Source organism: Muntiacus reevesi, chromosome 4 (assembly GCF_963930625.1).
Source record: "Muntiacus reevesi chromosome 4, mMunRee1.1, whole genome shotgun sequence".
Classification (NCBI taxonomy): Eukaryota; Metazoa; Chordata; class Mammalia; order Artiodactyla; family Cervidae; genus Muntiacus; species Muntiacus reevesi.
The window spans coordinates 43,606,816-43,750,994 of record NC_089252.1 but is presented as its reverse complement, the minus strand read 5'-3'; the positions used below and the strand labels follow the sequence as shown (position 1 = coordinate 43,750,994).

Sequence of the window (144,179 nt, the reverse complement as noted above, 5' to 3'; positions counted from 1 at the left end):
AATTAACCAGCTGCCCATAGAAAGATTCCAGCAAATTTATTCTCCCTAAAATAGAAGTGACCCATAACAAGGCTTAATGAGATCACCCCCCAAGGAATTTCATAAGGGACCGTCCCTTCAGCCAGTGAAATGAGAGTGTCGGCTGGGTCTCAGGGTGTCTTCACAGAGGGAAGTTTGCTGTGCCGCCCCTGGAGCATGTCGGTGGTCCAGCCCCCCCCCCCCCCACAAGGCACAGGAGTGTGGAAAGCAGGGACACGTGGCCTGGGGGCTCGGTGAGAGGACACGGAAGCACAAGATCACCCTCTCCAGAGGTTTGCCAAGAGCTCACAGGAAACCTGACGCCCGCCCTGACTCAGCTCGCTGTGAGCTCCCTGTCCTGCTCACCAGCCCAAGAGCTGTCTCGAGAAGAAGATGGCTGGGAATGGACCTTTCGCCCCTCCTAAACTGCTAGAGATGGGGCAGTGTTCAGGGTGGCGTGGAGCTCCTCTGACAGAGCAGGGAAAAGAGGATGCTTGTTTTCCCTGCTATTGAAAGACGATCGCCTCTGTAACCAGGAGTGGTGCCAGCTGCAGGCGGTGTCCAGCGCAGCAGACGATGGGCACTGGGCACTCAGGGGGCGTTCTCGGCTGTCTGCATTTTTCTCTGCGTGTGCACTTTATCGGCGCCCATGGCCCCCTGCCCCATGTATGCTTACCCGTTGGAGGACCGTTCCCCCTTCTCTGCCAAAACCAAAGCACCCAGAATCTCAGAGGGTCTCCAAAAGCTGGATCCAGACAGGCTCGTAGATGTGACCTTAGTCTCCCCATTTCCCCTGTGTATGGGCGAGCAGCTGGAGCCCAGGGAGACTAAGGACTGTCTGCAGTGTGCTAGGTCTCTGTGTTGCATAACCAACAGCCACAATGCGGTGGATGCAGACAGCACACGCTTATTAGCTCAGTTTCCTTGGGTCAGGAGTCTGACCTTGACTTAGTGGGTTCTGTGCCTCAGCCATGTGATATGTTGAAATCAAGGTGTCAGCTGGGCTGCCATCTTATCAGGGTCTCGAGTGGGGAAAGATCTGTTTCCAAGCTCCCTCGGGCTACTGGCAGAATTCCTCTCCCTGCGGTAGCAGGACTGAGGTCTTTGTTTTCTTGCTGGAAGTCAGCCAAGTGTTAGTGACTAAAAGCTGCCCGCAGTTCCTCACCAAGGGCCTCTCCGTAGGGCCTCTCACAGCACTGAAATTTCTTCAAAGCCAACACGTGAGAGAGCCTTGGCCTCAGGGAAGAACTGCAGTCCCTCTTTTGAAGCTTTTACCTGATTAAGCCAGGCCCACTTATATTCATTTCCTCTTTGATTAAATAAAAATCAGTCGATTTGGGATCTTAATTACATCCTCAAAATCTCTTCACCTTTGCCATATTCTGTTTGATGCAAGACACGTGTCCTGCCCACGCTCAAAGGGCAATGATTGCCCCAACCCAGGGATCGAGCCCAGGTCTCCTGCATTGCAGGCAGATTCTTTCCCAACTGAGCCACAAAGAAGCAGGGATAAATGCAGGAAACATGAAGCTTAGGGTCACCACATCACCACATGTCCCACAGCTAGATAAAAGCAGAGTTAAGATATAGAACCTAGGTTTCATATAGAAACAGGTTTCAGGGGTCAGTTATGTTTCAGAATTCAGACTGTTCTAGAAAGACAGACAGTTACACCATAGACTCACAACATCCTTGGTGCAGTCTGGGATGGCACTCTATAATCACTGTAGATTTCTTCAGTGAAATATATGATTACTCATACCTAGTGGTACATGTAGACCAAAATTAGCTGCATGGTGGTTCAGGTGAGGTTTTGCTGCCAAATAAGCTTAGGTCAAATTAGGTTTTGCCAAATGAATTATGAAGGACTTTTGGGTTTTTAAAGCTTTGGGACTTTGGAAATTCCAGTAAAGGATTGTGGTCATCTAATAACTAATACCCATTGAGTTCTTGCTCACAACAGATTTGGGCTAAGTCTTGTGCGTTCTCAGAATCCTGTGAAGGGAGATATTTTCAAGATGTCCATCATTTTCCTCTCCTTGCCTTCTTCTCATTCAAGTGAGCTCTGCATTCACTGACTTGGGGGTGGGAATGTTACCAAACTGATTAACTGGATCTACTCTGGAGTTCTAGCCCAAGCTGAGACCCCTTATCTCATCCAGGCAGGTTCTTTTTCAATTGATTTTGTGCAGCCAATAAAAAAAATGAAGACTGGAATAGCACAAGCTTTATTCAGTGGCCAATGAATGGAGAGGCAGGAACCTGGTTCACAAATCAACCTCCCAGCATGGTTAGGGCCGAGACACCAAATATACAGTATAGGAGGATAGAGTAAAAGGGAGGGATTTGGAAAGAGTTGGAGGAATGTTCATGAGTTAGCTGAGCTTTTCTACTTGTTGTCAAGGCAACTGTCAACTGTCATCACACCTGTGGGTGTATTATTTAGATTCTTTTATTTTTTTCAATATTTATTTATTTGGTTGCTCTGGGACTTAATTGCAGCACGCAGGATCTTCAGTTGCAGCATGTGGGATCTAGTTCCCTGATCAGGGATAGAACCTGAACCCCCTGCATAGGGAGCACAGAGTCTTGGCCACTGGACCACCAGGGAAGTCCTTGAGATTCAGATTCTAATGCATTAGAAAGAGCGTATACCGAGGCTCAAGATCCACTGGAAGTCAATTCTTCCATCATCTTGGGCCTGGTTGGTTCTAAATTGTTTTTTCTCGTTGCAGCTTCTTCCTGAGACTGAGATAAGAGCAATCGGTTTTTATCTGAGGGAGGGGCAGGGTGTGACTCTGGGGCAGCAGCCTTGGTAGCAGGAGGGGCTGGATGGGGTAGGAGCCTGGGAGTTTCTCCAGCTTCTGTGTCACCAAAGCTGTCCCAGCCCCAAATGGGGAGGGGATGTGGGGCTTTGATAAAACACTTGGACACGAGAAACCCAAAATAAGGCAAATCAAAACACTGGAAATAGATGCTGCACCTGAGGCTAGGGAGAGGACAGATTTGGAGCTCCTGGAATCACAGCTCTGCTGGCAGGACCCCAAGGGCGAGGGCCCAGGCTTCGTCTAGAGAAGCTGGGGCCCAGGGTGGCCTCCGCTTCTGGAGCGGACGGCCGGCTCCTGACAGGACACTGTCTGGCTCCGGCTGTCCTTCCTGCTCTCTCATAACGGGTGCAAATGAGACCTTGCTTTGTAGCCAGAATGCTTTCCTCCTGCCAGATACTGCCCCCGCTGCTGAATAGACAGTGCTCACTCGCTGCTTTTTCAGGGAGCACTTGAAAGGCGGGAGGGGTGGGGGGTGCTCCAGACCCCTCCCTCCAGGGAAACCGCTAACTCTGTGGTTCACTCCCTCACAAGTGTTTGATTTAGGTGATCCTCTGATCTACTTCCTTACAACCTAGGTCAGGTTTCATTACATCATCCTCCCCTCAAGGCGCCAGAGCCTCGTGGCAGATTGGTGCAGTCCGAAGGCCTGAAGTGGGACAGTGCTCCGCTGTGTCCCGTGGGAGTGAGTCCCACCATGTGATTTTTGCCTCTGGCCCCAGAACTCCAGGGATAGCCTTTCAAGGAAAGGGTTTGTTCTTCTTCTTCTCCTTTGAAAGTATTTTTAAAATATGACTGCCCCCTGGTGGTTAAAATTATATATGTAAATACCAGTATGTAAATATGGGCTCAATAAAGGACAGAAAAGGTCTGGACCTAACAGAAGCCAAAAATATTAAGAAGAGGTGGCAAGAATACACAGAAGAACTGTACAAAAAAGATCTTCACGACCCAGATAATCACGATGGGTTGATCACTCACCTAGAGCCCGACATCCTGGAATGTGAAGTCAAGTGGGCCTTAGGAAGCATTACTACGAACAAAGCTGGTGGAGGTGATGGAATTCCAGTTGAGCTATTTCAAATCCTGAAAGATGATGCTGTGAAAGTGCTGCATTCAATATGCCAGCAAATTTGGAAAACTCAGCAGTGGCCACAGGACTGGAAAAGGTCAGTTTTCACTCCAATCCCTAAGAAAGGCAATGCCAAAGAACGCTCAAACTACCGCACAATTGCCCTCATCTCACATGCTAGCAAAGTAATGCTCAAAATTCTCCAAGCCAGGCTTCAACAATATGTGAACCGTGAACTTTCAGATGTTCTAACTGGTTTTAGAAAAGGCAGAGGAACCAGAGCTCAAATTGCCAACATCCGCTGGATCATCGAAAAAGCAAGAGAGTTCCAGAAAAACATCTATTTCTGCTTTATTGACTATGCCAAAGCCTTTGACTGTGTGGATCACAATAAACTGTGGAAAATTCTGAGAGAGGGGAATACCAGACTACCTGACCTGCCTCTTGAGAAATCTGTATGCAGGTCAGGAAACAACAGTTAGTACTGGACATGGACCAACAGACTGGTTCCAAATAGGAAAAGGAGTACGTCAAGGCTGTATGTTGTCACCCTGCTTATTTAACATATGGAGAGTACATCATGAGAAACGCTGGGCTAGATGAAGCACAAGCTGGAATCAAGATTGTCGGGATAAATATCAATAACCTCAAATGTGCAGATGACACCACCCTTATGACAAAAAGTGAAGAAGAGCTAAGGAGCCTCTTGATGAAATTGAAAGAGGAGAGTGAAAAAGTTGGCTTAAAGCTCAACATTCAGAAAACTAAGATCATGGCATCAGGTCCCATAACTTCATGGCAAACAGATGGGGAAACAGTGGAAACAGTGACTGACTTTATTTTTGGGGGCTCCAAAATCACTGCAGATGGTGACTGCAGCCATGAAATTAAAAGACACTAACTCCTTGGAAGGAAAGTTATGACCAACCTAGACAGCATGTTAAAAAGCAGAGACATCACTTTGCCAACAAAGGTCCGTCTAGTCAAGGCTATGGTTTTTCCAGTGGTCATGTATGGATGTGAGAGTTGGACTGTAAAGAAAGCTGAGTGCCATAGAATTGATGCTTTTGAACTGTAGTGTCGGAGAAGACTCTTAAGAGTCCCTTGGACTGCGAGGGGATCCAACCAGTCCATCCTGAAGGTGATAAGTCCTGAATGTGCATTGTAAGGACTGATGTTGAAGCTGAAACTCCAATACTTTGGCCGCCTGATGCAAAGAGCTAACTCATTTGAAAAGATCCCGATGCTGAGAAAGATAGAAGGCAGGAGGAGAAGGGGACGACAGAGGATGAGATGGTTGGATGGCATCACCGACTCAATAGACGTGAGTTTGAGCAAGCTCTGGGCGTTGGTGATGGACAAGGAATCCTGGCATGCTGCAGTCCATGGGGTCTTAAAGAGTTGGATGTGATTCAGTGACTGAACTGAACGGAACCAAGTTTTTATTTTTTAAAAACTCATTAATTTCTGAATAGAGGGACTTCCTTGACATGCTAGTCAGTCTGAACCTGGGCTTAAATGTGAAGGCACTTTAGAAGGATCTCCACTCAAGTCAGGAACACAGCAAAGTCGTTCCCTTTGCCAGGTTGCATTTTCCAAAGATGATCACAGTGATATCTTCCACGCTCTTCTTACAATGTAATCCTGACCCTCCAACCACTGGCTGGAGGGTGTACGTCCCTTTCTCTTGACTCTATGGGTGGACTTCTATTACAGTAATGATGGAATTGTGACTTTCAAGATTGATCATAAGAATGCAATTATATCTCTGCCTTGCTCTGTTAAAATGCTCACTCTTGAAAACCAGCTATCATATTGGAAATAAGCCCAAATCAGCCATCATGAAGAGACCACACAAAGAGATCAGGTGTTAATGTTTTAGCCTGAGGCTGACAGCTTGAGATCCTGCCCAAAGCCAGCAACAACTGAAGCATCCCTGTAGGTTTTACCCCTCGGCTCTTTAACCATCCCCAGCCTTTCAGTCTTCCCAACCTGTGGCTGCAGACAGTATGGAGCCAACGTGAGTAATGCCCACTGTGCCCCATCCCAGCTCCTCACCCAGAGAATCCACAGTTATTTCATGCCATTTGGGGTAGTTCATTATACAGTCCATGCACGTGTGCTAAGTCACTTTAGCCATGTCCAACTCTTTGTGACCCCATGGACCATAGCCCGCCAGTCTCCTGTGTCCATGGAATTCTCCCAGCAAGAGTACTGGAGTGGGTTGCCATTTCCGCCTTCAGGGAATCCTCTCGACCCAGGGATCGTGTTTCTTATGTCTTCTGCATTGGCAGGTGGGTTCTTTACCACTAGTGAGACAGTCATTGTACAGTAATAATGACTAAAAATTTTGCTGTTATTAATACCACCGTTACCACATTGGCATGATAGTACTTGCTGAGAAAAGAATGAGAAGATCCAAAGTTGATAAGGAGGAAGTTAAATGTATGTTATTTGCATATGAAATAATTACATATCTGGAAAAGTCAAGAGAATACACTGAAAAAATATTAGGACAATAAGAGAATGAGGGGTTAGTTTCAAAATCTAATTTCTTTCTCTTTTTTAAAAAAAAGATTTAAATATTTATTTATTTGGTTACACTGAATCTTGGGGCACTCGGGATCTTTGACCTTTGTTGTGAATTCAGGGTCTTTAGTTGTGGCATGTGAGCCCTTAGTTGTGGCATGTGGGATCCAGTTCCCTGACTAGGGATTGAACTCAGGCCCCCTGCATTAGGAGTGCAGAGTCTTAGTCAGTGTGCCATGAAGGAAGACCCCTAAAACCTAATTTCTTTCTATTTTTACTTGCATAAATGACTGAAGTTGTGACTCCCATTGTCAAAATTTCTGTAACATTGCCTACTCACAATTGAAATTCTAATTTAGAGACATCATAAGTGGAGAATACACACTGCTTGGCAGTTTAGCAAATAGAACAAAATACAAGACACCCAGTTTAAATTTGAATATCTGATAAACAACAAGGACAGTTCTAGCATAACAGTGCCCCATGAGTCCTGTTTGTTAGAAGGAGGTCGATAAGCTCAGTTCATGCGCAAGGTGAGAGGTATAGACAAAGAAGAGAATACCAGAAAGCAGGGGTCATTTCAGAGGCCCCTGTCATACTCTCCTTCATAAATTTTCCTGAGAAGTCTTTTTTTTTTGGCCATTTTTTCATTTATTTATTTTTGAGTTTTTTTTTAAGCTTTTTATTTTGTATTGGGATATAGCTGATTAACAATGTCGTAATAGTTTCAGGTGAATAGCTAAGGGACTCAGCCATATATATGTACATGTATCCATTCTCCCCCAAACCCCCCTCCCATCCAGGCTGCTACATAACATTGAGCAGAGTTGCCTGTGCTGTACAGTTAGTCCTTGTTGGTTATCCATTTTCAATATAGCAATGTGTACGTGATTACCCCAAACTCCCTAACTATCCCATCCCCCCTGGCAACGATAAGTTCATTTTATAAGTCTATGCCTCTCTTTCTGTTTTATAAGTAAGTTCATTTGTATTATTTCTTTTTAGATTCCACATATAAGTGATGTATTAATATATTTTTCCTTCTCTGACCATTTTATGCCAAATAGATACTGTTGCTCAGAGAGCAAACCTGGATACCTCCCTTCCAGGTTTCTTCCGTGGCAATTATTTTATTAGATGAACCAAGGGCTTAGAGGTTTTCTCACTAGGTTTTTATCTAACCAATGTTGAGGTGAATGGATGTGTTATTACTCACGTCCTATGTGAATAATAAAAGAGGAGGTGAACAATGAATTGCAGTGTTTGCACTTCATATGTTCACGGTGTTGCTGAGATCTGTAAGGTATAAATATATGTATTGACGTATGTATCATCTCACAGCCTGATATCAGGATTCCTATAAAAGGATGTGAACTGAAGTGGTAAATGTGATTGATGTGTTCAAGACAAGAAAAGACAAAATGGAGAACTTCACCAGAGAACTAAAAGTTACATGTTTTTTAAAAAGAACAAAATGGAAATTATAAATGGGAAAAATACAACTGAACTTAATAATGCATTACATGTGTCTAACAGCAGATTGAAAACAAAATCAGTAATCTGGAAGGTTGGTTAGTAAAAATATCCATACTGAAGGGGAGGAAAAAGATGTAAAAAATTGAGAGAAAAAAGAATGGTCAATAGTGTGCAAGATACATGAGATACAGTGACTTCTCAGCGAAAAGGTGCGGACAGACTCAGCAGATCCCCTATGGTCCTTGCTTCCCGAGGTTCATGTCCTCATGTTGTCCACCCTTGAGTATGGGCAGGACCTGTGGCCAATAAATAAGGCAAAGGTGACAAGATGTACATGATTACCTATGTGAGTACATTATGTTAGTTACAGTATTGCATGATTATACTCCATAAGATCACGGTGCCTGTTTTACTGGAATCTCATCACCCTTGCTGGCTTTGAGAAGTAAGTGGCCATACTGGGGAATCTCACTTGGCCAGGACTTTGGTTGGCCTCCCTGAGTAGCTAGCAAAAAACTGATGCCTATCATCCTACAACTTCAAGGAACTGAACTCGGTCAATAAACTAAATGCATAGGGAAGCAGATCCTTTTCCTAGTCAAGCCCCAAATGAGAACCCTGTCCTGACTAACATCTTAATTACAGCCTTGTCGAGGACAAAAATAAGCTGTGATGTCTAACCCACAGAAACTGTGAGATCATAAATGTGTTTTATTTTAAGATGCTAAGTTAGCTGTAATATTGCCGTATAGCAATAGAAAACTCATTTATGATGGAAGTAAGAAAATACTTTGAATCATACATTTAAAGTGTTAAAATAACTGCCAACCTATAACTATAAACCCAGTGAAAATAGTTTTTCAAATGAAGGGGAAAAAACACAAATGAAAAGATGAAGATTGATTCACTGAATATTAACACTAATTCTGTTCATCAAAAGATGCTGTTAATAGAGTAAAACAACAAGTCACAGAACAAGAGGAGATATTTGTAATAATTATAGCTGATAAAGAACTCATATCCAGAAAATATAAATAATTTACAAATCAATAAGAGAAAGGCAAACAGCCTAATAGTAAAATGGGCATGGACTTCCCTGGTGTTAAAGAAGTAAAGAATCTGCCTTGCAATACACAGGATGCAGGTTCGATCCCTAGTGGGGGAACTAAGATCCCATGAGCCTGAAGCAACTAAGCCCGCAGGGACTTGATATGGCCAAATAAATAAATGATTTAAAAAAGAAATAAAGTAAGAAAAATAGGCAAAAGATTAAACAGGCAATGCACAAAATAGAGTACGCAAAGAACCAGCAAGCATGTGAAAATGTTCTCAGGCTTATTTGTCATCAAGAAATTGCCAATTGGACTTTGCTGGTGCTCCAATGGTTAAGAATCCGCCTGCCGATGCAGGGGACATGTGTTGGATCATGTTGCGAAGCAACTAAGCCTGTGAGCTACAACCACTGAGCCCGGTGCACCCGAGAGCCTGCAAAAAGAGAAGCCACGGCAGTGAGAAGCCCAGGCACTGCAGGGAAATGTAGCTCACTCCTCAAAAATACAGAAATATTTTTTAATGTAAACTAAAACTATAAGCGGGATAATACGAACACTCACAAAATGGCTTAAATTTTTTTTTAATGATACTACCTAGGATTTATGAAGCTGTGGAGCAACTGGAACTCACACACAGCTGGTGAGAATGTAAATTAATTTGGGAAATGTTTTCACAGTATTTTCTAAATTTGAATGTATCAGCGGTTTTAATCCTAAGTATATACTTCATATACATGCAAATGTATGTACACCGAAAGACATTTATGAGAACATACATAGCAACTTTATTTGTAAGAACCTCGAACAGAAGCAAAACATCAACAGTAGAATGGATTAAAAAAACAATGACGCACTCTAAAGGAGAGGACTATTGACAGTTTGAGTGAGATAATTTTTTGTTGTGAGGATTATAGTTTTTTTCCTATTTAAAAAAATATTTTAAATTTATTTTTGGTTGTGTCAGGTCTTAATTGTGGCTTGTGGGACGTTTTGGGGCTGTGCAAGGGCTCAGTAGTTGCAATGTGTGGGCTTAGTTGCCCGGGAGCATATGGGATCTTAGTTCCCTGAATAGGGATCCAACCCATGTCCCCTGCAGTGGAACTGGGATGTCTTAATCACTGAATGGCCAGGGAAGTCCAGGATTTTAGTATATTTAACAGCACCCTGGGCCTTTGCCCACTAGATGACCATGGCATTCTCCTAGTTGTGACAACCAAGAATGTCTGCAGATATCACCAAATGCCTCCGGGAAGGATTACTCCCCCGCCCTCCCCAACTGAGACTCACTGCTCGAGAGCAATCAAAATAAGCAAATTTATGCAATACAATGACCTTGTAGACAGATGTTAAATATGTAATATGCGAAAACAGCCAAACACAATGGTCCATGCTGTATGATTTCTAAGACAGGGTGAATTTCATCTGTGTGACAGAAGTTGGGATTTTTGTTACCTTTGTGAGAGTAATGACTGGAATGGGGCACATGGAAGGGGTTCCTTGGTGACCGTCCATCTATATCCTGATCTGGGTGGTATGCAAGTGAGTGTGTTACTTTGAAAATTCATCAAGCTATAAAGCCTTGTGATTTTGCTATATCTGCTCTGCTTCCAGAAAAGTTACTTAAGAGCAATACATATTTGCAAACCTAGAGACGAAGAGAAATAATTCTAGAACATAGAGCAAATGTTAAGAAGGGTTACTTTAAAAATACAAACAGGGACTTTCCTGGCAGTCCAGTGGTTAAAACTCTGAGTTTCCACTGTAATGAGCAGGGACCATTCCCTGGTCAGAGAACTAAAAATCCTACAGCCAAAACAAATGAGAAAAAACAGAAAGGAGTCTGGTATCTTTAGTTGGAAGAGAAAGAATAATTGGGCTTTGTTAGGACAAAAATGGCTGAATTAAAAGAAAAAGAAAGGAAATCTTATTTCCAGAAAGAAGAGAATGGGAGCTAAAAGAAAACTCAGCCCAGGACTGGTAGGTAAAAGAGTTTCCTGTGTGGTAGGGATTTCTAGTTATCCACTTGTTAATTCTCATTTTCATTTTCACTCTTTCTGAACTAATAGAAACTCAAATTTATCCTGTGCAACAATGTTCCCATGAAAATATTACATTTTCCAGCTCCCTACCGCTTGCTGCTAGGGTTGTCCAAAGTGATGTAGACATGAAAGTTGGTGCTGCAGCAGCCCTCATATGACTGTGAGGTGACGTTGAAGATAGAAACCAGCACTAAAACTTCGTGAATCACAAAGAAGAAGCCAGATTCCCTGCTAACCAGCAAAGTCCCCATCTCTACCCTGAATTGCCTGCTTCTGGCATTTTACAAGAAAGAAAGGCGGGACTTCCCTGGTGGTCCAGTGGTTAAGCCTCTGTGCTCCTAATGCAGGGGACCTGGGTTCGATCCCTGGTTGGGGAGCTAGATCCCACATGCTGCAGCTAAGACCCAGCACAGTCAAATAAAAGCAAATATAAATAAAATATTTTAAAAAAAAATAAAAAAGAAAGAAAGGCAAGTCATATCTTTATGTTTTCTGTTATATGCTGCTGCTGCTGTTGCTAAGTCGCTGCAGTCGTGTCCAACTCTCTGTGACCCCGTAGACGGCAGCCCACCAGGCTCCGCCGTCCCTGGGATTCTCCAGGCAAGAACACTGGAGTGGGTTGCCATTTCCTTCTCCAATGCATGAAAATGAAAAGTGAAAGTGAAGTCGCTCAGTCATGTCCGACTCTTCGCTACCCCATGGACTGTAGCTTACCAGGCTCCTCCGTCCATGGGATTTTCCAGGCGAGAGTACTGGAGTGGGTTCTGTTATATGCAGTAAATGCAAGTGAAAAATAATACAATGACTCAGAGGGTCCTGCTGATCTATAGTCTACAGTATAAACTTGTGCTAATGGTCCTTGGCAGCATTAGAGCAGTGCTTACCTGCTTAGTCATGTCTGACTCTTTGTGACCCTCTTAACAAAGGAACAGGGGATGGGCCAGTACACAAAGCTATCAGAAGGACCTGATGTATACACACACACAGGAAAAACTGCAGGTTGCATATGTACCCCATCACACCCACTTGCATGGCAAATATTTTTCAAATATCTAGAGCTACTGTTTGATGAATAAGTTCAAACCGATATAAAAAGTCTTAGTTTCTGGATTCATATTACCTTTTGTCATTGTATATTTCTCAAGTCTATGAATTTTACAACCCTAAAGGGTAATGAAGTATCTGTTAATTTTTGATGTTTATAAAGTATTTCAAATTGAAGCCATCTAAAAGTCATAAACTATAATATATCTGTATGTTAAAATACTACCGGTTTATGAAGAATATAAAAGTATGTGTACATGTTTAAGTCTATGAAAATGATAGTAGACAGTAGTTGGTTACTCTTGGGAAGTATAATTGGGGACAGGAATATGAAAGAGCTTAGACTTTAAATTTTATATATTTTTGATTGTTGTAATTACTTGTAATAAAGAAGTATTACTTTTGTGGTTAAAAGTACTTTGGAGCTGTTTGTTATTTTCTTAAGGAAAAAGCTTTCCCGAACGTTTAAAGAACTTGGGCATCCCCAGTCTAGATTTCTAAAGTAGTTAAAAGCTAAGCAGGGAGACAGAAACATTACAGTTTAGCCAAAAGTAGGTGATATGGAGGAAAGATCTTTGGGTCAGGAAATAAGCAATCTAGGTTCCCAGCCCAACTCTGCTGGTGGCTGAGTGTGACATCTGGGCAATTACTTCATTTCTTTGGGCCTCAGTTTCCTTGTCTATAAGACTAAAATTTGGGCTGAACAGTCACTTCCAGTCTAATATACTGTGAATGTATAAACTGTCTCTCTGAGATTGAGGGGAAACTCTTATTTATCTTTGTGGTCTCACTACCTAACACACAGTATTTAATAAAACTTGTTAATAAATAAGTGAATGAGGGCTTCTCTGGTGGCTCAGTGGAAAAGAATCTGCCTGCCAATACAGGAGAAGCGGGTTCGATCCCTAGTCTGGGAAGATCCCACATGCCTCAGAGCAACTAAGCTCGTGCACCACAACTACTGAGTCTGTGCTCTACAGCCCGGGAGCTGCAGCTACTGAAGCCCACGTGCCCTAGAGCCTGTGCTCAGCAACAAGAAAAGTCACCTCAATGAGAAGTCTGTGTACCACAACAAATAGTAGCCCCCGCTCTCTGCAACTAGAGAGAAGCCTGTGCAGCAAAAAAGACTCAGCACAGCCATTAATAAAAAATAAAATAAAATAAAAATCATTAAAAAAGATAAATAAGTGAATGAAAGAATAATAGGGAAGCTAGGGCAACTGTTACATCCATTCGGTACCTGAGTTACATGATGTCTTTAAGACCACATTGCTAGGTAGTAGCTGAATTAGGTTTTATGCTCAGTGTCTGAAGATGTGATAGAAAATAGAGCAATTTTCCCTCTCAATGCAGTGGAGGCAGACGGTCAGCCCACAACCACCACTGCAGAATTGAAAAGAAACTGTAAATGTGAGGTTTGAGCACTGGAAGATAAACCTGAAAATAAAAACCCGTGCAACATGAGAGAAAACTGTGTTGATATGAAAAGCACATCCATGCATCATAGCACTAAATAAAGCTGGCAGAGCCGCCTCTTTGGGTGGTGTGTCGTCAAAACCTGGATGTCAGCAGTCCTGGCACAGGCTCAGAGCCAGGCTATGGCGAGCCAGCTGTCACGTGCTCCTGGGGTAACTCACAAGAAAAAGTTCCCCTGGCAACCAGACAGGCTCCAAGGACAACCACACACAATCCTGTCTTCTCTTAAAAGAGCTTCACACACATTTAATGAGGGACATCTTTTCATTCAAGCTGACTTTTTACCCAATATTCAGTTTCACATTTTTCCCAAGGAGCAGAAGTTGTAATAGATAATTCCATTCTGCTGGTAACTCAAGTCCCAGCCAAGGTCATGAGGTCTTAATTTAGTATAGGCAAAGGCTGATCTATGGACAGCACAGCCCCTCCATCAGGGCAGAACTTTGGGCAAAGGATAGTGATGCTGCTCATGTGCAACGGTCCCTACGTTTGTATCACCCTGACTGAACTCGCTCAGATGAATTGGAAGAGACGTGTGGGAAGTTTCATAGACCAGTAAAGGCAAGATGATCAAAATCAGGTATCAGAAACTTCTGGACCCAGGATTTCCTGGCTTCCTTTTTTTTTTTTTTTAACCACCAATCTTATCAACATTCAGAAAACAAAGATCATGGCATCCGGTCCCATCACTTCATTGCAAATAGATGGGGAAACAGTGGAAACAGTGGCTGATTTTGTTTTTCTGGGCTCCAAAATCACTGCAAATGGTGATTGCAGCCATAAAATTAAAAGACGCTTACTCTTTGGAAGGAAATTTATGACCAACCTAGACAGCATATTAAAAAGCAGAGACATTACTTTGTCAACAAAAGTCCGTCTAGTCAAGGCTATGGTTTTTCCAGTGGTCATGTATGGATGTGAGAATTGGACTGTAAAGAAAGCTGAGCGCCGAAGAAATTATGCTTTTGAACTGTGATGTTGGAGAAGACTCTTGAGAGTCCCTTGGACTGCAAGGAGATCCAACCAGTTCATCCTAAAGGAGATCAGTCCTGGGTGTTCACTGGAAGGACTGATGTTGAAGTTGAAACTCCAATACTTTGGCCACCTGATCTGAAGAGCTGACTCATTTGAAAACACCCTGATGCTGGGAAAGATTGAGGGCAGGGGGAGAAGGAGATGACAGAGGATGAGATGGTTGGATGGCATCACCAACTCGATGGACATGGGTTTGGGTGGACTCCGGGAGCTGGTGATGGACAGGGAGGCCTGGTGTGCTGCGGTTCATGGGGTCACAGGGAGTCGGACACGACTGAGCGACTGAACTGAACTGAACTGAATCTTATTGGAACACATAACCAAAGGGGATTCACTTTAGATTCTGGAAACAAGAAGATATTAATAACAATGCTATATCTCTTAAGACAGACATAACTACATACAATGTATGATCTTGGATTGGAAAAACAATTTTTATGAAGCACATAAAGACAACTGGAGAAATTAGAGTATGAACTACATGTTAGATAATAGAATCAAAGTTAAATTTCCTAAATTTGATCATTTTGCTGTGATAATCCAAGAATGTCTCTGTTCTTTGGAGATAAATGCAGAGGTATGTAGGGGTGGGGTTCTCATAGGCAGACACGTAGTCAGTATCAAAGATGAAAGAGCAGAGGGCCCCTCTCGTTGACACACACCCATACATATGGATATATTTGATATTTCCAAGAAGTATGCAGTTAGAGACCTAGAAATGGAATCAGAGCAAGAAGGTTTAATTAGGGACTGCTTTAGATGCTTGCTTGCCCACACCTCACATCGCTCTTGCACATCTACAAAGAAACAGACTGTTGGCCTGAGCCAGGCCCCTGACTCCTCCAGGACCTAGTCCATTTAGCCCTCTGGACTCGGGTTTCCTGACTTCGTAACCAACCTTTTTTGTTTTTAAACCACTAATCTTATTGGAACAAATAACCAAAGGGGATTCACTTTAGATTCTGGAAACAGAGGATATTAATAACAATGCTATATCTCTATACTTAAGAATTTAGATGAGGGACTTTCCTGGAGGTCCAGTAGTTAATCTCTCCACTTTTAATGCAGGGGATGTACGTGCAATCCCTGCTCTGGGAACTAAGATCCTATGAGCCACACAGTGCTGCCAAATTAAAAAAAATTAGATGACAAGGTCAATTTCCTAGTTTTTTTTTTTTTTTTTAAAGACCCAACTCTTGGCTTTTTGTTGTTCTTCTCTATTTTATTCATTTTCTGTTTCACTCTTTTTTGCTCATATCTTCATTATTTGTTCCTGATAGCTTTTGGAGGTTGTCTATTTTGCTGTTTTCTTATCTTTCTGGCATGGATGCTCACTTAACTATCTCCATTTGCAAATAAAAATAGTTTTACTTCTTCCTTTTTAATCTGTGTATCTTTTCTTCAATAGCTTTATTGAGATATACTTCATACAACATACAATTCACCTATTTAAAGTGTATATAATTCAGGTTTTCTATATATTCATGGACATTTGCAACAATTACTTTGAAAGGAACTCTGTACCCTTTAGCTATTACCCCCTACCCTTCATCGCTCAGCCATCAATTTGATTATCTCTATATCAGTTCAGTTCAGTTCAGTCGCTCAGTCATGTCCGACTCTTTGCGACTCCATGAACCGCAGCATGCCAGGCCTCCCTGTCCATCACCAACTGCCAGAGTCTACCCAAACCCGTGTTCATTGAGTTGGTGATGCCATCCAACCATCTCACACTCTGTTGTCCCCTTCTCCTCCTACCCTCAATCTTTCCCAGCATCAGGGTCTTTTCAAATGAGTCAGCTCTTCGCATCAGGTGGCCAAAGTATTGGAGTTTCAACTTCAACATCAGTCCTTCCAGTGAACACCCAGGACTGATCTCCTTTAGGATGAACTGGTTGGATCTCCTTGCAGTCCAAGGGACTCTCAAGAGTCTTCTACAACACCACAGTTCAAAAGCATCAATTCTTCATCATTCAGCTTTCTTTATAGTCCAACTCTCACATCCATACATGACCACTGGAAAAACCATAGCCTTGATTAGACGAACCTTTGTTGGCAAAGTAATGTCTCTGCTTTTTAATGTGCTGTCTAGATTGGTCATAACTTTCCTTCCAAGGAGTAAGTGTCTTTTAATTTTGTGGCTGCAGTCACCATCTGCAGTGATTTTGGAGCCCCCAAAAATAAAGTCAGCCACTGTTTCCACTGTTTCCCCATCTGTTTGCCATGAAGTGATGGGACCGGATGCCATGATCTTAGTTTTCTGAATGTTGAGCTTTAAGCCAACTTTTTCACTCTCCTCTTTCATTTTCATCAAAAGGCTCCTTAGCTCTTCTTCACTTTCTGTCATAAGGATGGTGTTATCTGCATATCTGAGGTTACTGATATTTCTCTCGGCAATCTTGATTCCAGCTTGTGCTTCATCTAGCCCAGCGTTTCTCATGATGTACTCTTCATATGTTAAATAAGCAGGGTGACAACATACAGCCTTGACGTACTCCTTTTCCTATTTGGAACCAGTCTGTTGGTCCATGTCCAGTTCTAACTGTTGCTTCCTGACCGGCATACAGGTTTCTTAAGAGACAGGTCAGATGGTCTGGTATTCCCATCTCTTTCAGAATTTTCTACAGTTTATTGTGATCCACACAGTCAAAGGCTTTGGCATAGTCGATAAAGCAGAAATAGATGTTTTTCTGGAACTCTCTTGCTTTTTCGATGATCGAGCGGATGTTGGCAATTTGATCTCTGGTTCCTCTGCCTTTTCTAAAACCAGCTTGAATATATCGCTATATATTTCTGGATATTTCATATGAATGTAATTCTATAATATATGATCCTTTGTGACTGTCTTCTTTCACTTACCATAAAGTGTTCTGTTTTTTTCTTTTTTTTAAATTAGTTGGAGGCTAATTACTTCACAACATTTCAGTGGGTTTTGTCATACATTGAATGAATCAGCCATGGAGTTACATGTTCTGTTTTTTAAGTATGCAGTTTTGGCTGCACTGGGTCTTGGTTACTGCATGCAGGCTTTATCTAGTTGTGGCGAGTTGGGGCTACTCTCTAGTTGCAGTGAACGGGTTTCTTACTGAAGTGGCTTCTCTTGTTGCAGAGCACAGGCTCTAGGGTGCACGATCTTCAGTAGTTGCAGTGCCTGGACTCAGTATTGGCGGCTCACTGGCTCTATCTAGAGTTCTAGTTCAGTAGTTGTGCTTAACAGGCTTAGTTGTCCCATGGAATCTGGAATTGTCCCAGATCAGGGATTGAACCCATGTCCCCTGCATTGGCAGGTGGATTCTTAACCCCTGGACCACCAGAGAAGTCAAGCATAATGGTTTCAAGATTCATCCATATTGTAGCATGTCTGGGTACTTCATTCCTTTTTATTTATGACTCAATAATACTCCATCGTATGGATGAATGTTTTGCTTGCCCATTCATCAGTTGGTAGGGATTTGGGTTGTTTTGAATAACGCAGCTGCAAACTCTCATGTATTATTTTTGTATGGCTGTTTTTTTTTAAATATAATTGCTTTACAGTTGTGTGTCAGTTTCTGCTATACAACAATGTGAATCAGCCACGTGTATCCATACATCCCCTCACTCCTGAGCTTCCTCCCAAACCCCATCCCACCCCTCTAGGTCATCATGGAGCACGAGCTGAGCTCCCTCTGCTATACGGCAGCTTCCCACGAGCTGTGTTTTACATGGGGTGGTGTATACACGTCAATGCTACTCTCGATTTGTCCTACACTCTCAGTACCCCCAACCCTGCCATGTCCGCACGTTTGTTCTCTATGTCTGCAGCTCTATTCCTGTCTTGACTTGTGTTTTCATTTCTCTTGGATATACAGCTGGGACTTAATTTGCTGCGTCATATGATAACTCAATATTCAGTCATTTGAGACCCTGCCAAACTGTTTTTCAAGATGACTGTACCATACTGCAAGCCTACCATTAGTGTATGAGGGTTCCACATCTTCACCAACACTTGTCATTATCTGTCTCTTTTATCCTTCTTAGTGGGTATGAGACGGTATCTCATTGTGGTTTTGAGTTTTATTTTCCTGATAATCAATGATGTCAAGCATCTTTTCATGTACTTATTGGGCATTCATATATATATAGACACTGGAGAAATGTCTTTTCAAATCCCTTACCTATTTTTAATTGGGTTATTTGTCTTTTATTATTGAGCTGAATTTTTATAGATTCTGGATGTAAGTCCCTTATCTGACATATGATTTGCAAATATTTCACCACATTCTGTAGATGGTCTACTCACTGTCTTCGTGGTGTCTTTCGAAACACAAAAGCTTTTCAGGAAAATGTTTCAGGAAGTCCAATTTTTTTTTTCTTTTGTTGCTTGTGCTGTTGGTTTCATATCCAAGAATCCTTTATCAAATCCAAGATAATGATTTGTCTCTAACTTTTCTTCTAAAAATTTATAGTTTTCATTCATATCAAATGTTTTGAGTTAGTTTTTATATATAATGTAAGTTAAGGGTCTGACTTTATTTTTTGCATTTAATTGTCTCAGCAACATTTGTTAAAAACTGTTCTTTCCCCATTGGATGATTTTGGCTTTTTTATTACCATAAACTGTCCATCTTTATCTCCTTTTCTAACATCTATTTTGATAATACTTTAAACTTTATTATAAGTTGTGCTTTTAAAATTTTTATTTATTTACTTATTTTTATTTTGGTTGTGCTGGGTCTTTGTTGCTGCACATTGGCTTTCTCTAGTGGTGAACAGGGAGGAGCTACTCTCTAGTTGCGGTGTGTTGTTTGTTGTTCAGTCGCTCAGTCATGTCTGATTCTTTGCAACCCCATGGACTGCAGCACGCCAGTCTTCCCTGTCCTTCACTATCTCCCAGAACTTGCTCAAACTCATGTCCATTGTGTTAGTGATGGCATCCAACCATCTCATCCTCTGTCACCCCCTTCTCCTCCTGCCCTCAATCTTTCCCAGCCTCAGGGTCTTTTCCAATGAGTTGACTCTTCACATCAGGTGGCCAAAGTATTGGAGCTTCAACTTCAGCATTAGTCCTTTTAATGAATATTCAGGGTTGATTTCCTTTAGGATTGAGTAGTGTTATCTCCCTGCAGTCCAAGAGATTCTTAAGAGTCTTCTCCAGCACCACAATTCGAAAGCACCAATTCTTCGGTGCTCAGCCTTCTTTACGGTCCAACTCTCATATCCATACATGACTACTGGAAAAACCATAGCTTTGACTATCTGAACCTATGTCAGCAAAATGAAGTCTCTGCTTTTTAATACACTGTCTAGGTGTATCATAGCTTTTCTTCCAAGGAACAAGTGTCTTAATTTCATGATTGCAGTCACCATCTGGAGTGATTTTGGAGCACAAGAAAATAAAGTCTGTCACTGTTTCCATTTTTTCCCCATCTACTTGCCATGAAGTGATGGGGGCTTCTCATTGAGGTGGCTTCTCTTGTTGTGGAGCACAGCCTGTAGGACACTTGGGCTTCAGTAGTTGCAACGTGTGGGGTCAAGAGCTCAGACTCAGTAGTTGTGGTGTATGGGCTTAGTTGCTCCACAGCATGTGGGATCTTCCCAGACCAGGGATAAAACAGGTGCCCCCTGCAAGGTGGATTCTTAACCACTAGATCACCAGGGAAGCTGTACTGTAAACTTTTAATTGCTGTTTACATGTATACATTTTCCATGATTTTACTTTTAATCTATCTGTAGCTTTATATTTAAAGTGGGTTGGGACTTCCCTGGTGGACCAGTGGCTAAGACTTCAAGTTCCCAATGCAGGAGGCCCAGGTTCAATCCCTGATCAGGGAACTAGATCCCACAGGCCACAACTAAGGGTTTCCATGTCGAAACTAGGATATGATGCAGCCATGTAAGTAAATAAATAAATATTTTAAAAAGAATAGCATTTAACTGAGTCTTGATTTTTTTTTTACTCAAGCTGAAAGTCTCTTTTTAATTGGAGTATTTATATTATTTGCTTTTAATGCCATTATTGACATGGCTGTGTATAAATCTACCATCTTGTTTTCTATTTTTCTCATCTTTTTTTTAATTTCCTGCCTTCTTTAGGGCTGAGCAATTTTTATGATTCTATGCTAACTCCACAACTGATATATTAGCTATACCTCTTTTTGTTTTATAACTATTGTTGTAGGAGTTTGCAAACTACTGCATGTGGGTCAAATCTAACTTGCCATCTGTCTTTGTACATTAAGTTTTATTGGAATACAGCCATGTCCATTTGTTTATGTATAGTCTATGGCTGCCTTCATGTTGGTATGGGTTTTGAGCTAATTCTCACCACCAAGGCAAATAACCTTCTGAAGACACTACTCAGTGTTCTATGGTGTAGAAAGTAGCTTCACTCTGGCTCACAGGAACACGAGATAATCCCAGTCTTCTGCACGTTCCAGGAATTTTTCAGTCTGCGCCTTTCCAGTGACTCTTTCACTGGCTTCAGGTGATTTCCTCCTATGTGTGCAAATCAGTTTAGACAGATTCGAAGGAATACCTCTGCAGACCTGTAGAACTCTTTTTGATATTTTCTGACACTTTCCTTTGACTTTTCTCAATTCTCATCTCTCTCTCCTCAACTAGGCAAGATCACCAGGCTGTTTGGATTCTCCTTCTCTGAGCTATGAACTTGAAAACCCTGTCCATCACCAAGCTGAGTCTATCACAAGGCTCACCTTGTTTCTCTTATGAATTAATGTGCTAGGCTTCTTTGTTACTTAATGTCTGAAGACTATAGTTTCCTATTTTCATTTATTTTTCTATTTAAAGCCATCTAGTCAGTGTGATCACTCTTCTTCAACATGGCCAAAAGCAGAAATTTATGTTTTGATATGTAGAATTTTCATCATTGCCAGTTCTAAATATTTTCTAATTTGTAATTTTTGATTCACAGTTTTAGAATGTATTTCTTAAATTCTAAACATAACATTTCTCAGTTATTTTTATCTAATTACACTGTATTGAGAGAGCATGCTATGTATTGTTTCAGTCCTTTTGTAATGGTTGAGATTTCTTTTCCTGACCAGTATTTGGATGATTTTTGTAAATGTTCTGGATGCACTTGAAAAGAGCATGTACCTGTGGCAGTCTGTAACAGGATTCTTTATATATCCATTATCGTTTGTTAATTGTGCTGTTTAAATATCTTGTATCCTTGCTGACTGTTTTTCTGCCTGTTCTATCAATTACTAAGAGAAGATGTAATCTGTCTACTGTGATTGTGAATCTACCTATCCTTACTTTTAAGACATTTTGTTCAAGTACAGCAAATAACTGGAGGTGTTTTAAAAACCTATTCTTTCAATCTTTGTCTTTTATGTAAAACAATTTTCTTACTTACATGGAATATGGTTACTATTCTATAAAATTATGTAGGTTTTAGGTTTTTGATTTTCATATTGTACATGTTTTGCTTTTTTCTTTGAACATAAATTTCAGGTGTTAAGTGTTAGTCGCTTAGTCATATCTGACTCTTTGCAACCTCTGGACCGTATCCCCCCAGGCTCCTCTGTCCATGGGATTTTCCAGGCAAGAATACCGGAGTGGGTTATCATTGCCTCCCCCAGGGGATCTTCCCGACCCAGAGGTTGAATCCATGTCTCCTGTGTCTCCTGCACTGCAAGCAGATTCTTTACCTGAGCCATTGGGGAAGCCAAAAAATAAATTTCAAAGGTTACTTTTTTTTTTTTTCAAAGGTTACTTTTATCAACTAGCTGCTACAGCCAACAACCAGCCCCAAATTTAAAATAAGCTTCAAGCAACAATCATTTATTATTTCTTATGATTCTACAGGTTGCTTCTGTGAGCTTCCGGCCTGGGACAGCATGGTTGATCTATGCAGTCTGCTAGTAAGGCTGGACAGTATAAGACCTCATTCACATATCTGGCAGTTGGCAGCCTGTTTGGTCTTGGGGTGGGAGCAGAGCTCAACTGGAATTACCTTTCTCTGCTCATCCTCCAATAGTCCAGCTTTCTTCACATGGTAGTCTCGGTAAGAGATGGCAAGCTCCAACGAATGACAAGTTTTTAGTCTTTGGTTTTGTCCTATTTGCTATTTGTCTCATTGACCAAAAGAAATCATAGGGCCAAACCAGGTACAACAGGTGAAGATACAGACTCCACCTCTTTTTTTTTTTCCCCAGACTCCACCTCTTGATGAGGGAAGTAGCAAGGTTAGCATACACAGGGGAAGAGCAAAGGAGTAGGAGGGATTCTGGTGGTTATTTCCACAGTTGACCCATCAAGTCACCTTACCAAAAGCACTGCGGTTAAGAGACAAATGATAACCTTGGAAAATATTCACAATTCAAACTGTAAAAGATTAATTTAGCTAACACACCAGAAGCACCTATAAACTGTTAAGAGAAAGATGAAACAATCATACCTAAATGGCTAAAGGATATGGACAGTCTCCAAAAAAGGAAATACAAATGTCTTTTGCATTTTGTATTATATGTAGCCATATATTTGTGGGCAAGGAGAGGGCAATTTTTAAGGTCAATTAGGTAATCTTTAAAAAACTAATTGAGTCTTGATCCCATGGTACAAAATTTTTTAAAGTACAAAAAGGTGCAAAGTGAAAAATCTCTCTTTTCTTCTTTACACTACATTTATCATGGTTTGATTTTATTTACAAGAGATAGTCCCATATAGGAAGTTTTAGTATTTCAAAAATTTCAAACATTTCAATCATTTTATTTATGGCTCCTGGATTTCAGCCGCAAGTTTCTGACTCTGATTTAAAAATCAAAACATTAAAACTCCTTTATGATTTATTTTACTATATTTTAAAAAAAATTTTTAAATCTTTGATCCCTTGAAATTATCCTGATATAAGGGGTAAAGTATAGATTTAGCACCATGTGTTGAATTATCCATCTCTCTATTACTGATTTAAAAGGTCATCTTTTTCATAAACCAAATTCCTGCATATATTAACATTTGGAATTAGGCAGGTAAGCGGATCAGAAAAAACAATAGCAAATCCCAGGAGAGGGGGGGCGTGGGAGGAACATAACTGAAGCTGCAGAATCTTTCCCTTTCACTTAGCTGACCTTCTGAGTGACTACATGATGACGGTCGTGTGTTCACCTAAGAGAGCTACTGAAGGACATCAAGCCACTAACAACATAGAAAACCAATGTTTCTTCATATGAAAACTATGCATTTGCACATAAAAATTCAATACACAACCAGACACCACTATTCCATCAATAATGACATTATTTCATCTAAGAATACAGAAATTAAGTTATAAGGAATGTCACAAGGAAAAAATTCTTTAAAGTCCTATTCAATCTACTTTGTTAAGAAAGGTGGCTCTGGTCACAGTTCCATCATGTTTACTTTCTTTGTAAGTTCAGCTTCAATAGTATCCTAAAGGAAGAAAGAAACACCATAAATATTATAACTAAAGACATAAAAAAAAAAGTGCTCTAACTTCTAATGCTATTTAAAATGAAACAAAAAGGAAAACCCTAAAGCAGAAATTTTTAAAAATATCATTATAAATGAGATTTTTCCTTGCTTTTATATCTTTCCCACTTCCCATACTTCAAGTTTTCAGACTCCTAATAAACATCTAAGGAGAGGTGAATGACATGATAGATGAATAGATTTTCCTGACCTGTACTCCTTAAGCAACGTACTTTCGCGATGTCTCTCACATCGCTCTTTTCCAGTCTCACCGCCACTGTTCTCATTACTTCTCATCTGGCCTAAACAGGCCAACTTGTTTCTGCAATTTTCTTTCTCTATCCTCCAATCCACCCTAAACACTGATTCCAGAAAAATCTTCCCAAATGACTGGCCTGATTAAAAAGCATAACCTTGATCACGTTTCTCTCTAGCTTAAAAAGCATGGCAACCCAGAGCAACTTTCAGTGGTCCCTCCAGCAGCAGTCCCCAACCTTTTTGGCACTAGGGGCCAGTGGAAGACATTTTTTCTGTGGACTGGAGGTGGGGGGATGGTTTCGGGATGATCCAAGTGCATCACATTTATTGTGTACTTTATTTTTATTTTGTGGCAATCTCAGGATGTTCTCCCTTGACTTTAGGGTTGGCGTTCAGACTCCTATGAGAATCAGATGCTGACGTGATGGGGGCAGAGCTCAGGAGGTAATCTGAGCAGCTGTAAATATACGTGAAGCTTCTCTTGCTCACTCACTTGCTTACCTCCTGCTGTGAGGCCGGGTTCCTAACAGGTCGTGGACCAGTCCTGGGGACCCCTGCCCTACAGGCTCCAAGTTCAACCTTCTTTATACTGAAGGCCCTTCACCTCCTAGACCAATTGACCTACTTCAGTCCTATCTTCCACTGCATACCCCTAAGCAGGTAGATTGCTTTACTTGCAAAAGCTTGGAAAAGCCCTCCATTTTTCAGCTCTTATGTTTTCGTTAATTCCTGACTTCCCTGGTGGCTCAGATGGTAAAGTGTCTGCCTACAATGCGGGAGACCTGGGTTTAATCCCTGGGTCGGGAAGATCTCCTGGAGAAGGAAATGGCAACCCACTCTAGTATTCTTGCCTGGAAAATTCCATGGACAGAGGAGCCTGGTAGGCTACAGTCCATGGGGTCGCAAAGAGTCGGACATGACTGAGTGACTTCACTTTCACTTTGTCTAGAATATTCTATGCCTCTCAACTCTCCTTTTCTATCCAGGAAAATCTACACAAAAATTTAAAAAACCACTATGTATTTTTTATGGGGGAAAAAAAATACATATATGCCCCCCAAAAAGTATTAAAAGATGCATGGTAATGATATACCTCAAGTTTGGAACTGTGGTTTACCTTTACCTCTGAGTAGAAAGGAAAGGACAGAGGAGGAAGGGAGTTTTAGCTTTATCAGCATTTATCTTTAAAAGTCTCAAGGAAAAAAATGGAACTACTTACTAATTCTCGCTTTGCTTCTTCAATTTTTACCTGAGCAAGAGATGGATTCTTTTAAAGAAAAATAAAATAAGGAAAGGTTATGTTGTCTCGGCTAGGAAACAAGGGGGAAAAAAAATACAACAATCCTTTTCAAAAGGCAAAAAAACTTATAGAAAGTATATCCAAAGTACATACAATACTGAAATTCAATGATGACTTTTAACACAGACCCTTATACAACCTAAAACCCCAGAATTGCATTCTACAAGAATTTGGAGCTTATCTTTTACTGAAAGAGAAAAAAGAGGAGGACCTGGGTCCTTAGACATGGACCCAGTATTTTCATGATCATTTAGTGCCCTTGGAGAAAGCTGGAGGAGATAAACCTTTTTTTTTTAATTTATAAAAAAAAATAATAATTACCGGCATTAAATCTAAATAGGACTCTAATTTTTTCTTCAAAGGTATAGTCTGTCGTTTTAGTTCTTCCAGTTTCTGAGGGTGAAAAAAAAACACACAGAATAATAAAGATATTCACAATGCAATTAAACACTGCACATTTCTGAAATAAAACATGACAAAACATTAACACTAGGATATTTTAAATAATGTAATAAATAAAGAGTTTCAAAGATAAATGGATAACAAATGGACATAATCCTTAGAAAATGTTAAAACAGCAAAGTAATACTCCCATTTATTAAGACAAATATGCTGTCTGGGAATACAAAATAATGTGATTAAGAGGCATCAGAACATCAGGAAACAAGAATCTCAAACACATACTTATGAACTGTCAATTTTAGATTCCAAAAATCAAAGTACCAAAAAATCTTAAGAATAAAACCATAAAACAAATCCCCCCATTTCTCCCTCTTCCCACGAAAATAAATAAAACTCTTATAGAACCTAAACCCCAGGAATGCATTCTATAGGAGCTGGGAGCCAGTACTTTGCTGAAAGGGAAGAAATATGAATACTTCAGTGGTTTAACACATAATAGTTCAATATATTTATACAATAGATAAATCAATAATCATTGACTCCATCAAATAAAGAAAACACCAAGCAAATGTAAACATATATATAGATAAACAAGTAATAAAGATATAAATACTGGTAAACATAAAATACAGAGGTAAAGGAAAAGAAATCAGGTCAATAGTGAATAAAGCTGTATAAAAAGACATGAAAAGCACACGGCACACTGACATTTTAAAGGAAGTTAAGTTGGGTAAAGTAAGCGAACCTCTGAAAGTGCTACCAGTGACTGATGAGACAGAGAAGCATCCATTCCTCGGGCTGAAAGCTGCTCCTACAATGAAAAAAAAGGGAGTTCAGTTTAAAAAATTATTTTGCAAGTAACCATCATGAAATATTTTCAATATATAACACAGTAAAGAGAAGCTATGAAAAAAAAAGTCATAGATGAAGAACTATACTTGCTTGTAAGCACTTTAATGTTGCATGTGAGTCATTTCAGACAGTCCGAGATGGGAGACAATATGGGTGCAGGGCTTAAAAGCCTGAGTTTTGGGACCTGCATATGAACTGGGATCTGCTGCTAGATGGCTTTGTGACCTTGAGCAAGATACTATCTTCACAGTACCCTTGTCGTGAAAGGAGAATAATAGTCCTGCCTAGTTGTGAGGATGAAAGTTGAAAAGACGTTCTGAAGAGAGCTGAATATATTGAGTCTTTCATACAAACCTCCGCAGTTCTAATTCCAGATCTGAACTCCTCCGACTTGGCTTTCAGGAAGTCCATGTTCTGAAGACGACTGTCCACTCTGGCCCTTTCTGTACACAGATGTAACTCTGCCTTCTTGAGATCCCTTGAAAAAGTAAAGTTGAGAACATTTTCTTCTCAGTGAAATTATAAAAAGCAAACTACTACTTCTTTGATTCAACTCTGGGTTAGTCAAGAGTAGATAACATACTACCACGCATTTCTTCCAGGTCATCTTTCTCTCCATGTTGCCATTTGGGATTTTTCTCAAGGAATACTGAATAATTTTAAGATTAATCTATGCCGATTATTCTTGGAGAAAGTAGATCTGCTGCTCAAAAAGTGACTTAATGGATCCTAAAGCTTATTTGACTTATGGAGGTCACAAAGGACTCTCTTCTAAATGTGACATGACAAGATGCTTTGCATATACAGGGTCAATATGTATTGGATAATTTTACACAACATCATATTACTTGTGCATATACATACTCCTTTTTCACAGCATCTAACCTCTGGGGCCACAAGGACCTAAAGAAGGGCCAGAACATCAAGAGGGATACCAGAATTTCAGTAAGAAAGGGCAACAAAATAGAACATGACTTCCCTGGTGGTTCAGACGGTAAAGCGTCTGCCTACAATGCGGGAAACCCGGTTCAATCCCTGGGTTGGGAAGATCTCCTGGAGAAGGAAATGGCAACCCACTCCAGTATTCTTGCCTAGAAAATTCCATGGACGGAAGAGCCTGGTAGGTTACAGTCCATGGGGTTGCAAAGAATCGGACACGATTGAGCGACTTCACTTCACTTAAGTTGTACCATAGTTTATGACACGGTGGCGGAAGGAGAGAGTGGGACGAATTGAGAGAACAGCGTGGAAACATACACCTCACCATTGGAAAAAAGACAGTAAGTGAGAACTGGCTGTGTGACACAGGGAGCTCAACCCCGTGTTCTGTGACGACCTAGAGGGATGGGATGAGATGGGAGATGGGACCCGGGGCTCGGGAGGGAGGGGACATGTGTACACCTGTGGCTGATTCGTGGTGATGTGTGGCAGAGGCCAACACGATATTATAGAACAACTGTCCTTCAACAATTGTATTTTGTTCTGTATTTCTCAATATTGTATAATTACAATCTTCAATAATTATTAGTTACTCAAGAACAGTTAGGAGTATTGTTCAATTGTCATCACCAATAGAATGATACTCAGATGTATTCTTTCTGTAAAACTTTATAAGTAATAAAAAAATTAAAAAAATAGTGAAAAAAGAAACTACTATACAAAAGATAAAAGTACCCAACCACTCCTAACTTCATCCAAGTCATTTTCTACTTAAAATAATGTTTTATCTTACCATTTCTTAATGTGTTGTTTTAAATTATATCTATTGTTAAAACTAAATCTTACAATGTCCTGCTATTGCCTTTATAATAAAAATTGTCACAACTTCAAACTAATTACTTACTCACGCAGACATTTTTCTAATACTAAAGTTGCAGTTAGATTTTTCTCAAGTTTTGCCAATTCAAGCTTGATTTCTTCATTTTTGGATTTGGTGTGAAAAAGATCAGAGGTCAAATCATTCACTGCAGGGATAAAACTAAAAGAAGAATTTGGTCATGTAAACGGACATTAAGGACAATTAGAATCATTACAATTATTCCTCACTTCTAAAAATGATTTTACTTCTATGTGAATTCTTCCTTAATCATGCTCTTACCTCGAAACTATTTTACACGCTGTTCTCATTGGAATACCCTTTCTCAGCTGGCAAATTTCCTTAAAAACTATATTTACTCCCATTCTGGAATTCACTAACCCTTTCTCTGTGCTTTCTACCTACAACTTGTACATTCCTATAATGTTGCAGCTGTCATACTATAACTTTACAAGTCCATCTCCTTCAATTTACCATGAGCAGACACTATCCTTGCCGGCATTCATTATTCATTTCTGCTTCCCCAGTGCCTACATAGATAGCTATACATAAATATATATATAGGGAGGGAGGGAGGGAGGGACAAGGAGAGGGGAACAGAGATATAGAGAGAGTTATACATATATTTAGTATTTGGTGTCTGCTAAATTGGCTTAATTCAAGTCAATTGACTGAATTAAGATTTCTGCTGCCATATAGCCTACATGATCTCCTAGCTAAAACTCTTCTGCTTAAATATATATATATATATATATATACACACACACACACACACATATTCCAAGCTCTTGCATTAGCAGTTAAACAGAACAGCTATACAGTTCTCTGATTATAATCTGTAATGGTAATCCCTAGCTAAGATGTATCCAACAGGGATAGTCCTAGGACTCGGAAGTCAGGTGGGGTTTGAAACCCAACTCTGTCATTTACTAGCTCAGAGAAATTATCTAACCAACCCCTCTGAGTCTCAGTTTCTTCTTAAGGTTGTTAGAAGAATAATATCTTTATAAAGGTAAAATGCCTGTCACAAGGAAACCTACTCTATCCAATAGGGTAGATTCATGTCTAAAAATCATTATGCTCAACAGTAGATGATTTAGCCTACTGCTTTTCCTACTGTTTAAGGGAATAATCAGTCCTGAATATTCATTGGAAGGACTGATGCTGAAGATGAAGCTACAACACTTTGACCACCTGATGTGAAGAACTGAATCATTGGAAAAGACCCTCAAACTGGGAAAGATTGAAGGTGGGAGGAGAAGGGGACGACAGAGGATGAGGTGGTTGGATAGCATCACCAATTCGATGGACATGAGTTTGAGCAAGCTCTGGGAGTTGGTAATGGAAAGGGAAGCCTGGAGTGCTGCAGTTCATGGAGTCGCAGAGTCAGACATGACTGAGCGACTAAACTGACTGAAGGGAATAACGTGATACCTAATCCCTTTTCAAATATACATGAGAACCAACCTTCACAAACCTGATCCTGAAAGAAGAATACATTATAAATTTAACCAAGTTTATCTGAAATAATCAAACATACTCACTAGCAATGATAAGGAGTTGACTAAATTTAGTGTTTCTGCATATATTTCCTATATAATTATAAAATTATTTCCTATAATTTCCTATATAGCATTACCCTGAGATACAAAAGCTTCTTAGGTCAACACCTGATAGCATATATGACTGCAGAAATTAAAACAATCACAAGAATTACCTAGCTAGAGAGGTATCCTTTGTTTCAAGGGTCACTGCACTGTCAACCAAAGCATTCAGATACCTGGAACCAGTGCTGGAGAGACTGGCAGGGGAAAAATTCACACTCTCCATGAGAAGGTCTTGAAGATGCTTGGCTGAAAAGAAATAAGAGTTCTATGGTGACTAAGATCTTTGTTTTATTTTCATTTTTCAACAGCTTTATTGCAATCATCCACCTAAAGCAAATATTTCAATGGCTTTTATTATGTTCAGAGTTGTGTACCCATCCTTGTAGGTGTGAAGTCCAATGAGGTTTTGATTTGCATTTCCCTGATGGCTACTGATGCTGTGCTTACTGGCAGTCCCTCATCATATATATGATTTGCAAATATTTTCTCTCATTCTGTGTGTTGTCTTCTCATTTACTTGATGATGAGAAGAAAAAAAATTTGAGATCAAAAGTTTTTAATTTTGATGATTTTCAATTTACCTACTTTTTCCTTTTGCTGCTTCTGTTTTTGGTATCATAGCTAAGAAACCATAGCCAAATCCAAAGCATGAAGATGTACATCTATGCTGTCTTCTGAGTTTTAGATTTAACTCTTACTTTTAGATTTTTCATTCATTTTGAGTTAATTCTTGTTTTTTTTTTAAACCCATATATATGTGTGTGTGTGTGTGTATTTATTCATTTATTTGGCTGTATCCGGTCTCAGTGGCAGCACTCAGGATCTTCATTGCTCCAGAGCATGTGGACTTCAATAGTTGTAGCACACAGGTTCTCTAGTTGTGGCGCTCGGGCTTAGCTGCCTGGTAGCATGTAGGATCTTAGTTCCCTGATCAGGGATTGAACCTGTGTCCCCTGCATTGCAAGGCAGATTCTTAACTACTGGACCACAGAGAAGTCCCTTGTTAATTCTTACATATATTATAAGGCAGGGTCCAACTTCATTCTTCTACATGTGGATATTCAGCCATCCCAGCCCTACTCAGCAGACACCAACTTATAGTTGTTGTTTAGTCGCTCAATCATGTCTGACTCTTTGCAACCCCATGGACTGCTGCATACCTGGCTTCCCTGTCCCAGAGCTTGCTTAAACTCATGTCCATGAACTGATAATGCCATCCAACCATCTCTGCCTCTGTCACCCCCTTCTCCTGCCCTCAATCTTTCCCAGCATCAGGGTCTTTTCCAATAAGTCAGCTCTTCACATCAGGGGACCAAAGTATTAGAATTTCAGCTTCAGCATCAGTCCTTCCAATGAATATTCAGGGTTAATTTCCTTTAGAATAGACTGGTATGATTTCTTTGCAGTCCAAGGGACTCTCAAGAGTCTCCTCCAGCACCACAGTTCGAAGCATCAATTCTTCGGCTCTCGGCTTTCCTTATGGTTCAACTCTCACATCCACACATGACTACAAGAAAAACCATAACTTTGACTATACAGACCTTTGTCAGAAAAGTGATGTCTCTGCTTTTTAATGCAGTGTCTAGGTGTGTCATAGCTTTTCTTCCAAGGAGCAAGTGTCTTTTAATTTCATGACTGCAGTCATAGTCTGCAGTGATTTTGGAGCACAAGAAAATAAGGTCTGTCACTGTTTGCACTTTCTCCCCATCTAATTGCCTTGAAGTGACGGATGCTATGCTCTTAGCTTTTTGAGTGTTGAGTTTTAAGCCAGTTTTTTCACTCTTTCACTTTCATCAAGAGGCTCTTTAGCACCTCTTCATTTTCTGCCATGAGAGGGGTGTTTTCTGCATATCTGAGGTTATTGATATTTCTCCCTGCAATCTTGACTGCACCTTGTCCTTCATCCAGCCCAGTATTTCACATGATGTACTCTGCGTACAAGTTAAATAAGCAGGGTGACAACATACAGTCTTGACGTACTCCTTTCCCAATTTTGGACCAGTCTGTTGTTCCATGTCTGGTTCATACTGTTGCTTCTTGACCTGCATACATGTTTCGAAGGAGGCAGGTAAGGTGGTCTGGTGTTCCCATCTCTTTAAGGGTTTTCCATAGTTCGTTGTGATCCACACAGTCAAAAGCTTTAGCATAATCAGTGAAGCAGAAGTAGATGTTTATTGGACACTTGAGTATGGAAAATTGTGTCAAAATTTTGTATATATTATAATGTGTTACCCTAAAAGGTTCTTTAGGACAGACATGAATAATTTTAACTTTTAAAATCCTTAGAATTTTTGTTGCATATTATTATAGACCAAAAAAAAAAAAAGCTTTTACAAAATAAAATTTTTCTGGACTCAAAGCCCCTTTCTTCATACTGTATTTTACTTTTTTTTTAAATTAATTAATTTAATTGGAGGCTAATTACTTTACAATATTGTAGTGGTTTATTGACATACACATGAATCAGCCATGGGTGTACATACTGTATTTTAATAACTACTAAAATAAGACTTTTCTGGCCCACCTGCCAATGCAGTGGACACGGATTCCATCCCTGGTCCAGGAAGATTACACATGTTGTGGGGCAACTAAGCTTCTGCATCACAACTACAGAGCCTGCACGCCCTAGAGCCCATGCTCCACAACAAGAGAAGCCGCCACAGTGAAAAGCCCGTGCACCACACCTAGAGAGTAGTCCCTGCTCACCGAGACTAGAGAACACCCACGCGCCTCAAGCAAGACCCAGGGCAGCCATAAATAAACAGATTAATTAAAAACCACAGGTAACTTATATCTTCTTGGAAGAAAAGCTATGACTAACCTAGACAGCATATTAAAAAGCAGAGACATTACTTTGCTGACAAAGGTCCATCTAGTCAAACCTATGGTTTTTCTAGTAGTCATGTATGGATGTGAGAGGTGGACTAAAACAAAAGCTGAGCGCTGAAGAATTGATGCTTTTGAACTGTGGTGTTGGAGAAGACTCTTGAGAGTCCCTTGGACTGCAAGGAGATCAAACCAGTCTATCCTAAAGGAAATCAGTCCTGAATGTTCACTGGAAGGACTGATGCTGGAGCTGAAACTCCAATACTTTGACCACCTGATACGAAGAACTGACTCATTTGAAAAGACCCTGATGCTGGGAAAGAATGAAGGCGGGAGGAGAAGGGGATGACAGAGGATGAGATGGTTGGATGGCATCACCAACTTGATAGACATGAGTTAGAGCAAGCTCTGGGAGTTGGTGATGGACAGGGAAGCCTGGTGTACTGCAGTCCATGGGGTCGCAAAGGTTGGACACAACTGAGTGACTGAACTGAACTGAACTGATCTTATATGTCAGGCTAATAAGTTTAGACTTATATTTTAGGGGTTAGTGTTTTACCATCAGAGTACCAATAAAATATACTATAATGACACTTACAATGTATTGTTATTGTTCTTTAGTCACTTAGTTGTGTCCAACTCTTTGTAATCCCATGGACTGTAGCCTGCCCGTCTCCTCTGTCTATGAGATATCCTAGGCAAGAAGACTGGAGTGGGTTGCCATTTCCTCCTCCAGGGGATCTTTCTGACCCAGGGATCTAACCTGTGTCTCCTGCATTGGCAGGCAGATTCTTTACTGCTGAGCTACCAGTCAAGCCCTGTAATATATTAGGTTGCTATAACAACACAATGTAAGACAAATCTGGGTAAAATAAAGACACAATGCTAAAAAGCTGTCTACACTAAATCAACCTTGTATACTCTACTGCTAGGGCTTTCCAGGTGGCACTAGTAATAAAGAACTCCTGCTAATGCAGGAGACATAATGAGATGTGGGTTTGATCCCTGGGTTGGGAAGATCTCCTGGAGAAGGGCACGGCAACCCCCTCCAGTATTCTTACCTGGAGAATCCCATGGACAGAGGAGCCTGGTTGGCTACAGTCCATGGGTCACAAAGAGTTGGACATGACTGCAGGGACTTAGCAGGCACGCATACTTTACTGTTTTAAAATCTGGTTACCTCTAGTTAGTATCTCATTCAAAATTCTGTAATTGATCTCACCTTCTGATTCATATTCCTTTGCTTTCTGTTTCAAGTCCTCTGTTACCAGGTAGACATCCCTGTCTCGGACCCTGTTGCGTTCTGAAAGGTGATATAAGACCTCTGTTGTCCGAGCATTCACCTCATATTGTGGAATGGGATGATCTCCAAATATTTTTTTCAGCCATGCAGCGACCTAACCATTACAAGGGACACGAATTTAATAATCCTTGTTTATTTCAATGGCATGAAGCAAATAAGACCAAGTAATGATCAATAGCAAACGAAATGCTTTCTGTGAATATTCTGGGATCCTACTTCACATCCTAATTTGTCTTTAGGGAGAGAGCTATCAGATGTCAGGAGATTAAAAAGTGAGCAGGCACAGCACAATCAACAAAATTACCAGAAAACAATCTGTTCTTCCCCAAAGCTAAGAAAGCAGTATTAGGCAAGTATTTTGCATTATATTCCTATGCCTCAATCTGCAAGTGCTAACCATTATTATGGGTGCAAAGTTTGAAAAAAGAGTTGTCTCCAACACATCACAAGTCCCTCAGAGCCCGAAAGCTCCTAGAGTTGGGATGCGAGATGCAGAAAACAGGTGTGTGTGTTAAATCGCTTCACTCCTGTCCGCCTCTGCGACCCCAAGGACTGTAGCCCTTCAGGCGCCTCTGTCCATGGGATTCTCCAGGCAAGAAAACTGGGGTGGGTTGCCATGCCCTCCTCCAGGCGATCTTCCCGGCCCAGGGATCGAAATCGTGTCTCTTACCTGCATTGGCAAGCAGGTTCTTTACCACTTGGTTAAGAGTGAGAAATCTAGTAAAAAGCAGCGGTGAACAGCGAGGCCTGGCTGGAAGCTGAGTTTGGGATCAGAAGTCCCCCTCCCGTCTCCAGGGAGAGGTTTCACACGACAGGGCTCCTCAACCCCTCTCCAAGCCTGAGTCCCAGCAGGGAAGGCCGGGAAAAGAAGGGAAACTCCCTTTTCAGCGTTGGGGTGGGGTTGGTGGGGAGAGGGGGCTGCTCACAGATGGTGAATCAAGCCGGACTAAAGATGGATCAGCAGAGGAACACAGTAAAAGTGGCTCGCCCAGGACATCCGCCGGCTGGGCGGGTGTGTCAAAGACGCGGTTTCCCGGAGGCCGCAAAGCCCAGCTCCCGCCCCATCACCTGCGCCTCTTTTTCCTCTAGAGCTTCCATCGCCGCCACTCCCGCCACTTCTCCAGCAGCTCCTCGCGGAAGAAGCGCCCCGCTTGCTTTGACGGCCCCGCCCACACACCGTTGGGCCCACCCACTTCGGGTTCCGGGATTTCTGGGAGTTGTAGTTTTTACTAGGACTCCAGGGCGCGGAGGTCTTGGACGAGGATGGTCCAAGGCTTCAGCCCTGCAAGCCCTTGTTCCCTTGAGGCTTTCTCCGCTCTCCATGGTTATCACCTCCAGGAGAAGTAAAGCCGCATGGAACCAGGCTGTGTTTTCTTTCTTTTATATTTTTATTTCTCACTTGAATCACTCATCTTAAAAAAAAAGAAAAAACAACCTGGAACTTGTTTTTTGATAGCAGATGTTTATTTCTTCCTCACTTAAAATTTTAATTTTACCTTGGCAATATGACCTGGGGCAGTCTCACCCTTTTTATCCCTTAGTTTCCACTACTAAAGAGCTAAATGTGAAAAAAAAAAAAAAAAAAAAGAGCTAAATGTGTTGGAAACTGTTTTAAAAAGATTTACAGTATACAACTCCTGCACTGTCACTGCCACTCAGCCATTCTTTCATTCATTTCTTTGCCTTTCCTAAAGTTCTCTCCTCCTTCCATCACTCTGTAGTTAACACCTTGAGAGGTTCTTTATATTTCTATGGTAATGTATAGTTTTCTGTGTTTTCCTATTTTTGTTTCATTCTCACAGGAACCCTGCAAAGTAGATGGGCACACATTATTTTACCTATTTTCACATTAAAACCACACACATGGAATATATGACTTGACCAAGATTGGGTTGTAGACCTGGACTCTGACCATGGTGTTCTGACTCCAGTTGGGTGTTTCAGGCTCCTCAGGTTATACCATGCTGCTGTGCACCACCTCCTGCAGTATACTATTACATTAGGAGAAATAGGTCATGTACTCAACTTTCTGTGGTGGTGATGTTGTTCAGTCGCTAAGTTGTGTCTGACTCTGCGACCCCATGGACTGCAGCACCCCAGGCTACCCGGTCCTTCACTCTCTCCTGGAGTTTGCTCAAACTTGTGTCCATTGAGTCAGTGATGCTATCAAACCATCTTAACCCTCTGCTGCCCCCTTCTTTTGCTTTCAATCTTTCTGTGACATGTTTCAATATCAAATTGTGGATCACTTAGCACTAAATATCTTTCTCTTAAGTAATATGCATATTTTAAATGATTAAACTTTTCAATGAAATTTTAGTAAGTAGCCTATATCATATTGTGTGGCTTTCTTATTCTTTTTTGCTTCAGTCATATATGTATCTGCTCATTTACTAAATTCCAGATAAGGGTATGGAAGTTATCTTTATGCCCTTTGTCCACTTTCGTCACTACAAATTTTACAAAATATTCTTGAACTTTATTTTTACAAACCCAAATTTTACCTATTCCTACCCCTAATTCCCAGGAGGACTGTCATATTTACTCAAGGCTTACCTTGAAAAGGAAGTAGGATATTGGATAAAGGGATGGGTGATCATATATTTGCAAACTGTTTTAGGACATGACTGTTTTTAATCCAGATATTTATATGCCCAACCCAAATTCAGATTTGGGGTATAAACCAGAATTTGGTGAATGAAGCTAAAAGATCCTTCTCAAAAGAGTTACAAGAGAAGTTAATGTAAATACTCTCCACTATCATAAAATGTCATAAAATGGCACAGTGGTAAAAAAAAAAAATCCACCTGCCAATGCAAGAGATGCAAAAGACAAGGGGTTTGATCCCTGGGTTGGGAAGATCCCTGGGTCAGGAAGATTCCCAGGTCGGGAAGAAACCCTGGAGGAGGAAATGACAACCCATTCCAGTAATTTTGCTTGGAAAAATTACACGGATGGGGTTGCAGTCCGATAGGACTGAACAAGCATCACAAAATACCTAACATTTTCCTTCCCAACCCAAATTCTGCACATTTCACAATTATCTCAGTATCTCTCTCTCTTTCTCTCTCTCTCCCTCTCTCTCTGTCACACACACACACACACACACACACACACACACACACAATCTCCTTGGGGGGAACAAAAGTCACACACACACACACACACACACACACAATTATCTCAGTATCTCTCTCTCTTTCTCTCTCTCTCCCTCTCTCTCTGTCACACACACACACACACACACACACACAATTATCTCAGTATCTCTCTCTCTTTCTCTCTCTCTCCCTCTCTCTCTGTCACACACACACACACACACACACACACACACACACACACACACACACACAATCTCCTTGGGGGGAACAAAAGTCCTGCCCTGATTTCATTGGGCTGGTATAGAAAGTTATTTTCATCATTGCCGTTCTACTTCAAATGACAAAGTAATGTCTACACTGTCATGAAAATAGCTACTTTTAAAGAAAAAATTGATCCCTAGCTCACTCTGGAGTGATTCTGGACCATTCTTCCCAGGATTAGCAACCACTCTATTCGAATTTTTGTTTGTTAAACATTTTATTTTTTTATTTTTATTTTTGTTAAACATTTTAATGTTACTTGGCAGACAAGATTCTTCCAGATCGAATCTAAAAGAACTACGATTCTTCAGTTTGAGTGCTTTTCAAACGTTCAGCTTGCCCCCAGTTTTTGACTCAGAGTCTCTGGGGGTGTGGCTAGCGATCTGCAGATTAATCCGCGTTAATTCGCACAGCAGGAAATGCTCTGCTGCCTACACTCTCAAGAGGAGTAACTATTGCACCCACATCACCAAGGTTTAATAGCTGTATCTTCGGGACCCGCCACAGTCAACCCCCCTGATGGTCAAGCTAGCCAGCTGCGCCCCAGGACTAGGTGACGGCAGCACCGTTTTTCTACCAGGATGCGGCCTGGAAACTGCTTCTCAGCCAGTGCCGCTATAACCATGTGGTCGCCCCGGGCAACCACAAGGTCGATGAGAAAGATCAAAGCAAGTATGTAACCAGTGCCTGGGTCGAAGCTGGCGAACGTCTAATCAGTCATCTGGAGGTTGAAAATCTAAAAATGATACTTAAAGGAAGAAAATAATTAACCCCTCCACCCCCGCCCTGGCAGATTCGCGTCCGGGGGTGAAAGCGAGGGGCGGTACATCCGGGTCACGTGGGCTGACTGCTTTGACCTTCCCCGCAGCTCGGCCATTTTGTCCCAGTCAGTCTCGAGGCTGCGGCTGCGGAGGGAGTACCTTAGGAGGAGCTGCAAAGATGCTGTCAGTGCGCGTCGCCGCGGCCGTGGCCCGCGCCCTCCCTCGGCGAGCGGGGCTGGTGAGCACCGGAGGCTGGCTGGAGGGAGGGTCCAGACAGCCGCGGGTGGCGATTGCACGGGCTCGGGCTCTCTTTCTGTGCGGAGGGTGAGGGGCTGTGGCGGGCGGCGCCATCTTGCCCCGCTGGCCGCTCGGCCTGGCCTGGGCTGTCGGCGGAGGGCTGTTTGCTCGCCCGGTGCGGGAGGGTGCAGGGTGCTGCAGGGCAGACAGTGACCTTCGTGCTGTCTGGAGATGGCGCCTCGGGACGATTCCAGTCTTCGTCCGAGAGGCCGGAGAGGGGCCTTGGATGAAGGTCAGGGCTGGGGCGCTAGTTTGCCGAGGCCTGCTCCGAATCGGGGAGCCCGGGCCCCACTGACTCCCCGGGACTTCCTCGCTGAAGGTCAGAGCACTGCTGTCAGCCCAGGTTGAAGCAAGGTAGAGAGCATTGCGTGAAGGTCAGCAGGCTCCGGCGTTTCACCTTCTCCAGAGGTCGGTTCAGAGAAAAGCGATAAATGAAGGTGCCTTTCTGAATGCTTCAATATGCGATCTCTTAGTGCCGAATAGTGAAACGATCGTGAAAACACCGTACAGGTGCAAATATGCTTTTCAGTGCGGGCGCCACCCTGACAGCGGATGAGCTGGCTTCCAAATTGTCTCAGACTGGCAGACTTTGGTTGGTGGTGCTTTGACTTGTTTTAAGATTTTATCCTTGAGGAATGTTAGTGATTGAAAATTAAAGTAAAATACAACATAGGTTGGGAGATTCTCGTGAAGGTCAATGCCCTTCATTACTTAAATTCCTTGAAGTTAAAGACATAACCCCTAAAAGTTATGTAAACGATTTGACATTTGTGTTTTCATCTTCAGAGTTATCTCATTTTGGAAGGCCAAATAAATACGTTGGCCATTTACTGCCCTAACACTACTGCTGATAATATCTTGGATTTCTGTTAACAAGAAAAAAAAAAGTACTCAAGGACATTCATCCTAGTCCTGTAGAAGGGAATGTCTTCAGAATATGCCTTGACCAACCACAGTTATAGAAGGAGGGTCTGGATTCCTGCAGGATTTGTTGAAGACAGTTTTTTTTTTTTTAAAAAAACAAAGTGCATATTGCTATATCTCTTAGTTTCTAACCAAACTTAACATTTAAAGGCTTTTTTAAAGATTAGAATAGAAAATCTATTGAGAATAGAATAGAAAATCTATTTGCCCCTTTTAGGAAGCAGTTTATAAAATGGAGGATTTCCACAACTCAGTTGAAATACATTTGAAATCAAAATAATATTTATCTGGTGCTTTTAAAAGGAAAGATACTTTGTTAGCAGTTGCTTTTTAAAATATGCTTTTTTTTTTTTTTTAGTGTACTTACAGTGTACCAGGAACTGTATTAATACATTTTCACGTATATGAATAAATGCTTTCTCACGTGATTAATATTTGCGTGCTGATAATCTGATCATACCAAGCCTGCATTTGTTTAAACTTGCTAGTTTTATAAAGGCTTTTTTTTAAAATCAGATTTTTAAAGAAAATTTCTTGCATTAGGTCTCCAAAAATGCTTTGGGATCATCTTTCATTGCTGCAAGGAACCTGCATGCCTCTAACTCTCGTCTTCAGAAGACCGGTAAGTCATTATTTCATGTCTGGACCACACTTACTACCTTGTTACTAAATGAAAAATCTTACATAGGTTACATACCTGCTGGGAATAGTTTTTGGATTTTTTTCCATTAGTGAATTTTTTTCTCTCAATTTTAGTTACTGTGGAATTTTAGATTCTTAACCCATAATATAGAGCGATTTAGCTCTATCTTGGTAGGTTCCCTTCTAGTGAAATGAACTACAATTATTTATTTCTCTTGATGGGAGCACAGGTTCTTTTTCTGTCATAACTAGTACTTCTTGTTCCATATCAGTATATGTCAGGTGGTAGGCTTCTTTCTGACCTGTGAACCCTTTCCTAATAGACATTGGGAAAAGACAAGTAGTTTTTACATTTATGTGTTTCAAAGACAGGAACTGGTAACCTATACCTGGTAGTCTGAATTTGCACATTTTAAATGCAATAGAGAAAAGAGGAGGTAAACTTAAGATTCTGTAGGTTGGGAAATTTCTTTTGAGATGTGCATTAGGTCTTTTGAAATACAGTTAGGTATCATCTGTATGCCAAAATGAGGAATATGGTACATGCTTCCCTTGAAAGGGAGAAGTACAAGTTTTCATCAATATTTGAAAGTGGGCATTCTAATGAAATTTTTCCTTGGCTGATATGATTAAAGTGTGAAGAAGAAATTACCCTTTTTTGTCAAAGTGAAGTTACATAAATGAACTTTCAAAATGCGAGGGATATCAGTACTTTTATTTTGTTAAACAGTTGGGGTTTTTTTTCTTTTTCTTTTTTCTTTTTTTTTTTTGGCTGAGTGACTTGTGGGATCTTACTTCCTCCAACAGGGATTGAGCCTGGGCCTTTGGCAGTGAAAGCACGGAGTCCTGGCCAGTGGACTGCCAGGGAATTCTAAGCAGTTGCTTTTTAAGATATAGTTTTTATAGAATTTAGGCAAAAATTTAAGTTTCAGATTTCTTAAGAGATTAAACCAAAGAATTAGGAGATAGAAAATACTTATTTTAGGGATATTGCTTAATTTGATTAGCTCCTTACATGGGCTTCCCTGGTGGCTCAGAGGGTAAAGCATCTGTCTGTAGTGCGGGAGACCAGGGTTCGATCCCTGGGTTGGGAAGATCCCCTGGAGAAGGAAATGGCAATCCACTCCAGTATTCTTGCCTGGAGAATCCCACGGATGGAGGAGCCTGGTAGGCTACAGTCCACAGGGTCGCAAAGAGTCGGAAACGACTGAGCGACTTCACTTCTTCTTTTACCTGGTTTATGTTTGTCTTGTGAAGTTTTCTCTCAATCACTTGGATTCATTTTCATAGTGGTAGGTATCAAGCTTTTTTTTTTCCCCCAAGCTTTTTTTTTAAAGAATATTAATTTTAGAATACAATTTAATTATGATCACAGCTATAGTTTATATGTCGTTGAGGAAATGAGTTTGGAAGAGATCTTTGGACTAGGCTGTTTATTGTAATGGAATTGTCCTCTCTTAATAGGCACTGCTGAGGTGTCCTCTATCCTTGAAGAGCGTATTCTTGGAGCTGATACCTCTGTTGACCTTGAAGAGACTGGGCGTGTTTTAAGTATTGGTGATGGTATTGCCCGGGTACATGGGCTAAGAAATGTTCAAGCAGAAGAAATGGTAGAGTTTTCTTCAGGTTTAAAGGTAAATTAATTGTAAAATGAGATTTTATACTTTTAGCATTGGTGTTTCCTTAGTTATTCATTTAGTAATTCAGAGATTGTTTTACATATTTTTTTTTTTTAAACTTTGAATCCGAATCTGCTTCAGTGATTTTGTGTTTGTCATTACTATAGATTGTGAAAAGAATAAATTTTTTTTGTTAACCAAGCTTTTACCCTCTGGACTGATTTACGTGTAAGTTGTAACCATTAGCACCGAAATACAAAATTGGGTAAATCTTCAACCAGATTGTGAAAAGTTCAAGTCTGTTTGTAGCTGTTAAAATCATTCTATACAAAAGCATTTGATTAATTAAATTCATTTTTGGTAGAAAGTTGGAAGTCACTGACTTTGTATTTCTTGTAGGAATAGACCTATTGTTGAGAGGTGAGCTAGTGGTGTAGTTATCAGAAGCACTAATTATAGAAGTGTGCTTTTTTCTATTAGATTGAGCGTAGTTGGACAGTAGGGTGAGAAATCAAAGTTGTAGGAGTTCCCTGGCAGAAGCAGAATATGATATCCAGGTGGACCAGGGGCAGTAGAATTATCCACTAATCACATAGATGGGGGAAAGATCGTCTTGGTCTTGCTGGTGTCCAGGATGGAAAAAGAGCCTGTTGGTGTGAAAGACTAATTATGGAGCCAGATGTTTTATTGGCAGCTCTCAGACCTTGGCTAAAAATTTACCCTTTCATTATCGTTGTGTGTATTTTTGAAAGGTTAGGTTGAAATAGAGGAACTCATTTTCATTTTCTTTCAGCTTTTAAGATCTAGGAGTCTAGACTGATTCTGCCTTAAATAGCTTTTGCCATGATGAAAATGTTTTATAGATATGATGGATACGGTAACTACTGAAGTATCTCTGGCTTGGGTAACAGGGCAATTAACTAATTTCAATTTTAAATAGCCATATAATATTAGTGGCTACTCTGTTGAACATTAGAGATTTAGACTAAAGATTTTGTACCTGCAATGGTATTCCATGATACTCCTCTATATTTACTCTGTAATTCTTGAGAGCTTTATTTATTGACTGGATTCAGTTCCTGGACTAGCCTTTTTGCATTGATTATGTATGAACTGCTGCTGCTGCTAAGTCGCTTCAGTCGTGTCTGACTCTGTGTGACCCCATAGACGGAAGCCCACCAGGCTCCGCAGTCCCTGGGATTCTCCAGGCAAGAACACTGGAGTGAGTTGCCATTTCCTTCTCCCATGCGTGAAAATGAAAGTGAAGTCGCTCATTCATGTCTCTTTGCAACCCGACGGACTGCAGCCTACCAGGCTCCTCTGTCCATGTGAGATTTCAGGCAAGAGTACTGGAGTGGGTTGCCATTGCCTTCTCCGATGTATGAGTTAGGGACCTAAAATCTTAACCATTTTGAAATATGAGATGACCCAGCAATATTCTGTTGTACAGATTTGTTCTTAATTAGGTAGCTTTTAATTTCACTTTTTACTCACTTGATGGATATAGGTTCTTACTAGATAATCTTTAAAAAAGATTGTTTATGAGTTCTCACAGATGGAAATCAAGGGTGTCTTCCTAGTTGACCCTGACACTACTTCATACTGGTCACCCCATTCAAAAACCGTAGTCAAAGGAAATGCAGTGGAAGAAGCTTAAGCAGTTCAATTTCTTTGCTTATTTTAGTTTTTAGAGGATGTGGTAAGGTGCATGTTTGGCTTATAATTTTAAACTCTGATTATTTGAGGGAATTTGACAAGTGTTAACTGAAGATTGGTGGAAAAATAGAAGTGAACCAGATTTGAAAAGTTGGTATTGCTCCCCCTTTCATTTTCATATGTAGTGTAGGTATGTGAGAAGAAATACCACTCAGGCTTCATGGATGTTCAATTATGTCTTTTGTATAGGGTATGTCTCTGAACTTGGAGCCTGACAATGTTGGTGTTGTCGTGTTTGGAAATGATAAACTTATTAAGGAAGGAGATATTGTGAAGAGAACTGGGGCTATTGTAGATGTTCCAGTCGGCGAGGAGCTGCTGGGTCGTGTAGTCGATGCCCTTGGTAATGCCATTGATGGAAAGGTAGGTTTAACATTTATTGAATTTGGTTGTAGCTTCAAAAGAAAGAGCCAAATTGATTGTTCTGGGGTTTCTTATTGTTTAACAGGGTCCAATTGGTTCCAAGGCCCGAAGACGAGTTGGCTTGAAAGCCCCTGGGATCATTCCTCGAATCTCTGTGCGAGAACCAATGCAAACTGGCATTAAGGCTGTGGATAGCTTGGTGCCGATTGGTCGTGGTCAGCGTGAGCTGATTATTGGTGACCGACAGACTGGGTAAAGACTTAACGGCTTGTTAAAAGTTCTAACTAAAACAGGCTCTATTGAAAGGTTACTTTTAGACTTGGAATGGTAGATATTAACAGTTCGGCGATACAGCGCGAGTACACTGTAATATGAGAGTGACTTGTGTGGAATTTAAGTTGGGGGGTGCTTTGAAGTACTTAGTAAGGTTTATGTTTGTTTTTTCTTACAGCAAAACGTCAATTGCTATTGACACAATCATTAACCAGAAACGATTCAATGATGGAACTGATGAAAAGAAGAAGCTGTACTGTATCTATGTTGCTATTGGTCAAAAGAGATCCACTGTTGCCCAGCTGGTGAAGAGACTTACAGATGCAGGTATTAAGGAACTTCAGTCTCATTGTGGTTATCTGGGATGCTGCAAATCTTAGAATAGCTTATGCTTATAATGAAGTCTGATTTTAATTACTCCCTAATGAACTTAAATTTTTACTAATACAAGTCAGTACAAAAGTAATAAGTAAAAAACAAATATATCAGTAGCATAAAGCAGCAGTAAACTTAAGGTTTTGTTAGCTTCTTTAAAGTAGAAGCTATTAGACTGGGTAATCTTAATAGTAATGACAGTAGTAAAGTGCTTAATCTAGTAACCTCCGATTTAAAATCACAGTGTTAATAAACATGTAAAACTTGATGTTTATTTTCTTCTCAGATGCCATGAAGTACACCATTGTGGTTTCAGCTACTGCTTCAGATGCCGCCCCACTTCAGTACCTGGCTCCTTACTCTGGATGTTCAATGGGGGAATATTTTAGGGATAATGGCAAACATGCTTTGATCATTTATGACGACTTATCCAAACAGGTCAAAAGAAATGTATTTTTAGATGCATTTACACGTTTGTACGTGCTAGTTGACAAATGTAGCTCCTGTCTAATAGGTGAACACTTTTCTATACTGTAGGCGGTTGCTTATCGTCAGATGTCTCTGCTGCTGCGCCGGCCCCCGGGTCGTGAGGCCTATCCCGGTGATGTGTTCTACCTCCACTCCCGACTCCTGGAGAGAGCAGCTAAAATGAACGATGCTTTTGGTGGTGGCTCCTTGACTGCTTTGCCAGTCATCGAAACACAAGCTGGTGATGTGTCTGCTTACATTCCAACAAATGTCATTTCCATCACTGATGGACAGGTATTATTTTTATGATTAAGTGAAAACTTTGGGTGATTTCAAGGCAGTAATTGAGACTGGTAGTTTTGAACTAATTTGTTCAATTCCTTTTACTTTTCATTATGGAAAACCTCAATTGTAAAAAGAGAATAATATAATGAAACCCCACATATCCCACCTGTTTATCTATTGATGGGATAGTATACTTCATTCTTGCTTTCTTTTTCTCCTCGTTTCTCTTGTGTGTGTAATCTTGGAGCAAATCCTAGAGAGATCACATCACTTTGCCAATTTAAGTTTTAATGTAAATACGGTACCTATTTTTTTTGCATCTCAAATCTCCTCATCTCAGCAATGGAATGTACAGGATGATTTTGAGTTGTGAAAGATTTGAGGAGCTCTTTAGGATAAGAAGCCATTTAGTATTCTTCAGTTTGGGGGCTTCAGTTTTTGCTATAGTGACTTAATTGTGGAAATAATTGATTTTTTTAAGCTTGCTAATATGCCTGTGTATTTTCCTTACATTGTAGATCTTCTTGGAAACAGAATTGTTCTACAAAGGTATTCGCCCTGCCATTAATGTTGGTTTGTCTGTGTCCCGTGTAGGATCTGCTGCCCAAACCAGGGCCATGAAACAGGTAATTTGTATCACTTTGTCACTAGGTTAAAAATAAAAATGTATTTGTATGGTGGTCTGTCATTGAAGTAAGTATTTTTGTATTGTGTGAGTTAGCCATTTCTATGTTTCAGGTGGCAGGTACCATGAAACTGGAGTTGGCTCAATATCGTGAGGTTGCTGCTTTTGCCCAGTTCGGTTCTGACCTTGATGCTGCCACTCAACAACTCTTGAGTCGTGGTGTGCGTTTGACTGAGCTGCTGAAGCAAGGACAGTATTGTGAGTTGTACATTTGGTCAAGTTCCTACTCTGTTAGGACCTGGGAATATCACATAGCTCCTTACAAACTGTAGTATGTGCCATTACCTTTGATTAAAGATGTTGCCTTTTGAATGTGATTGATACCGTTTTAATTAAAGTACAGTCATTGTATCAATGGAAATGCTAGGATGGGTATAATAATACCTTTCTTTTGGAAATTAAGACATAAGAGATTCCATGTCTCCCTACTATTACCTTCTTGGCTATATACATGTGGGATCTGGCAGATTTAAAAGAATGTTGAAAGTGAAGATCGCTCAGTCATATCCAACTCTTTTCGACCCCATGGACTATACAGTCCATGGAATTCGCCAGGGCACACAACACTGGAGTGGGTAACCTTTCCCTTCTCCAGGGGATCTTCCCAACCCAGGGATTTGAACCCAGGTCTCCCATATTGCAGGTGGACTCTTTACCAGCTGAGCCACAAGGGATAACTAATAGATAACTAATAAATAATTAATAAAGGGTAACTAATAAAGAATGTTAGTGTTGGGAATTCCCTAGTGGTCCAGTGGTTAGGACCTCTGTGCTCTCTCACTGCCAGGGGCCTGGGTTCTATTTCTGGTTGGGGAACTAAGATCTCGCAAGCTGTGTGGTGCAGTCAAAACAATATATTATCTTACTGTAAAATTTCAGCAAGTTAGTTATACCCAAAACAGTCCTGTTGGGTGATGTATAGTGCTCATGGAATAAGTGTGAAGATTGTACTTCAAGGCTTACCAGTAAGAGGAAAAAACTGTTTCTCCAGGGAGGTGGGAAGGAGTACTAATACGGAATTTCTGCTTGTGAAATTTGGTGATCTATGGAGACATGTTAATAATTTGTGGAAAAAATTAAGTTTCTCTAACTCTGGAAACAGTGGCATGCATTTGTTGAGCAACTTATTTCTTTTCAGCTCCCATGGCTATTGAAGAGCAAGTGGCTGTTATCTATGCTGGTGTCAGGGGGTATCTTGACAAGCTGGAGCCCAGCAAGATCACAAAATTTGAGAATGCTTTCTTGTCTCACGTTATCAGCCAACATCAAGCCCTGTTGGGCAAAATCAGGTATGAACACAACTGATGTCTCCTTTTTTGTAAGCTTTAAAATAAACAGTCTTGTTAAAATTCTTTTGAATTCTATAACTAGGTTAGTCATTGAGTTTTTGCCCAGGTCACAACTGATCTGCTTTTGTTTTCAAATAGGACCGATGGAAAGATCTCAGAAGAGTCAGATGCAAAGCTGAAAGAGATTGTAACAAACTTCTTGGCTGGATTTGAAGCTTAAACTCCTGTGGATTCACATCAAATGCCAGTTTGGTTTTGTCATTGTTTCTTCTAGTTCCATTTGTAAAAGGATTACTCCAATACTGCAGATGTACAGTGATCACATTAAAATAAAGGTTCCATGTTGCTTGGTGGTTTTCTATAGATTGATTATTTTAAAAGAACTGAGATTTACTTTGAGGAATTGGTAAATATGTTTCTTAGCTTTTTTTATTTATTAAAGTTAGCAGGCCTACATAATATTTATGACTGAGTTCTTTGCATGATTCCAGAGTGTTTTGTGATTGATTGATTAAAGAGAAATTCACTAACTGGCCATAAGAGGCAAAGTTCATATTTGACAATGTGAAAAGCCTGACTGGCTTCTCTGCCCAGAAGACTGATCTGCATGAAGAGGTACTGTAATCAGTAAAAGAATAGGGTAACTAAGGTTTTCAAGGAAATGAAAAAAAAAAATGCTAAGTGGAGAATGAAAGATTAGGACAAAAATTGTGAAAGTAGGTATCAGAATGAATAAAATTGTGAACATGTCATTATCTTTGCTTTAAAATACCTTTTGTACACTGCAGTTCTTAATTATGAAGTGATCAGGTTTTCATGGTTAGTATGTTTGGTCTTATTTAGGAAATTTTTACAGTCACAGAGAGAACTATATTTTCTGTTACGAGTTGGAAAGATTTGGTGTCACCTAAGAGCTTAGTTCACATATTAGAGTTCTCTAGAGAAATGAAACACAAGTGTAGTTGTGTACAGAGATTATGGTATTGGCAAATTTGAAAGGGTTGGTGGGCAGGTTGGAGACTTAGGGAAGTGTTCCATTTGGAGGTAGAATTCCTTCTCCCACAGTAGACCTCAGGTTTTTCAAATCCTTTAAAGAAATACCTTTACATGGTAGTCCAGTGGTAAGGACTGTCCTCCCCCCCACCCCCCCACCCAAAAAAAAAAAAACCCTTCACAGCAATACCTAAACAAAAACTGGATACCATAGACAGAATCAAAGACAGGGCTGTTGATGAAAAAATGGCAATCTGTTGTTTTTCTACCCCAAACTTTCTGCTCTCAAAGCAGCTGACTTTATATGTGTGATCTATTGATTTCACCCAGTAGTTAAGAATTTTGCATGTGGACATACTACACACCCATATTTATCATTACAGAGTAGATTTGGGATAAGGAGAAATTTTGCTTATGTGACAGCTGAAGAAAGCCAAAATGTTTATTTTTAACTTCCTCTCAATCTTTGTATAAGCAGAATATTTTAAGATCTAGTTTTTAAGAATTATTTTGACTGCATTGGGTCTTTGTTGCTTTGCTTGGGCCTTCTCTAGTTGCACTGCATGGGCTCTTGCACAGGCTCCAGGCGAGTGGACTGCAGAGGGTGCCCAGCTCTGCTGCACGTGGACTCTTCCGTGGACCAATGGTGGAACCCATGTACCTTGCATTGGCAGTTGGATTCTGATCCATTGCACCACTAAAGTGAAAGTGAAGTCGCTCAGTCGTGTCCGACTCTTTGCAACCCATGGACTATACAGTCTACCAGGATCCTCAGTCCATAGGATTTTCCAGGCAAGAATATTGGAGTGGGTTGCCATTTCCTTCTCCAGGGGATCTTCCCAACCCAGGGATCAAACCCAGGTCTCCCGTATTGTAGGCAGATGCTTAACCGTCTGAGCTACCAGCACCACTAAGGAAGTCCCTAAACAGTTGGAGTTTAATTTGTCTGATGGTAGTGAGGCACATCAAATGTACCATGTGAAAAGAGTTTTTGTGAGTTTGCGCATGTAGACCAGTTTCTGTTCATAAACTATGAATTTGGAAAGTCATTTAAGTCTTTGATCATGTGGATTAAGAGCTGCAGCCCTTTCCCTCATGTTATTGACCTAAAGTTCAGCTCATTCTATTGCTTGCTCAAGACTCATGTCCATTGAGAAGCCATCTGGCCATCTCATCTGTCGTCTCCTCTTCCTGCCTTCAATCTTTCAGGTATACTTAGTCGCTGAACAACTATAGTTGTTCATCATAGTGATGAGTTCTGCCTGTGTGATTCAAGTATCACCTGTTTGTAAGTTCCAACACCTCTGAACTCAGTTTAAAGCCCAAAAAAGGCCATTCTTTAACTGGAGCCAATTTCACACATCTGATAGATAGGGAACAGCTCCCAGATGTACTTCGTGTTTTACTCCTGTGCCTTTTACAAACATGAGCTTCTGAAGTGTTTTTAATAGTTTATACTGGTGCCATGGAGGTGTGTTCTTAATGTGAAGACCAAGCAAAGATAGGGTCATTTCAGTAACCTGAAACCTTTAAAACTACCCAAATAGCCTGATATTTTCACAAACCCGAGAGCTAGGAAGGAATTTGAAGTGATGCTGTTTATCTCCTGATTGCTGAAGACCTGTCATTCTATGCTGGAATCTGAAGGACGATGTGAAACTTCCCATGTGAAGTGTACTTTGCTATAGCTCCTAGTTAAGAAGCTTTGTTTATAGCTTGCTGAAATCTCTTGGGAAGGATCCAACAGAAACTATTTGTCGTTTCTTTATAGGAAGAAAACTACAGCTGTCAAATGCCTGTTCTGTATTCTAGTTATAAGACGGGGTAGGCTCAGTAATATTGAAAGAGGAATAGCTTATATATAATGCGTTGTTTGTGACTGAAATATTAGGTTGGCACAAAAATAATTGTGGTTTTGCATTGTTGAACTTTGCTCTTTGATATTGGAATACATTTTTGGTTGTTTTTTTTTTTGGAATACATTGTTAAATGTGGTTATGTTATACATCAAAAAAAATTGCAGCAATGAACCAGGAGCAACAAATTCTGAGACTCAAGTGCAGTTTTTTTAAAACCACTCAAACTAATGTGGTGGGTTATCTCACAGGTACCTGACTGTTCTGATCAGGCAGGCCTGAATACTTTGCCTAATGGCCTTCCTGTGTAGCAGGCAAATGGCCTGTCAGAAGGTTTTTTTTTTTTTTTTCAGAATGTATTTTGTACAGCTTACAGAGGAGTGGCGAACGTCTTAGAAGGTACTTGACCTTTGGAATTTGAGGTTTTATGGCTTTCAGATTTAATATCTGTTGATAATAAAGTGAAGACTTCTCATGTCTCTTTCAAGGGTATAATTATGATTATAGGAGTATTAAGATAGGCATATTTTAAATAGTGCTTAGTTTATTGAGCATCAACTGTGAGATTAAAGAGCATGCAAAGTGATCGAGACAGAAGTACCATTTCATTTAGGTTTTTTAACATTTAGAGTTACGGTGGGAGGACAAAAGACATTTAATGACTTTGTAAATTCTGTGCAGTCCCTACACAGAAATATACATCAAATGCAGTAGATAAAACACCTACTGGTAGAACTGGAAGAATTCATGCGTGAATTGGCTTTTGGCCAGAGGAAACCTTGCTGTCCAGTTGCTCGGTTGTGTCTGACTCTGCGACCCCATGGACTGCAGCATGCCAGGCTTCCCTGTCCTTCACTTACCTCCCGGAGTTTGCTCAAACTCATATCTATTGAGTCGGTGATGCTATCCAACCATCTCATCCTCTTGTCTTACAGTTGATTTACAATACTGGTATTAGTTTCAGGTGTGCAACAAAGTGATTCAGTTATATTTGAAATTCTTCTGCACAAAAGATTTATATATTTATATACTCAAGTTACCTACTTATGTCAGTATAAATTCATGGTAATTATTTTGTACTTAGAATTATAATCCAACATTATATATAGATATTTTTGTTGTTGTTCAAATTTACTTATTTCCTGTCCCAGCCCTAGAAAGGCTTGTTTTTTTATTCTTTTTGATTTTACAAGTTTTACACACACACACCATACGTGTACATTATGTACATACTGGATATGAGTTCTCACAGGATAAAAGTATCATAAATATCCTGTTTTTTGGCCACACCGGGTCTTTGTTGCTGCACTGTGGGCTTTCTCTAGTTGCGGCAAGCAAGGGCTACTCTCTAGTTGTAGCGCCTGGGCTTCTCGGTTATGGCTCCCCTTGTTGCTCAGCACGGGTTCTAGCACAGACAGGCTTCAGTAGTTGTGGCTGTTGGGCTTAGTTGCCCCACTGTATGTGGGGTCTTCCTGGACTAGGGGGTCGATACGTGTCCCCTGCACTGGCAGGTGGATTTTGAACCACGGGGCCACTGGGGAAGTCGTCCTCTTCTGTTCTTCAGTTTGTCTTTCTTAAAAGGTGGCTTTTGTTGAAGAAAAACAACAAAAAAAATCCCTATATACAGTAGGTTGTCTTATGTAACAGTGACTATCAAAGTTTTTCCATCTTTAAATTACTTCAATCAGGAATACGTCTTAAGTTCCTTACCTCACTCAAGAAAATTCTAAACTTAAAAGATGTTGAGAAGGGGGAATTTTCCCCTCGCACTCCGTTTGACTGACTGGCCTACTAATAAAATGGACACCAGACAGATTAATGAGAGGAGTAACAAATTTTAATCCATGCACATAGAGGTCTCAGAAATGGGATATAACACGTGGCTAAAGCAGGTAAATTGCTTTTTAGACAAATTTGAGAGGAATTGTCAGCACAAACTTAGACTATGGGTGTTTAATAAGTGAGTCTAGACAGAGTTTGGATTTGGGGTTGTAAATAAAAGAAGCATAACAAGTTTTGTTTATGCAAACTTCTTGGCCCTGAATTCCCTGTCTCCGGGGATAACGATGTCTTTCAACCTCCTGGTACACAGAGGGGACCTTTCAAATGGGAGGTTTATTTCCTGATTTCAGGGAGACAGGTGTTAACAGTGTCCTCCTTGCATTTGCAATTTCTTAAGTAACTTTAATTAAAAGTCACGCTGCTGAGGATATTTTGGGGGTGGTCTCCCTTGTGCCCCAACAGTGCAAAGGGTAGACCACCCTCACCCTTGTATTGTTGCACACAGCTAGCCCCTGGGTACCAAAGCCTCTTCCTGGAAGTCTTCCCTTTGTATACTATTTATGTCCTGTTCTGACCCTCTGCTCCACTCCTGAATCTACTCAGCTTCTAATCTTAGTGATGAAATCCAGCCTCTCTGCCTTTGACATTGACTTGACCGACCTAACACCACAGCTCACTGCTGTTCCCTGCTTGGCCAGGTCTTGCTTCTCAGATCCTGGCTTTAGCTCCTTGGCTAGGTTTGCCCCTGTCTTCTGGAAGGGAGGGATCAGGCTATCGGAACTGAAGTAAAAATTGGTATTGACTGCTGTTTTTGTTTTTGTTCTTTAAATTTATTTATTTTTGGCTGCACTGGGTCCTTGTTGCTTTGTGCAGGCTTTCTCTAGTCGTGGCAAGCAGGGGCTACTTTTCATTGCCAAGAGCGGGCTTCTCACTACAGGTAGTTTCTCTTGTGGAGCAGGGGCTCTAGTCTCACAGGCTTCAGTATTTGCGGGCACGGACTTAGTTGCTCCATAGCGTGTGGAATCTTCCCAGACTAAGGATTGTGTCCCCTGCATTGGCAGGTGGATTCCTATCCTCCGTGTCACCAAGGAAGTCCAGGACTGCTGTTGATGATCAGGGAGAACTTGCTGAATTCCCTGTCTGGTACTATCATTGTCTAATCCATGAGAGTGCATGAGAAAATAGCATCCTTACCTTGAGGGGTTTTGCAGTCTTCTTGGGGAGGTAAGCTATCCACGAGGAACAGAAATTACAGAAAAAACATGGATATAAACCATATTTCATCAAGGGCTAGTTAGTGTAATAAGGATGATGCATTCTAGAAATTCAAGAAATGAGAAGACATAAGGGCTGGAGAAGGTGGGGAAGTGGTACTGAGATAGAATTTGAGAAGAGAGAACAGCACCCAAGGCAGCCTGCAAAGGAGCAGCACCGTTGTGCTGGCAGAGAAGCCTGACTGGCCTGGGGCAGGGATGGGAGGAAGCCGGGGAGTGAAGGGGGAAAGGTCGGGGTAGAGGTGGTCTTCACGGCCACACAGGGGCATTTGGGACTTAATTCTGACGGGGAAACGTGACTTTGTGAGGAGAGCAGAGAAAAGAAGCAGGCAGTACTTCAGGAAAGAACAACTAAGGCGAGTTGGCAGAGGAGGAAGAGGAATGCAGACTGATTTTTTAAAGTGTGAAAGGAAAAGTGGTGATTTTAGTGGGCAATTGTTATTTTTGCCACGCACCATCCATTTATCCCATTTCAAGGGAAAGATCCCATTTCCTTCTGGGGAAGCCTCCTTTTCCTCTACAACTCTTCTGGAAAACAATTTGACAGTTTTATTTCAAAAATCTTAAAAATGTTTATATTATTTAACCTGTGATTACATTATGAGGAACTTTTCTGAGGTATAGTTGACTTTCAATGTGTTAATTTCTGCTGTATATAACACTGTGTGTAACACTGTGTGACACAGTGGAAGCAGTGTCAGACTTTATTTTTGGGGGGCTCCAAAATCACTGCAGATGGTGACTGCAGCCATGAAATTAAAAGACGCTTACTCCTTGGAAGGAAAGTTATGACCAACCTAGACAGCATATTAAAAAGCAGAGACATTACTTTGCCAACAAAGGTCCATCTAGTCAAGGCTATGGTTTTTCCAGTTGTCATGTGTGGATGTGAGAGTTGGACTGTGAAGAAAGCTGAGCACCGAAGAATTGATGCTTTTGAACTTTGGTGTTGGAGAAGTCTCTTGAGAGTCCTTCGGACTGCAAGGAGATCAGTCCTGGGTATTTGTTAGAAAGACTGATGCTGAAGCTGAAACTTCAATACTTTGGCCACCTCAATCAAAGAGTTGACTCATTGGAAAAGACCCTGATGCTGGGAGGGATTGGGGGCAGGAGAAGGGGATGACAGAGGATGAGATGGCTGGATGGCATCACCGACTTGATGGACATGAATTTGGGTAAACTCTGGGAGTTGGCAATGGACAGGGAGGCCTGGCATGCTGCGGTTCATGGGGTCACAAGGAGTCGGACACGACTGAGCGACTGAACTGAACTAAATTTCTGCTGTACAGCAAAGTGAATCAGTTATATGTATATAGACATACAACACACACACACATTCTTTTTTTAAAAATCTTTCCCATTATGGTTTATCATAGGATATTGAATATAGTTCTCTGTGGATTCGGTAGGACTTTGTAGTTTATCCATTCCAGTGTAATAGCTTAAATCTGCTAACGCCAACCTCCCACTCCATCCCTCCCCAAACCTCTCCCCCTTGACAACAACTAGTCTGTTCTCTATGTCCACGAGTCTGTTTCTGCTTTGTAGATGAGCTCATTTGTGTCATATTTTAGATTTCACAAATAAGTGATATCATACTTGTCTTTCTCTTTCTGACTTCAGTTAGTATGATAATCTCTAGTGGCATCCATATTGCTGAAAATGACATTATTTCATTCTTATTTATGGCTGAGTAGTATTCCATTGTATATATGTACCACATCTTTATCCATTCATCTATCGTTGGACATTTAGGTTTCCGTGTCTTGGCTATTGTGAATAGTGCTTCTATGAACATTACATTATGAGGAATTTTAACAAAAATTTATGTAAAAGATATTTATCACAGTAATATTTCTAAAAGCATTAAGAGAATGCTAAGAAAGTATTGGTATATCCACTTGATGGGAAATTATGCAAAAGTTAAAAGTGATACTGAAGATTTTTCTTTTTAATTTTTGGGAGGTTTGAAATAAACTCACATTGTATAAACTCAGAGGTCCAGAAAGCAAGAAGTGAAAAGTAGGTGTTCTCATTCACCCCCGAGTAAGAGGAACATTTATTTTTTTTATTTTTTTATTTTTTGCTTGTTTTTTTTCTTTAATTTTTTTTTTATTAGTTGGAGGCTAATTACTTCACAACATTTCAGTGGGTTTTGTCATACATTGACATGAATCAGCCATAGAGTTACACATATTCCCCATCCCGATCCCCCCTCCCACCTCCCTCTCCACCCGACTCCTCTGGGTCTTCCCGGTGCACCAGGCCCAAGCACTTGTCTCATGCATCCAACCTGGGCTAGTGATCTGTTTCACCCTTGATAATATACATGCTGTTCTTTCAAAACATCCCACCCTCACCTTCTCCCACAGAGTTCAAAAGTCTGTTCTGTACTTCTGTGTCTCTTTTTCTTTTTTGCATATAGGGTTATCGTTACCATCTTTCTAAATTTCATATATATGTGTTAGTATGCTGTAATGATCTTTATCTTTCTGGCTTACTTCACTCTGTATAATGGGCTCCAGTTTCATCCATCTCATTAGAACTGATTCAAATGAATTCTTTCTAACAGCTGAGTAATATTCCATGGTGTATATGTACCACAGCTTCCAAGAGGAACATTTAAAACACGTGAGTCTCTTCTTTCTCCTCCCTACCCAAATAGCAGTTTGTTTTGCATCTTGCTTTTTCCCCACTTTATAGCTGGTGATTGTTCCATAACAAAACACAGAGCTTCCTCATTTTTTTAATGCTTGAATATGATTTAATTGCATAGATATATTACAATCTATTTAGCTAGTCCTCCACTGATGGCATTTAGTTCTTTCAAATCTTTTGCCAGAATAACCATGCTGCTATAATTATATCCATATTTCACTTTGCACATATGAGGATATCTGGAGGGTAAACTCTTAACATGGAATTGTTGGATCAAAACATAAGAGCACCTAAGAAATTCCTTGGTGCTCCAGTGGTTAGAACTCAATGCTTTCACTCTAAGACTTGTGGCCAAAAAAAAAAAAAAAAAAAGAGCATTAAAAATTTTGGTGATATAGCAAAATTTCTCTTCACAGAGATTTTTAATTTTTTCATGAAAGAGTGCCTGTCCTGTCCATTCAGCCAGCACCATGTGCTATCAAAGTTTATGTTAGCAAAGGTGTATTAAAGGATTTTAGAAAATACTAATGAAATATTAAGTTACAAAAGCAAGACTCAAATATGTACAGTATAAACTTAAAAGTGCAAATGTAGGACTTCCCTGGTGATTCAGAGGTTAATAATCTGCCTGCCAACCATGCAAATGCATATTATTGGAAGAGATAATGCCAAAATATTAACAGTGGTTTATATTAAATGTACTGATTCATTGTTCCATAATTGCTGTAGTCCGACTCCTTGCAAGCCCATGGACTGGCCTGCCAGGCTCTTCTGTCCATGAGATTTTCCAGGCAGGAATACAGGGGTGGGTTGCCATTTCTTACTCCAGGGGATCTTCCTGGAGTAGTGTTATTGCTGGTGTAGTGTTACTGCTGGAGTAGTGTTATTTAACTTCCTTAGTAAAATGTCCCAAATTTGTTACAGACCCTTGTGGGCTTCCTTGGTGGTGTAGATGGTAAAGAGTTTGCTTGCGATGCAGGTGACCCAGGTTCGATCCCTGGATTGGGAAGATGCCCTGGAGAAGGAAATGGCAACCCACTCCAATATTCTTGCCTGGAGAATCACCAAGGACAGAGGAGCCTGGTGGGCTACAGTCCATGGGGTTGTAAAGAGTCAGACACGACTGACAGACTAACACATTTCTGCTGTAAAAAACAATTCAAGGCAAGACCCATGGATATAATACAAATACTACTTGTTTTTTAATTCTCAACACCTGTTGAGTTGATGAGGTTTATAAATTAGTAACGAATGAGGAATATTTTCTGACAGTGTGGACAACTATTTGAAATTTCCAATCTTGCCACCGGGTGGTGGAAGAGAGTTAAAATTCAGGGGACCTTGTGCGGTCTGAGCCATGAAAATCAAGTACAATGTACTATGAGAGGTTAAGCAAAATGTTAAAAATGAAAATTTAAACAATTAGAATTGCATTTAAAATATTTGTTCCAAAATATCCAAAACTCCCAGGAAAAACCTTGATGCTATCTGTGGCACTTCAGCATCTTTCATTTCCCCAGTTGGCACTATTTCTTATCCCTCCTTCTGTTGAGCCTGTCCTCCTGGTACTCCTTATGATGCTGTCAGACTTCCCTTTCTTCCTTCTAACCTCACCGCTTTCCAAGGAGATGAACAACCGGATTAATGGATGCATGTTCTCGGAGTGGCCCAGAACCGGAGGCCACCTCTCCGTCTCTTTTGTTGCAGATGACTCTATTGGTAGGATTTCATCACAGGGGTGGGTGAGGGTGGGTGGTATTACCAGGCAGAGCCTTCCAACTGTTCTTCAAATCACCCCAGCAGCTTTCTTTTCACTATATCTGTGCCAAGCTAGAACCTGCTCAGAGGCACAGTTTGCCTCTCCAGGTCTGAGGCTGGGGGTTGGCTCTCTTGGCCTTCATCCTCCCCTCCTTGAGTGGATCTGTCTCAGGAATGACCTCTATCTTTGGCTCTGATTCTGTTTAGAGGGGCAGAGCTGTAACTGAGCTCCTCATACTTTAAAATACCTTATGATCTTGGTCAATCAGCCTCTGTGGGCCTCAGTTTGGTTCAGGGCAGGTAGCGCAGGGCAGTGCTTTGTCCTAGAGTGCCTTATCACTGCAAAGCGGGGATGAGTCTGACTCGCCCTGGGTTATGAGGATGTTCTACTAGGAGAATGCAGGGAGAGGAAGAACGCTGGGGCATCATAGTTCCGGAGGGATTGGTGGAGAAGGGTGTTGGGTCTGGATCCTAAGAATGCGGAAGGGTCGGGGAGGAGCTGAGTTCTTGGACACCTTGTAAGGACCCCACTGAAGGACCGGGAGTCAAGGGCCAATGACCTTCCATGACTTTTAGACTAAAACATGCTTATCTGAGGCGGGTGCCTCTGGGGCCCCGCACTCGATAAGCTGAAGCGTCCACACCTGACGCGGCCGACAGTGTTGTCAGTGCTCAGTCTTCATGGAGGCCACGCGCGGTCCCCACCACCTCGGATCCGGTTGGGGCTCCTTCCACCAGCACGCAGGGCCTGGATCTCTCCGCCAGGAACTGGGTCAAGGGAGGAGGGAGCTGTGGGCAGGAACCGAGCCGAATTCGGGGAGGCGACAGAATCGGTTCCTTCCAATCCTTAAAGGTCTCCCGAAGGAGGGGGACGTAGGGCTCACTGACTGACGCCTGACACCGCAGGGCTCTAAGCCATGGGCCGCCTCTCCCTTCGGCGCGGGACTAGTGCAGGGTGCGGACAGACCTGGGGCGCGGCTCCGGCAGGAGTCGGAGGTGCAGGGTGATGCGGCCCGCGGAGGGGCCGGGGGAGAGGGGCGTGGTGAGCGCTTGGCGCGGGAGCGGGGGTGGGGCCGGGGAGCTGGGCGGGGCGGGGCCCCGGGGGCGGAGCGGGGGTGGAGGACAGGGCCGGACTCTGCGGCTCGGGGCAGGCGGGGCGGAGCAGATGGGTGATGTGGGGCGGGGCGGAGCGGGGGGAGCAAAGCGGAGTGGGGATCCGGGGGCGGGGCGGGGGGCGGAGCGGCTCGGGGCAGAAGGGGCGGGGAAACTGGGAGGGGTGGAGCGCATTGCGGGGGCGGGGCGGGGCTCGGGGGGCGGGGCCGGGTGGTGAGGCTCGGGGCAGATGGATGGTGTGTGGGGCGGGGCGGGGCGGGCGGTGGCGTGGGCGGGGCTTAGCTCCGGGTGCGCGGCCGGGCTGGCGGGTCCTGACATTCCGCGTCCCCGCGCGCCTACTCCGGTTCTCCCCGCTGCTCGCTAGCCAGCCATGACAGGCTCACTGTTCAAGGGGAACTTTTGGGTAAGTCGGCGAAACGAGGGGTCCATCACCCGGCTTGGGAGTTGGGGGCCCAGAAGGGAGCCGTGGGCCCCTGTCCGGAGCAGAATCGGATCGGACTGGCCGCCGCCGGCCCCTCTCTGCGCTGCCCCCAGCCCGCCGCGCGTCCGCGAGTCCACGGTGTCCGGTTCGCAGGGTCTCCCTCGGCCGTCCGCGCCCCGGGTCACCGCAGACAGGTGTAGCCTTAGAGCTGGGACATTCCCCCCTCATCTCACACCTGGGGAAACCGAGACCCAAAGGGAGGAGCCACCCTTTGGGGACAGTCCGGGGACAGTCGCCGGGTGGTCCTGGAGGCTGCGCTGTGAGCAGATTTGGGGGGGGGAACGTGGGTCAGAGAACGTGCGGTAAACTTCGCCGGGTTGTTTGGCTTTTCCAGGTCCGCGGAAATGTACAGCCTGTCCGAGCCTGAAGACATTAGCGGGGTTCTCTAGCAGAAGCTTTGCCGGTCTCGTAGCCCCGTTTCCTGAGCCCCTCCCAGCCTTTGCCCCCTGTCCCCCTATCCAGAGGGAGGCTGGTGCGAGCCCGAGGACGGACCCAAGCAGGAGGCGGCAGCTCAGTCCTCGTCTCCTCTGTCCAGTCCTCTTACCCCCTGTCCTCTCGCTCCCCAGGTGCCCCTCAACAGTCTGTACCCCCTCATTTGGAGGAGCCACCCTCATCCTTTTAAGGCAGGAGCAGAAAGTCAGCTTGTCTCCAGACTGAGCTACTGCTGCCAAACCGCCGCTTGCCCTTACCTGTAATCCCGATGTGAAGTGAAAGTTGTTCCCTCTAACTCTTTGCGACCCCATGGGCTATACAGTCCACGGAATTCTCCAGGCCAGAATACTGGAGCGGGTAGCCTTTCCCTTCTCCAGGGGTTCTTTCCAACCCAGGGATTGAACCCAGATCTTCCACATTGCGGGAGGATTCCTTACCAGCTGAGCCACAAGGGAAGCCCAAGAATACTGGAGTGGGTAGCCTATCCCTTCTCCAGAGTATCTTCCTGATCACACTGGGGTCTCCTGCATTGCAGGAGGATTCTTTACCAACCAACTGAGCTATCAGGGAAGCCGAAAGGAAAGCAACCTCGATGGCTCCCCGTTTAGCCTCATAGCGTCTAGCAGGTTCCTGTCCCGCATGGAGAGTGCTGCCTAGAGAAACTTGGCCCTGTGACCTGGGGGCCACGGTTTAGACCCTGCCTTGAGGGGTCCCTTTTTCTGGAGTTTTTGGGGTTCTCTTCAGGCATAATGCCCACCTGTGGGGTGTGGTCCTCTCACCCCAAGCAGCTTCACAGAGAGGGTGCATGGCCTTGGAGCTGGCCCTTGGAGGAGGCCTGTGAATTCTTTGGGTGGAATAAAGGACCCCTGGGTCCCATGCCAGACACTGTGGGGAAAAACAGCACAGGGAAGCCCTTCCTGATTGCGCCCGATAGCGCATGTTGTATTCCTTCATAGTTTTTGTCCTTTTTGGTTTTGAGGTTGGGGGCCTGCAATGTGGACAACCTTATGGACAGCTGTTGTCTGGCTTTCAGTGCCACTGCTCCTTGCACGGGCTGATGCCCGTGAGATCTCAGCAGACAGCTGTCGAATGAGTACAGTGGATCTATAAAACGGACAGGGCAGGTAGTGGGCTGAGAGCTGCGGCCTCCATCCTCAGAGGGCTCCCAGGCTACGGAAAGGCAGCCCCCCAGCTGCTCCCAGAGGCAGTCTTGCAGGAATGGTTAGGGGAGGGGGCAGACATGAGGTCTGTGTTGAGAGTTAGAGATTGGGTAAAGGTCCAGGATAGAGAACTTTCTGGGTTTTTACTCTTTTTTTTCCCCTCTGAGCTTTTGCTTTCAAAAGATATAAGATCCTGAGAGAGAGTTTGCAAAGATATCTTCCATTATATCCATTATTGTCGAGTAATAAAAACAGTAATAGCTAACATTACTGTGTATAGAGTCTGTGGCAAGCACTGTGCTAAACACTTTACATATACCACTCATTTAAGTCTCAGCTACCCTATGGGGTACCTTATTGACTATCCCGTTTTACAGATGAGGAAACTGAGTGGCAAACAGGTTGAGCAACATTCCCACGATTGTAGAGCTGTTAAATAGTGCAGCAGGACTCTGCATAGACCAAGTGCTCATTGAGTGCTTTCAATGAGGCTGGTGCTCAGTGAGAGTGTCCTTTGGCACCATCAGATGTCGGTGCTGAGACATCATTTTGACTCTTCATGTGTATATCTTTCTCCTTCAGCTCCAACCACGAGCTCCTGGGGAGTCTGCACTGAGGGCCACCGTCCACTGAGCCCCCAGCGCTGCGATGGTGCTTCTCATACAGATGCTCAGGAACCAGGCAGATGGGACAGTCAGCCTAGATTTGAGAGAAAAGGAGTAGAGGGAAACTATTGGAGACTTCAGGGGCTACCTGAGATGCTCTCATATTCTCAGGGATGGGTAGAGAGCGGGGAGCAAGGCTGTTGTTATCACTGAGGGGATGGCAGCAACTCTTGCTTCAAGGACAAGGTTGTGATGGTATAAGCTAGAAAACTTTGAAAACGAGTGGGTATCAGTTGATTGAATTGAACAAATATTTGAGAAAATACCTTCTCTGTATAGAGGTGGCATTTGCAGGGATCAGAGCACTCTCTTGGGTTGAAGGTACATTCCTCATTAGGAAGCCAGCAGGGAGAGTAGACTTTAGTCTTGAATGCCTGTCCTCAGGGATATAGAGGACAAAGGGGTCGGGGGATGGGAGAGTTCTAGCAAGGGCCAAGGGGCAGAAAGGGTCTGTTCCAGAATGGAAATCATAGGGAAGGGACAGGAGGAGACCAATGAAAGGAATGGCAGAGGGTAAGAGAAGTCAAGGCCACAGGACAAGGTCACCAATTGAAGCCGGGCAGTGGGGGAGAGGGAAGAAAAGCTCGGAGCAGGCTCTGCATAAGGTGAGCAGGAGAGTGAGGTGCTGGTCCCAGAAAGAAGGAAGTCAGGCGAGGAACTGGTTTGTGGGGAGAGAAGGAGGAGGAAGAAGGGGAGGCAGAAGTGATATTGACAGTATTAACCACAGGGGTAGCACTGGTGAAGACCGAGATTCGCAGCATCCTGAACCCCCGGCCCAGCCCTCAGCTTTCAGGACAGGGCCAGGGTTGCTGGATATGGGGAGGTCCTGGGGAAGGAACAGGGGGCCAGACAGCAGGGTTTGGGGGGTATTTTAATGTTTTAACAACCAGTACAAACAATGAGTGTGCTCTGATGTCTGGTGGTCAACGTTCTATGTCTGAGGACTTGGTAGAGGTGCCCCCAGTACCTTGGAAAGGGTGTCCAGGAAAGACAGTACATGGAACAGCAGAGGCTCTGAGGTGGTCTGGCCAGGTTTGAGTCCCCATCTGCCCCTTATACCTGAGTGACCTTGGGCAGATAACTTCAACTCTTATTCTGTTTTTCCATGTCGAAAAATGAGGATAATACCAATGTCGATGCTCTAGGGCCGTTGTGAGCATTAAATCAGAGTTCTGTGATGCCTGGTACATTGTGAGCACTTGTGGTTGTCAACTATTATCAGCGCAGAGGTGACAATTAAAGGAGGCGGTTGACAGTTACTCAAGGAGAAAGAATCAAGAGCTAAGAGGTCCTCAGAGAAGCACTCTTGGTGAGTACCTTGTTTTGGCAGGAGTAGAGAGGCGTCAGAGGAAGAGAGGCAGAGATGTAGGGATTCAACCCTCACAGGAGCCATCACAGGCCCAGGAGAGGAATGTTCCATGGAAGTTGAGAGTCCCATGGTCAAATTAGGTAGATGTTCCTGAAAAGGCGTGAGGCAGCACATACTGCATAAATAATCTTCAAATGCCACATGGGAAGTTCATTTAAAGGAACCTTTTGGTGGATCTGTTTGAAAAGATCTCTTTAAAACTGGGATAGTCCCCACCTGGGTTTGCCCATGTGCTTTTTCCCTCCCAGCAGTCGTGTGGTTAAGCCATGCTGTGATTTATCCTGGTTAACGTCGATGGTATCTTGTGGGAATAAGACAGGGACCGTGGGTGTGGTTTCCAGGGCTCCAGGGAAGGTGGCCACAAAGGGACAGTCCCAGCCTTTGGCCTGTGGTCAGAGGGGCCTTGCACAGGTGACCTGTTCCAGGAGAGGGAGATGCTTCCCGCCTCAGGACAGTCCCTCATTCCTCACGAGGGTATGATACCAGCCTGACCCTGTGTGTCTTCTAGATCCTTATTTTGACCTGGTCTTCCTGATTCTCACTGCTCAGCCCAGACCAGCTGTCTATTGCCTGTCCTATCCTCTCCCACCCCTGTGCCTGCGGTGGGCGAGGCCTCTCTCCTCTGCTTGGGGAGTGACCAGGGGAAGGCTTGGGGCCCCTGAACTTGCTCGCTGCCCCTGACCACCCAGGGCTGTCCCTCTGCTTCAAACCTCTGACCACTTTGGACTCTCTCCTTTCTGGGTCTTACCAGAGCTTGAGTTGGTGCTATCCTGCCTGGTGACAAAATGCAAAATAAAGGCGTTGACTTTCGTCTCTTCCAGTTCATTCTTTCTAGAGCAGCCACTGGGGTTTAGCTTTAAAATAATTATCAGAAATCTTTTTTTTTTCTTCTTGTTTTAGCATTGTAAGAATTTAATAAGAGAGTCATGGGATCTACCTTCTAAGGAAAATAAGAAATTCTTCTCTTTTTTTGGCCATGAGGCGTGTGGGATCCTAGTTTCCTCACCAGGGCGCGAACCCAAGCTTCCTGCATTGGAAGAGCAGAGTCTCAGTCACTGGGATTGCCAGAGAAGCCTCCAGGAAAATAAGAAATTCTTATTGAAATAAATAAAACAAAATCTAAACAAGTGGAAAGAAAACAAAAGTTTGTTTACAAACTTTTAAAAAGTCTAGATGATGCAAGCATATTCTTTAAAAATCCAAATATTCCCAAATGACTTATAATGAAAAACAATATAATTATTATTTATGTTGTCACAACGTGTAGACTGTTTTTTATTTTATTTTTCTTTGCCGTGTGACTTGTGGGATCTTAGTTCTCTGACCAGGGGCGGAACCCATACCCTTAGCAGTGAAAGCACAGAGTCCTAACCACTGGACCGCCAGGGAATTCCCACAGCGTGTAAAGGTTTTTTATTTTTAAAGCTAAGTGTGTGTGTGTGTGTGTGTGTGTGTGTGTGTGTGTGCGTGTGTGTGCGCTTAGTCATATCTGATTCTTTGTAACCCTTTGGACTGTAGCCTGCCGGACTCCTCTGTCCATGGGATTCTCCAGGCAAGAAATACTGGAGTGGGTTGCCATTTCCTTCTCCAGGGGACATTCCCGACCCAGAGATGGAACTCGTGTCTCCTGCAGACACAAGTAGCAGATTCTTTAGCAGATTGTAGCAGATTCTTTACCTGATGAGCCATCAGGGAAGCCTGAAGTAGTATATTATAGTTAGATCTCCATTTTTATTTTTCCTGGACTTTCTAATTCTTCTTTTTTGAGGGAAGACATTATTCACCTTTATTAGAGACCTTTTTTTTTTTTAAGCATTTATTTATTATTTAATTTTGACTGTGCTGGGTCTGTACAGGCTTTTCTCTAGTTGCAGAGAAACGTAGCTTCTCTTTGCCCTGGCTTCTCTTGTTGTGAAGCTCTAGAGCACAGGCTGAGTAGTTGTGGCCCACAGGCTTAGTTGCTCCAGAGCATGTGGCATCTTCCTGGATCAGGGATGTCTCCTGCATTGCAAGGGGAGTTATTTACCACTGAGCCACCAGGGAAGCCCCAGAGACCTTTTTTTTTCAATGCTCCACTCTATCAGTTTTTTCCCCTGCACAAACAACAGTTTTTTCACGGATTAAATTTATACAGTGAATGTAGAATTCTGAGTTGGTGTCTCAGATACCCATTACAGGAACACGTACATAGATAAACACATAGTTAAAGTTCATTCTAAAGTCAAAAAGACTTGGTGTGTGCAAACTTGGTATAAGTGTATATGGATGCATGTTAATTTATGGATTTTTCTGGTAAAAGCAATTATAGATGTCATTAGCTGGTCAAAGCAAAATGTTAGTTACATCCAGACATATACAATATTCAAAGTACCTCTGTTTGTACAACCAGTAGATGTTTTTGCAATTAACTTCTGTAATTTTCATTTACTGTCTCTTAAGTAAAATCAGAATGTCCATGTTTGGACATATTTTATTACAGCATAAATATCATCTAAGTTTCAATGTTAGTGAAAAGCTCATCTGAGTAGGAAGGAGCTGACATTTTTCTTTCCTCCTCTATACTAGAAATCTCCAGCTGTGACAAAAGAAAAGGGGAGGGGGATTAAATAATAGGAACTGTTGGTTAGCTCTATAGAATGACATGTCACTGTAATTTTTAAAAAATATTTGTTTGCTTATTTATTTATTTGACTGCATTGCCCTTGTTGCCACATGCGGGATCTTCGTTGCTGTGTGCCAGAGCTTCGTTGCAGTTTGTGAGATCTAGTTCCCTGACCAGGGATTGAACCCAGGTCCCTGGCCTTGGGAACCTGGAGTCTTAGGCACTGGACCATTGGGGATGTCCCTAGCCATTGTAATTTTTTTTTTTTTTCATTGTAATTTTTAAAAATAATAAAACTATTAGAATTTTCCAACTATATCATTGGGACTATTTAAGATATGGTTGCCAGGAATTTAAGAACTCTTGCATGTTATGAAGATCCATGAAGACTGAGAGCTATATGATCTCACTCTGGAAAAGTCAGGCAACAGGAAACCAGATACTTTGGACACTGTGTTCAGATAGCTGCTATTGAGTCTCACAACATTCAACACGGGCTTCGGAGCCTCCCTCAGGGTCAGGGGCTTCTAGCTTCCCAAACAGCCTGTGTGTGAGGAAAGTAGGAAGAGCAGGCTTCTGAAAGACACAGTAGGCTCTTGACATGTTGGTTTAAAAACTTGTCTTCTAGCTGGGATTAGCTGTGTATCTTTGTGTGAAGGTTAGACCAAGGTCAAGCTGCAGATTTCAACACAGGAGATAAGGGTTTATTCTTCTTGAGAAGAGGAAAACTTTTCCCTAGCTGACTCTAACGCTCTTGTCTTAAACACTTTACACATTTGTATGTGTAAGGAGGCTCAGGGTAGTTCAGGGCAACTTAAACCCTGGTGCATAGACCCATCAGTATCTATCTGTGGAAACTCTTATATCCACTCCTAGCTTACCGGTCAGATATGGTTCTATTGCATTAACATTGATCAGGTCACACCAGGTGAAGATTTTCTTTTTTTAAAGTTTTGTTTATTTGGCTATATGGGTCTTAGATGCCGAGTACTCACTAGCTGTCGCCTGAGGGCTCAGTTGCTCCAGGGATATGTGGAATCTTTAGTTCCCTGACGAGGCATGGAACCTGAGTCCCCTGCCTTGCAATGTGGGTTCTCAACAATTGGACCACCAGGGAAATCCCAAGACTTTCTTTTTTGACAGGAATGATCACAGTTGAAATATTTGGGAAAGTAAGTTAAAAGAATATTTTAGGTATTTAAATCCTTGCTGTTTTTTTTTTTTTATTTTTTTTCTTTACCTGCAAGTCTGTGGCGCTTTATACCCTCTCACCGGCCCAGCACTGCACCTCCAACAGAGATTATGACATAGAGTACTATTTTTGGTGTTTTTTTTAAGGCTGCATGATCTTAAATATTTTTTTTTCATAGATCACTGTTCTTCTTTTAAACATATTACTGTTTGTGGGGGTATTTTCCAGTTTCAAGTGCCTTTACAAATACCCAAGAGTGGTCCTGTAAGTGCCACATACTTTAGGAGAGGGAGAAACACACGGAGAATAAAAAATAAGGAAAGTTGGGGTGACAGAGGATGGCCGACCCTGCCTCTTACCCTCAGCATTCACACTGTGAGGTGTGAACACCTCACAGCCTCACAAGACCCTCAAAGGGCTGGAAGTCGGGGAAGTGGCTGCGAGGTGTTAGTTGACTTTGCACTGGCCTCTACTCCTGCCTCCCCATCTTAGGGAGGAGACCTTTTCTGCATGTCTGTTGCATATTTCTAACAATACACTTATCACTCCATGTTTGTTTGTTTTTCTTCCTTGGTATACTATGGTCAACTTCTGTTGTTTACCTCTGTGTCTCTAGAGCTTGACTCAGTTCTGAGGATAGAATATGTGCTCAATGAACGTTTAACAAGTGAATAAATGAACACTGAAGCCTCACCTACTTGATGTTAAGAGGCAACCCCCCACTCTCTGCCCCCTGTACAATACATAATATTCAGGGGCCATGCAACTAAATGCCACAAATTTAACTAATTTTTGTTGTCTTTTAAAGTGTGATACCACATTTAAAAAAAAAATGTGATAAAATGCACATAACAACATTTATCCCCCCACTCCCCCAACCTTTTTTGAATATAAGGCTAAAACTCCATTACTTTGGCCACCTGATGCAAAGAACTGACTTATTGGAAAAGACCCTGATGCTAGGAAAGATTGAAGGCAGGAGGAGAAGGGGACGACAGAGGATGAGATGGTTGGATGGCATCACTGACTTGATGGACATGAGTCTGAATAAACTCCGGGAGTTAGTGATGGACAAGGAAGCCTGGCGTGCTGCAGTCCATGGCGTTGCAAAGAGTCGGACATGACTGAGCGGCTGAACTGAACTGAAGGTTCATTGGTATTAAATACATTCATGTTGTTGTGCAACCATCACCACCATCTGTCCTCTAAATTCCTTTCATCTTGTAAAACTGAAGGTCTACATTTATTAAACAATAACTCCCCATTCTCCCTTCCCCCGGTCTCTGGCAACCACCATTATATACTTCTGTCTCTATGATTTTGGCTGTGCTGAGTACCTCACATAAGTGGAATCACAGAGTATTTGTTTATGACTGGCTTATTTCACTTAGTGTAATGTCCTCAAGGCTCATCTGTGTTGTAGCACATGTCAGAATTTCCTTACTTTTTAAGTAGAATATTATTCCATTGTTTGTATATAGCACATTTTGCTGATCTGTTCATCCATCAATAGATATTTGAATTGCTTCCATGATTCAGTTATTGTGGATAATACTATGAACATGGGTATACAAGGATTTCTTCAAGACCCTGCTGCCAGTCCTTCTGCCATATACCCAGACATGTAATCGCTGGATTATATGATAATACTATTTTTAATTTTTTGAGGAACTGCCATTTGTTTCCCACAGCAGCTGTACTGTTCTACCTTCTCACCAACAGCGCAGAGGGTTCCTGTTTTCTCATATTCTTGCCAGTACCTTTTATTTTCTCTTTTGTTTGTTTGCTTTTTTTCCCCACTCTACTCAAACCTCCACTTCACTTCCCCATTCTTTCTCTGTTTTGATGATCTTTGCCTCCTGCTCCATTAAGAAATCAGACACCAGCTGGTGAAAGCTCACTTATCTTTTGTATAAATAAGATGAGGTGCAGTCATGAGTAATAGAAAAACCCAAGATAACAGTAGCCTCAACAAGGACAAAGTTTTTCTTTCACCTACACAAAGTCCCCAGCCATTCATTCCAGGGATGGCATGGCCACCCACAGTGTCAGGGCCCACACTTCTGTCTCATTCCTCTGGTGGTACCTAGGTTAATGCCTGGTACATAGTGGATTCACAGTAACAACTGTTGAATGACTGAAAATAAGGTTTATTAATAATAGGGCATTTTAAAACTTTTGATATGTAGCACCAAACTGATTTCCTAAAGGGCAGACATAGTTTCAGTGTCCGTGATAATATGTGGAAATAATCAGTTTCACTGCGTCAGCCATGGCTAGTTTAATAAGCAAAAACAGATGCCTTATTAAATTTTTGTTTGTGTTTTTATCACCAGGGAGAGTGAACATTATTTTCTTGTTGTATTTCCCCATTTACAAATGGTTTTAGTTCCTTCCTCATTCTTTACTTATAAATCTACATAAGTTTTTGGAAATGATAAATACATTCTCTGTCATTTAATACAAATATTTGAATGTGTATTCTTGTATATATGTGTGTGTATATGTGGTTGTGTGTGTAACTCACACGTTCTAGCCTCCAGCAACTAGCGTGCAGCAGTGAAGGACTTTCCTCATGCCCTCAGACTTTTGCCTTGGACATTTCAGGGATGGAACCCCAACTCTTTTCCTTTCAAGCTGAGGGATGTGCCCTTCTTCAAGTTACTCAACCTTCCTAAGCTTAGTATCCTCGTCTGTAAAAGGATCACTGTACTTAAACATGTATAATGTATTTTGAAAACACTTTATGCAGTCAAGTTTGCTGTAATTTTGTAATTTCATCTCAGCTCAGTTCAGTCGCTCAGTCATGTCCAACTCTTTGTGATCTCATGGACTGTAGCACGTCAGGCTTCCCTGTCCATAATCAACTCCCAGAGCTTACTCAAACTCATGTTCATCGAGTCAGTGATGCTATCCAACCATCTCATCCTCTGTCATCCCCTTCTCCTCCCACCTTCAACCTCTCCCTGCATCAGGGTCTTTTCCAAAGAGTCAGTTCTTCACATCAGGTGGCCAAAGGCTTAGAGCTTCAGCATCAGCCCTTCCAATGAATGTTCAGGACTGATTTCCTTTAGGGTGAACTGGTTTGATCTCCTTGTAGTCCAAGGGACTCTCAAGAGTTTTCTCCAACACTACAGTTCAAAAGCATCAATTCTTCGGCTCTCAACTTTCTTTATGGTCCAACTCTCACATCCATACATGACTACTGGAAAAACTATAGCTTGGACTAGACAGACCTTTGTTGGCAAAGTAATGTCTCTGCTTTTTAATATGCTGTCTTGGTTTTTCATAGCTTTTCTTCCAAGGAGCAAGTGTCTGTTAATTTCACGGCTACAGTCAACATCTGCTGTGACTTTGGAGCCCAAAAAAATAAAGCCTGTCCCTGTTTCCATTGTTTCCCCATCTATTTGCCATGAAGTGATGGGACCAGATGCCATGATCTTCATTTTTTGAATGCTGAGCTTTTAAGCCAGCCTTTTCACTCTCCTCTCTCACTTTCATCAAGAGGCTCTTTAGTTCTTTGCTTTCTGCCATAAGAGTGGTGTCATCTGAATATCTGAGGTTATTGATATTTCTCCTGGCAATCTTTCTTTTTTTTGTCTCCTGGCAGACTTGATTCCAGTTTGCGTTTCATACTGTCTGGTATTTCGTATGATGTACTCTGCGTTTAAGTTAAATGAGCAGGGTGACAATATACAGCCTTGATGTACTCTTTTCCCAGTTTGGAACCAGTCTGTTGTTCCATGTCTGGTTTTAACTGCTGCTTTTTGACCTGCATACAGATTTCTCAGGAGTCAGGACAGGTGATCTGGTATTCTCATCTCTTTAAAAAATTTTCAGTTTGTTGTGATCCACACAGTCAAAGGCTTTGGAGTGGTCAGTAAAGCAGAAGTAGATGTTTTTCTGGAACTCTCTTGCTTTTTCTATGGTTCAACGGATGTTGGCAATTTGACCTCTGGTTCGCCTGCCTTTTCTAAATCCAGCTTGAACATCTGGAAGGTCTCTGTTCATGTACTGTTGAAGCCTTGCTTGGAGAATTTTGAGCATTACTTTGTTAGAGTGTGAGATGAGTGCAATAGCTTCAACATTCTTTGGCATTCATTGCCTTTCTCTATTGCACATCAAGGTTTCAAAATCCTCTGCATGCTGAAACTTGATAAGCATTCAGGTTCTTTTTTTCTGAACTCTTTCTTTATGATTAGAGTTTTACTCAATATTTAATTGTCTTTTTTTATGAGCCTTTGGGACTTCCCAGGTAGAGTTAGTGGTAAAGAACCCACCTGCCAATGCAGGAGACATAAGAAATGTGGGTTTGATCCATGGGTTGGGAAGATCTCCTGGAAGAGGACGTGGCAACCTGCTCCAGTATTCTTGCCTGGAGAATCCCCATGGACAGAGGAGCCTGATGGTCTACAGTCCATAGGGTCACAAAGAATTGGACACGACTAAAGCAACTCCGCACGCACTCACACATAAGCCCTTAGGTGTTCCAACTTTGGTAGAAGCTAGAGATCTGTGTGGACCTGTAAAGTCAGGGGAAGACTGATCCCTGCCCTCGGGGGCCTTTGTTGCTGTTGCTGTTTTGTCGCTCAGTCATGTCCGACTCTTTGTGACCCCATGAACTGCAGCACGCCAGGCTTCCCTGTCTTTCGCTATCTCCCGGAGTTTGCTCACACTCATGTCCGTTGAATCAGTGACGCCATCCAATAAACTCATCCTCTCCCATCTCCTTCTCCTCCTGCCTTCAACCTTTCCCAGCATCAGGGTCTTTTCCAATGAGTCGGCTCTTTGCATCAGGTGGCCAAAGTATTGAAGCTTCAGCTTCAGGATGAGTCCTTCCAATGAATATTCAGGACTGATTTCCTTTAGGATGGACTTGTTTGGTCTCCTTGCTGTCTTGCTAAGGGACAAACACATGTGTATGACACTGATGGGAAACAGGCTCACCTATTCTGCTCATGCTGCAAGGAGTAGGTTAGCCGGACAGGATTATGGGGCAGGCTTAGCTGGAGCACCATTTCCTAAAAAGTGCTGAGATGGTACCAAGCATGTGATAAGATGGAGAAATCTGTGTTTCCAGAACACCTCAGAGGAGACTATGGCATGGCACAGGGGTAGAAGGAATACTTGGGTGAGCTGCTTAGGGTAGGGGGACTGGGACTCTACCCGCAGGCCTTGCTTGAGTGAAAGTAGCTGATAGTCTGGCCATCCTCTGAGGGGCTGGAGTCCGGCTCATTTTCAGGCTTAGTTTTGCTGTGTGACAGATGCCAGCCAAAATGCGGAGAAAAGTCCTTCCTCTCCGTGCTGGCCCTGTACCGCTCAGTCCCCACTCCTGTTTGAACACGACTTTTTCTATTTTAAGAAGCAGGACCTGCTTAAAGTGACAGGTTCATAAATGGCCACAAACGCAATTCCTTCACTGCACCAGGCCTTGGTTGCCCGACATCTTGGAATCGACTCTGCGACTATACCTTGTTGTCAGAAACAAGCATGGCTTTCTTGATCCCGTGTCTCGGTCTTCATAGACCGGGACCTGGGAACTGGAGTCAACGAGAAGAGGGACGCAGGGGACTCAAGTCTCGAGTGAAACAAGGGCGCTTTATTTGCAGAAACGCATGTTTATATATCTTCATACAAGGCAGCTTTAGGCAGTAAAAAAATTAAGCAAAAGCAAAGCCAAACAAATAACAATCTCCAAAGGGCAGAAAGCATTCCATATCCTGAGTAAGAGGGGCATAACTGAATAGACTACCTTTAAGTAAAAGGTCACTGAAGGGAGTCACTGAAAGGAATCCAAGCAGGTGCCCTTTCTCATGATCTCAGTCCTGAGAACTGCGTGCAGTGCTGCTCACTCCTGTTTTCCAGGAACTGATAAGGAATAGAGAGTCCTTGAGAAATGGCACACAAAGGAAAATAACATGTTGGATCCCTTAAATTTGAATGTGCCCTGACAGTCCCTCGAGTCAGGTCCTGGACTAGGGGTGCAGAAAGACCTAAGCTCTGAGGCATTCATCAGTACCACTGCTGCTGGCCAGATCTGGACAGGACAGTTGACAAGTCCTATGGGCTGTCTGCCCCAGATCAGGCTTCCCCCTCTACCTGTCCGGTGTTTGCGTGTACCTGTGTAAATCAGGATTCCCACGTTAATGCCTGCTCAGAAGGTTGGCCAGCTTTGATTCTGACCAGCCGTGGCTCAGGGCTGGTATCCTGGCTGGCAGGCCTCTCCCTGGCCAACGCTGGCTGGTGCTGCCCTTTCCTGGGGAGTCTGTACATGAGGGATGCTCCCCTTCCACTCCTCCTGGCCATGTTCAGCTCTGAGTCAAAGGGAGCAGACATGCTAAAGATCCAGGTACCTGCGTGTGAGCCCTGTGGCCCCTTCTGCAGAAGCTAACTGAAAGTTCCCAGAGTCCAAGGGCTCAGGAAGCCATGAGCCTGTCTGCTGTCTGAGGGCAAAGAAATGAGTCCAGTTGGGGATGTTGCAGAGGGGGCAGCTGGAGGCCTGAAAAGATGGGGGCCCTGAGAGAGGTGGAGTGAACAAGACCTCAGCTATTCAGAATTGTGATTGATTCCAAGAGCAGAGGATGTGGGGAGGGAGAGGCTGGCAGCCACAGACCTCCCGGCCAGGGCTACGTATCATTTGGGGTCTGCACCCAACTCTACTCAGACTAAGTGGGTGACTTGCCGGAAGCCACCCTGCTAACCACTCTGGTTAGCTTGGGCTTCCTGTTTAGCAATGTAGATAATACTGTCTGGCTGGCCCAATGCTAGCAAGGGCCATTGTGTCTCGGATGGAGGAGGCGGAGTTGTTGGGGATGTATTGCTATGTCAGTAGTATCGTGTTTTCATGTTGTGTTTGTTTCTTTGGCCGTGCTATGCAGCATGTGGGCTCTTAGTTTCCTGAGTAGGGGTGGGACCTCTGCTGCCCTGCAGTGGAAGTCCAGAGTGTTAACCACTGTGCCAGGAAGTCCCAATATTGTAGTGCTTTCTGCAGCTAAATTAATTTTTAAAATCGAGACCATGAATGAAAATGATGAGTGGAAATCACTTGAAAAAAATCTCAACAATTGCTAGAACAGGTGAAATATAGTCCCTAATCCCTAAAAATTATGATTTTAAACAGGCTGGGGTCCCTGTACTTCTGTCATGAGGCTAATTCCATAGTATTATCCTCAGGGCTGAGAGGCACAGCTTTTAGCACTGGGTGAACATGGCTTTGAACCCCTGCTCAGCTATGTATGCTTTTGCTGTGCGACGTTGGGCCAGTGGTGTTATGCCTCTGGGTCTCTGTATTTGCATCTGTAACATCTGGGTGATGATACCTCTTGGATATCATCACCTGAATGATCTCTCCATCTCAGGGTCCTTAATTTAATCACAGCTGCAGAGTTCCTCTTGCCATGAAAGATAACACAGTCACAAGTTCCAGGTATTATAACCACGTAAGATGGTTAGGTCATCACTGGACGTGTGTGTGGGGATGGAGTTGTCATCGGGGACTTCTTTGAGAAGATGCCATTTGAACTGAGATGTGAAGGGTAAGGTCCACCTAGCCTTGCAGATGACTGGAGGAAGGGGAGGGAACACAGCACACCTGGAAAGGGCCTAGTGAATTTGAGGGATACAAGGATCAGCGCTTTAGCAGGAAGCAGGCTGAATTGCTGAAACTCAGCTTGACAAAAACCCGTTTGCTGAAATGATCAAGTTACTAAAAATTTGTTTTTAGTGACTACCCAGAAATCTAAAGCATATTATATTATCAAGGGTAATTTCAACAAATTATTTATTTAATAGGCTTTATTATTTAGAACAGTTTTAGGTTTACAGAAAAATGTTGAACAAAGTACAGGATTCCCACATCACCTGTCAGTTTCCTCCTCTATTAATATGGGGTGAGAAGTCTTGCCTTTCGTGAATGTTTACTGAGCTGCTACTCTGTGCTAGACATGGCAGCAGATTTGGGGACTTCATATTCTAGTCTGTGAGATCCAAGGTGGCCAAATATTACATACGTTATACAGTTAGGGATTTTGGTGACTTCAGTGAAGGAAATAGAGTGTGTGAGTTTCCTATTGCTGCTTTAACTAATTGCCACAAGCTCAGTGACTTAACACAAATTTACTGTCTCACAGTACTGGATGGCAGAAGTCTCGCTGGGCTAATCTTGTATCTGCAGGGCTGCATGCCCTCTGGGGGCCTGAGGAAAATCTGTTCTTTGCCTTTTCCTGATTCTAGAGCTCCCCTCATTTCTTGGCTAGTGACCCTCTTTTATCTTTAAACCCAGCAGTCACATCACTCTGCTTCTCTCTTTTAAGGCTTCTTGGGCCCACCTGGATATCTTGCATTACTATGTTACTATTGCTGCACCAATATTACTAGCTAAAGTCCATGCTTTACATTAATAAGTTCCCTCTTCGTTTTCTATGGGTTTTGACAAATGTGTGATGCCATATATCCACCATTACAATATCATGCAGAATAGTTTCACTGACTTGAAAAATCCTCTTTACCTCCTTTCTTGCTTCTCTGAACCCCAGGGAACCAACAACCTTTTTCTTGTCTCCATAGTTCTGCTTTTTCCAGAATGTCATGTAGTTGGAATCATGTGGTATGTAGCCTTTTCAGACTGACTTCTTTGTATTCTTGCCTGGAGAATCCCATGGACAGAGGAGCCTGGTAGGCTACAGTCCACGAGGTCTCAAAGAGTAGGATACGACTGAGCAACTTCACTTTCGCTTCTTTCATTTAGCAATATGCTTTTAAGGTTCTCCCATGTCTTTTTGTGGCTGGATAAACCATTTCTTCTTATCAATGAATAATATTCCATGGTATGGATGTACTACACTTAGTTCATTTGTTCACCTATTGAAGGACATCTTGGTTGCTTCCAATCTGGGGCAATTTTGAGTAAAGCTGCTATCAACATTTGTGTGTAGTTTGCATGGACATAAATTTTAAACTTGATTTAGTTGAGATTTAGTTGCATTGATTCAGATTTATTGATCTAGCTCAGTTGGATGTCACTTTAACACGTGTTTCACATCTAATATGCCTGAATATCCTCTGTGATTCAAATTCATGCAAGATATTCATTGGATCAAACTGGATGAGAAGTCAGTGAGTTAGAGAAGGAGAAAAGGCAGCGGGCTCAGATGAACATGTAGGGAGAACTACTTCTTATTTGCTTCTAAAATTTGCTTCCAAACTCCTAACATTTATTATATGCATATATCTGAAATTTGAATATAAAAACATTCTCATGACCAAATGTCATGAACAGAAAGTATAGAAAACTTGAAAGATATTGAACTTGGGCTGGCATCAGTGAAATGATGGTCATGAAACTTAAAAGTAAACTAAATCTAAAATTTAACTACATTTAAATCAAAACTTTGAAAAAGCCTCAAGGTCAACACAAATTGTCTATTTTATTGTCTAGTCAGTTGGAACAAGTAGAAACAAGAGTCACATGTTTCATGGGTGAAGGAGGACTGAATCACTGAGACATAGAGGATGAGTAATTTCGGAATGAAGAAAAATGGTATTGAATATTATTCCTCAGAATCAAAGTTAATCAGCCTGGTCTGCAGATATGGAGATTATTGCTTTTATTTACATGGTGCTGGTTGAGTAACACATTTTGCATTTATGTATCCCTATTCATGTTAAGAATATTATGACCGGGGCTCAGTTTCTTCATTAGTTACAGGATGGAGATTGCTTTCATGGTTGAGCTGTAAGATGTCTTCTGATACCTCAGCATGCCAAGGCTGGAACACTGTGGGAGAGCAAACAGACTCTGATTACCTAGACTGCTTAGGAGATGGGATAGATATTCTGATTAGCAATACTTTCTCTTTTTTAAAAGCTTTTTATTTTGTATTGATGTTGTTGTTCATTTGCTAAATCATGTCTGATTCTTTGTGACCCCATGAACCACAGTATGCCAGGCTTCCCTGTCCTTCACTATCTCCCTGACTTTGCTCAAATTTTGTATTGGAGTATAGTCAATTAGCAATGTTGTGATAGTTTCAGGTGAGCAGCAAAGGGACTCAGCCATACATATACATGTATCCATTCCCCCCAAACTCCCCTCCCATCCAGAGCAATACTTTCTGGTCAATTGATAATTGACCCTGATTTTTTTTTAATTTAATTTTTTGGCTGCACTGGGCCTTATTTGCTGCTCGAGGACTTTCTCTAGTTGTGGTGAATAGGGGCTACTCTCTAGTTGCAGTGTGTGGGGTGGGCTTCTCATTGCGGTGGCTTCTCTTATTGTGGAGCACAGGCTCCAGGGCGCAAGGGCTTCAGTAGTTGTGGTGCAGGGGCTTAGCTGCGCCACCTCATGTGGGATCTTCCCACATTTAGGATCGAACCCGTGTCCCCTCCTTTGGCAGGAGGTTTCTTAACCACTGGACCACCATGGTAGTCCGACCCTGATTCATTTTTAATTCAAAGTTTGTTAGAATTTATAAATCTACATTTGCTTTGGATAATCAAAGTCCAGAGAATATGAGGGAACTTTTTTTGAGGACTTTTCTGATTGTGTATTGGGGTTTCAGAAATGGAGATAGATAAGACAGAGGAAACTGAATAGGAATGAATGTACTGAGGCCAGGTTTTACCTTAAAAAGTTATTAACAGTAAATCTTTTCTACTGACCTGCAGTTTCTTTACTTCAGATAAATTGTCATGGAAAAAGACCCAGGCAGTTGAGTATCTGCATGACTTAAGTCAAGGTTTCCCAGTTAGCTGGAGCCATTGTTTCTGCAGGAATGAGACTGCCTGAGTCTCCACAGTGGTGTATTGTCTTGAGACCAAAATTTATTCTTCTTTCTGGTTTGCCTAGTGGGTCAACCAGAAGGATAGTAGAGATTCAATCAGTTTAGTTGCTCAGTCGTGTTCAACTCTTTGGAACCCCATGGTCTGAGCACGCCAGGCTTCCCTGTACATCGCCAGCTCCCAGAGCTTGCTCAAACTCATGTCCATCGAGTTGGTGATGCCATCCAACCATCTCATCCTTTGTCATCCCCTTCTCCTGCCTTCAATCTTTCCCAGCATCAGGGTCTTTTCCAATGAGTCAGTTCTTCGTATCAGGTGACCAAAGTATTGGAGCTTCAGCTTCAGCATCAGTCCTTCTAATGAATAGTAGAGCTTAAAGTCCTTCAACATTGTACTGCAGTGTGATTGTGTCAGAGGCTGTTGGGAATTTTTGTGGATTGAACCCAAACTTTCCACCTGCAGTGAGAAGGAATACAGGTCAGCTGGTGCGGTAACTATGAACGTTCTCCTGGGTTGGACCTGCTTTGGATTCCTGGCTCTGTTTGCCTTTTTTTTTTTTTTTTTAACAATAGTGGCAGTACATTTAGTTTTTGAACTGGCCTGTTTTCTTGGCTTTTCTTGCGGAACTGCTAGAGTTTGTTGTTCCCTTGGAGTCTGTTCATCCCATAGTTGAGGACTTACTTTCAGTTTTAGGAACAATCTCTTCATCCTGGTACTTGCTTGCCTCCCAGGCCTGGGCAAGTGTCTTGAGCATGTCTAGGAATTCTCAGGAATGCTGTGGGTGAGGAAGACAACTTTGGGGGTTTGTATTTCTGGTCATTGACATATCACTGGTTTTACCCTGTGATGTGTAAAGTCATGTACCTCGTGGGGTAAGGTTCAGTCCTTCAACTTATTTTTATTAACTAGAAAAGTCATAGCACTAACATTAGCAGTGCTCTTGGGGGTAATCTAGTGTTCCCTGTGAATTGAAATACGCATCTTCAATTCTCAAATTTTCTCTGCCAGGAGATTTGTAAATCAAATGTCTTTTGTCCCTGAGGGTTGTGTGTGTATCTGTGTGTTCTGTGTATGTGCATGCATATGTGAGAGATTTGGATCATGTTAAAGGTTAGATGAGTAATGTTGGACATGAGTTGACTTTCTGAATATTATCTTTTAAATGTTATGCCTTCTATGTTAGATTTACAGGGATAAATATCTTTCAAAGAGTCATGATCTCACCATTGCCTAATATGAATTAATCTGTATTTAGTAAAATAGAACTTGTTTCTATTTTTACACCAGTTTTGTTAGAGCAGTCCAATCAGTTCAGAAATAGAGGTTGCCAAAAAAAAAGAAAAGAAAAGAAATAGAGGTTGCCACTAGTAAATGTGAGGTATGGCTCCTTCTAGACTTTTATCTTTGCTGTTATATATAATTCAGCTATACATTTTCTTAACATATGTAAGCTCACCTATTATGGGCTCATATATGCAACTTTCATTTTTCTTGTAATGATATATTGTGAATATCTTTTTGTGTTTCTATGTGTAATTCTGCTTTATTCTAATATCTATTCAGTTTTCCACTGTATGATTATCAAGTTTACTTAAACAATTTTTGTTGCTGGATATTTTGGTTGTTTCCAGTTCTTTGTCATTACAGCACCTTTGTATATGTATCTTTTCAGATCTGTGTAATTATTTATAGAGAATGAATTTCTACTAGCAGAAGCTATACACTTTCAAAATTTTCATTAATATTGTCTATTTGCCTTCCAAAAAGGTTGTACTAACGTACAGTCCTGCCAGTAGAATACGACAGTGACTGTTTTGCTCTACTTTTCTTTGCCAGTGTTGGATATTTTCAACCTTTACCAATCTGATGGGTGAAAATTTATATCTTGTTTTTTGTTTGCAGTTTTTGATTATTGATAATACTGATTCTCTTTTTACAAAGTGCTTATTGGCCATTTGTTTTTATTTTTAAGAGCACTGTCTCTTTATATCTTTTACCTATTTGAAAAAAATTGGTTTTACTTCTTTTTTGGCTGCGTTGCATCTTCATTGCTACACATGGGCTTTCCGTAGTTGCAGCAAGTGGGGGCTCCTCTCTAGTTGCAATGCATGGGTTTCTTGTTGCTGTGGCTTCCCCTGTTGAGGCGTATGAGCTCTAGGCCACTTGGGCTTAGAAGCTGCTGTGCGCCAGCTATATAGCAAGGGCACAGTAGCTGTGGCACATTGGTTTAACTGCCCCGTGGCATGTGGCGTCTTCCTGGACAAGGGATCGAACCTGTGTCCCCGGCATTGGCAGGTGGATTCCTAACCACTGGACCACCAGAGAAGTCTGAGAGACTGTTTAAGATTTACAGAAAAGTTGTAAAATAGTAGTACAGGGAATTTCTAGATACTTTTCACTTGAATTCCTCAAATGTTAATACTTTGTTCTTTCTCTCTCTACCTAAAATACATATGCACACATTTATTTTTTCTGAACCATCTAAAAGTAAAGTTGCAGGCATGATTTCCCTTTGTCCAGAAATTCTGCATTGTATATTTCATAAATATAAGGATATTTTCTTGCATGATCACAGTATGATGATAATGTAATACTGTTAGCTAATGTATAGACTCTACTCTAATTGTCCCAATTGCTCTGGATAATGTCCTTATAGTAAAAGAAGAAACACTCCTTTTAATCCAGAGTTCTGTGTTGCATTTAGTCCAGTCTTTTCCGTCTTTAATCTGGAACAGTTCCTCAGTCTTTCGTTATTTACAACTGAGATTTTTCAAGAGTATAAGGCAGTTATTTTGTAGAATGTCCCTCAGCTTGAGTTTGCCTGTTTCCTTATGATTAGATTCAAGCTATTTTTGGCACGAGCTACACAGAAATGGTGCTGTTTTATTCTCAGTATTGGGGGCATGTGATATTTATTTGTACTGTTACTGGAGGTGTTAATCTTGACCCTTTACAAAGGGTTGCAGTGGTTATGTTGGTTTCCGGTTGCTACTATAACAGTTTGCTGCAAACTTAGTGGCTTAAAACAGCACAAATGTATTATCTTATAGTTTTGGAGGTTGGAAGTCTGAAATGAGTTTCACTTGGCTAAAATCAAGGTGTTATTAGGAAGGCTGGCTGGTTCCCTCCGGAGGCCCTGGAGCCTCTGCTTGCATAGCCCAGCTCCTAGAGGCTGCCTGCATTCACTGGCTTGTGGGCTCCTCCTCCCTCCAAGTCAGCGGCACAGCCGCTTCAAATTTGTCTCACTGACCTTTGCACCTGTCGTCACATTTCTGACTCTGAATCTTCTACCTCCTTTTTATGAGGAGCCTGGTAATTACACTGGGCCCACCTGGATAATCTAGGATACTCTCTGCATCTCAAAATCCTTAATTTAATCACACCTGTAAAGTCCTTTTTTCATGTAGGGAAACATACAGATTTGGGGATTAGGTTGTGGACATATTTAGGGGGCCATTATTCAGCCTACTGTAGTGGTGTTTTCTCTGTTTCTCCACTGTAGAAGTACTGTTTTCCTCTTTGTAATTACTGGAAGATACTTTGAAAATATATAAACATACCACTTTGCTCAAACTTTCATCCATTAATTTTAATATCCATTGATTATTCTTGCCTGAATCAATTATTACTAGGATGGTTGCTAAATAGTGATTTTTAAATGTTAGCAATTTTATTGAAGAATAATTTACATATAATAAACTGCCCATGTTTAAAGTATACAGTTTAATAGGTTTTAACATGTGTGTACCACCCATGAAATACCACAGTTGAGATAGTGGATAGTAAGCAAATCCATCACTCCCAAACGTTCCTCTTGCCCTTTTGAAATCTCTCCTGCCTCATCAGTCCTTTTCCAGGCGACCACTGATCTGCTTTCTGACACTATAGGTTAGTTGTATTTTCTATTATTTACATAATTGGAACACAGTAAGTACTCTTTTTTGCCTGGCTTCCTTCATTTATAATTATTTTGAGATTCGTCAAAGGTGCTGCTTGTATTAATAGTCTGTTCTTTTTTTTTTTTTTAAATCACTGAGTAGTATTCCATTTTATGGACAGATAAGTTTGTATAATCATTTACCTTTGACAGACTTTTGGGTTATTTCTGGTTTTTGAAAATTACAGATAAACCTATTATGAACATTCAAGTCCAAAGTCTTTGTGTGGTGATTTTCTAACTCTACCTACATAAATAAAGTTGGCATTCTATATAAGGAAGAGCCTGTCTTTCTCTTTGCCTCTCTGTCTCTGTCTTTGTTAGTATGGATTTATGGATTCTTATTTTGTTCAATGGATTATAATATGTTACTGTTATAATTTATCTTTATGCTCGAATCATCCTACATTTGAACAGTGGGGATCCCCTTTACACTGGATTCTGTGTCCTTTTGATATATCCCCATCTTTCTTTGAGCACTTCCATGCTTTCTGGCACAGGATGCTATAGGACATTTCTCCACCCGAGTCCTGGAGAATCTTGTTTCTCCAAAGAGCCTGGGTTCCTTTTAGTAGAGAGTAGGACTTAGAAACCAGGATTCCAGGGCTCTCGCTATGCCTATTGCCCCTTATTGTCATTCTTTCTAGGCTCTCTCTACACACAGAGTAAAGAAATACATATATACATGTGATACCTCCATTTCCATTCCAGCATCACAAGGTTTTCCTCGCCTTACCTTGCTTACTATATTTCTCAATCCCTTCCAGTGGTGTGCTGGTAAATGGTTAACAAGTGTTTCTCCAGTGAATAAAACTCTAATTTGCAGCCCTTGCCAATTTCTATGGTGTAAAAGCTTGCCCTTTGCTTTTTTTCACTTTAAAATAGGAGATCATATTAATTCTAGAGATATTCCATGCTAATTCATAGAGATATTCCTCATTCTTTTCATAGGTGCCTATAACTCCATTGTGTGGATATACCATAGTTTATCAAACAACCTCCTGTGTATGAGTACTTCGCTCATTTCCAAAATTTCCCAGTTACAAACAGTACTGCAGTGAATAACCTGTGTAGACGTATTTGATTTTGCTGGAGGTGTACCTTCAGGGTACATTCTTATAAGCGGGATATCTAGATCAAAAGATAACATGTATGTGATTTGGTTAGATATTGCTGAGTTCCTTCTCTTAAAGTTTGAACCAATTTCTCTTCTCACCAGCAATGTATGGGTGGCTGTTCACACAGTCTTGTGAACAGAATGTGTTGTCACACTTGTTAATTTTGCCGTTCTCGTGGGTGAGAAATGGTATTTCAGTTAAGTTTTCATCTGCATTTCTCTTTTCTATGGATGAGCTTGTTTATTTTTCCACATGTTTAAGGAACACATACACACAAAGTAAATCATCTGTTCATATTTCCTGCCTATTTTGGGGGTTCTTCTCCATTAGTTTTTTTTTTTTCCATTTATTTTTATTAGTTGGAGGCTAATTACTTTACAATATTGTAGTGGTTTTTGTCATACATTGTCATGAATCAACCATGGATTTACATGTGTTCCCCATCCCGATCCCCCCTCCCGCCTCCCTCTCCACCCAATCCCTCTGGGTCTTCCCAGTGCACCAGGCCCGAGCATTTGTCTCATGCATCCAACCTGGGCTGGTGATCTCCATTAGTTTTAAAGAATTATTTATATATAAGGTATATTAGTCCTTTAGCTATTGCATTTTATATTCTTTAATTTTTTTCAATTATCTTTATGTTGCTAATTATCACTTTTGCTATAAAAAATTTTTTATTTTTAGATGATAATTTTTCTTTTATTTTTGCTACTTAGTTTCCTGACCAAGAATCAAACCCATGCTCCCTGCATTGGAAGCATGAAGTTCTAACCACTGTACTACCAGTGATCAAACTTACGAAACTTACTGAAGTTGGATTTTAAGTGATGATTCGGAAACCTTTATGAATGTTTATTTCTAGTAATTGTATACTTTAATATTTTTCCATTTAGATCTCTAATCTGTTTTGAAATTCTTGTGTATGGGGTTTGGATCTACTTTTATAATTTTCTAAATAGCTAACATTTGTCCCAGAACCCACTTATGAAAAATTCCATTTTTGCCCCAGTGATGTGAGAAGCTACCTTTAGCATATATTAAATTTCCCTGTGTACTTGGGTCTATTTCTGGACTTTATTTTCCAGTCCACTGGTTTGTTGACTATTTATGCACCAGTACTGCACTGCTTTAATTATGAAGGATTTATGATATGTTTAAATGTCTGGTAGGGCTGACTTCCCTCATAACTTTTGTCAGTTTTTTCCTTGCTATTTTTTCATTTTTGTGTTTTCCATATAAACTATGTTTACTACATAAAAGATAACTTGTTATTTTTATTAGGATAGCATAATTTTTTGTTTGTTTATTTTTTCTTTTTGTATTTTGGCTGCATGGCACTGCTTTCATGATCTTAGTTCTTGGACTAAGAATCAAACCTGGCCCTGGCTGTGAAAGTGCAAAGTCCTAACCACTGGATCACCAGGAAATTCCCCAGCATTATGTTTTAAAATTAACTAAGAACTGATATGTTAATGACAAGGAAAATCTTTGCATTATATTATCTGCAAGTAAAGATGGTTTTATTTCTTTTCTGTCTCTTATGTTTTTAATTGATTTATCTTCTCAAATTGCACTGGTTAATACCTCCAGTATAAAGTAGTGGAAATAGGAGCATGAATATGTTAATATGTATATATGTTATATATACATATATATACATATATGTATACATATATATATATATATATGTTAATATGTTAATATGTATATAGATATATAAATTCCCATTTTCTTAACTTGCTTTTACAATCAAAGATGGGTGTTGAATACTGTCGAAAGTCTTTTTTGGCCTTGAATTACTTTTCTATGGATGCTGTAACAAACCACCACAAACTTGGTGGCTTAGAACAACAGAAATGTATTCTCTTACAGTTCTGGAGGTCAAAACGCTAAACTCAGTATCACTGAGATGAAAAGATGCTTAACATGGCTACTCATCATGTAGGTCATCTGCATTTCCTCTTTTGAAAAATGTCTATTCAGTTCTTCTACCCGTTTTTTATTCTTTTTCTTTTATGTTGAGTTGTATGAGCTGTTTACATAGATTAGATATTAACCCTTTATTGGTCATATCATTTACAAATATTTTCTCCCATTCAGTAAGTTGCCTTTTTGTTTTGTTGATGGTTTCCTTTGCTGTGGAAAAGCTTTTTAAGTTTAAATAGGTCCTATTTGTTTATTTTTGTTTTTATTTCCTTTTCTTTAGAAAACAGATCCTAAAAGATATTGCTAAGATAATGTCAAACAGTGTTATGCTTCTGTTTTCCTCTAGGAGTTTTATAATTTCCAGTCTTATATTTAGGTCTTCAACCCATCTTGAGTTTATTTTTGTATCTGGTGTTAGAGAATGTCCTAATTTTGTTCTTCTACATGTAGCTATCCAGATGATTTTTCTTTTTATTTATTAAAATGATTTTTTAAATTAATGAATTTCCTTGTATTCAGTAACTTTCCCTTCTTAGAATAAATCCCACTTAGTCATGGTGCAATTTCTTCTTAATGTGGTATGGATTATTTTTGCTAATATTTCATTTAGTACTTGATTAATATTCATAAGTGATATTAGTAACTTCATTTTTTATACTCAGGTTTATGTATTGTTTTATACTTGTTTTATAAAGTGAATTAATACATTATCTTTCATTTCTGATAAATTTATGGACCTTAGGAATACCTTTTTTTCCCTGAAGGAAAAAAAGGGTTTCATTCTCCTGTGAAAACATCAAATTCTATTGTTTTTTTCTTCTGCTTAATCACTTTCTCTGTTTCTTCTGAGGAAATTGGCCTGTCTAAGCTTTTTATCTCAAGTGGGGTCAATTTTGGTAAATTGTATTTTCAGAACAGGCTAGCCTGTTAATCTTTTCTTCTAAGTTTGGAGTCATACTTAAGGAAAGAAACTCTTGCCTCAAATATGTTTAAAACTCTTACTTTAATATGCTTAAAATATACACATTCTGTATTTTCTTCTTACGTGTTTGTGATTTCCATGTTTAGATCTTTAATTTATCAGATATTTATTTTAGAGTGCTATGTTAGAAAGGGCTCTATATTTAGTTTTTGGCAGAATGAACAGTCATTGTTACAATAATATTTATTGAACAAGGCATTGTTTTCTTTCTGGTTGTAAATGCTTCCTTTATCATATAGTAAATCCTCAGAAGTACATAAAGCCATTCTTGAACTACTGTTTGTATTTTATGTATCTGATCATTAATTCTCAATATAAATAACATGGAACTTTAAAAAATTTTGGATACTTTATATGGTAGGGTAAGTCTTCACTTATCTTTTCAACCTTTTAGGGTCTGTTTTCATTCACTTACTCTTTTTATTTTGATTTTAGAATGAATTTAAATTTAAAAAGAAATTCCACTAAAATTTTGATTGAAATCATTTTAACTTTATAGGTTTACATGGGGAGATTTGAATCTTTCCGATATTGGACTTACCCATTTTGGACTAGGATATATTTCTTGTTCTGAAATCTTTGTATTTTTTTAAGTAATGTTTTATAGTTTTCCTTCAAAAAGCCTTATTCCTAGATATTTTATAGGTTTTATTGACATTCTAAATAAGATTTTGTATTTTAAACTACATTTTTAAATGATTATTATTATATAAGAAAACTGTTGATTTTTAAAAAAAAATTTAATTCGGTTCCTAGCTTTTCATTTGATAATCTCTTGTTTTCAAAGTAAGTAATTATATAATCTGAAAATAATGGCAATTTCTGATATTTTTGCCTCTGTCTGGAGTGAGGAAGTGGGGAAGGTATTACCCTGGAAGTGAAGGGCGTTTCCAGGACTTGAGAACCGTGCCGAACCTCCTTTTCTTTCATGTTTACTCTGCAAGCTTTGACGGTGCCTAGGGCCGGTGGCCTGTTGCTCCTCTGGTCATCGTGTCCTTGCGAGGAGCCTGCTGCAGGGTGGAGTTCTCGCCAGCTGTGGTTTTGGCACAAAAGTCAGAATTAACTGCTCTGGGGCAGGCACTGGCTGAGTTCCTGGTGTCCGACAGACACCCTCCCCGCATCTCCGTGGCTGCTCCAGTTTCAACCCCTGCTGATTCGAGCTTAGGGTTTTCAATGACTGCTGGGAAAGTTTGTGGACTGTCTTGTTTTGTGGAGGTTGGAATACTGACTTCTGACTTCTATCCTCTGCCCATCTAGTCCTCTCTGCTTTTTGTATTATAGAAATTCCTTCAACGTGCACCTTCTTCCTCAAATAGGCCCTTTCCTATTTTTCTGTTGTTGCTGTTGATGGTTTGTTATTTTAGTGGGGCCTGGGAATAGATGAGACAGAAACAAGACTTCAAATTGCCATGTTTAAGGGATGGACGTAGGGAGAAAGGGGACTTCCTAGGTGGCGCAGTGGTAAAGAATCTGCCTGCCAGTGCAGAGAAGCGAGTTCAACCCCTGGGTTGGGAAGATCCCCTGGAGTAGGAAGTGGCAACCCACTCCAGTATTCATTCTTGCCTGGGAAATCCCATAGACAGAGGAGCCTGGGGAGCTACAGTCCATTGGGTCACAAACGGTAGGACGCAACTGAGTTGCACATACATATACTCATAGGAAGAAAGACTTCAGATTATAAAATCTATGCAGTATATTCTAGAAAATGTAGAAAACATGGAAGCATGCTAAGAAAAGAATTGCTTTTAACCTCTCGGTACCCATCCTTCTAGTCATTTTTTCTCCTTATTCAGAGTTTTTTGCATTGTACGCTTTCTCAGGTTTTGCTTTCACTGAAAATATTTTCAGTTGAGTGAACTTGCCTTTGTAATTGACCTGGTGACTTGGCAGGAGGAATGTTTAGACATGTGAAAACATCATGTGGACCCAGGCTAGACAGAGCTGGGACTGTCTAATTGAGGGTTACAGAGGGCCAGGGAGGCATGCTGTAGGCTTATAGAATAAGGCAGGTGTCGAAACTGGGGTGGGGTTTCATTCTTGGCTTCACAATCCATTATTACTGCTTAAGAGAAGGCTCAAGGGCACAACCAGTGTAGTGGCTTTGATTTTAGGTTTAGGAAAATGTGGCTGAAAATGGCAGTTTCCATATCCTTTGCTGAGGTATCCCTGACACTTTACCAGTTGCTTTCTCAGATGATGACACACTTATTTTTGAATAGCTAACAGCTACATTTATTTCACTGTTGTCTGCTTTCAATGGAAGAAAATCATGTTGTTCAAACACATATGCTTTTTTGTTTATGTGTCCATTAAAAATTTGGATGTGCCTCCCTCAATTCCTTTAGTTTATGAAGCACTTGACAAACTCAAAGTTCATGATCTCATTTGGTTCTTCCAACATCCCCATTTTATAGTCTAATAAGGAAGGATTGAGCTATTAGCTCCAAGTCACATATCTTGTTTGTGGTAGAACTGGGGCTCAAACCCAAGTGTGGTGTTAAAGCCTGCGAGTGTCTCATTTAAAACTGTAGAGAAGTAGGCCAACTGGCAAAAAGTTAGATTTGGTTCTTATCCTCAAACAAAAGAAGCTATGTGGTTGAGTGGTTTCAGGATATAGAGCCATTTTATTTTATCCTGTAAAATGAAGATAATTAATTATACTAACATCAGTAGGATTGTTATAACAATTAAGCAAGATGTCCCATGCTAAATACTTCGTGTGCTGTTTGGAACACAGCAAGCATTTGATGTATATTAGCCCAAGTTATTAATATTAATGAACAATAATCTATATTTGCAAATAAGGTGAGTTTGAGACATTTAGCTTTACCTCTTCTGATAAAAGAGATAGAAAAGAAAGACCAAGGTTGAGAGCAGAGAGAGGTAAAATGAAGTCTTTGGTCTTTTCCTGTCTTCTGTTACCATATAGTTTTTAATATATAATGAAGATTTGGATAATACTGTTAGTTGAGAGTTAAAATCTTTCACTGTGGTTGGAGGAAGTGATAAGGAGAACTTCTCTTCCTTGTTTTATTTTTCCCAGTTGTAAACATGGAAATAGCTCCTGGTTCACTGTGTTCCTATACAGCATGTTGCGGTCCGTTCATGCAAAGCACAGCACATTAACACGTCCCAAGGCCAGCCTTCAAACAAATGCAGCCTTTGTGTGTAATGCAAAGTTAGTGCCTTCTCCCCAATCTAGGGGGGCTCTCTGGGCTTCCAATGGGCATTATGCCAATTTGCACTTTTTACTGAATATTGGAGGTTATAAAAAGAAGTGCAAACCATGAGAGTCTTCTCTGGCCTCTTCTCCTTTGCATTTATTGATAAAAACAATCATTCTTTTCCACCCCATTCTGCTGTATTCTCTAGTTTCATGTGCAAGTATCCTGCTTTCCTTGAGGCAGGAGCATGATTGTTCTTCCATCTTTTGTAATTTCTATGGTGGCAGTTCTCAAGCAGCATTATAGTCCTTGGAGTGTCACTGAGGCCAAGCTCTCTCTGCTTGCTGCACAACAGGCCAGTGAATCTGAGAGACAAGGTGTTAAGGCAAGGAACACAACTTTATTCAGAAAGCCATCACACAGAGTAGATGGTAGACTAATGTCTCAAAATAACCATCTTTTGGGGTCTGGAAGCCAGGCTCTTTTATAGAACCAGAGAGAAAAGTGGTGAGGAACCAAAGTCAAAAGGTAGAAAAGAGAGGTTGAGGCAATGAGAAAGTAAAAAGGGCCATCCATCTTGTAAAACATGTCTGTGAATGGCCAACATCAGGGAAGGGTTGTGTTAATCTCTTCTTTTTTGCAGCCGTTCACAGGTGGGCAAGGTCAGATTATCTCTCTGTGAGCTGAACAAAGGCACTTTAATAGTCAGGCAGAGGGGCAGCATCTTCTGAGGCATGCCATTATGTATGATTATAATAACAACAACGAAAAGCAAGTCAAATAATCAGTTTCAACATGGAGTCACAATTGGTTCTTCTCTGCAACAGGAGGAGTATAAAGAGTGGAGATTTCCCCACCCCAGATCAGAATCAGCAGGTCTAGGGTAAGACCTGGGGATCTGCCTGTTTACCATGCTGCCTGGGTGATTCTGGCATAGGTGGTCCTTGAAGCCCATATCTAGGAAACTAAAACTGTGTAGCAGACGTCTTGATAAGATGGATATGAGAAGCACCACAGAACTGAATGTGCGGATGCTGTGTGTGTGGTAGCACATGTCATTCTGATGGTGGTTTGGAGGCTGCAGGTATCCTTTGCTTCCTCTCTGCCTTGTCTTTCTGCCTAGCATCCACATGGTGGAAAAAGATCACTGGAAACAAATTCTCAGAGCACCCTGCAGAATGAGCTTTAGGATTGGGCGCAGAGTAGGAGCACATATACCTGGATTCATTGAGACCAGACCTGAGTGTTAGGAGTGGATTTGAGGAGCTGGCGCCAGTGGAGTTACCCTCCATCAGGCAGCCCATGGAGATTTCCTTCTCCTCTGAACCCACACCCCACCTGGACTGGACTGCCCACTGATGTCACAGCAAGACTATTTTTTTATTATTCTTCAGCTCACACATCTCCTGAATATGGCACACTTGTGCTGGTAAATTTTTTGTCTTAACAGAAATTGAAGTGGTTTTATGGTTAAAGTACTAATCCATTGATTAAAACTTGAATACTTTCCATTATGGCTGGCAATTGTAATTGTCTTTTATTTTTTGTCAGGCTGTTAATTGTGAAAGCTGATAAACATCTTTCACTGTTGTGATTATGTAACTAGTTTCGTTTTAACATTGTAGGAAGGGGAACCCCTTCCAAGGCCTGAGAGTGGGCTCCTGTCTAACACTCAGAAATGAATTGTCTGAGGAGACACACCCGCTGACAAAGCCGGAGACTTTACTGCGAAGGGGCCCCCAGGTGGAGAGCAGGAGTGTAAGGGGACCCGGGAGAACTTCCCTGCCACGTGGTTCACAGTCCTGGGTTTCATGGGGATGGGATTAGTTCCCAGGTTGTCTGTGATCAATCGTTCTAACTCAGGGTTCTTCCTGGTGGTGCACACATTGCTCAGCCAAGATGGATGCCAGCAAGAAGGATTCTAGGAGGTGGCAGGGCATGTGGTGTCTCCTTTTGACCTTTCCTGAACTCTTCCCGTTAGTGGTGGCTTATTACTTCCGTGTTCCTTACCAGGACTTTCCGCTGTTAAATAACTCACACAAATGACTACTATGGTGCCTGGCCAGGGTGGGTGGTTTCAGTCAACATTAATACCATTGTATCATGATTGGTCAACAGAAAATAATAGAATTCTGTATCACTAAAACTACCATTTAACAGAAAAACCTGTAACCACTTTTTAAAATCCAGATGCACATTAAAATTATCTTGGAATATTTTGAAAAATATATATGCTCAGGTATTGTTTTTTTCTCCAATCTCTGGATGTGATTCTAATGAGCAACCACATTTAAAAACAACTGGAAAAATATTGGACTCTATGATGGTCTTTTACCTTTATCTAGCTTGTTTCATTTTTTCTATTTCGTATTCAGTGCTCCCATTTCATCTGGGTTTCCCTCATAGCTCAGTCAGTAAAGAATCTGCCTGTAGCGCAGGAGACCCAGGTTTGATTCCTGAATTGGGAAGATCCCCTGGAGAAGGAAATGGCAACCCACTCCAGCATTCTTGCCTGGAGAATCCCATAGACAGAGGAGCCTGGTGGACTACAGTCCAGGGAGTTGCAAGAGTCAGACACGACTTAGCTACTAAGTCATCATCATCACCATTTCATTTAGCTTATGTTTTCCAATTTTTCTGTCTGTTTTTGTTGTTCTTTCTCAAACTTTTATCAAGCGTAGTAGAAAAGCTTTTGTATACATATATATGCTCGTGCTCAGTCATGTCTGACTCTGTCTCCATGAACTCTAGTCCACCAGGCTTCTCTGTCCATGGGATTTTCCAGGCAAGAATATTACAGTGGATTGCCATTTCCTTCTCCAGGGGATCTTTTCGACCCTGGCGTTGAACCTGCATCTCTTGCACCTCCAGTGTTAGCAGGTGGGTTCTTTACAACTGAACTACCTGGGAATCACACACACACACACACACACACACACACACACACACACACACACACACACACACACACACACACACACACACACACACACACACACACGGTATGAAAGTCGCTCAATCATGTCCAATTCTTTATGACCCCATGGACTATAGCCCACCAGGCTCCTCTGTCCATGGAATTCTCCAGGCAAGAATACTGGAGTGGTGTGCATTTTCTTCTCCAGGGGATCTTCTGAGCCCAGGGATCAAATCCTAGTCTCCTGCATTGTAGGCAGATTCTTTGCCATCTGAGCTACCAAGAAAACCCATATATATTATATAATATATATACATACATGTGTAGTAAGTATAATATGTATATATATTTTAAAAATATGAATTTTTGCTTAGCTAAAAAACATATGACATTTTGGTTGCACTTATTTGACTAAGTATGAATAGAGTGCTAGATTTCTAATTTATATTCACTCAAAACTTTGATATAGTTCCATTTATTCTGGCATCTCATATTACTGCTAAAATTCTAGGAAGCTTATTATTTTAGTGATTTTTAAAAAAATTTGAATGAAGCTTGAAACTTCTAACCCAATTCTGAAAATGTAAAGAAATATTATGTTATAAAAAAACAGGAAATTAAAATTTATACAGTATTATTAACTAAAGTACAAATTTTGTTCAGATTTCACGAAATTTTATGCTAGTGTCTATTGTTTGTTTTCATACCTCATTCAAGATTCCACATTATATTTAGTTGCATTGATCAACTTTAGCTGCATGCAACAAATTCTGATAAATTCTCTTTTCATTTTTATTCTGTTACAAATATTTTCTAATTTTCCTTGTTATGGCTTCTTAGATACACCCAGCATTTAAAAGTGTACATTTAATTTCCAAATACATTTAAAGTATCCTTGGTATTAATATTTCATCTAAATGGTTTCTTCTCTGCAATCACTTTCTGTGATTTTTTCAGTCTTTTAACCTTCTTGAGGCTTTCACTGGCTAAGTCAAAGATCTTTCTGGGTAAAGTCACATCGCACTGGAAAATATCTGGGTTATTTTCAAATATCTTTTGATACTGATTTCTAACATTCCACAGTGATAAGAGAACAGACTCTATGATCTCAGTACCTTTAGACCATGATATTTTTGCATCTTGTTTTATGTCCCTGGGTATGTTCCAATGTCTCCTGGTTTATAGCCTATGGAAACTTGGATAGAATTTGTACCCTGATGTTGTGTGAAACTTGTATAAATCTTAATTATGTGGAATTGGTTCATAGTGCTTTTCAGGTCTATTCTATCCTTTACATTTCTGTCTATTCATTCTATTAATTTTTGAGAGTTTGATATTGAAATTCCAACTAAAAATCTTAATTTATCTACTTAGAAATAATTGAAAAAAAATAATTGTAGTATATAGTGGAACTGGTGCTTCCTTGGTGGCTCAGATGGTAAAGAATCTGCCTGCAATGCAGGAGACCTGAGTTTGATCCCTGGGTCAGGAAGATCCCCTGGAGAAGGGAATGGCAACCCATTCTAGTATTTTTGCCTAGAGAATTCCATGGACAGAGGAGCTTGGCGGGCTTCAGTCCACAGGGTTGCAGAGTCAGACACGACTGAGCAACTCACCCACATAGTGGAACTATATGTAACTTTGTTCTGTATTTTCCAAATCTCCTATAAATGCATCATCATGCTTTCATAACTTAAAAAATAAAAAATTTTAAAAAGTTGAATGCTATTTACCTCTATAATTTGAGCATTTTCAACCTTATATTCTGGGTCTTTGGGAGGTTGCTGGGTTCTTGAATCTGCCCCTCCTTTTTCATCTCCCTGCCTCACCTGGGACTCTAAGACCAGATCCATTTAAGGCTTACCTTCCTCTGCTCCTTCTAGTGACTGCCTCCCTCCCATTATTCTCTGACTCCTAATCAACTTTTCTTTTCTTTTTCTTTTTGTTGTTAAGTTTTTGAGGTGTCATTTGCCTAAGATAAAGGGCACAGACCAACAAGTTTGAAAGCTGCACATACCGGTACAACTCACACCCCCATGGAAAGATTTTTTTAAACAATTTTTAAAATGTTAATTTTATTGATTTTAGTTATTTATTTTTGGCTGCTCTGCATCTTCATTGCGGCACGTGGGCTTTCTCCAGTTGCTGCCAACTAAACTCTTCTTTAGTTGTGGTGTGTGGGGTTCTCTTTGTGGTCGCTTCTCTTGTTGCAGAGCCCAGGCTCTAGGGCATGTGGGCTTCAGTTGTCGCAGTGCACGAGCTCAGCAGTTGTGTACGGACTTAATTGTCCAGAGGCATGTGGGGTCTTCCTGGGCCAGAATCAAACTGGTGTCCCCTGCATTGGCAGGCAGATTCCCAACCACGGACCACCAGGGAAGTCTGGAAATATCTTGCTTGGATACATTGCTACCATTCCAGGAAGTTCCCTCATGTCTTTTCCAGTCTACCTTCAATTTCTCCCCTGAATTAGGCAATCCCTGTTCTTACTTCCTTTACCACAGAAGTAAGTGCTAGAATGCTTGCCTGTCCTAGAACTTCATATAAGTGGGATTATACGGTAAATACTTTTTGTATCCAACATTTTTCACTAACATAGTGTTTCTGAGATTCATCCATGTTGTTTCACTGTCAGTAGTTTTTCCTTTTCGTTGCTGAGTAGTATTCCATTGTATGAATATACCACACAGTGTTTATCATCCATCCGTTGTTAGACATTGGGTTATTTCCAGTTTGGTGCTATTGTGAATAGAAGTCCTGTGAACATTCTTGTATAGGTCTTTTTGTGACATACGCTTTCCTTTCACTTGAGTAAATGCTTTGGAGTAGAACTTTGGGTCATAGAGTAGCGCATGTTTAGCTTTTTGAGAAACTGCCATTTTTCAAAATGACTGTACCATTTTCACACTCCCAGCAGGAATAAATGAGAGTTCTGATAGTTCAACATCCTTGCCTACATTCAATGTTGACTTTTTAATCTCAGCTGTTCTAGTGGGCATGAAGTAGATATTCTTGTGACTTTAATTTGAATTTCCCTGTCATGTTAAGCAACTTTTCATGAACTTTTTGGTCAAAGGATTATCTTTTATGAAGAGTTTATAAAGTTTAAGTATTATGCCCAGTTTTTACTGGATTGCTTATATCTTTATTATTAATTTGTTGAAGTTATTTATATACACTGGTTACAAGTCCTTTGACAGACATATGTACTGTGATTATCTTCTTCCAGCATGCGGCTTGCCATTTACTTTTCTTAATAATCTCCTTTATGAACAGAGGCTTTTAATGTTGATTGAGTCCAACTTTTCAGTTTTTTTCTTTACCAGTATGTATTTTTGTCCTCTCTAGGAAATCTTTTCCTGCCCCAAAGCTTGAAAGGTATTTGCCTGTGTCTATAAACCAAAGCTTTTTATTTTGGTTTTGCATCTGAGTCTGTGACCCATCTCATACTAATGGTGTGTGCATTAGTAAGACGTAATGTTACTAAACCTTTTAAGCATTAATTTCTGAATACTTTATATCTTTCAGTTCAGTTCAGTTCAGTTCAGTTGCTCATTCGTGTCCAACTCTTTGCAACCCCATGAATCTCAGCACGCCAGGCCTCCCCTGTCCATCACCAACTCCCAGAGTTTACTCATGTCCTTCAAGTCGGTGATGCCATCCAGCCATCTCATCCTCTGTTGTCCCCTTCTCCTCCTGCCTCCAATCCCTCCCAGCAGCAGGGTCTTTTCCAGTGAGTCAACTCTTCGCATGAGGTGGCCAAAGTATTGGAGTTTCAGCTTCAGCATCAGTCCTTCCAACGAACACCCAGGACTGATCTCCTTTAGGATGGACTGATTGGATTTCCTTGCAGTCCAAGGGACTCTCAAGAGTCTTCTCCAACCCCACAGTTCAAAAGCATCAATTCTTCAGCGCTCAGCTTTCTTCACAGTCCAATTCTCACATCCATACATGACCACTGGAAAAACCGTAGCCTTGACTAGACATACCTTTGTTGGCAAAGTAATGTCTCTGCTTTTTAATATGCTATCTAGGTTGGTCATAACTTTCTTCCAAGGAGTAAGCATCTTTTAATTTCATGGCTGCAATCACCATCTGCAGTGATTTTGGAGCCCAAAAAAAATAAAGTCTGACACTGTTTCCACTGTTTCTCCATCTATTTCCCATGAAGTGATGGAACCAGATGCTATGATCTTAGTTTTCTGAATGTTGAGCTTTAAGCCAACTTTTTCACTCTCCTCTTTCACTTTCATTAAGAGGCTCATTAGTTCCTCTTCACTTTCTGTCATAAAGGTAGTGTTATCTGCATATCTGAGGTTACTGATATTTCTCCCAGTAATCTTGATTCCAGCTTGTGCTTCTTCTAGCCCAACGTTTCTCATGATATACTCTGCATATAAGTTAAATAAACAGGGTGATAATATACAGCCTTGACGTATTCCTTTTATCTTTAATGCCATGTAAATAATGTTTAATTTTTTTGCTGCTGGTATATGGAAATGTAATTGACTTCTGTGTATTGATCTTGTGCCCTGCAATATTGTTAAATGTATTAGCTCTAGTAATTTTGATGGGTAAATTTCTTAAGATTTTCTGAGTACACAATCATGTTGTCTGAAAATATAGGCAGTTTTACTGTTTCCTTTCCAATAAGTACGTTCTTTTTTTTTTTCCTGCCTTATTTCCTCTCTATTAGAAGGAAAATATTCAGTCTTTCACCATTAAGTTGTTAGCTAGGCTTCTGTAGATGCCCTTTGTCACAGTAAGGACATTGATAATTTGTGTTCTTTTCTTTCTGTTTCTCTTATTTTTTGATCAACCCAGCTATAGGTTTTCTGATTTTATTAAACTTTTCAAGGGACTAACTTTTGGTTTCACTAATTTGCTCTATTGTTTGCCCCTTTCTGTTTCATTGTGTTCTATTATTTTTATTTTCTTCCTTCTACTTACTGCAAATTTAAATTTGTTTTTCTTTTTGTGGTTCCATAAAGTAAAAGTTTAGATCATTAATTTTAAAACCTTTTTTTTCCTTTTCTAATATTAACATTTGGAGCTACAAATTTCCCTATAAGCACTGTTTTTCTGCCTCTCATAAACTTTGATGTGTTGTTTTCTTCACCATCAGCTGGTTTGAAATATCTTTTCATTTCTCATGTGAATCCCAGTCACTTTAAATGACTCAATTTAAATCTTATATCTTCTCCTTTCTGATGACCCTAATGTATTTTCTCTCTTCCACTGCATTTATTATATGTTTTCTCTGGTGGGGGTGATTAGTCGCTAAGTTGTGTCTGCTTCTTGTGACACTATGCACTGTAGCCCATCAGGCTCCTGTGTCCATGGAATTTTCCAGGCAGGAATACTGGCTCGCCAGTTCCTTCTCCTGTATATTTTCTCTGTGTATTCTTATATTCTGTCTTAGTCTCTAATTTTTTTATGCATACACGTTTTTTTATGTGTGTGTCTTTTCCTGACTCCCAAATGAACACTAAGGGACTCCATCGTTGTAACCTTTTTAAGTACCTTGTCTGTAGTTGGTTTACAGTTAACAGACATTTCTAAAGCCATTGATGTAGGATCTCTTGTGGATGATCAAGTTTGGGTATAATCTAGATATACTTAAAGTTGACTAATTTTTTAAAAATATCAATTAATGACGTAAAAGAGTATGTAGTAAGGGCTGAGAAGCAGAATCATTAAATACACCAGGTACTCAGAAGAGGGAAGGGAAACTGTAGGTTAAATTGTCTGAGGAGGACCTCAGAGAGGACTTTGGATTTGAATTGGCCCTGGAGTGAGGTGGGATTTAAGTGAAGAGGAGGAGATGCCATTCCAATGGTAGGAAAGTCGTGTGCAGTGGCCCTGGGGTATAAACGGACACTGCCCATTTGGAGGATGCGGAGAGAGCAGCATGGGAAGAGCTGGGGGAGAGGAGTCAGGATGCTGGCAAGCGGGGTATGGGGTTACGGGTTCGGCACATTCGTTTCTGACAGCAGACCTGCTGTGCTATCTTGGCGCTCATTGCTGCTTATGCAACCACATCTCTTCTTTCCTCCTTGGCCTTCTTATTCTGCACCTGCCAGTCAGGGCTTCTCAGCAGGCTTCCTCAGCTTTCTGAGGAGCATGGGAAGGAGTTTCCAGGCCATCCCTCCTGCCACTTTGCACTTGGCCTTGTACAGTCTTTGTTTTCTCTTGGAGATTTTCTTTCTTGGGAGCCTCTGGAGTCCAGTCACTCCTCTGAAGCAGCAATTCTGGTTTTTTTGAGGCTGGCGGCCAGGAGTCCTGGTGATTTGGTTTGTTTCCAGGAAATTCTAGTTTAGCTCCACCCTCCCTGCCCAGCTCAATGAGTGTCCACACCCTTAATTGAGAAAAAGGAAACCACCTTTTCCAAATGAATATCATAAAACAGAGAACCAAAGAGTACTTCCCTGGAAGACCAAAGCACTTCTGACTACAAATCAACATTGACATTGACCCTATGTACCCACCCATTCATTCCCTCATTCCGTAAGGAGCCTTTGTTTTCGTTGTTCTAGTGCATCTGGCTGGGAGCACAATAGGCATTTTCATCCCACCGAATTTTACTATAGACCTTTGGTGTGCATAATATTAAGCTAGACTTTTGGGAGATGTGTGTGTGTGTGTGTGTGTGTGTGTGTCTGTGCAGGACCTGAGACTCAGAAGAAGCTGCAGGCACTTGGAGTGGAGTTGGGCCAGCAAGGCTACTCACAAGGAGGGGTGGCAAATAGCAGATTCAGGAGCTGGACGATTTGAGAGCCCAGAGGAAGAAGCATTGGGGCTACTCAGGGAAGGCTTCCAGAAACCCTGGGGCTGGAGGGGCTGGATTTGGACCAAGACCAAGCATGGTCTTGGAGTTGCCATTGAGCACTGCATTCCAGGGGGAGTTAACAGTCTACCCTGCTAAGACAGAAGAGTGTGTGTGGAGTGAGGAGGGCAGAGAAATGAAGCTTTGGTGGAAGCTATTTCTTTAGGCTTCCCAAGGCCTAAATCTATGCTCAAACAACAGCCAGAACCCATAGAACTAAATGTATTTCTAACTAAGATTTATTTGTATGTCCATGTGTAAAATTTACTGTGCTTACAATAATCCATTTAAAAAAAATGCAGTGTGAGTTATAACCAGTGAAGTTTCTGAATCCATGTTGAAATCAGTCTCAGGCCTTGCTCCTGCTGGTCTCTCTGGGACCCCTGTCTGTTCAGCCAGGCCATGAGGAGTAGCAGCAAATGGAAGAGAGAAATTCTGCTTCTCCAGTGTCCTGGGCTGGGCCAACAGGAGAGAGGACTCTTCAGGAGCCGCCCCCCACCCCCTGCCTTGGCAGAGAAGTACTTTCCAGCAGACAGAGGGTGGTGGGGCTGGTGGGGATGGCTCAGTTCAAAGCTCCCCAGGACACACCCAGAGACCACCTAACCAAGCTCCCTAAGGGCCTGGAGTCTGGATCAGACCACCTATCACATGTATTGTGGAGTAGAAACTAGGGAGCCAGCTGCATTAGGAGACACTTTAGCGGGTATTCTTTAGAGCTCCTGGTTTGTTGGTTTGGGGAGCTGAGGGGATTTTGATTTTTAAAACACGCTGCATCTTTGGGCTACTGTTTTGGGAGACTTAGGCAGCTTCCTCCAACCTCAGAGCATGTAGTGGAATAAAATGGGAATAAATGGCTCGCTCGATGGACAAGAGTTTGAGCAAGCTCGAGGAGTTGGTGATGGACAGGGAAGCCTGGCATGCTGCAGTTCACGGGGTCACAAAGAGTCGGACACAACTGAGCGACTGAACTGAACTGAGTTGAAATGGTTCACTTAAAATTAAAAAAAAAATTCCTTCCCCCAAATTGGGGTCAGGCCATTCGGGGCCTGCTGGCTGCTGGTCTTCCCTTCCCGCTACAGTGGGAAGCTGGTCCCTCCTCCCTCTCCTGGGGCCTGGCTCAGTGATGCCCTCGACACTCAGACCAGGCTTGTTGGCCACGGGAAGAGCTGTCGGGGTCAAGCTCTGAGACAAGGGGGAGGCCAGAGTGAATGCCGTGTAGCCCTCGTTACGAGGACCTGTGGCGTGAGTGAGCTTCTCCGTGCAGGATGGAGCTCACTCAGCAGAAGGCTGGAGAGGGGGCTCAGTTCCTGCTTCCTGCCTGGCCTCATCAGGGCATGGTGGGGACCCAGGGAGGGGCCCCGAGCCAGCCAACTCCCTCGACCATGTGCCTCTCAATGCTCTGTCACTTCCTTCCTGTTTTGTGACCCTATAGTTTCATAATTCTAGAAAGTCTTCCACAGCTGCATGAACTCTGAACTTCTGTTTTGTCCTTTTTGGTCACATGTGCGTTGGAAGTAAGCATCTCGAAAAGTCCTGTGGCCGGCTTCCCCGGGTCCCCCCTGCCCTGTCCTCGCTTTAGGCCTTGGGGCTGCCATCACCCGGTTCTCCATCTCATACGGTATTGTTCTTCCCACCAGACTTCAGACATCCTCAGCACCATTGGCTATGACAGCATCATCCAGCATCTGAACAATGGCCGCAAGAACTGCAAAGAGTTTGAAGACTTTTTAAAAGAAAGGTACATGCCATTTTTTTTCCCTCTGAAGATGCAGTGGGCAGAACGCTCCCACACAGACAAGGACAAGTTACGGGTTGTGTTTGTTTTCAGTGGTTCACAAGGCCCGCTGCTGTACGTTACGGAACGATACCCAAGAAGTAAAGGATATCTTGGTCCTAAAGCTCTTAAGAACTCATGGGAGAGATTAAGTTTATGAATGAAATGACAAACAAAATGTAACAAAATGCTATGCTCTGTGATACCCGTGATACTGAAGGACCTCATGGGAGAGAGGGAGATTGTGGAGGACTGGCTAAAAAGGGGGGCAGCTTCATGGAGGAGGAGATCTCAAAGGGTCCCTCAACTCGAGGTGGCTTGGATGAGTGGAGGATCACGGGGGGACCCAGGCTGGGCCTGTGCGGTGAAGGGAGACAGAGCCTGGTTCAGAGACCACCGAGCTGGGGGATCAGTGAGAGGGATGCAGGGGCAGGCCCCTCCGGATGGTGATGGGCTTGGGGGTGGGGAGGGGATCTGGCATGGTTTAGAGGATTCCCGCCCCTCCTCTTCCTTTCTCTTCCTTTCCTTTAAGATTAAAAACATTCTACACTTAATAGCTAAGTTAGTTTTGTGGAATAGCTCATTCATCTGGAATTCTCCATTTCCCAGTGATTCTGGATGAAGGAGCAGTTTAGGGGGATTTTTGGCCAAAGATCTGGGTTGTTGCCAGGACCCAAACTGATGATCCTGTTCTGTTTGTAAGGCAGTGAGTGAGAGATCTGTAACTTGGAGGTACAGATAGCAAAATGTTTTCAATCAAATCTTTTATTTTCTACTCAAGATAACGTTGTTGTTTAGTCGCTAACTTGTGTCCAACTCTTTTGTGACCCCATGGACTATAGCCCACCAGGCTCCTCTGTCCATGGGATTTCCCAGACAAGAATACTGGAGTGGGTTGCCATGCCTTCCTCGGGGGGAGAACATTAGGGTAACAAAACTCACACTGGTTGCTCATGCTCTGATGGCAGAGTGTCTCCCCCTTGAACTGTTTCAAAGGTCCCGGGGAGCTGAGCACTGACATGCTGTGATTCTCTGGAGAGGTGGACAGAAAGACGTCTATCCAAGCTGGTAGAAAGTGATGACGCCAAGTTACAACTTTCCTTTCTCTTGGCAGGCACTGGAGGTGGGCTTCCTCCTTTCTTCAACAGAGCTGAAAAGTTGCTGACAAAGTAGCAAACACACAAGAGATTCCCCACTGCACAGGGTATAGATGTTGCAGAACATCCCTTGCTTTTGTGTTTCTCCTCCAGTAGGGCATTTATAAATTTTCTCCTGGAAGTGAAATATCTCTGCCTCGCATACACGAAGGAGGTGTTGGCTACTGGTCAAAGCTTCTGCTGCCCAGGCAGGTCGAGTCAAGAATCCCCTGATACAACCAGAATGGTGGTGTGTATCAGTGGTGTCTGCATTTTTTTGACTATACCCCTCAATAAGAAAAAAACAGTCCCACGTAGCTCAAATGGTAAAGAATCTGCCCATAATGCCGAAGACTTGGGTTCGATCCCTGTGTCGGGAAAATCCCCTGGAGAAGGCCATGGCAATCCACTTCAGTATTCTTACCTGGAGAATCCCATGGACAGAGGAGCCTGGTGGGCTACAGTCCATGGGGTCACAAAGAGTCGGACATGACTGAGTGCCGAACATACACCTAGCTGAAATACATTTTAACTGCCATCCAGTACACACATGCATATAATAGAAGTTTGATTAAACATTAGCATCCTATTATTTTGTTCAGTTCTATATAATTAAAAACTGCTGGTTATAATCCATTGAATTGATTTATGGTTTACAAATGGGTCACGACCCACGGTTTGAAAATCACAAGTCCAAACAGAACTCAAGAACTAAGATCACACTTTTAAAATGTTTCACAGAAATATGTGGGTAAGAGGAGAAAGTATGTGCAAATGAAAATTATTAAATATTTATGCTGTGTTTCTAGTATATGGTCATCTTTCTTCAGAAGTTTCATAGCAAAAGAAGCCAGCCCCGTGTCCTCCGGTCTGGGGGCAGATCTGCTGGCCTCAGGTCAAGGTGTCAGATACGTCTGCCCTGGGTGGGGGGCTTGAGGCCCTTGAACAAGGGGGCTGCTGGCTTTGGGGCTCCTTTCCTGCTGGTATGCTTGCCAGAAGGAGACTGCGCCATCAAGGGTGCATGTTCTGTTCACAGTTAACTCAGGAGGGGAACGTGCCATCCTCTTCAGCTTTGGGGGGTCCAGCCTTTCTTTTTTGTTGTCATAGATGCGGGGTGTGTGTGGGGCCTGGGCCTCAGTCTGGGCCATAGTCTGATACTGCTGAAACTCCCTCCTTTGGTCTTGAGCATTACTTTACTGAACTGCCATAAATGTCAGGTGGAACCCTGGGATATTTGGTGTTCGTATGGACTAGAGAAAACAACACACACAGGGAAAAGATAGCAGCGGTTTGTCACGTATTATTTGTTATTTTATCCCTGGATCGGGACGATTCCCTGGAGGAGGGCATGGCAACCCACTTCAGTATTCTTGCCTGGAGAACCCCATGGACGGAGAAGCGTGATGGGCTACAGTCCATAGGGTCACAAGGAGTCAGACATGACTGAAGCGACTTAGCATGCACGCACATTTGTTATTTTTTTCATGAAGTGTGAAAGTGAAAGTGTTATTTGCTCAGTCGAGTCATGAGGAGTAATTACATACATTTATAACATATCTATGATATGGGACTTAATATGCCCTATATCTAAGGTGGTGGCCTCCTATGCCCCCAAAGTGTTGAAGCCCCACCATAAACCTCTCTGGAATTTCTGGTAGGTAGCTCTGCCTGCCCAGGGGCAGCAGGGGGTAGGGGGAGATCCTGCACTCCCCGGGGGACCTCCCTCTTCCTCTCTCTCAGATGCAGCTAGGACTGGGCCCCTCCAAGCTGTGTTTCAGCCTCCATCTCAGAAGCTAGGAAGTCTCCTTGTGCTTGGTTGTACCAGATGGACTGCAGTCAATCCGTGTACACTCATCTGCACACGGACAGAACAGAGCCGTGTCACACACTCCTCTGGAGTGGGCAGGAGTGCTACCTTCCTTGCATCTGTATTGCCGATCGGCGCCGTGTCTCAGTGTAGCTTGTATTTAGCCTGTAGCTAACCAGTCCCCAGTAAGTCCTGGATGACTTAATGTAACACAGCAAAGAAGTAACAAAGCAGAGAAACAAATAATATATCAGGTAAATTGTAAATTGCCTTATCTTCTGTCAGTGATGATATAGATGATGACAACCACAACCCACCTCTGAACAGCTACAAAATAACAAGTCACACATTGGGCACTTGCTGTGTGTTGCTCTCAGTTTTGTCTCAGGATCTTTGCTACAGTTGGGGTTTACAAATCCCTTTGAAATGCCCTCCTTTGACACAGTCAATTGCATGAGGTATTTTTATTTCCATTTTCTTTGCATGAAAATGCAGCTTTTTTTTTTTTTTTTGCAGGACATCTTGTTTCTTATTTATTTATTTTTGCCTTTTTTATTTAACCATGTGCCCTGAAGCTTGTACATAGAAAGTATCCTTCCTTATAGCTACATGGCTTCCCATTGTAGGGATGTAGCTTAAATCATTTAACCAGAAACCACTGCTGATGGATGCTTGGGTTGTGTCCTATCTTTTGCTATTACAAACAACATTATAATAAATAATCTTTTAAACCTGTACAGATAAATCACAGTGAAATCCCAAAAGTACAGTTGCTGGGGCAAAGGGTAAACAGTAGGTATTTTTTTAAATGTTGACAAATTGCTGCACTCAGGGCTTATATCAATTTGCTCTCCTGTTATAGCCACGCTTTCCGGGAAACAAACTCACTCAGAAGGACAATGCAGATAGTGGAGTGCAGTTTATTACACCGGCAGGCCCAAGGCAGAGTCTCCTCTTAGCCAAGGACCGAAAATGCAGCTTTTTGAAATGAGATTGGATAAGTAATTTACCATGGGAACCTAGAAAGTGACAGAATCCAGAACAGCTCCAGAGGCATCTCACGCAGACCCTGGGTTGATGACTCAGCCACCGCAGACAGAAGGGCAGGTGGTTTCCAGAGGCTGGGCTTGTTCTCAGCACAGAGATTTCTCTCCCTCCCTTTTCTTTCTGTTTTGTATTCTCACTCACCACTCCTACTCCATCTATCCCAGTCAGAAAGATTTATTAGTGAGTGTGTTTTGATTGTCTCTGCCTCTCCATATTTACTCCATATTTCCCCACCTAGAATGTTCTTCTTTTTCTGCGACTCCTAAGTAGATTCTCCCCATCCTTCAAAGTGCAGGTCAAATTTCCTTCTCCTCTTCTTTTTTTTTTTTTTCCTTTAAAGGAAGCATTCTACATAACACTCCAGCCTGAGGTCTTCCACTGGTTGGCAATTAAAATGAGCCTGTCTTATCACTGGTAGCCCAAGCTTATGGACTCTCCTGCCCCTGAAATCCTCAATGGGGCCAGACATTACGTACTGAGGTCTTGATATGAGCAGGAAATGAGAAATATAAAAATGAGGATAGGGACTTCCCTGGTGATCCAGTGGTTAATAATCTGTCTTCCAATGCAGGGGATGTGGGTTCTTCTATCCCTGGCCAAGGAATTAAGATCACACATGCTGTGGGCCACTAAGCCATGCACCACAACTCCTGAGCCTGCATGCTCTAGATAGACTCTGTGCTCGGCAACAGAAGAAGCCTGCGTACCTCGGTGAGAAACCCTTGAGCTGCAACAAGAGAAGCTTGTGTGCTGCAACTATAGCAACCCCACGGCTGCTACAAAGAGCCCATGGGCCTCAGTGGAGACCCAGCGCAGCAACAGTTTTTTAACAGTGAGGATAATCATACTGCAGAGGGTGGCTAAGGCGACTCAGTGAGATAATATCCATAGTTGCCATTTATTGAAGGCGTATTAGTTATAATGGACAGAGGAGCCTGGTGGGCTACAGTCCATGGGGTCACAAAGAGTCAGCCACGACTGAGCAACTATGCAACAACAACTATTAGTTATAAGCTACAACGTTATTTAAATATATTGTCTCATTTAATTCTCAAAATAACCCTGTATAGCAAGTTTTATCATCATTATTTTACAAGTGAAGAAACAGAGATTCAGAGAGGTTATGTAACTTGCCTAAAATCAGACAGGTATTAAAGGGTTAGATCTGACTTCAAACCTAGGAAAGTTGGACCCTGGAATCTGTGTTGTCAACTGCTTCAGCATGCTGCGTATAGTACCTGGTGCAGGGTAAGTGGTGGGCGAATGGCACCCATTACTCATATTGTTATATTAAGCCCAGAAGGTAAATAGAGAATATATCATTAACTCCATTTTATAGATGAGAAAGGTGAGGTTAATTGGGGGTTTAAATGACTTGTCCAAGATTATGAAAGCAGTAAATAGTAGAGCCAGGACTTCTATTGACCCCTCGTCTGATTTCTTTTTTTCACTTTATTTAGTGGTCTCCTAAGAATGTTGTACATGTGTTGTTTGAAAAGAGGTTTCTCCAGGAACTGGGTGGTCAGATCAGCCCTCTTAACTGTGTGTTGCAACTTGATGCTGAGTAGGGAGAAGGGAAGCGTGCTTGTGGAACCGCTTTGTGTGCGAAATCAGCAGCTGTAACTGTGAACTGGGGGATCCTAGCCACAGTGCTTTGGGGCTCTGGGCTCTTTCCACAAGCTCCTGTACTCCCGCTGTTCTTCTTCAGGGAGAAGTCACCTTATCTTGATTACAGCTCTCCTTCTGGGGTCCTCACCGTGGGCCAGCCATCTCTCAGGATGGGCTTGAGAATGATGATTTGCCAAGGAGGGCGTGACCAGTTCCCTTAGATGCTAGCACCTCGTGGTCAAGTTATAGCCAAACCATTACTATATGAGCTTCCTAGGATTGCTGTAGCAAATTACCATGAACTGGGTGGCTTTAGACAATGGAAATTTATTCTCTCCTAATTCTCAAGGCCAGAAGTCCAAAATCAGGATCTGCAGGCTCACGCGCTCATAAAGGCTCTAGTAGAGAGACTGTCTTTTTCTTAGCTTCTTGTGTTGATTGAGTCCTTGGTTTGGGGCCTCTAACTCCAGTCTCTCCTATCGTCATGTCATTCTCCTCCTATGTCTTCCTGTCATCTTCATATTGAATTAAGTGAAAGTGAAAGTTGCTCAGTTGTGTCCAACTCTTTGTAACCCCTTGGACTATACAGTCCTTGGAATTCTCCAGCCCAGAATACTGGGACGGGTAGCCTTTCCTTTCTTTAGGGGATCTTCCCAACCCAAGGATTGAACCCAGGTCTCCTGCATGGCAGGCGGATTCTTTGCCATCTGAACCACCAAGGAAGCCCAAGAATACTGGAGTGGGTAGCCTATCGCTTCTCCAGGGGATCTTCCTGACCCAGGAATCGAGCCAGGGTCTCCTGCATTTGCAGGTATATTCTTTACCAACTGAGCTATCAGGGAAGCCCCTGGATAATTGGATTAAGGGTCCATCCTAATCCAGTGTACCCCCAACTAATTATATCTACAATGACCCAATTTCCAAGTAAAATCATATTCTGAGTTACTGGGGTTAAGACTTAAGTATATTTGGGGAGCTTGGGAGGGGCACAATTCAACCCATAACATGTACCTGATAGAATGGGCTGGAAGCTTGGACCTATAAGGGAAGTAGAGACTGGGATGGAAGATGAGTACCTAAGTCTTCAAATCCAGGCTTCCTCAGTAGCCAGCAGTGATATTAATTAAGACCTTTCTTGGTGTCAGTTCCCTCCTCTATTAATTGGAGGGGTTGTATTAGGTATTTTGTAAGATCCCCTCTGGATCTAACAACAGTTTCTTCTCAATGGATTTATAATTCAGTTGAGGTACTGGGATTGGTATACATGGTAAAAATGAACAAAATATTTGTGTTAGGTTTTATAGTAGAAGGATTTCCTCTGATTTGAGGGCTGCCAGGAGCACTGGACTGAGGATCACCCCAAGGCTGCTTTCAGGGTTTACAGAAAAGGCCAAGTCTTACAACATTCGTGGTGGATCAGTGAAGGGGAAATGGCACATGGATTATTCCTGGTCTGGAAATCTGAACAGGGAGGAGTTTCAAAGAGGGCTGAAATGTAGGCAACTGGGTGCTTAGAGCAGTAGTCCCTCTTCTGTTGCATATATATTATTTTGTACATTTTTATTATGGCCCTTGTTACATGGGCCTCATATTCAGATGAAAGTACTGGTTTACATTCCCTGCTGTCCCTCACCCATGCACTCTTCTAGGCAGGCCTCATATTTCAGTCACCTCTACGTTCTCCCACTGTGATGCCTGGCACATAGTAGATGTTCAGTAAATGATAAATTAATGAGCAGATGAGAGGGAAATTTTGGATAGTTGGTAGGAGGGTGATCTAGATAAAAACCTACTTATTTGGGTGTGGTTCTTGCAAAGTCCTAGTGATTCTTTCATTGGCTGCAGGTCCCTGGACTCCACCGCTTCCCATTTGCAGTGTTTCTCAATCTTGTGGTTGTTCACCTGATTTCATGAAGATGAAGTTGTAGTTTCATTTTTATCAAAGCTCCTTGTTTTCTTCAAAGAGCACACTGTTGTGCCTGCTGGAACTCATTGCCGTCATCCTTCAGTATCCGTGGGGGATTTTTCCAGGACCTCCCAAGATCCACAGCTGCTCAAGACTTGTATAAAATGGTGTACTATTTGCGTATAGCCTATGTACATCCTCCTGGATACTTGAAATCATCTCTAGGTTACTTATAATACCTAATCCAATGGAAATGCTATGCAAATAGTTGCCAGTATGAGCAAATTCAGGTGTTGCTTTTTGAAACTTTCGGGAATTTTCCCCCCAAATAGTTTTCATCCTCATTGGGTTGAATCTGTGAATGTGGAATCTGCAGTTTCAGAATCCAAGGTTGTAGAGGGTTGACTATACTTGTCAGATTCTAGGCTTCTCCATTGGGATCAGATGCTGCCTGAGGTGAGTTCAGATTCCTGGTGCTTTAATGCTAGGAGAAAGGAATTAGGTAAATTCTGCTCCTGGAAACCACAAAGGATTATCAAGAAATCTTCTGGATACAATTCTGAAAAGATAAAATATATGTACTCTATATAAATATTTTTAATGAAAATAGCCTTAATTCTTTTTTACATGTAAAAATGCTAAATGTTCATTGGAGAGGATCATAAGGAGCCTCATCCTGTTTAAGTTACTTAATTAATGAAAGAATACTTCAAGTATCTAGGAAGGGAAACAAGCCAAATTCCCCAAACAGGAATGGACAGCAGGTAAACTGGATCGCCTTGGTCTTCTCTTCAATGACAGAAGCCAATGGAACAAGTTTAACAGAGTTCTGAGGGAAAGTTTTAGAACATTCATTACACCAGCAAGGGTATCATTTAAATATAAAGGCCACACCATCATCAAAAAGTCCGCAAATAAGTGTTGGAGAGAGTGTGCAGAGAAAGGAACTCTCACACACTGTTGGTGGCAATGTGAATTGGTGCAGGTACTATGGAGAACAGTGTGGAGGTTCCTTAAAAATCTAAAAATACTATATGATCCAGCAATCCCATTCCTGAGCATATATCCAGAAAAGATGAAAACTCTAATTTGAAAAGATACATGCACTCCAGGGTTCATTGCAGCACAGTTTACAATAGCCAAGACATGGAAGCAACCTAAATGTCCTTTGACAGATGAATGAATGAAGAACACATGTACATACACACAATGGAATACCACTCAGCCGTAAGAAAGAATGAAATAATGCTTTTTGCAGCCACATGAATGGATCTAGAGATTATCACAGTAAGTGAAATAAGACAGAGAAAGACGAACATTCTGTGATATCACTTACATGTGGAATCTAAAAAATATGATACTAATGAACCTATATACAAAATAGAAACAGACTCACAGACATAGAAAATAAACTTAAAGTTACCAAAAGAGAAAGGTGGGGAAAAGGCAGGGAAGAAGATAAATTAGAAATATGAAGTTAATAGTTATGTATTACTATTTATAGAATAGATAAACAAAAGTCACCTCCTATATAGCATAGGGAACTATATTCAGTATCTTGTAATAACCTGTAGTGGAAAAGAATATGCAAAATAATATACAGGTAGATGTATAACTAAATCACTTTGCTGTATACCTGAAACTGACACAACATGGTAGATCAACTGTGCTTCAATAAAAAATAATAATTTCAAATATGAAGGCTATAGGTAGGTGACCTCAAATATGAAAGAACTCAGGAAATACTGATGCTCTCCTTTCTGAGCCATTTTGGTAAAAGATCATGAATTGATGAAATCCAGCCAACCAAGAAATGAGCCAGAATACAAATCTTAGGAATGGAAAAGCTATGGTAACAGGACTGGTAGTGAGCATCGCATCCATTTTAATAGAGTTAAGACTAAACAACTAGGGAAATTATGATTAGAGAACAGTGTGTATTATAGACGCAGATGAAGTAAAAATAATGTAAAATTATTGATGAGGAGATGGAGGTATAATGGTGCTAATCCTTCCACCACTGGCTGTCAAGCGTTTGAAACTAAGACTGAAATAGTTCATTAAAACATTTTAATGTCTCAGTCCCCTTAGTTATTTTCATAAACTCCTTTTTAACTTTGGAAGGGTTTTTTAGGGATTAATTTTTCCTGTGCTAGAGAAACAGTCGTTTGAAATTCAGCAATTCCCTGAAAAATAAAAAAAAAAAAAAAAGAAATTCAGCAATTCCTTCAGCTTCCTTTCAGTTTCCTTTTCTTCTGTGAAATTTAGCTAAAATTAGGCTTACTACTTTATTTTCATATTATGTTATTTATTTTTAAATTTTTGCTGTGCTGGGCCTTGGTGGTGGTGCATGGGCATTTCACCAGTTGCAACGTGCGAGGGCATCTCCTCTGGTGGATCACCGGCTCGAGCGCGTGCAGGCTCAGTAGTGACGGTCTGCAGCCTCTCTAGTTGAGGTGTGTGGGCTCCGTAGTTGCTGCATATGGGCTTAGTTGCCCCGTGGCTTGCGGGATCTTAGTTCCCTGAGCAGGGATTGTACTCATATCCCCTGCATTGGAAGACAAATTCTTAACCACTGGACTACCACGGAAGTCTCCGTACTTTATTTTTAAATAGTGTATAGAATATAGCTTTTAGAATTGATGCTTTTGAATTATGGTGTTGGAGAAGACTCTTAAGAGTCCCTTGGACTACAAGGAGATCCAACCAGTCAATCCTAAAGGAAATCAGTCTTGAATATTCATTGGAAGGACTGACGTTGAAGCTGAAACTCCAATACTTTGGGTGCCTGATAAGAACTGACTCATTGGAAAAGACCCTGATGCTGGGAAAGATTGAAGGCAGGAGGAGAAGAGGATGACAGATGATGAGATGGATGGCATCACTCAATGGACTCAATGGACATGAGTTTGAGTAAGCTCCGGGAGTTGGTGATGGACAGGGAAGCCTGGTGTGCTGCAGTCCATGGGGTTGCAAAGAGTTGGACACGACTGAGCAACTGAACTGAACTGATAGAATACTTTTAAAATTACTCATGCCTATCTGTTCATCCATTCTGCCTGAATATCTGTGTGAAGGAATGCCCATTACAATCATCACTGGATGTTAATACTAATTATTTTTAGTTGGTGGAATTTTTGACAGTTTATCGTTTTCTTCTTTGTATTTTTTTTTACTTATTTTTGAACAATGAGCATGTATCATTTTAATAAAGTAGATAAGGTTATTATTTAGAAAAGACAGATGAGAGTAGGAGAAACTATATAAATGTAAGAATAAAAATTGATATGCATAATATATGAAGAACTTCTACAAAATAATAGGAAAAAGGTAAAATGTTCAGTTAAAAAATTGGGGTGATATGCCTATGTAACTGATAAAATAACATATAGAAGTAAATATATAAAATGCATAATCACACTGAAATCAAGGAAAAGTAAATTTAAATGAGAGCTTTTTTTAAACCTCTCTTACTAAAGACTAGTGAGGACTGATAATATACAGTGTTGGGGAGGGTTTCTGGGAATGGGAACTCTTGCACATTTTTGCTGCTGCTGCTGCTGCTAAGTCGCTTCAGTCATGCCCGACTCTGTGCGACCCCACAGACGGCAGCCCACCAGGCTCCCCCGTCCCTGGGATTCCCCAGGCAAGAACACTGGAGTGGGTTGCCATTTCCTTCTCCAATGCATGAAAGTGAAAATTGAAAGTGAAGTCGCTCAGTCGTGTCTGACTCTTAGCGACCCCATGGACTGCAGTCTACCAGGCTCCCCCGTCCCTGGGATTCTCCAGGCAAGAACACTGGAGTGGGTTGCCGTTTCCTTCTCCAATGCATGGAAGTGAAAAGTGAAAGTGAAGTTGCTTAGTCGTGTCTGACTCTTCTCCACCCCATGGACTGCAGCCTACCAGGCTCCTCTGTCCATGGGATTTTCCAGGCAAGAGTACTGGAGTGAGTTGCCATTGCCTTCTCTGTGCACACTTTTGGTGAAAATATAAATTGAGAAGGCTCTTTTGGAGGGCGATTCGACAGTGTTTTCCAACATTTAAAAGATATATTCTCCTGACCTAGTAAATCCACTTTCTCAGAAGTCCTAGCTTAGATTGAGAAACATTCTCAGAGATGCCCATGAATATCTGCCTGAGGATGTTCATGTAACTCTTCTTGGCAGTAGTGAAAAACAAAGCAATTAGGGTGACCCTGAACTGTGGAAAACCCCTAATTATGAACATGGTAGTCAGCATGTACTGATAAAGAAAGATCTATATGACAGATCTATTACTAGGTGAAAAACAGAACAGCAAGTAATACAATGATCTCGGTTATGTAACTATAAAAAGTTGTATATTTGTGAGATATGACTATGGAAATGCAGAGAACGGACTGGGAGGATATATACCAGTCTTAGCCATGGTTCCTCCCGGGGAGGGGAGTGCAGTTGGGGGAGAGCGTGAAGGGAGACATTTGTGTTTTATTTCATATGACTTTGTGTTGTGTGAATCTTTTGCCGTGAAAATGTATTCATATTATACTTAAAAAAATTTTTTAAACTGGGGTGTATGAACCTAAAGGTCCATAACTTGATAGTAGGATGTAGATAAAACTGGGGCTGGGACATAAAGTAGAAATGGTGACAGAGGCCGTGGGGAGCAGGAAAGGGGGAAAGGGGATATATTGTGCTTTAGACAGACCCATAATACCACACCAGGTAACAATGTTCCTGCGAGACATGCTGACTTCAGGGTTTCTATGGTGAAATTCTCATCTCTTTGGCACAGTTTAGCTACATATTTGAATTGATTGTGAACAGAGAACTCCAAGGGCTTCCCTTGTGGCTCAGCTGGTTAAGAATCTGCCCACAGTGTGGGAGACCTGGGTTCGATTCCTGGGTTGGGAAGATCCCCTGGAGAAGGGAAAGGCTACCTACTCCAGTATTCTGGCCTAGAGCATTCCATGGACTGTATAGCCCGTGGGGTCACAAAGAGTTGGACACAACTGAGTAACTTTCACAACATAAGATGTCCTTCAAATAGGTGAACAAATAAACAAACTATAGTACAGCCATACAATGGAATATCATTCATCAATAAGAAGAAATGGGCTATCCAGCCACAAAAGGACATGGGAGAATCTTAAAAGCATATTGCTAAATGAAAGAAGTCAGTCTGAAAAAGCTACATACCATATGATTCCAACTACATGACATTCTGGAAAAAACAGAACTATGGAGATAATAAAAAGGAAAACTCTATGGGGCTTCGCTGGTGGCTGAGTAGGTAAAGAATCTGCCTGCAATGCAGGAGACCTCTTAGGTTGGTAAAAGGATACTCGTAGAGAAGATGGGATGGCTGGGCCTAAGGAGTGCAGCGTTTGATGGAAATATCTTTTACTCAACTTGTGAGCTTCTATGTAAAAGGTGCAGTTTACCTTCCAGGGAGGTGCCATGTGTCATAAATAAGAATCAGCCCTGAGGAGGACTCAGAACTCTCTCTCCTGTTCTCCTTAGGGCATCAATTGAAGAGAGATATGGCAAAGATCTGCTCAACCTCGCTAGGAAGAAGCCATGTGGACAGTCTGAGACCAAGTAGGTGCCACCTTTCTTTCTGGTTTCTAGGTTATCTGATACCACTCAGGAGCCCCTGTCATTTCATCAGACAGACCTGGGCAATAGGGTGAAATGTGTTGGGTGAAAAAAATGTTTAGTTTTTTTCCTTATTTCCAGTTGTGAAAAATAGAAATACAGAAAGAAATCTAAAGTGAACTATGAAGCCATAACTCATTATTAATATTTTCTAAATTTTCCTTGAAGTCTTTTCCTGTGTATACTTTTTATAGGTAGAATTATGCATAATTTTATGCTAGAAATTCAGTACAGTGTATTATTGTTTTATATATATATTTGTATATGTGTATGCTGCTGCTGCTGCTGCTAAGTCACTTCAGTCATGTCCGACTCTGTGTGACCCCACAGACGGCAGCCCACCAGGCTCCGCCGTCCCCGGGATTCTCCAGGCAAGAACACGGGAGTGGGTTGCCATTTCCTTCTCCAGTGCATGAAAGTGAAAAGTGAAAGTGAAGTCGCTCAGTTGTGTCTGACTCTTAGCGGCCCCATGGACTGCAGCCTACCAGGCTCCTCTGTCCGTGGGATTTTCCAGGCAAGAGTACTGGAATGGGTTGCCATTGCCTTCTCTGGTATATGTGTATATATTATATGAAACACATAGTTTGTAATAGTTATGAGAGACTGTCTTTGCATCATTTCATAGTTCTCACCATTGATGTGAGGATTCTGTACATCAGTTATTCATTCTTCCATCATTCATTGAACACTCTGAAGATACAGAGATGTCCAGACATGGTGCCTACTTTGGGAACACAGTCCTTCATACGCAAGGCTGACTTGGGCAATCCTATGGGATCGCAGATGTAGATGGGCTCCAGAACTGGTTTAATACTCTTTGTGCTGATATGTGCCCTGTCACCAGCCATGTCTGACTCTGTGCGACCCCATGGACTGTAGCCCGCCAGGCTCCTCTGTCCTTGGGATTCTCCAGGCAAGAATACTGGAGTAGGTAGCCCTTTTCTTCTCCAGGGGATCCTCCCGACTCAGGGATCGAACCCGCATCTCTTGCGTTTCCTTCATTACCAGGCGGATTCTTACCCTTTGCTGTCACTATTTGAAGTTCGTAGTGATTTATAAACAAGGAGTGGCACATTTTTGTTTTGCAGTGGGCCTCACAAATTATGTAGCCAGTCCTATGCACATGGAAATGTCTAGATTCCTTCTGTAACAGCATACTGAGGGAGACTTGGGGGAAATAGTTTAGGCAGACCTTTGCAGATCTCTGCAGATGTGATCGTACCTCATGCTGTCGTGCACACTGCTTTGTGCTGTAGACAGCGGCAGACCCGCCCTGAGGTCTGTGTCCGCTCAGAGGCACTAGTGGAGGCAGACAAGACATCGCCCTTCCCTTTCTCTTCCTTTGATCCTAAGACACATACACCCACACACCACTCATTCCAGATCGCAAAGTACTGAAGTACTGAAGAGGAGGAAAACGTGGGAGATATTTGAAGTATTAATAGTCACATAAGCCTTAAAAAGGGGCTGCTGCATCTGTGGCTCAGTGGTAAAGAATCTGCCTGCCCATGCAGGAGACTCTGGTTCGATCCTTGGGTCAGGAAGATCCCCTGAAGAAGGAAAGGGCAACCCACTCCAGTATTCGTGCCTGGAGAATCCCATGGACAGAGAAGCCTGGCGAGCTACAGTCCGTGGGGTCACAAAGAGTCGGACCCAACTGAGCAACTGAGCATGCTGCAAGCCGTAAAAAACGTGTTACCCTCAGATACAGGACACGAGTACATGGAGAATTTATTTGTTGATTATATTATTTATATTTCTGATGTTTTAAATGTGAAAACACACTGAAAAGTAAGAAGGGAAACATATTGAATGGCTGTGAATCCATCACTTAAATTTAAAAATTATTCATACTCATCATATTTTCTTAGTGTAGTTTTTATGAATTTAAATCTGGAGTCAACTAGATTTTACTAAGTGTTTCTACAAGTTTTCCTAGTAATTAGCCATATTTATAGATGAAACTCTGAGTTCTAGCGTTGGTCATTGTCACAGAGATGTCACTGTTTCTAGGCTCTTTTGGGGGACAGATTTTATTTTGTTTAGTATTTATTTATTTATTTATTTGGCTATCTTGGGTTTTAGTTGCAGCCAGCAGACTTCCTAGTTGTGCTGCACGACTTAGTTGCCCTGCGGTATGTGGGATCTTCGTTCCCCAACCGGGGGTTGAACCCGTGACCCCTGCATTGCAAGACATATTCTTAACTGCTGGATTACTGGGGAAGTAGTCCCAGGGGACAGATTTTAAAATCTTGAGTTCATATTGATATCTCTAATTCCAATTTAATTTATAATTCACTTCTTTTTAAAAATTTTTATTTATTTATTTAAAATTTTTATTTTGCTTTTTTGTTTTTTAATTTTTTGTTTTATTTTAATTCACTTCTTTTATTTTATATTTATTTCCTCTTACATAGAAAATCTTGGTTCCTGACAATATTAGCATAATTATTGGCTTTCTATGACAATATATATTAAAATGTTTCAAAGTGATATTAATACAGCTACTAACAAGGAAACTTCTGAATGAAACATTTCTTTACAGTGCTTTTTGTGGTTCCTCTTGCAGTTCCTCTTGACCTTGTGTACCACTAAGAATATTGTTTTCTAAGGTCACTTAAAATACTATTTTCTCTGTGTGATTATGTAAGCAGTTTCATATACAGTTAAGTTTATTTGTTTGTTTTTAAATGTTAAGGATTGTTTTTTTCTTGCTTGATTTAGCTTCATGTCTTTGAATATATTAAACATTTCTGTATTCACATGTCAGACCTACATAGTATTAGGTAAGTTTCATTGTCATTCAAGGGTAGTTTCTGTAGTTTCAAGGAAGATTAGTGGGTCAGTGGATCTAAAGCCTTGTTTATTCATAAAGAAAGCATAAGTCATTTAGAAAGATATCCTAAAAGGTTTTAGGTGATGTGAGGGACAATAGCCATGTTCTCTCACATAGTATTGCTTTGAAAATATATTTAGCAGAATGAGTCTGATGCAAAGTGGTATTTCTTATATTCTTGCCTGTTTGATTTATAACTTGGTCAATTTTTCAAGAGACTCTAGCACCAATCTCTTCCATGAAAAAAGCTTGTCAGTTTTCCTTCTAAGAATTTCTCAGAGAGGAAGGTGAATAGGATATGAGACCTGCAGACTATGTTTCCAAGGTTGAAGTGAAAGTCTGTTCAGGTACTTCTGGTTTTGTCACCTCCAGGATGCTCTTTAGGAAGGTGCCCTCGATGAGAGAGTAGTCAGTGGTGGACCTTTGTAGCTTCTGGTGGACCCTTTTAGGGTTTAAGGCCAGTGTCTATGAGAGTGGCGGGATATTTTCTCTTCCCACAGTTAAGGAGAACACCAGTGAGGACGGGGCAGGGATGTTGTGAGAACACCATCCCCAAGGTTCACGTTCTCTCCTTGGATTGTTGTCACCATCTAAATGCGGGGAGCAGCAGTGAAGTGATGTTTTGCGACAACAAAGCTGATGACAAAGTGAAGAGAGTTTGGGCTGCTCTTTTAGCGGCCTTTTAAGCAGTCACTTAGGGTGGAGGAAAAATTTTAGACTCAGAACAGACTTCATCTCTGTCACTTTCCAGCTCCACAGCTCATTATGGGGAAAGACTTCCAGTTCTATCAGAAGCTGGACCAGCTTTCTCTCTCACTAATTCCAGTCACAAGCCTGCTCTTGAGTGAGGCTCATGCATCTTACTGGACCAGTTGTGCATTTGTTTAGATATGGACAGTTTCTAGTGTGTTTTCCTTGAGAAATTGTATCATAAGGCAGGGAAAGTGTACAGAGACTGTGCAGTTAATGTTTTTCTGCTTGACGTGTTGGTAATAATTGGGAATGTTAATATGAGAAAAGGCAGGGAGAAATAAGGACTCTGAGGATAAAAAAACAGAATGGGAAAGACGAGCTGTAGTTAAAAGAAGGGGCCAAAAAAAAAAAAAAGACGAGGCCAGCTGAAAGATACAAAGGCTTTTTAGTTTGTAAAATAGCAGAACCTGCCACCTACACGTATGTGTATAGAATACGATCCGTGATCCCACGCTGTTGTGGCTAGGGGCTGGACCATGACTTCATTTAGTCCCATTTCTTCTTGAGTGGCTGGAGTGATCCCAGTGAGGTCTGCATTCGTGAGGGTAGCGATGAGCAAGAGAATCCCGAGAGCCACTTCACCTCAAAAGGAAGCTTGTTAAGGAAGTGTAGGAAGGGGAGAACTAAAACCACGGGCAAGGGGAGCTGTTTGGGAGGAGGAGCCGCAGGTTATGAGGGAGAGAAGGAAGGAGATTGACAGAAGGCATGAAAAATGAGTCATGGTCTTCTCCACAGAAATTGTGAAGTAAGAAATGTGTCTTGTTTTAAGCTGCTAATTTTGCGGTAGCTTGTTCTTCAGTGATAGAACACCATGTTCATGACTGTCTCTTCCATTAAGACTCTTAAGTCTGTGACGATGTCTGTCTTGTACCACTGAACCACCAACGTCTGACACCATGCCTGGCCCGTAGTTTATGTGCAATAAGCATCTGAGGACTGAAGAATGGATGAAAAAGGAGGTGATCAGGAACCATAATTTGAATCCCTCTTTTATTGGCTTTTAGCCATATTTTGGACTGGATGAATCACAAGCTGGAATCAAGATTGCTGGGAGAAATATCAACAACCTCAGACATGTAGATGATACCATGGCAGAAAGTGAAGAGGAATTAAAGAGCCTCTTGATGAGAGTGAAAGAGGAGAGTGAAAAAATTGGCTTAAAACTCAACATTCAAAAAACTAAGACCATGGCATGTGGTCCCTTTGTGAAATCGCTCAGTCGTGTCCGACTCTTTGTGACTCCATGGACTGTAGCCTACCAGGCTCCTCCGTCCATTGGATTTTCCAGGCAAGAGTACTGGAGTGGGTTGCCATTTCCTTCTCCAGGAGATCTTCCCAACCCAGGGATTGAACCCGGGTCTCCTGCATTGTAGGCAGACGCTTTACCATCTGAGCCACAGAAGGGGAAAAAGTGGAAGCAGTGACAGATTTTATTTCACTGTGGACGGTGACTGAGGCCATGAACTTAAAAGACGCTTGCTCCTTGGAAGGAAAGCTGTGACAAACTGAGACAGTGTATTTAAAAGCAGAGACATCACTCTGCCGACAAAGGTCCTTCTAATCAAAGGTATGGTTTTTCCAGTAGTCATGTATGGGTGTGACAGTTGCAGCATAAAGGATGCTGAAGAATTGATGCTTTCAAACTGTGGTGCTGGAGAAGACTCTTGAGAGTCCCTTGGACTCTTTGACTGCAAGGAGATCAAACCAGTCAATCCTAAAGGAAATCAACCCTGAATATTCATTGGAGGGACTGCTGCTGAAGGTTCAATACTTTGGCTACCTGATGCAAAGAGCCAACTTGTTGGCAAAGACCCTAGTGCTGGGAAAGATTGAAGCAAATGGAGAAGAGGGCGACAGAGGATGAGATGGTTAGATAGCTTCACCAATTCAATGGACATGAATCTAAGCAAACTCTGGAAGATAGTGATAGACAGGGAAGCCTGGTGTGCTGCAGCCCATGGGGTTGCAAAGAGTTGGACATGACTTAGCAACTGAACAACAAAAACAACATCATATTTCTAATTATCATACTTTAAAGAATAACTTTTATCCTTATGAGAAATGGATCATAACTCCTATATTATCCTTGGGGGAAATGAAGCATAAAGAATTTTGGCATCTGGCTCCACCCAGATGGACAGTAAAGCATTTATGATGCTTGAGCCTGGGACTGAGGGGTAAGAGAGAGGAAACTAGACTGAAGAAGCCTTGATCTTTTGTTGTCTTCTCAAGCTCATGGGCAAAGATCAGATCATAGGCTATCAGTTAAGACGTGGGCTGGGAGAAACATGCAGTGGTATTATAATAAAGTTATACAGCCAATTTCCAGAACTGAAGCTACACATGCTTTTATTTTTTTTTAGCACCCTGAAGCGAGCCCTTGAAGTCTTCAAGCAACGTAAGTGATTCCTTAAAAATGCATTTGCTGTCCTTGGCAAGCTCTGTGTCTGTCATCACAGCTGCGTTTTAACTTGAACAGCTCAAACTGGTTTAAAAAAAAAAATAGAGCAACTGCTAAGGTGATGAATAGCCCTTCAGAGTTGAAATCAATTGGAGAACCGTCTATACCTGCAGTTGATGATGTGCATTTGACTCACTTCAGGCAGTGGTTCTCACACTGGAAATCCAGGGTGAGGACCTGGCACTGGTCTTCAGGGGTTCCTGTCCATTTCTAGCATTCCCTGGGCCTGTGACTCAGAGTCTAAGGCCTTTAAATTTCCTGTTCTTAGTGCTTCCAAGCTAAGGACTTTAATGTGGCACAGTATGTGCTTAACATGTTTCTGTAGCTAGTTGAGTGGTGCTCGATATCTTTCCATTTCATTTCATATAGATCTGCCTCACTCTTATATTTAACATTTTTTATTCTACAAAATGCCGCATTTCCTCTCGAAAAGTGGGAAATGTCCCCCCACCTACAGTACTGTTTTTTCCCATGCTTGCCAATACCAAGAATGTTCGAACTTTAATTCCAAACCGAAGGATAAAAAGTGATGTATTTCTGGATTTTAAAAATTTTGTGGGTTTTTTTTCAGTAGTTTTAAGGCTGAATATGTTTTCAAATGTTTACTGGCCATTTGGCCAATCTTTTAAAAAATTTCATGCTCTTTAACCATTTTAAAACTCTGGAATAAATATATTTATTTTGATTTGAAGCTCTTTTAATATAGCTATTTACTCTGCTGTGTAAATTGCTATTTTTTTTTCTAGTTTTTTTTGTCTCTTCTAATCTTATTCCAAGTTATTTTGACACACACAAGTTTAAAATTTTTTCTTAGGTCATATCTGTCAATCTTTCTTTCTTTTTTTTTTCAATCTTTCTATCTTTAATGCCATCTATAATTTGTATCCTTGGAACAAGAAAAAAAATTTTGTTACCTTTTTTGAAAGGTAAGTCATGCTCTTTACGAAGATCTCAGAAAATAAAGGGAAAAACACCAATAATCATTCTATCCAGAGAGAAATTTCTTACAGGCTCATGAGATGTTAGAAATGGGAAGAACCTTAGAGTCATGTAATGAGAAATAGGATTGAATTTGAAATTGTAGTGGGTTTAGAAATGTGTGCTAGCATGCAAGCTCCATGAACTTCTCCCCTGCCTTGGGCATACACTAGGTTAGTGCAGTTAGTGGTGGAAAGCTGAACTAAAGGTTTGCTGGCTTGGTTGTAGTGGTCGGGGCAATGCTGGGTATGTGGAGGGGCTTAATAAATGTTGGTGACAAAGTGAAGCAGATTAACTTTGCCACGTACCCAAGAATTCTGTATATATTTTAACCTTTTATATGGTTTCTTTGATTTGAATTCAGACATGTAGGGTTTTTTTTAAAAATTCTTTTGCAGAAGTAGACAATGTGGCACAAAATCACATTCACCTCGCACAGACTCTAAGAGAAGAAGCCAGGAAGATGGAAGAATTCAGGGAAAAGCAGAAGTTACAACGAAAAAAGGTTAGGTTTATGTGTTGCATGGTTTATGTGGTTGGGTTGGGTTTATGTGTTATATCTTACATGTATTAAGATGTTGCCTTTCTTCCAACAGAAAATTCCAGGCTTGTTTTCTCACTGAACTGTTTGGCTCAGCTCCCAACCTCAAGCACACACACTCATCTTTTAACCTATGAGATTATTTATCGGGAAACATGAGATTACTTATCGGGAACCAAGTGGCCACTCAGTCTGGACAGGGATGCCTCTGTGCCCACTTACATGCTAGGGCAGTTCTCTTTTAACTTGTTGCAAGAATCAGAGGTCCAGCTTGCTTTCCTGTTCTTTTTCTATCTGCTGCCACTGATTAAACTATGACTGGAAAGGGGAAGCCCTGTTTTCATAAGAGTCTAGCACATCCAAGGTGGTGGGTTTTCAGTTCACATTCTTCCTCCTGGTCAGGGTGATATGGATGGGTAAGAAATGGAGGGGACTCACTTCTCCCTGGAGACCAGAATGTAGTCCAACCACTCTATTTTACAATTAGGGAAACAGAGGTCCTGGGAAATTCAAGTTCTTTTGACTTCAAAGTGGATGTTATACAGGCTCTTTTTCCTTGGCGGGATATATTCTGGGCAATTATGTGGCAGGAGGTGGGAATGAACAAGAGTTAATAAAATTGGCAAACATTTAGGAAGTTACAATGGTCAAGACAAGAAGTGCAGATTTATGTTAAAGTGTTCCTAAGACTGGACCACTCTCTGTTCTGTCTCCCTTCTGTTTTGGTCCTGAAAGTTTAATTTTTTTGGCTGTGCTGAGTCTTTGTCGCTGCAAGGGCTTTTCCCTAGTTGTGTTGCATGGACTTCTTGAGGAGGTGGCTTGTCTCACGGAGCATGGGCTCTAGGGCCTGCAGGCTTCAGTGGTTACAGCTCGAGGGCTCTAGAGCGCAGACTCAAGCTCTGGTGCATGGGCTTAGTTGCTCCAAGGCACATGGAATCTTCCCAGACCAGGTATCGAACCTATATCCCTGCATAGGCAGGCAGATTCTTATCCACTGTGCCACCAAGGAAGTCCCCACAGAACTTTAATATCTGGTCTCCAAGGTTGGCATGAACTTCATGTGAGAGATAAACTCTTCCCTATGTAGCATCTGAACATGTCCACCCAGGTCACTCCGGACAGCTCTGCATGGACTTCTTGGTGATCTTTCTTCATCCTGGCCCTTTACTGTCTGGAAGTCATTGTCTGCAGTGTGTGTATCCAGTTAACGGCTGATTTTACCCATGCCTCAATCCCAGCAACTTTGCCTGTGGTTCTAAATCAGAGTCTAATTCCGACCTCCCTCATGGCCATTTGACATTTGGAGTGGGTGGCGGCATCTTAAGAGCCTGACTACCTTCCATATACTGTCATTTCGTAAGCTGTCCTGACAGCTGTGCCTCTTCTCGGAAGGAAGGGTAGAAACTAAGAATTAAGGAACATGATGTCAGGTGTTTTCAGACAAATTCAAAGTTCATGTATATGGTTTGAGGGGCACATCTGGCCCAAAGTATATGTGTATTACACCCATCTATCTATTGGATGGGCAGACTCTTTTTGTCTGCCATTGCAAACCCTGCCTGTTCTCCAAAGGGTTTACAGTTTTTCAGCCTTGGACAGCCAGGGTCTATGCACACATGATTTCCACCAAGAGAAGAAGAGGCTTGTTTCCTCACAGTCTTAAGTGCCCTTGGTTTCAGGGAGAGTTTTGTTAATTTTGCAAGGCTTCTGAAACTTCCCTTCCTAGCATGTTACAAAGACCAAGTTCTCACAGCTGAAACTATTTTGAATTATCTTAAGCAACAGCGGAGCCTGGGCTCATTCCACTGCTGTCATCAAAGTGCCCCACGTTGTGCGCTCTCGACAGCAGGAAAACAGCTTCTGAGCTTTCTTTGCCAAATCCAAAGTTTATTCATAAATTTAGTTACTTGTATCACAGTGAACTATGGGTTGTTCCACTTCTGTATTTAGATACTTAAAAAAAAAAATAAAACTTTTGGAGAATATGTGTCAATGTTAACTTCTCATTTTCACTGGTCAAACCCTGCACACGTTGGTCTCTCACTTCTTGGAAATTAAGCCATTTCCATTTATCAAGGAAATCCATCAGTTGGTTTCTTTTAGTGAACTGAGGCAGGGGAGGTGTGGATAGAATGGCTGGTATAACTTTTCAGTGAACTAGCTTATAGAACTAGGAGAAGCCTTTTTGATCCTCAAGTGGAATAGGTGCCGTTGTTGCTGCTTGTGTTGAGTCCAGAACCACAGCCGGGCATGGGGCTAGAGGACGAGCAAAGGATGCTGACTGGGTCCGGAGAGCCCAAGGAGGAGGAAAAAGAGGAAGAGGAATTAGTGGATCCTCTAACAACAGTGAGAGAGCAATGCGAGCAGTTGGAGAAATGTGTGAAGGCTCGGGAGCAGCTAGAGCTCTGTGATGAGTGTGTATCCTCCGGTCACAGACAGAGGAGGACTGCACAGAGCAGCTCTTTGACTTCTTGCATGCAAGGGAGCGCTGTGTGGCCCACAAACTGTTTAAGAGCTTGAAATAAGTGTGCAGATTTGTTCAACCCAGCCTTCATCACCTGGGTACTGGGATTATTTCCTCATGGTTTTGAACATGATGTTTATTTGTGTAACTGAGTTCACGTGAATCTCAAGTAATTTCTGTGTAATTATCAGTGATTTCATCTTAATAAAGTCCAGTGATCAGAAAAAAAAAAAAAAAAAACTAGGAGAAGGCAGTGGTGTCCCACTCCAGTACTCTTGCCTGGAAAATTCATGGACAGAGGAGGTAGACTGCAGTCCATGGGGTCGAGAAGAGTCCGACACGACTGAGCAACTTCCCTTTCACTTTTCACCTTCATGCATTGGAGAAGAAAATGGCAACCCACTCCAGTGTTCTTGTCTGGAGAATCCCAGGGACGGAGGAGCCTGGTGGGCTGCCGTCTCTGGGGTTGCACAGAGTCGGACACGACTGATGCAACGCAGCAGCAGCAGCAGCTTATAGAACTAGTTTTCTGAAGGTGGTGACAAATGCAGCCGTGGCCATCCCTCCCCCAGAGCATAGAACCTGGCCAGAGAGACTGATGTGACAGTAATCATGTCAGTGGAATGAGCCTTAAAAGATGAGGAAGTGAAGCTGCCAGCCGAACCTGCAGTGGGGACACCTAACCTAACCGGTAGGTTGGGGGAGCCTCCTGGAGGCAGTGACCTTGAAGCTAAAGCCAACGGAGTGTGAAAGACAGTGTGAGTGAGGGCAGAGAGAAAGGAGGTTCTCAACCCTGGAGGTTGGCAGGCAGGGAGGGATCTTTGGAGTCACGCTCAGGAGGTTTGACGTTTTAGGTGTTGAGGTGCTTTCCCAGCCCAGAGCATCCTAAATTGAACAAAGGAAGCGCGTGGTCACTCACTCCATCCTCTGGTGCCTACATCATGCTTTACTGTCTCAACTAAGACAGGGATGATCATGGCAGAAGGCCCTGTGTCGAGAGCAAGCTCCGAAGAAGGGAACCTCCCTGGTCACATAGATTGTCACTTCCAGTTTTCAGAGTAGTCTGAGTGTAGGCAAACAGACAAACAGACCATTCAGCAGCTCAGTCAGCAGTTTACTGCAGGTCATTATTATACATCTCTCCTTCCTTTTCCCCTTCCTCTTGCCTCTCCCCACTTGATAGCATGCAGGGCTGTGGCTTTGCACTGTTTTGTGTTACTGATAAGAAAACGTAATCAAATTTCCACTAGAGTCGGTCTAAACAAAAAGAAGGAGTCCTGGAAGAAAAACGTCCCTAAGGAGCCCTGAAAGAGGCTCCCTGGTGATCCAGTGGTGAAGGCTCTGTGCTTCCACTGCATGGGGCGCAGGTTCGATCCCTCTTTGGGGAACTAAAATCCTGCATGCTACATAAGTCCTGAAAAAGAACTCATGACTTACTGGGGTTACCATGAAAAGGCCACCTTACAAGTGAGTATGGACATGAGGAGACTTAAATCAAGGTGGTAGCAGCCAGCTGGACTGGGTGTCCCTGAGTGGCCTTGAGCTATATCACTTTGTGGGCTCCAGGGGTCACACCAGTTTGGTTAGAGTTAGACTGCTGCTCTCTAAGATCCTGCTGATACACAAATACAGGAATCCTTGAAGCCAGAGAGAAGAATGGCGTGAAGTACAATAGAGCTTTGCAGCCACATGAGAGGTGCATGATGCCAGTGTTACGTAGAACTTGGAGATAAGGAGGCCTGGCTTGGGCCATAAACTATAAAATAATAACAGCTCCTGAACTGGAAGAACGGCAGTGTGTAAATTTGGACTAGGAAGGACCATGGACAGACCAGCACTGCTAACTGATCTGCTCTGTGGAGCCCAGGAAATCAAGAAACATTATGAACAAACTCTCCTCTCCTCACAGAGGTGCTCACGTGAGCCACACAGCTCTCTGTCTGCAATGGCAGGGATCTCTCTGCCTGGGAGTCTTTCCCCTCGGGGTCACGTTTCTGTTCTGTCCTCCATTTCCTTGAAGCCTTCACCCAGTTACTTCCTGGTCCTTCCATTTCAGCTGGGCTGGGAGATGGGTGTTCCATTCTCAGAGGGCCCCTTGGGGGCTCGCCCAGGGAGTTTCATATATTCTACAAAGTTCGTATCTGAAGTGAGACCATCCCAAAACTTATATCCAGCTATCTTGAAAATCTATCCTATTTGTGTGTTATGGTAATAGGCAAAAACTTAAGTTTTCCAGAAGAAAGAGACATATTTTAATATTCTTAGTATTATTTTGCGTTATATCATTTTGTACAAGGGCAATGCCATAACTCATTTTGAATTGTTGCATTTCTTGGCTTTTATATACCCAGCTGATTTTAGAGGGCTATCATGGGGATAATGGTAGTTTTGGGTAAAGATTAGGAACAAGGACACGGGAGTCTGACTGTGCCCAAATCCCAACTCTGCTACTTGCTGAGAATATCACCTTGGATGAGGTCACCCGGGAATGGGGATGAGTACTCACAGTCGTTGTGATGCATGAAAGTCGCTTAGTACATAACAGTGTGGGAGCTGCCGTTACGTCTGGGCTGCACTTAGTCACCAGTCCTGTCCAACTCTTTGCAACCCCATGGACTGTAGCCCGGGATCCTCTGTCCACCGGGATTCTCCAGGCAAGAATACTGGAGTGGGTTGCCATGCCCTCCTCCAGGGAATCTTCCCAACCCAGGGATCGAACCCAGGTCTCCTGCATTGCAGGCGGATCCTTTACCATTTGACCCACCAGGGAAGCCCACTATTATGTCTGAGAGTTGCATTTTTTTGATCAGTCCCGTTATTTTGACTAATAAAAGTATTGTCACAACCACATCAAAGAAATTGCTTCCAAGTGATCTCAACCGAGTAGCTTACCTTTCCTGGATTAGATGGTGAACAAAGTTGGACTAATCAGCTGTTCCACAAGCATTTCTTCCCTTCATACTGCCTCGGCTCCTTGCCGGTGATGGGAGTGCCTTTGACAGATGCCACAGAAGTGAATGCTTCTGAGTCCCTAACTGCGCTGACACAGGCTTACAGAATAAAGAACTCTTTTAAAATGAGCAACATTTAAAAAATCCCTTTTAGAAACTTGAGGCTTCCCTGGTGGCTCAGACGATAAAGAATCTGCCCGCAGTGTGGGAGATCTGGGTTCAATCCCTGAGCCGGGAAGATTTCCTGGAGAAGGGAATGGCTACCCACTCCAATCTTCTTGCCTGGAGAATTCCATGGACAGAGGAGCCTGGCGGGGTCACAAAGAGTCGGACATGACTGAGTGACTAACACTTGAAGCCTAAGTTTCTTGATTCCAGATTTACTGATGAGAATACTCTAAGGTGATCCATGATTCTCAGTAGTGGCTGGTGGCCACCCAGGTTCAAAGGTAGGCAAATAGTTCAGTCTTTCTGTGCTGCACTCTCCTTATTTGTGAAATGGGAGTAATAATAAATAGCACATCTACCCGCTGAGTTGTGTGAGGACTAGGTGAAGTAAGCCACGTTGAACGATTAGCCCTCAAAATAAACTGGCGTTAATAATTGTCTTTATTAATAGTGTTGTGCTCTCTTCACAGACGGAGCTTATAATGGATGCTGCCCATAAACAAAAGAGCTTACAATTCAAGAAAACCATGGATGTAAGTCTTACTATATTGCTTTTTTAAAAAATGGTGGCATTTTACGAAATCCTGTGCTGTGTATCAACATTTTCCTGCAAATAACATGTGTGCAGTCTTTTAGAGAAAACAGCCTTTAGTGGTTTGACTTTCTTTCCTTTTAAGGAAAGATTGAGGACGAAATTAGAAGAAATACAATGATGTTATCTTTCCAGCAACCTGGGAAAATATAGAAAATCAACTTAAATATTTCAGACCAGGGCATGTACACTATATGATATCTTTCATCTTGTTGGATTTGAACCTCTTTCCTGTAAGACTGTTTTGAATCTTGATTTCTTACCTATTTTTATTGAGTTTTAAGATATCTGCAAACTGTAAAAGCCTTCTTTGCTTTAAGTAATTTATTTTAAAAATGCTTATCAAGATAGAACTGAGACAAGTTGTTGGGATCTCACACTAGCTTTTCATGAATCCCCTACTGTTGAATTGTGTTACTGGAACATCTGTGACTCCATCTTTGTACAGAAGTGTCATCATATATCCTGTGATTGTGACATCATACCTGGTTAGCTGGTCATAAAAGAAAATGCCACTAATGTTGATGGCATATGCAGTCTATTCTGCATTTTTTCTTTTGTCGGGGAAGTGTGAAATTTCTTTGGTTCTGTCTTGCCACAGCAAAGATTTGAAACGGAAGACCAGTGTTACACCTCAGAGTTTTATTCGGCAAGCAAAGGAAAGTACACTCTCAAGGCATGAAGGCGGGCCGACCCCAAAGGAAAGGCCTCAATCTGTCTTGGCTTCTTCCTTTTATATGTTTGTCTCCTCCCCACCTTGAGCCTACCCTATGCAAATCGGGCTAGCCAAGAAGCGGGTGTATTTGTTTCACCTGAAGTTCTCACTTCAGTCTGCAGATATTCTTTTGTTCCATTTTTGCAGGCTTTTCTCTTTCTTTTGTCTTTTAGCCACTGCCATTTTGGACTCCTTTTTCCTATTCTCACTACCTAACACTCTGATGCAGAGCACCTGAAAAGTGATTGATAGAGAATAATGTCAGTATAATGTAGAAAATGGTGTTGGTTGAGATATGATTACTGCCAGAATTTTTATGTTTTGAGCAATCTGGGGAAAACTCTCTCACAAAGAGAAAGTCTTATTGAAATATAAATTTCCTACTTCCTCTGCCTACATTTAGAACTGTAACATTGTTAAAATTTTTGCTTCAACTGTCAAAAATTTAGAAAACACAAGAAGAGAAAGGAAGAGTATTGTATTTGCCCGTTTTTTGCTTAGTGTTTTTTTTTTTTCCATCTTCTAATGTTTCAAGGTTTCTTTTTATAATTTTGTTTTGCTTAGAGAACTTCTTCAGGCATTTTTTAAGGTAGGTCTGCCAGTGATAACTACTCTTGTTACCAAAAACACCAAGTCCATGTGTCTGACACACAGTGAGGGCAAACAATACTAAAACGTTGGAGTTTGGAACAAAGGTATATTGCAGGGCCATGCAAGGAGATGGATGGCTCATGCCTTAAAAACCCCCAACTCCCTGAAAGCTTTTAGCAAAGCCTTTTTACAGGAAAGGTGAGGGAGGGGAGTTGTTAGTTGTAGCAAACTTCTGGGTGTCAGATCCTTTGTTCTTGAAGTCAGGTCATGGTCAGGTAGCAATGTGCCTGTAAATTTCTGCCAAACAAATGTTATTCTCTGTCCTGACAAGAAAGGGCAGGGTCCCAAGGCACAACTTTCACCCACTAAGGTCCCGGTCCTGGCTAAGAGGAGGCAGATCTCAGTTGGCAGCTCCCTCGGGGCTAGGTTCCCACACCTTGCCCAGGTATCATCACTGAGGGAGCTAGGTGTCCAAACCAACTGGCCCTCAGGCTCCTCCGGCTGCCCAAGGGGGCGGGGCAGGCCCCACAGACTGTGACCCACACAAACTTCCACTGACATTAAGTCGCAGAGACAAGGATGCGGGAGAGATTCAACACTGCTTCAAGGCCTGGGCCAAGGCTAGTGGGTGGCCTTGGGGAGGGCTTTTGAGCCCTGCATGACACAGTCCCCAGCCTGTTTCCTTGGCCCCCCATCACCCACTGGCCCAAGACCAGGGAGAGGGCTGGAGGGCCCAGGGGAGCAGGCAAGCATCTACCTCTTACTTCACTCTCCCACCTGATGACCACTGCCCTGCTGACCGCTGGCTGAATCAAGTCCCTAATGGTCTCTCATTGACAGTTGGTTGCTTGTGGGAAGGGCCCACTGTGGTGCTGGCCAATGGCTGAGCAGGGTCCGTTGCCTGGTAACAGTACAGAGTAATGATCCACAGTAATGTCTGTGTGCTAAGGGCTGCCCACGCTACGCTGTTACACTCTTAGTTTTCCTTTAGTGATTTCCCTTTCATTCTTGAAGGATATTTTCACTGGATATAGGATTGTGCATTTCTTTTAGTACTTGAAAAATGTTGCATCACTTCCTTGTGACATCCATAGTTTCTAATAAGAAAACTGCTATAATTCAAATTAATTTTCTTGTATGGATAAGGTGTCATTTCTGTTTTAAGATATTTTCTTTTTTTTTAGTTCTCAGAAGTTCACCTCTGTGTCTTATCATGGATTTCTTTGGTTTTATCTTGTTTTCAGTTTGGTCAATTTCTGGAATCTGTAGTTTTATATCCTTTGCCAAATTTGGAAAGTTTTCAGCCTTTATTTCTTCAGACACTTTTTCAGCCCACGTTCCTCTCCTAGGATTCCAAGGACATGAATGTTAGATCTTTTGTTATGGTGTCAAAGGTTCATGAGGCTCTGTTCATTTTTTTAAGCCTATTTGCTCTTTTTTTTCAGGTTAGATAATTTCTATTGTATTGTCTTCTAGTTCACCAGTTCTTTTTTCTCTCTTCCATTCCTAAGTCTATCCTTTCAATTAGTAAATTTTTCAGTTCTAAAGTTTCCATTTTGTTCTTATTTATTCCTTCTGTTTCTTTGCTGGGATTTTCTTTTTCTTTGCTAAGATTTTTTTTTCATTTTCCCACTGTGTTTGCAAATGTTTATTGATTTTTATCATTTTTATGATGCCTGCTTAAAATCTTTGTCAGATAATTGTAACATCTCTGTCATCTCGATATTGAAATTTCTTGATGGTCTTTTTTCATGCAGTTTGAGATCCTCCTGGTTCTTGGTATGATGAGTGATATTCAACTGATACTGGACATTTTATATATTCTGTTGCAAGACTCTAAATCTTATTTAAATCTTCTGTTTTAGCTGCCTTACTCTGATACCACTCTAGCGGTGAGGTAAAGTGCCACCACATTGGTGCTATGAGGGGGTAAGATCCAGGTTCCTTCCCACCACCCCCCAGCCTCCACTGACACCACAGGGTCAGTGTTACTCCGGGGGAGTGGTTAAAGTTTTTGCTCTCCACCAAACCACCTCTGACGCCACTGCGGCAGGGAGGGGGTGCACCTCATCACTGCCAGGTGGGGATGGTGAAAGTCCAGGCTCCTCAGAGTCTCTGCTGGCTCTGTGTGTGCTGCTTGGTCATCCCCAGGTAGGAACGAAAGTCCAAGTCTGATATTTGTCCTCCTCTGACACCATCTCAGCAGGGCAGTTGGGAACCTCATCATAGCCTGGTGAGTGTGGAAGTCCCCGCTTGGCCTTGGCTGGATATGTGGTGGGTGGAAGAGGGCACAGTTCTTCACGTGGTGTTTGGCTGGAGGATCCTTCCTGTCCTGCTGTGCTGTCCCTTTTCTGGCCTTTTGGCCAGAGAGAGCGGGTTTCCCTTGGGACTATTTTTTGTTTATGCCCATCAGCATTTCTTGGTTGTCTGCTGCTTTGGCACCCATTCTGTGATATATGAGGGCAAAAGAAAACTCAGGGCACTTGCTTCTAGGTTACTGTCTGAGACCAAGGACATTAGTCAATCTGTCTTCTCTCTGCCTTTTAGCATCTGTGTTTGTTTTATGTAGAATGCTCAGAGGTTTTAGTTATACTTGTGTGGAGGAATAGGGAAGAGTACATCTGTTGTATCTTCCCTGGAACCCATATACATTTTTAAAAAGACATTTTATGATATGCTTTTAGAGTCATAAATGTGATCATACCCCATCCATTTTATGCAAAGAATCTAAGACTATAAAATCATCCAAAATGAGAAAGACAAAACAAAATGCACTACTATGTTCAGTACTTATAGGAAAACTGTAGATGACTTAATGACCAAAAAATGGAGAAAGATTAAATTGTACAACCTTTAAAGATATGATTATGAGGACTATGTGGCAACAGAGAAAAAGTCCCTAATATGTCATGTTAAAAAATAATACAGAAAAGAGAAAGATTGATCACTGACAGCCTTAAAGTTTAAGACTTCTTTAGAGCAAAAGAAAAAATATCATATGGTGAGAGATGACATGGGAGAAAAATATTAGTACCATATGGGGCTTCCCAAGTGGCGCTGGTGGTAAAGAACCCTCCTGCCAATGCAGGAGACACAAGAGATGTGGCTTTGATCCCTGGGTTGGGAAGATCCCCTGGAGAAGGGCATGGCGATCCACTCCAGTATTCTTGCTTAGAGAATCCCATGGACAGGGAAGCCTGGCAGTCTACAGTCCATAGTGTTGCAAAGAGTTGGACATGACTGAAGTGACTTGGCATGCATTAGTAACATATAATTTACAGTCAGTTAGTGTTACTAGTATAGCCTGAGCTTTTAAAAATCAATTAAAATTATAATGCTCCAAAAAAAAAAAAAGGTAAAAGACATGGAGTAGAAAAGATATACCACCTTATCAATGAGATAAAATGAAAATTAAAAAGGGATAAGCTTGTAGTATTAGAAAAGGTTAAAAACATTGTCTTATTTTAGTGTTGGTGAGAGTATGAGGCCATTGTACCCTCACATATGTGTTTATAGGAGTATAGATGAGGGTAACCATTTTGGAGGGAAGTATGTATACATTCTTTTATCAAACAATTAGGTTTCTAGGAATTTGGTCTGTAAATTCACACTACCCACAGTAAAAATTGGAGCATTTTTATGTAATAAAAATAGAAAATAGGATAAATGTCCACCAGTAGACAGTAGGTTAAGAAAATTATGGCATATATATATTATATATATATGTGTGTGTGTTAACCCCAATTGAATTGCAGGGGAAGCTGAGAAATGTAGGAAAGCATGTGAGATATTTGATGAGCACAAACCAACTCTGCAAAGGTGTCTTCATTCTTAGTCATGCGTTTTTGGGGGGTTTGTCATTTTTTATTTATTAGCCAACTGATTCACAGCTTTGCTTTGTTTGAACAAGTTAAGTCTTTGCTTTAAGAGTTGAAACACAATTATTTGATTCAGTAAGTGTACTTTGTGAACTGATTACACACTGCTGATAGTAATGGTAGCACAGGAGAGACCACGCCTACTTTTAAACTAGTGAAAACAGAATTATTTAAGCTAAGAAGGTGCATGACCACCTTGAGCTACAGAAATTATGAGATTGGTGCCCTCCCCGCTGCCCACATGCAGTGATGGGGCACATGAGAATACTGAACCATTGTTAGTTACAGTTATCAGGACCAAGTCATTGCATCTCAGTTCTAAGTGTAATGAATAAATGTTGGATTACACATCCTCTAATCACATCAGCATTTGATTTTGCCTAATTCATATTCAATCTTTTGTGTCAGTAATTTTTAAAGTTCATGGACTTTGTTTTTGCCAAAGAGGAGTTGTTAGTTCCTCGATGAGGTTGCCACTACATACATAATTTGGAAAGGGGATGGAGAAACCTTCCGAAGATAAAAAAGAGCATCTGCTCCGAGCACACACAGTCTGGAGGTGATCACAGCCCTAGTCAGTGTGCCCTCTTATTTGCTGGGGGCAGGGGGGGGCGGTTAGGGTGGCTGCTCCTCAGAGTCACAGTCGGCTGATCTGTTTTGATCCTCTTTTGTCTCATACCTGCAAAGGCAAAGAAGAACTACGAGCAGAAGTGCCGAGACAAAGATGAAGCAGAGCAGGCTGTCCACCGCAGTGCCAACATGGCAAACCCGAAGCAACAAGAAAAGGTACCTCGGAGAGCCAATAGCCTGAAAAACCCAAGATTCACATATGTCAAGCTAGAGCTAATTAATAATCCTAACAACAAAAGAAATGGACTTGCACTCTAAGCTTCTGGCAGTACCCTCCTTCAGGCTATTCGAATCCTCTGAGCCAGAAAAACCCATGTCCTATTTTGAGGGTTAGGGAAGAGCTAGAGAAACCTGGTAATGGGGAAGGGGTTCTGATGTTTTCATCTTGCTTCAAAACTCAGCTCATGTGTTCCTTATAGTGAGGCTGCCTCCTGCTTGGGTGTTTTATAAATTGAATTTTATAAAATCTGGATAAAGATTGTTAGCAGTCAGAAGGTAGGGGTATGTTTTCGGAAGATTAGAGGGCAAGTTAAATGATTAACATACAAGACAAACATAGGTATGACTTAGAACTTGTCTCTTTACAGACATTGCTTTTAAACCTGTTTTGCCTTTAGAAGCCTGGCCCAGCATTCCTGACTTCTTCTTCTTGTTTTTTTCTGGTCCTCACAGCTTTTTGTGAAACTAGCAACTTCAAAGACTGCAGTAGAAGACTCGGGTGAGGGGTGTGCTCCCACGGATGGGGAAGGATGGTGGTGGGGCTAAATATGTCTGAGAAAGGTAGTTTTATATACCTTATGATAGTGAATATATGCTTGTACCATAGGATTAGCAAGGTATTCGAAGGGAAGAAGGGAGGGACAGAGGGAAGGAAGGGAGGCTGAGAAGGGGGGTACATTAGAACCTTGGAAAGTGAGAGAAGCAAAAGAGGCAGGAGTTTCTGGCCCCTGCCTGCTTAGCTCATGGTGCCTGACAGGTGACTGAATGGCGTGGGAGCGTGGAGGGGTCGGGTCATGTGATAGCTGCTTTGAAATCAGGTACTCACTCTTACTTATCGAGTACGATCATCTTAAAACCCCATTTCATCCCTGATACGTCTTCTCTGCTGTGAAAGAAACAGCCAAGTTGTGAGGTCTCGTCATCACTGAAATCTAAGGATCCAAACCAAGAGTTTGCAAAGGCTTCTAATTCCCAGAGTTTCCTGCAAGAGGCCAACCTCTCACGACCGTGGTCCCTTAAGTCTCTAAATCCAAAACTGAAGTGACTTGCTAGTTCACTCTTCTGCCTGCCTCACTTAATTTTCCTCAAAATGGAAAGAGGTAGAGGGAAACTCTGGTGAGATTTTTTTTTGGGGGGGGGTCAGCCTTTAGTTCTCTTTCTTTGGAACATTTCTGGCTGAGTGTTTGGTTTCTCTTTAAAAAGAAGGTGATGCCCGCCTTTGCTTATTTTTCACAAAGCTGTGATGAGGGTGAGATGTAACTTTGGCCTTCCAGCCTTCAGCATCCCCAGGAGCCCTGGGAGCTCTCGGGAGGGCCTGGGGGCTGGGCCTGCGAGCCCCGCCCCGCCCAGTTTCCAGACCCAGGCCCCTCCCCTCCGTTGCAGACAAGGCGTACATGCAGCACATCAACACGCTGGACAGGGTCCGGAGCGAGTGGCAGAGCGAGCACATCAAGGCCTGCGAGGTACCCGGAAGCGCAGGGGCGGGTCTTCCGGCCTCTACTTTTGTAGAATTGCTTGAAGGCAAGTTAGGAATCTGGGCTTTAAGTAGAGGATGGAAGGAACTGCAATGTTTTCCCGCAAACCTTGTCTTTCTTTCTAGTGGTTCTCAAAAGGAGGTCCTGGAACCTGTACCAACATCCTTGTTAGATGAAGATCTTATTATCAGACCAATTCCAGGCCCCTGGAATCAGAAGCTCTGAACCCACAATAAGTGGGTTTTCTCCAGTCGAGGCGAATGGGGGCCATTCCCTAGTTTGTGGTGCATGGGCTTCTCTTGTTGCAGAACACAAGCTCTGGAGGGTGTGGGCTTCACTAGTGGTGGCTTGTGGGCTCCAGAGCGCAAGCTCAGTAGTTGTGGGACACAGGCTTAGCTGCCCTGCGTCCTGTGGGATCCTCCCAGACCAGGGACTGACTTAGCATTGCAAATTCTGCCTTGCAATGAGTCCTGCGTTGCAAAGCAGACCCCCAACCACTGGACCATCAGGGAAACCTGAGGGCAAAACTTTGCATCGGAGGCTCTGGCAAGCTGCCCACATGCAGATGTCCATTAGGCAGTCGGAAATGTGAGCCACAATTCAGGTTAGAACACTGACGGCTGGGTTCACCATCACCTCTTATGTACAGAACTGTATCCAGTCCTATTTGTGTTAGTGTGTTATTAAAATCCATTTGCCAGAGTTAAGAGTGTCTGGGCTTCCTCAGCGGTGGGTGGGGAGTACACTAGATGAGACTATAAGCTTACAGATGATTCAAGGTTGAAATTGTTTCTTACATCATAGCCAGTCTAGACCCTTTCTCTGCTCATCTGTACGTGTTTCTGCAGGTGTTTGAGACTCAAGAGTGTGAACGAATAAACTTCTTTCGAAATGCACTTTGGTTACATGTGAATCAGCTCTCACAACAATGTGTCACAAGCGATGAGGTGAGTCAGAGGCATCCACGGAGGATGCTCTGCGTATTAGAATCATAGAGTGGGAGGACTCAGAGACATGTGTTAGTTCATCCCCCGTCATTAGAGGCCGAGGTAGGTACAGTGACCGCATCCACGGTGAGTATGGACCCAGATAAACACCTAACTTGGCTGACTCCTGCCTCACTTTACCATCATGAGTCTCTCACTAAGAAATTCAGAATTAGGGCAGGAGGAGCAAAGAAAGGAGACCCAAATGCAGTTTAATTTATGGAAAACAGAGATGTCACAACATGAATGGGAGTCCCAGGGACTGCTCCAGTCTGGAACGGAGTTACTCCAGGACACTAAGTATCAGGAACTAGCAAGCTGAGCCACACCCAGGCTAATGGTCACTCCAGGGCTCAGGGTTTAATGTCAGCAATGTTAAGGGCCATTAGTGACCCACGTTTAACTCATGCACAGCAACTGTCCTGGGTTCCCAGGTCTCAGAGGGACCAGAATCAAATTTTCACAACCTTCTTTCCTGAGAAGTAGCCACTCTCACTTAGATGGGACATTCACTTTTGAAAAATAGTTAAATACCCAGAAAACAGGTAGGATTGACTGAAGAACTTTTCTCCAGTTGTCTTTGCATTTGTGTGTAGGATTAGTCATGGAACTTGGTATCTATTCTCTTCATCCCATCCATTTTTTTAAAGTCTTTCTGCCAAGGTTGCTGTGTTGCTACAAAGATATTATTTTTTGTCATCTTTAAAAAAATGTAATAGCAGATATACATCAGAGAAATCCCTCTGTGTGAGTCCAGGACGTGGGAGTGTCTCTTTTTTTTCTTTTCAAGACAAAATTTGGAACATAGCCATTCATCAAACCTCCCATTTTAATACTCCATGCCACCATTTTTATGGATGTACCTCTACCTTGATTTATCTTCTTTTCTGTTAGATGTATGAAGAAGTCCGTAAGAGTTTAGAGATGTGCAGCATCGAGAAGGACATTGAGTACTTTGTGAATCAACGCAGAACTGGACAGACTCCACCAGGTGAATGGGGTGGTAGGCTGGGGGATGTTATTTAAGCAATTCTATCAGTCTTTCGTGTCACATGTCATGAGAATGGAAGTCATCAGCTTCTTAATGTTTTATATCTTGATGATTCCCTAGCACCCATCATGTACGAGAATTTCTACTGCCCCCAGAAGAATGCAGCCCCTCCAGGAAAGGCTACAGGGTCTAACTCGGCAAGGTAATATCCAGCTTTCTTTCACATGAAGATAAGTGCTTTTAGGGACTTCCCTGGTGGTTCAGCTGGTTAAGAGTCCACACTTCCACTGCAGGGAGTTCAGATTTGATCTTTGGTTGGGGAACTAAGATGCCACATGCTGCAGTGAAGCCAAAAAAAGAAAAGTACTTTTAATGAGCATTTTTATTTTTAGTGTTCCAATTCTAATAAGGACATGTTAGAATCAGAATGTGTCTACCATTGCATTTGCTTAGAGAGGTTTCTGGATTTTTCGAAATAGCGTTTTTAGGACAAATGTTAAATGGATTGTACTAGTCATAGTTCAAGGAGGATTGTGTCATGCTTGAGTGTGATTATTATTACTCATGCATGAATGCTATACTTTTCTATTAATAATATTTATTGATTTTTACTTATTTATTTATTATTTATTTGGTTGTACTGGGTCTTACTTGCGGCACACAGGATCTTTAGTTGCAGCACCTAGTTCCCTGACCAGGGATTGAACCTAGACTCCCTGCATTGGGAACTCGGAATCTTAGCCATTGGACTGCCTGGGGAGTCCCAATCCTAGACCTTTCTTGTAGAAAGCAAGAGTTGGCAAACTCTATGACTCCCTGTGAGTCAAATCCAACCCCCTGTTTTGGTAGGGCCTACAAGTTAAGAATAGTTTTCATGTTTTTAAATGGTTGAGAAAAATTGAAAGGAAACTATTTTGTGCTATGTGAAAATTACATGAAACATGAACATCAGTGTTCATATGTAGAGTTTTGCTGCACTCATCTGTTTCCTTTCTGTCTATGGCTGCTTTTATGTTGGAGATGAGTAGCATTGAGATAGAAATGTCACATGGCCAGCAAAGCCTAAATCATTTACTATCTGGCCCTTTACAGAAAAAATTTGCTGCCCCTGATAGAAAGGATTCTGAGGGAAGAGAAACTTCTGTTTTACCTACAGTCACCCTGAACTCTAAGCTGTTGAATTTTCAATCCAGTTTTTAAAAAGATAGGGGAGTGTTTGAGTGGGGAGAAAGCCAAGCGCAGGACTTCCCTGGTAGTTCAATGGTTAAGAATCCACCTCCCAATCCAAGGGACAGGGGTTTTAGCCCTGATTGGGGAACTAAGATCCCACATGCCATGGGGCAACTAAATCTGTGTGCCACAACAAAGACCCAGTGCACCCAAACACATAAATAAATAATAAATATTTATGAAAAAGAATGCTAGTGCTGCTCAAAGCAGTTACTATGAATTGTTTCCTTTAACCCTCAAGGCGAGGTGGGAGCTGTTTGACTTCCCATTTTGCACGGGAAAACTGTCCAAGGCGATCAGGAGCTCTGGCCCACACAATAGATTTCTGGACTGCGGAGCAGAGCTCTGAGCATCCTGCTCCCTAGCATAGGGTAGTATTTGCAGCCTAGATCCAGGAGGTCAGCGCTGCAGAGCTTTTGTTTCATCTGAAGTCTTCTTAACCTTCCAGAACAGAAACCCAATCTGACTAACATGCAATATGTTTGTAGAGTGAAGTAGAAAATTAGAAAAACAGCAAGAACTTATCTGAAAGATTTTGGTTTCCATTTCTTACAGGAGAGGACCTCTCCCAAATCCTAAAAGCTTACCAGGTATGCCACCAAGAAGAATCATTTGAAATCTTAGGTCAGGTTTTACTTAAGGTTGAGTAGCTAGAACTTTGAAATAAAGGAAATAAAAGGAGAGAAGGGAATAAATAGAATCAAATTTCCAAGAGAATGAACATATTAGAAACCATAATACTCTTTGTCAGAGTGGAATTTGGTAATTTGTCGTCTGTTTTTATAGCTTATCCCAGAGAATTCAGCTACTCAAGTACCAAAAGAAACTTGTAAAGGATTTTTACTAAGAGACCAGTTCAACTTAGGCCATGAAAACGGCAAAACTGAGATATAGTTTCCTTTGGATGACACTGAAATATAATTTATAGAAGATGTCTAGAAACATATAACCTAATATATTTTGTGCACTGCCCACAATTGGAATTGTGGAATCACTTTTCTCTGGTCTTCTTTTCCCTCTGAACTCCTATAATACCTCTGGGAGAACCAAATATTTAGTGCTTTTTGTTAGTCTGTATTCCCTCAGTAATTACAAAATCCTTGAAGGCAGAAATTTTGTTTTCTTCTGAATCAATCACAAAATGTAACACGGTACTGGGCACATAGTCAGTTCTGAGCAAACACCTATTATTTGAATAAAAGATATACCTATCTATGTTCAAGGGAAGAGGGAGGAGACATCTTAGGCTGCATTTAGCATCTTAGCAAAAATTTAGTGACTGAAATTACATCTCGGAACTCTGTAAGGATGTAAGTTAATTTATTTCTCATAACCTTTTAATTACCACTTGATAATAGGGGACTTATTTTTGTCCATTTCTGAAGATGATTTTACTGTGGGGAATGATAGCTGGGCAAGGATGAACAAGGGCAAAGAAATATAATAGAAATTCCCAGTATGTTTTCTGGCTTGTAGTTATGACTATTATTTATAGGTTTTGTTGCCAAATATGTTTTCTTCTTACAAAATGGCAGCCACCAGACTCTGAGTGGAATGGTTTGATTTGAAAAGGGCTAAGATCTTATCATGAAGAAATGTTAACTTGGTGTTGCTCTGTGTTCTGCCCTTTGCAGATGATCCTGATTACTGTTTACTTGATAATAACTACAGTTTGATCTATCAGTAACATCAGTGGTAAGAACCTTTCATCTTCACAGAATCAAGTTGCATTTAGACTAGTGACTGTAGTTTTGAAGTCTTTGAAGCTTCCTTACAATATGACTGCAAACAAACAACACCTTACGTCAGGTCTTGCATGGGTGGGCATGGTGCACTTGCAGAATGGCCAGTCTGGTTCCCACAGCTGAGAGGGGACCAAGACCATTCCATACTTACTTTGAATGAGGACATTTCCCCTTTATTCTTGAACTCTTTATTTGCTCCTGTTAATCTCTTTTGTGGCTATTGCACACCTATACTTAAGGCCCTGCTACAAACAAATATGGGCTTCCCAGGTGACTCAGTGGTAAAGAATCTAGCTGCCAATACAGGAGACACAGGTTCGATGCCTGGGTGGGGGAGAAATCCCATGGGCAAGAGCATCATCGCGCACCAGATGATTAGTGCTCTGACCTCGTCAGTAAAGCACAAAGGCTCCTGGAGCAGGACTGCTAGGCCCACAGTGGCTGCAAAGGTGATTCTTCCTGTATGGCACGCAGGTGCTGGCACTGGCGCTCAACATGCCCCAAGTCAATATCAACTGGAAGGAATGTCTCTGAAGCCAAAACAACATTACCAAATGGAACTCCTCATGAACTGTAATTCTTTTAACCCAAATGGGCATATACATGTATATATGAGCAAAGAAAACCTCTGAAAAGATATCTTCCTAAACAGATAATAGGTTTTCTTTTCATCTATTCATGTGTGTAATTTGTCTACAGTGCTAATCTATTGCTTCTTTCATTAAAAACTCTTTTAAAGAGTTGATCTTCTTGCATGTTACTGATCTTAGTGTCTTCCTGGGAGTGACAGGAGGGGTGGGTAGGATTCAGAGAGTCACAGCGGAACTGGAAAAGTTGCTCTCCCACGCTTCTCGGTTTGGTGTTGGTGAAATTCACTGTCACTTATGAAAGAAAATCGATTAGACAGAAATACTCAGCTAGTATATTATTTATGTTTACATGTAAGTCTTTAAATTGCTTAAGAAGTATATTTAATATTTAAAGACCTTTGCTGTGAAAGATAGTGAATATTGAAGATGTAAAAATCCTCATCCTCTAACTGTATATAACTTTCTGACCTACAAACAAATTGTAGTTAGCCAGTTATCACTTTTCCATTTCATAAACCTCTCTTCCTCATGGAAAGAGGCCCAGTGCATTTTAAAGGTAGACCCGCCGACTGGCCCAGCAGACCCACCGCAGACCTGCCTACGGCCCGCGGATCTGCCATCCTTTCAAGTGCGCCATTTCTGGTTCATCCAGTGTTGGGGCTATGAAAAAAGTGGTTCAACACCTCCGGCTGGAGGCCGGGCTCAATCGGGTGAAGGTTTCCCAGGCAGCTGCAGATTTGAAACAGTGCTGTCTGCAGAATGCTCACCACGACCCTCTGCTGACTGGAGTATCTTCAAGTACAAATCCTTTCAGACCCCAGAAAGTCTGTTCCTTTTTGTAGTAAGATGAATCTTGACAAGGTTTTCCAAACCACTTTTCATAAACCAGTGAATATGCAAAGGAAAGCTCAATTTGAAGCCTGTACAAAAGCCTCTCTGTAACGTGCCATACTATACAAACTTCTACTTTTGTCAGTCCTTAATGTCTACCTCTCTGAATATTCATAATTTTGTTTCACAAGGGTAATTATTTTATATACACTGATGGCAGCATACAATAAAATACTTAGTATTTAAAAAAAAATAAAATAAAGGTAGAGTAGGAACATGGGAAATCAATGACTTGGCGTTCAAAGGTGGAACGTGCTCTCTAGAATACCAGGCAGTAATGACTATATGGCAGGGCATTGGCAACGCCACAAATTTCTTTTTTATTTTTTACCTTCCTTTCTTCCCTCCCTCTCTTCCTTTCTCTCTCATTCCTCCATCGCCCTCCCTCCTCTCTCTTTTCTTTTCCTCCCTCCCCTGTCTTTATTTGCCTTCCTTCCTTCTTTGCTTTCTTTTTCTTTTCTGCTTTCTTTCTTTCCCTCACCTCTTTGGATAAAGCACATTCTAGCTGCTTAAAAACAGCTAGAATTTGACCCAACAACTCTAGCTCCTCAGAGCCCAAGAATTTGCTGTTTGAATGCAAGATGGCCATACCAACACGTTTACTCAAGTTAGGTCACTTTACTGGGCCTCATTAGTGTCTGTCAGCTCAAAGAATAGGAATCCAAATGTGTAATTGACTGAAGGGAAGGATTGGGGCAGGAGAAGGGGACGACAGAGAATGAGATGGCTGGATGGCATCACCAACTCGATGGACATGAGTTTGAGTAAACTCCGGGAGTTGGTGATGGACAGGGAGGCCTGGCATTCATGGGGTTGCAAAGAGTCAGACACTACTGAGCGACTGAACTGAACTGAAGAGAATTTTAAAGAGTGAGTCTACCTTTATTAATAACTTAGTTAAGTGACTTATCACAACATTTAAAATAGTTTGAATGAAACTTTGGAAATGACATTTAAATAGGAAGCTTTAAGGATTTGCATTTGTTCTGCAGTTGTTGATTTTAGCTGCTATTCCTGTTTTTAATCCTAACATGTTTAGGTAAAAACAGATTATAACCTTTGAATTAAAAAATATATATATCAAAAATATATAATTTTATGGGGACTTCCCTGGCGATCCGATGGTTAAGACTCACTGCAGGGGAGCATGGGCTTGATCCCTGGTCAGTGAACTAAGATACTGCATGCTGCTTGGCCAAAAAAATTCCGTTTTTCATCACTTAAATACTCATCTCTCACTATTTGTTCTCCTTGACCAAGCACATTGTTCTCCTTGAATAAAATCACAATGTAGGAGCAGGGTGCTGATGTGAATAGTTGATGCAAATGAAATGTCTTTGTTATTTCTTTCAGAAAACAAAGCTTTTTCTGACTGGCGTTTCTAAGGCATGGAAGGAAGCACTTAACAGCAGAATCTGTAGAAATTATGTCAATCATGAAGACTTTGAAGTGAACCCTTGCTATGATTTTTTTAATATTTTTAAGTTTATGGCAGTCATTTAGTTCAACTTAGTCTAGTAGAGTTCTGCAGTTTTTAAAAGTTTGTAAATTGCCCAAGACTGAAGAATTATCCTTTCCTAATCAAGTTACTAAAATTGTGTGTTTTCTACTTGATTCAGGAAAGTCTTTGGATTTAAAACTTTGACTTGGGATTTGGGGCAGGGAAGGGTGAATAGGAGTCTGAGTCAGCAACCCGCTCAAGAAGCTCCTTTGCCTTTGAGGGCAGCGTGGCTATGGAATTTCCATGGTGACATGTACTCAGTGGTGCAAGATTCAAAATCACCTTCCTTTTTGGTTGCAAGATTTAAAGGCCATCTGACAGCACTTTCTCATTTTGCAGATGAGGAAACGGGGCCCAGAAGTGTGAAATCAATCTCCCTACAGTTAGGGACAGACACAGAAGTAGAGGGCAAGCTCATCCCACATCATCGTCCTTCTAACGCTTCCTGAGGCTGTGATGCTCATGTTGAAATTTAAGACACCAAATGTTTTTGCTGGCATCTTTTCAACTGAAGAGATTACCAGGGTTTAAATGTCAGGCTTATTTTTATATGGCTCACTGTGTGTACTGAACTACAGAGCACCATATTTAATCTTAGAAGCCATTCATTGTAAAACATCCTATTATTTATATGTCACTAAGAAAGTCAGTAGAGGAGTTGATGCTTGTGACAATGGCCAAGCCCATTGGAATTTAAGTTTCTAAAGTGTAGGGGACAATACACCCTAGAATCAATGAAATATGGTATTTTGACTCTATTCCTGAAGAGAATTTTAGACTTACAAAGCCGGTACTCAATCTTGAGTCTTCACAGAGAAGCTTTTCCTTGTTAGATCCTGGATTTTTTTTTTTTTTTTTGATACTGGAATTTTTTAAAGTGTCAATCTTACCCTCTCACAAATATCTGAGTCTTTTTTGGTCACCCACAAACAGCCCAGAGATTGTGTACCTTGGTCTAATATTCACACTGAGTAAACAGTGCATTTTAGTTAATGACAAGTTAAAATTGCACTGGCATGGTTGTAACATTCTGGTACCACAGAGAGCAAACACTTTCCTTTTCTGCTCTGTACATAGCTTTCCCAGAAGTATAGACAAAGTGATTGAAGGAAGGCTAATTATTTCCCCTTTTCACATAAGGTGCTGCTGGAAGAGGCAGCTTCTTGTCATGGCCGGACGCTTGCATCAGCTGGATATCCTTTTGAGAAACTGAAGTTTGCAAAGGGCCATTGACTTCCCCAAACTGAACAGGCTCAAGACATTTTCCTTTGAACTCAGAACATTCTATTTTTAAGTATTTTATTTATTATTAGCAGTTCCTCAGGGATTTCAATTTTCTCTCTATTGGTCAATGTAACTGATGTAAAATGTTTTAAGAATTGAAAATATTTTTATTTTATTGCTCTGCCAGTTTGATATGAAGTGAAATAAAGATTTTGGTGATTTGGTCTTTATTTTGCATTTTAATGTTCATTGTACCTCTCTTCCAAGCTCTATTTCACTCCTTATCATATTTGCTACGGTTAGATCATGGAAGGACAAACTTCTAGTCAGGGAAGCCAGGCAGAGACTGGCACCATGCCACTTCCTACTAATCCTTCAGGAGCCAGATGTAGGATCCCTTCTTTGGGGAGGTAGCTTCCCTGACTCTGGGCTTGGCGGACTTACACTGAT

The 144,179-nt window shown here is 41.7% G+C and overlaps 3 protein-coding genes and 2 pseudogenes across 4 annotated transcripts; 4 read left to right on the top strand and 1 right to left on the bottom strand.

The window, feature by feature from the left end:
* Positions 1-22,286: 22,286 nt before the first annotated feature.
* On the bottom strand, positions 22,287-35,522 carry HAUS1 (HAUS augmin like complex subunit 1). Of its 2 annotated transcripts, none has more exons than XM_065932641.1 (9): positions 35,434-35,522; positions 34,285-34,459; positions 30,410-30,482; positions 28,657-28,791; positions 27,168-27,291; positions 26,707-26,772; positions 25,881-25,952; positions 25,479-25,526; positions 22,287-23,962 (listed from the first exon to the last, which is right to left on the bottom strand). In XM_065932641.1, the coding sequence occupies exons 1-9, from the start codon at positions 35,461-35,463 to the stop codon at positions 23,912-23,914; spliced, it is 774 nt and encodes a 257-aa protein (XP_065788713.1). In that variant the 5' UTR covers positions 35,464-35,522; the 3' UTR covers positions 22,287-23,911. The 2 variants fall into 2 exon arrangements, with proteins under 2 accessions (XP_065788713.1, XP_065788712.1); XM_065932640.1 differs by having other exon boundaries at positions 22,291-23,962; positions 30,347-30,482.
* Positions 35,523-38,570: 3,048 nt separating this feature from the next.
* On the top strand, positions 38,571-47,774 carry ATP5F1A (ATP synthase F1 subunit alpha). The gene is made up of 12 exons (XM_065932639.1): positions 38,571-38,726; positions 40,253-40,331; positions 41,816-41,985; positions 43,876-44,049; positions 44,135-44,301; positions 44,501-44,649; positions 44,984-45,135; positions 45,235-45,459; positions 45,969-46,076; positions 46,189-46,333; positions 47,274-47,424; positions 47,563-47,774. The coding sequence occupies exons 1-12, from the start codon at positions 38,667-38,669 to the stop codon at positions 47,642-47,644; spliced, it is 1,662 nt and encodes a 553-aa protein (XP_065788711.1). The 5' UTR covers positions 38,571-38,666; the 3' UTR covers positions 47,645-47,774.
* Positions 47,775-59,151: 11,377 nt separating this feature from the next.
* PSTPIP2 (proline-serine-threonine phosphatase interacting protein 2) lies at positions 59,152-143,959 on the top strand. The gene is made up of 15 exons (XM_065932638.1): positions 59,152-59,261; positions 100,043-100,143; positions 113,185-113,262; positions 119,272-119,306; positions 120,746-120,852; positions 126,942-127,004; positions 132,935-133,033; positions 133,550-133,595; positions 134,480-134,559; positions 135,420-135,518; positions 136,452-136,548; positions 136,669-136,750; positions 138,334-138,368; positions 139,413-139,473; positions 142,358-143,959. Exons 1-14 carry the CDS (start codon positions 59,229-59,231, stop codon positions 139,463-139,465), a joined length of 1,008 nt encoding a protein of 335 aa, XP_065788710.1. The 5' UTR covers positions 59,152-59,228; the 3' UTR covers positions 139,466-139,473; positions 142,358-143,959.
* LOC136167667 (cytochrome b-c1 complex subunit 6, mitochondrial pseudogene) lies at positions 123,086-123,491 on the top strand (annotated as a pseudogene).
* On the top strand, positions 139,868-141,163 carry LOC136167397 (guanine nucleotide-binding protein G(I)/G(S)/G(O) subunit gamma-5 pseudogene; annotated as a pseudogene).
* Positions 143,960-144,179: the final 220 nt, after the last annotated feature.

Excerpts from the sequence above, each read along its gene's own strand:
- PSTPIP2 (XM_065932638.1), top strand. The coding sequence starts at position 59,229 with ATGACAGGCTCACTGTTCAAGGGGAACTTTTGG. Across the intron at positions 134,560-135,419 it reads AGCACATCAAGGCCTGCGAG|GTGTTTGAGACTCAAGAGTG; the intron begins GTACCCGGAAGC and ends GTGTTTCTGCAG. Across the intron at positions 136,751-138,333 it reads ACAGGGTCTAACTCGGCAAG|GAGAGGACCTCTCCCAAATC; the intron begins GTAATATCCAGC and ends CATTTCTTACAG.
- HAUS1 (XM_065932640.1), bottom strand. The coding sequence starts at position 35,463 with ATGGAAGCTCTAGAGGAAAAAGAGGCGCAG. Across the intron at positions 34,460-35,433 it reads TAGAGGAAAAAGAGGCGCAG|GTCGCTGCATGGCTGAAAAA; the intron begins GTGATGGGGCGG and ends TGTAATGGTTAG. Across the intron at positions 25,527-25,880 it reads CCTATTTAGATTTAATGCCG|AATCCATCTCTTGCTCAGGT; the intron begins GTAATTATTATT and ends TTTCTTTAAAAG.
- ATP5F1A (XM_065932639.1), top strand. The coding sequence starts at position 38,667 with ATGCTGTCAGTGCGCGTCGCCGCGGCCGTGGCCCGCGCCCTCCCTCGG. Across the intron at positions 44,050-44,134 it reads GTAATGCCATTGATGGAAAG|GGTCCAATTGGTTCCAAGGC; the intron begins GTAGGTTTAACA and ends ATTGTTTAACAG. Across the intron at positions 44,302-44,500 it reads ATTGGTGACCGACAGACTGG|CAAAACGTCAATTGCTATTG; the intron begins GTAAAGACTTAA and ends TTTTTCTTACAG.